Source organism: Genypterus blacodes, unplaced genomic scaffold (assembly GCF_046128005.1).
Source record: "Genypterus blacodes isolate CSIRO-AG114 ecotype Tasmania unplaced genomic scaffold, CSIRO-AGI_Gbla_v1 ptg000011l_1, whole genome shotgun sequence".
Taxonomy (NCBI): Eukaryota; Metazoa; Chordata; class Actinopteri; order Ophidiiformes; family Ophidiidae; genus Genypterus; species Genypterus blacodes.
Window position 1 is genome coordinate 1,407,873 of NW_027466825.1, and position 144,179 is coordinate 1,552,051.

Genomic DNA, 144,179 nt, shown 5'->3' on the forward strand with positions numbered 1-144,179 from the left:
CCACACCATGTACCTTAACATGCACACATACAAAAATACAGCAATTAAGGCATTAAATAGTTTTTATTCAAACGTCATGTGAACCCCAAAAGCTTAAGTAAAGAAGAAAGATCCAAGAAGGTAAATGTCATAAACAGGCTCAGTGTGAATGCTGTTCCCTAGCCCGTCCTTACAGACCATGGGGGTGAAAGTCAAGCGGATCAAAAGTCATGGGTTTGTAAGCGATTTCAGGCCTCCTCTTGGCCAAGCAACTCAGAATTCCTTTTGCTACATTTTGTGTTCAATCAACTAAATGCCAAAAGCTGGCCAGGCTTTGAAAGCTTGTATTACTCTACTCAAAACTCTGGATCAGGACAACATTGATCACTTAACCACACAATATCAGCTGCTGATCAAGTTTGGCACAAAATTGGATCCAAGTTGCTGACTCTCAAATATGCTGTGTCAAATATTTTATAGCCTTAGAATCTCTGAAATTTGAAAAGGGCCTGAGTAATTGATTCCTGCTGTAATATGTTGATTAAATAGCTTTAATTGTTGGTATGCCACTTTAAAATCATATAATACTTTGTCAAATAGTGTTTAAGGTTCAATAATTTTAGTGAGAGAGTTAGTGTCAGTCCTTTATAGATAGAGTACAAACATTGTGTTAATTATGAGTGCAAAATCCGTCCAGTGGAGGATTAAAAGTGTGCTGAGAAAGGCCACGAACAGAGGCTGTGAATCGCTCCTTAAACGCACTGAATAAAAGAGCCACAGCTTTACAAATGTCGCGACTTTGCGATTTTGACCTACTTTCGGTTTCACCTGCTCACGGCCGCTTGAAACTCGGCCGTTCTTCCCCAGCAGCCAGTGCAAACACTGCATTGATCATCCGAGGCCTCTGCGGGTGTGAGCTTCCCAACCATTACGGCCCCTGCGTAGCCTTTTACCAGAACCCTCACAAACAGATTATCATCAATCCACAACGGCACAGCAATCATGTCTCCATAAGACAGATGGCTCTGTTAAGGTGCTCTATAATTTAATATCCTTCCCTTTCTCCATCACCCCTTTTCCCTTCCCTCTGTCAGCACGGCAAAGTCATGTCGAGTTTCTTACAATGTATTAAATTATGACGTGTCGTGAAACTAATTCTCACCCGGCAGTATGAATCACATGACAGATCCCTCCCTGCCTTTACCTTTGACACCCTGTATGCACATTGCCGGGTAATAGATTAAAATTAGCCTCCGGTTCCTTAAATTATTGACCGTGGCCCCGTTTTTTTGCGACTCCTGTCAGCAATCGGTTTACAGGGAGGTGTGTGTGTGTGTGTTAATGCTAAATGGAGGGGGGGCGGCAGGAAGGAAGGGATTTGGGGCACTTAAGTTCACCTGGCTGTCAAACTGCGCCGTTACTCTTCCCTAACACTCTTTTGTTGAACGGGTGAGAAATGAATGGATGAGGGGGAAGGTGGGACTTAAGTTTCAGTGTTGCCACACTACATCAATGAAATGGCTTGTTGGTGCACTCTTAATAATGTACCTTAAAAAATGCATGTGTGGAATTTGAATTAATACAATATTTAATACCCAGCATTTATTATTAAGCCCTTTTCAATGAATATTTCACATTCTAATCTTATTAAGAGGATGGAGTGTTAAGACTTTCCCTGCCACACAACAGATTTTCCTTAACTTGTGTTTATCCACGATAAGACCCATTCTTGTAGCCGCCTCATTTGGATAAAGCCGAGACATTGCTATGCATGGTGCTCACATTTTCAAAAAGCTCCAAATATACAAACTCTGCAAGAATTTTCAGTCGTTTGCAAGTAACGGTCAGCCATCGAAGAGATATTGTATACTTTGTGTTAGTAAGGGTAAGGTAGTGGAAAGTGAAAAGCGTAAACCTATATTAAACCCTTTAGTCATCGGTGATACATCATTCCACATCCAATGATGTTTCCTTGTATACCATATTTTGAATAGTTATGGAATGTAATAACGGGATGATTTTTAGTTAAGCGTACTGAATGAAGCTTGACCTCTGACCCCTGAGAAGATACACATGGTGGAGAATTTGGTTTTTGTCTGATACTTACTGCATGTTAAACGTATTTGATAATCTGCAACATAACTAACTTGTATGATCTGATAAGTATCTCTCCATCTCCAGGCCCTACGTGCTCCCACAGGCCGATTCCTTTTGACAGAACTCTGCGGGTTTCGTCTCATTTCCCCTTCGCAGCAAGACAATATCTTTGTTTGCACGTTGACGTCTTCCTAGAGGGGGTGCGTCACCTGCGTTTGTACACACAGGTCAGATCCACGGGGAGTTGTCAGCGGCTCTCAGTGTCTCTAATGAACTCCAGCCGGCTTGACTGACAGACGGGTTATAGGCCACTGCATGCCAGGGTAAACTGCGGCGCGCCTTGCCGAGCTGCTGTGTGTGACTGATTGGATACATGCTTAATGAAGCGACACACACACACACACACACACACACACACACACACACACACACACCTACGCACTTACGCACTAGGCTGTCACTGATCTGTTTGAGGTGGGAAAGATGGGTGGGTGTGTGTGGGTGTTGTGGCACTTGTAAGAGTGATGTTTTCTTTATGCTCTGAATAAGAGTTTGTTTGCACATAGGCAGAAGCAAATGGAAACGCCCCATTGGGAGTAAAGGTCCTGCACTCAGTGTTCACAAAATAGTTTTGTGAACAAATATTCGAAGTAGAATAAAGAACGTAGAATGTAAAGAGATGCTTTAGATAGTTATATAGAAAGAATTAAGGAAATGAGGAAGGAAGGTATAATGAATGAAGGAAAAGGGAGGCAGGGAGGTGAAATAAAGGGATAACAAAAGGAAACAGGTAACAATTTAAAGATAGTATAAGAATCACAATAACAAGAACAGGTAAATCTTCGTTATGACTCAAAAGATTTCCTCCAGGTTGCTGTTGCAGTATGAATATTCGTGGACAAACAGGATGTAGAGTTGATCCTGAAAGTATTTGTGTGAACTTGGAGCTACATACTTTTGCCTGCATGACCTTTGCCCTCTAAACGGCGCATTGGAGGCACCGAGCTGCCCCTTGAAAAGGCATCACTCATATTCTTCATCATGTGGCAGCAGACTCGAGGGAATCCAGAGCAATAGAACAGAAAGTATCAACATCTCATCCACACCCATCACTGTCCTCCTCCTCCTCCAATCCTTCTTTTTGTTTTTCATTTTTCTCCCTTAATGATGAACGCTCCCCACCCCGGGTGTGTTGTACCTCGATCTACGTGTCTTTGTTGTCTCCCCGTCAGTGTCACGACTTTGAAGTCATATTTTACATTCCGCCACGCTCATTTCCTATTGCTTTCTATTTATTTATTTATAAACGCACTTCACCCGTGGCAGTCCAGTATCATTATTTTCCCTCAAATGAAATGCCAGTGATAAAAGATGGGGGGGGGGAGAAGGAAGAAAAAAAATCCTGCCCGTTCCAACTTTTCCTCCGGTTTTCGACTTGTCTGAGAGCTCGGTTACTCTTTCAATTATTCCGAACTGGGAAAGATTCCTCCAAAGAGGCGTCGACACCGACACAGCTGCCGTGACATCAATCAGCACAGGGATAATTCCATGTCAGTCACGTTTTATTTTGTTGCATATCAGGATATCGGTGGCAGAATTGATTTGCTGTGACACATATTTGGGCCGAGGAAAGGAAATGAGAAAAGGTTGTGATTTACGATTCAGCGATTCCTCTACTCTGTCCTTCAACTTAATTGGAGTAGCCAGACACCCTGCGCATCCTGCCGGATCGTTAGCGACGCCAGACAGCGAAAACAGGGAGTCCCCGTGTGTTTCGAAATTTAGAAACCTAAAGCACTTCTCATGTTTCCCGCTCGCAATTCTCTCTCTTTACACCACATGCGTTCCACGAAATGGCATTGGCTTGCTTCCGTCTGACAAGAGAGAGTTGACGAAAGCAATTCGTAAGAGATAGAGAACACCAACCTCACCACGGATATGTCAGCGGCAAGCTTCCAATTTGATCTGATGAGGGCTTATCTGTGTGAGTGTGTGTGTGATCTGAAGGCTCTTTTGGCAGTACATCTGTGGTGTGTTATGCATTCAGGCCACCACGCCGGACTGTGCTCTGATAACGACGGTCTTAACACGCCGACCGGCACCAGGGGGCGCTAGCTGATGCCCTGGCACTCCAACACCACAAAGTCAAGTCTGTTCTCACGGCTCGTCTAGTTGTCAATATGTACCGTGTTAACATCAGATGAATGGCACCGCCCCATAGTCGAGCTTGTATTAGAGCGCCAATCAATGGGTAATGGGTGTAGTCATGGCAACCACATCCAACCGGCAAGGGGATTGGGAGGAAGAAGGAGCCAGGTTGCAGGCCGTTAAGCCTCCAAATGTACGCAAACACTGCATCTCTACGTCCCTCAGTCCTCATTTCATCTCGACACCTTCATCAGGAAGTGTCAAAGATTCCTTCTTGTCGAGGATGAGGTATGGATTGTCACATCGCACCCTGTTAACTTGATCTCTGTGCCACAAACTCAATGAGGAGATGAAGGGAAAGGTCTGCTGTTTTAGCTCACCAAATATCACTGAGAAATCCCCCGCATTATTTAATTGGACATTTGATTTTCACCAATTACATCCTCCCACACGCCAACGGGTCTTTACATTTTTCAAAGAAATGCATACAAAATTCACAAATGAACGTGTGTGTGTGTGTGTGTGTGTGTGATGAAATAATCAGTAACACCAGATTGTAGTTGGATGTTATATGTTGCACTTCAGGCGTGTTAGTGTACACACACACACTCACACGCACATTCACGTTTCTGCATACATGCATGTATTTGGTCACACACAGCATTTTTGAGATACTTAGCCTATCTGGCTCAAACTTATCATGAAGCCTCCCATCTCGTCTTTCCATACGTTGAATGCGTTTTGCAAAGTCCCTCCCTCCAGATACGTGTCCCTGGCAAGCCAATCGCACGAGTGTGTCTTTCCCTCTTTTCACCAGCGCTCTTATATTCTTTCGCTCGACTCCAACAGAAACCCGGAGCTGGCACTGCGCTGACAGCATGAAAGCCTCCGCCAGTTTTGCCTCAGAAAGCACAGATAGATGTGACTGGATCCCTGCGTCTCCAGTGACCCGATGTAACGTGACAGCGTGGTATCTGTGTTTTTAATTATTCATTCAGCAAATACAAACACAGAGTGTGCTTGTATTACACATCAGCGTCTGTCTTTGTCTCTGCTGATGTCTGCTTGAATTCAGATGAACTCTCTGAAGTCAATTTCAGTTTCACACTTTGTTCTGAAAGTTTGAATGAATTACTTAGTGCTCACAATGCCGAGCGGTACGAGGACAGCACCTGTTGCAGACTCAAATTCCAAGATGTTTGTAAGGTTATTTAAGTCGCTACAGCAAAGAACAAACACCAATTATTTCTGCAGTTTTGCTCGGATTTGAGATTGTGTTAATTCTCACACCACGCAGTCTTGGATTTATGTGAGATCATTGTTTGTCAGAATAATTGCAACAAAACTGCCAGACTTTGAGTTAATTTAGCGTGTGTGACTGTCACACCCTCAGTAAATCTAACAAAGCAGAACAATCCCCCCCCTACACACACACATACAAACAAACAGACCCTAATATAATTCACATTGCAGATTTAATTTGAGAAATTAGGTGGCAGACTGCCGAATTAAATGTTCAATTATGTTATTAAAACTCTATTTAGGTAATCGATCAGTGAGGGCATACTAAGGCGCCTGTGTACAACTCACAAACTTTGCTTCAGTTGTTGTACTCGTTGTGTTTATTTAACCGTAAACTAAATACAGAGTGTAGGAGATTCCATTCTTTACAAACGTTGAGCTTGAATTCCAAAAATTAACACCTTTTACTTTGTTCATGATGATCTACTGATCATCTGAGCTGAACCTCTTCCTTGTAGATTAAACATCAGTACACCTGACCGAGCATGTGACCTTCAGTTTGTATTTGATGCAAAGTATTCAGTCAGCTGTTTTAGTTTTATTGCGGTAAAAGCAGAAAATGCTAAATGGCAAAAAAGGTGAAATCATAGGGATTTATCAACTCCTTTGTATAGTTTTGAAAGGACTTCTTTATTCAAATGATCTGTAAAATGGCTTCATTTGAAACTCCACTTCCACCACGCTATTTCTTTGATAAAAATCCTCTTCCAACCCTCGGAATCCTTGACATTTACTCCTCCGGTTTTCTCCCGGCGAAGCCACGCCGTCTCTTTAAGCAAATAGGGGCCTGTTTGTGTCTTTGTAAAACAGAGTAGCTGAGCTTTGCGGCGCTGCCACCAACATCTGACGCGTCAAACTCCACTCCGCCACGGCACTGAATTTTTCATAATTTCTCCTCACCCGTAAGAGACAACAATCCGCTTCCATCTTCTGTTTCGCCTTCCCAACCCCTCCCACGCACGTTAACCATTGTTGTTGTCTGAAGTTGTGAGGAAGTATCACCTCAGGTCTCACCTTTTCTTTTTTTTTTATGTTGAGAAAAAGTGTTCTACCTCGACAGAAGCTCTAAACATTTTGCCCCCCTGTAAATATTAGGCTTTGTGTGTGGTGTGTGTGTGTGTGTGTGTGTGTGTGTGTGTGTGTGTGTGTGTGTGTGTGTGTGTGTGTGTGTGTGTGTGTGTGTGTGTGTGTGTGTGTGTGTGTGTGTGTGTGTGTGTGTGAGCGCAATCTTGCAGGCAGCCAGCGTAGAGCCGCAGGGCAAACATGCAAACCTTGATTAACTCATGTAGCGCCTCGGCTTTTCTGCGCTGCAGCACCAGCTCTGCTGCTTCACACATTTCTATGCATAGTTCAAGGGCTTGGGTTTGTTTTGTTTGTTTTCGCGGTGTATTAAGGTAGCGCTCATGCCGAAAGTTGTAAAAGAATGGCTCGCAGAAACTTGGCAAAAACAAGACAATAAGAAGGACACTAGGATGAGGATGGATGGTGGCCAGCAGCACCGTGGCTGGAGTCGTGTCTGGCTCCTTGTCACGCTGAAGTGCAGAGCGCGCCCACAACACTGCCGTATAGATAATGAAATGTGATTAGAAGAGGCACATTCAAGAGGCTCTCCAAACCTAACGCAGACGCCATGATGGAATTATTTTAATGAAAGTGTTGTATTTATGTCTCCTCTCCACGTGTGTTTAAACACAGTGGGAGTTTGTATGTGTGTGTGTGTGTTTGATTGGCAATGTTTTCGTCCGTGTTTTGTTCTCATTTAAACTACTACTAATTTTGAATATAATGATTCCGTGTAAACCTCGAGTCAAATCTTTAATCAATGGAACATATACACACACACATATACACACTATCAGCTTATAGTATAGTATAGTTGTGTTTCGGCCTATACATTGCCTATACATTGTCACAGTTGAATCGCAAATACCGTACGTTACCTGCTCAACACAAGGTAGCAAAGTAAACCAGCAGACTACAATACTGTACGTGACAGGCCATCAGAATTCTCTTATGTTATATGATTTATTGTCATCACGGACACGGATATAAATTTTAATACATACATTAAAACATCTACTGACTACATTAGGGCAAACAGCCTTTCATCGCCATGCAAACCTGAAACAAATCAGATGCAGGAGCAGGCTGTCTAATGGCTCCATCGTTGTGCCACTTCATCGCATCAGGATTGAATTTTAGCAATTTGCATTATCAGATCGCACCCAAATGTCATACGCAGGCAGTAATGGAACTTGGACGCCACAGACAATATGTGTTTTTTTTTGTCTTCTTCAACACATTCCAATTTGAGGGCTATTCTGCTATTTACTGATTGGAGCCAAAGGACAAGAATGGGAGCGAGCGCATTTAATTTGGAGGTGTGAATTAAAGAACGGGCTGAGATTTCAGCAGTGTCTGCATTTTGAAGAACACACACACACACACACACACACACACACACACTGGATGTCCAGAGGTGGACATCGCCGCCCTTTCAACCTGCAGGCACACTCGTGACAGATATGCGCCCTCTGTGCCTTGTCTACCGTGTAGGATGGGGGTCAGAGGTCATGCTTTTTCTTTTTCCACCACAGCCTCTTGAACGTTTCCGTGCACGCCGCCTTGTAAAAACACCCGTGCCATATTACCTCGCCAGGTGTATTCATTGCTTCACAACAAGTGTTAGGTTTCCGCCCAGCTCATCGACGGAACGACAGGAACAGAGAGTTCATAATTAAAGCCCCCTGTCAAATATCTGCCCAGCTATTCCTTTGAAAATATGTTTTCATAATGAGAAAGTGGCTCACAATGGAAGGCCGCTCTCGTTGTCCCGATGGGAGGGAATAATACCTTCCTTCATTAATTATGACTTAATGAAATACTAAATTGCCGAAGGTGCTGGTTGAGTGACAGCTACCCTCACAACACAGGAAAGTCCCCTTAAATGTATATAGGCCCTGCAGTGCAATGACTTACCCACTAATTGGCAATTTACCACACACTCAATAGTCGAGATCGCTCTCTCTCTGTGTCTGCTGAGGTATTAGCCGCAGTGTTTTTCAACATCCAGATTAATTTCTTAAAAGCCCACCTTTTGAAAGTGTCTTGGAACTACTGTGAGAGAGGTTGACTGAGGAAGACGGGGAGAGAGGCAGAGCGTCGGAGAGAGAGAGAGGGAGAGAGATGGAGAGAGGCCTGGAGCGTTAAAATGGAGTGAAATAAATTTGCTTAGCAGGTGCTTCTGCTGAAGTCGTCTCCACTAAAAGAGGAGATCAGTCTTGCTGGTTCTGCATTGCCTTTCCATCTAATCCAGCGCTGCTTTTTTTTTTTTTTTTCTCCCCCGCGAGCCTTCGGTCACCCGGAAATCTGTCATTCACACACATTCATATTTAACACACTTGGCATTAATATAGATGAGGCTGCGCACCACAACGTGGATGGTTTATACATGGATCCACCCTGCGCCGACCCTTCAGAGTAGACGGTCAAATAGCGAACAGCCCCGTTGAACCGTCTCATAGTTTAATTCACACAGATCACTTACAGAAAGCCGGAAAAATAAAAGTCACGACCTTTGGAGAACAGCGAAGAACTAAAGGTTTTGCACGTATTGAGAGATGCCGCTGACACAGGTCAGAGGTCTTGAAGCAACCCAGACGGTTTCCAGAATCACTAAGCAACTATTTCCAAGATTTGAATGTTGGTGGCTTCGATTATCACATTCACACTTCTACAGATTCCTCGGATTTAAAGATACGGACGCAACTGCTTTCAATTCCAGCAGTACAGTCACAACTAACAGATGTAAACCCAATTATTGCACAGCTCAATATATATAACAATATATCTCATTTTTACCTCAGTAACCCCCAAAACTGGACGAATATCAAGGTCCTTTCCTGTTGTCTAAATCAGTTCGGGTCACGTCTCTGTCCCTGGTCGTTTGTTAGCTGTGGCGAAACTTTAGAAAGTGTGCAGTAATTAAAAGAAGGGAGGGAAGGGGGGGCGCAGAGGTAGAAGCACACTGTAATATCCCCTCTAAATTCTCAGTAATGGCAAGGTGAGTGGGTTGCTTTAATTAGTTTGGTCTTTCTTCTTCCTCTCTTGTGGAGTCATTAACGTCGACATGAACATTTTTCTCTCGTCCGAATGGGTAAATAATAAAAGAGGAGTGACAGTGGAGTGGGAGGGGGGGGGGCTAGTTGCAATTTTCTAAATCAGCGGGAAGGCGGCAATTAACAGGATCTGACAACCCAGAGGGACTGTAACACGCACTGACCAGTTCAATACTCTCATTCAAAGTGGACGCTCTTGTTTTTTTGACACGTCCATCCAATCGCTAAATCCATAGTCTCACTTTTTGGCAAGGTGGGGAAACTTCACTCCCGGTCCTCCATCAGAGATAGACGGACCATCGTTCAATTAGCAAAATTAGAGCCGTAATTGTTTGGACGGGGCGCTCCTTCTGTAAATTTCAGCTGTGATAATTAATCGTGGCGAGTAAAAGCACTCATCAGGGAGATGAACCATTAGAGAGTTAGGTAAACAAACCCTTATCTGTTACGGGTGAGCCGCCGATAAGGATGGATGAGAAAAGTTTCATTTCCAGCTTAAAAAATAAAAATGGTTAATGGCAGGCAAACGGCAAGCGCCATCATGATCAAGGGAGGATTACATTAACAGGTCTTTGAGCTAACGGCAAAACAAAACTCCCCTTCTTCATCATGAATATTTTTTACTTCAGCTTTATTTGTATGTTCTCCTGCAAATCACTTTTCACGTAAAATATTGAATGAAGGACTTTTCACACCGAGCCGCTGCTTCTTTAAACCTTTGACATCTTTGCCTCCAAAACAAATTTCGTCATTCGTGATGAACACACAGATTAATGATTCACATCTACGTAACATTTCTTTTAACAGTTGCCCCCTTCAGTATCAGCGGTGTATCGTACTGGTTTGATGTCATTACAGCTGTCCAGGTTCTCCTGCATTCATTAAGGACCTGCAGCTGAGGACTGTGGGGGGACACTGTTGCTTAGCATCTGCAAATGTGAACCCGGTGTTGTGAAATTGAAGTATTTAGCTCTACAGTGCAGCCATGGTGAGCAAGGATGTGTCTAGTATATTTTTGTCCATTGTCCTTTACGTTTCCTTGTATGTGTCCAGTTAAAAGTAAAAAATGTGCAGTTATTTTGAAGATATTATGATTTAGGACTTTACTCAAAAGCATGAGTCATCTCTCAGTATTCCCCCCCCCCCACACACACACACACACACTCTTGCATTTAAGATCATTCCTGTTCATTAACGTGAACGTAATATATGATGGTGAGAATTGCATTTTCAAAGCATCTCAAACTCCCCCAAAAAGCAGATGCTCGTCAGCAAAGTGTGTCACCAAGAAAGAAAGAGGCCAAAAAGAAAAGTGAGCGCGTGAGGGAGGGAGGGAGGGGCGGCAGAGCCAGAGGGAGGAGTGGTGAGGGAGGAAAAATGGAGGTTGTAGATGGGAGCGGCTGATTGGAAAATGGATCGGTGACAAAACGCCACAGCTTGGAGCTAAGATTAGGATTCCATCTGTCTTGAATGAAATATTCAAATACGCACTGGCAAGAAGAGGCGTATTACTGAAAGGATGGATGTGGAGAATATGTGAGACAATGACAGGCTCTTTAGATCCAGACGGGTCAGCGCGCACCCGGACCGCTATTTAGCTTGGAGAGGCGGCACGCTGTAACATGGACAGGCTGTGGATGAAAAACGGTCCTGGGGGTTTAGATTTTTTTAGCCTGGGCCACCGTTGCCTCTTTTTTGGTTCCCATACACCACAGGTCGCCCATATTAGCCCTGTCACACACGTGAATACATACATTATGCATTTGTCGTAAAGATGAGACTTTACCTCTTATCACTGTTTTGCTTATTTTCCTCCTCCTTCTAATTCCTGCTCCTGTCCCTTTGCCTAGTTAGTGTGTTATAAGTGATCCTGCTTATGCAGTTAATATAGTGTACAGTGTGTGCTTGTAAAATGGTGACAGAGTGGATCATAGAATAACTCGAGCTGGTCTTTTTGTGCTTCTTTTCCCTTAAAGATGCCTTTCCTCTTGCCTCTGCACTCCTGCACTGCGCTCTGAAATATTTGGTTTCATCAGACTTTTATTTCACATCATTAGATTGATCTTCAGACCAAACACTCCAGTTCCACTTATACAAGTTTAGCCGCTTCTCCTGGCCCTTCCTACTCGGGGTGGCATTACCATAGACTGTGGACAGAGCGATTTGCATGCTTTAAAGTAATTTAGTCGTGACCTTCAAAGAGAAGGCAAAGACTGCAAAACAAATAAGGCAACTAAAATGTCAGGACCGATGTGGGAGACAGGGTGTCATTAAGAGACGCACCATAGCAGATCCACCTTAATTCCAGCGAATTGGAATCCATCAAACAAGCAGTGAGCTTCATTACAAAGCAATCAGATGAGAAACATCCCTGCCTCGCCAAAAAGATGACATTGTACTAGGAAATGCTTTATCAATATTTTAAATGTCATACTGTTATTATTTCATAGATAAGGTTTTGCATGGGCTTAGCGGTGTGGACTATACAGATTATCTTTCAAAGTGAAGTGTATTATGTCTCCAAATGCACCATTTTGATTGGTTGGAAGATGTCTGACTTGGATTCTGTCTTTAAAGATTAAGCAGCGTTATTTTTGCTTGAACAAAGAGACGCTCAATCGTTGGCTCAAACACATAGCTTTACTAGTTAATAGGTAATCAAATATAGGATGCCAAACACAGTGATTCTGTCAAAATAAATGGACTTTGCCACTAAATTTTGACATGTAAAAATGCTGTAAGCCTGTTTAACTTTCAAAAGATAAAGCAGCTCATTTTGCTTGGCTCATTTTAGGTAGCATTGTAAAATAGGAGAGCTATTTTGCTGCATTGTTGTTGATAAACATAAATGTAATTTTTGCCAGTTTGGATCAAGGATTTTCTCTGTCGTGTCTGTCTGGCCACAGCAACGCACTTCCATCACCCGCGAAACGCTACAAACAATCACCAACACAACAGCGACGTCGCACTGACTGACTGACTGACAGGGAGATCTGTCCTCCTTCTTAGATTACACGTGATGCATGAGCGGCCCATTGGTATACGCTGCTCTGCTAGCTGATACTTGGATAGATAGCTGGATGGATGGTGTACATGTATGTTGATGTAGCGCAGTGTTGCGTTCTTGTCTGTTTACTAGTAGCAACAGATACAGCTAGCGTTTAATCCCATCACCTTCTCTGTGTATCCATGTTGAAGGAGGACCAGAGAGGCTCTTCCTGCTCTACGCCAATTCTAAAAGATCTAAAAATGTCTCAACGATGGCAAGTATCTCATTATTAGCACTCATTATCAAAATTCCTCCAGATGTTCGTTGTCATTTGAGAGCAAATTTGAGCTGATAAAGCATCTGACTGCTGTGATGGAGGAAATCTGGAGCGTCAATTAATGGACTTGAGCCAGCCAAAGAGCTGAGGGATGGAACCCCTTCAGAGCCTAAAGATCTTTATTCTCAACTATTCTTTTATTTCAAAGCAGCCATTCAGCGTAGGCGCAGTCTTGCCCTTGAGTAAAGAATCCGTTCTTCCCATTTAACTCATAGCAGGTAGTCCCATCACCAACAATGAGCAGCTTTTCATTTTGGACGACATTAAAATAGAATCAATAGATTATTTTTCAAGTGTCATTGATCAATCTCTGTAACACAAAGCAGAAAGACGAGGCGAAACATCTTCAGTACATTTCTGTGTCTAACACACTCGATTGCATGAATTGGAAACACATCCAATACTTTTCTCTCCATCAATTCTCCATGCAGTGGCGATGTGACAGAATTAGGACTACAAAATGCAGGATCAAAGAGTTGCAAAGAGGAGGGATCCTGGCATGATTACAGGTCAGATGGAAGCGACGCTTCTCCTCCTCTCCTGTCACTAAGCTGCTACCGGAGGGTCATTAGTGGGGGGAACATATGCCATTCAGTATACAAGGTTTGCTGTCCAATTAATGGCCTGGATGCACTCGTTTGAAGCCCAAGCATAGAAAGTAGAAGAACACACACGCAGAGACAAGTTTTGAGTAATTTGCTTCACATCCATCACATTGTGTACCTGCATTGCAGTCTGTTATGCAAGTAAAAGTGCGCAGGCCACTTTTTCAGGCCACAGTGGACTCCAATTCACTCCAAGTATGTGCTGAGTTCAGTTGCAGTAGTAGAGCTCCATATTTACCTTGCAGATTAAGTGGAAATGTTTGCCATTGGATACATATGTTTGTGTATAAACTACAATATTTCTTTGTGAAATGTCAGTCAAGTAAAAGTAGAAAGTAACTTCCTTCTCACCCATCACATTGTGTGCCTGCATGCATCTCCCGCGATTGGTGCTAATTTTGTGTGGATGTGGAAAGTAGCACAAGATGTAAACCCTCCAGTACAGTTAAAGTACCCCAAAACTGAGATACTTTCATAAATGTTCCTCATAACTTTTTACCTCTGCCTACACGTTTGAGCATCCTCGCCTGTATGGGAAAACATTTCTTAAATACATGCCTGTGCTCGGTGCACAGAGGGCTTCGGGTTTGAGACTTGCGTCATAGCTCTTTGCCTGAGAACATACAGTGAGAGACGGGAAAAGAGATTTCTTCACCGCTTTCCCGAGACACGACGCACAATCACCTAAAGGAGCGAGCACACAAAGGAACACACAACCACTCGCCGCGTTCCATAAATCTTTTAAACTCCTGTCAAGTCCCACCAATATTCCCCTCACAAAGAATGCGTGTCGCCTCTGTGAGACACAGAAATTTTTTGGAGATATTTATTTACTCCTCTTCCCTCCGCCCACACAATCCTGGCAGTTTCATCTGCTTCATAGCCGCTGATATCCTGCATTCGGGGATGTCTGACTTTATATTTGCTGTCAGAGGAGAAGGCAAGGACGAGGCTTAGCGAGACACACAGCAATATCCAGCCAGTCATCTGGTTTGTTATATGGCTTTTACAAACAAACTTTTGTGCTCTACAGCAACAATAAATACATGAAATCCCAACCAATTTGTAGTTCAGTGTTCTCTCACAGGAAAGAACTGTACAACGGTGTTCGCCGAGAAGAGGCCTATTTGAGCCCGTTCGTGTAATATAGAGGAAAATAGAGAAAAATCGGCAACAAAGAAATTCTAAGATATCATATATGAGCTCTTTTTACTGTATAGTAGAGAGAGTTTACATTTGTAAATTCTTTTGATCAAATGTGGGGTCCTCTGGAGGTTAGAAATGACCAGCGTGTCCTCTGTAAGGGAAAAGCAGGACAAGTTCCCCTTTCAACCAAATCACATTAAGCCATTAATTATACGAGTAGGGGTTGTGCACTAAACAAACTGAAAATAAAAATAGCATTAACCGGCCATTTAATAGGAAGGGTGGGGGCAGGGATGTCTGTTTGGGAGCACTTCAGCTTAGTTTGGGCTGCGATGACCTCGGAGAAGCCAAGGACTAGCGGTCCAACACCCCGAGAAAGATGGATTCGGCTGCCCGGAATGGGCCTGGATTATCTCCCTGGCACAGGAGCCGCAAGAAAAGGAGCGACCGAACATCTCTGGGAGGTGAAAAATGAGGGAGCGTGATACTATTTCTCCTTTAATTCACAAGGGGTGGCCTGGCTGTGCCTGCGATAAGACACAAGTGATCAACATCCTTTGAGTTGGTGGTGACTTGGGCTACAAGCACGCGTTCCCTCGCGCTTCTCCCTTGCTGATATGTAGGACATATTTTACTTTTTCTACAGTTACAGTGTAGGTGAACAGAAAATGGAAACCGTGGAGGAGTGAGACAGAGTAATCGTATGGAAGCCTTGTGCTTGAAACACTGTAAGGCTGACCTGAAGCTATGATCAAAGGTGGGGTGGGGGGGTGCTTCAAGACGTCTGTGTACTATTTTCTTGTTTAGTTTTCGTATTATTAGTATTGTGAAGTGCTGCTTACCGGTTTCATTGTCGCAGCTCCAAACATAGGCATCTCAGGTCAATCACACAGCTGGTTGTTGTAGGATGTGAGACGTCTTCTCACTTGGCTGGCTGCCCATTGAAGTGAACTTGGAGCAGCTCGTCAGCAGTTTGAACATGTCAACAAACTCTGTGAAAAGACTTTGATTTGCTTCATTTGAGACATTAACCAAGCACTTCAGTTCACCAGTCTGGATTTCTTCAGAAAGAACAGCGTGCATTGATGTTAGCAATCAAGAGACACGTGGAGGAACAATACCACTCATTAAAAGCATTGTACTCAAATTAATTTCACATTATGTGGAGACAAAGAACTTGGTGTTTCTCAGTGAAATGGCTGAAAAGTGACAAACGTTCTCTTTCTCTCACAAGCGAATAGCTGAAAAAGATTTGATTTGAAAATCTACCCTGATTATACTCGTATATCAGCTTGTAGGAAGTTGGATCAAATTAATTCTCAATCTGTTTGTTTTATGACAGTGATATTTGCCCCTTTTCACATTAAAGAATTGCGTTCAGAAGAATGTCAGCCTTATGAACAAAGGGATCTCATCACTGATGAAATGAGCTCAAAAGATCTGCTTCGAAGAAACATTAATGAGGAGAACTGACACTGTTTACTTTTGTTAAAGGCATTAAAGGTGAAAAAAAAACCTAGGTGTGTGGTGCAGTAGAAAGCACCCTGTGAAGAAAAAACGACATCAGCAAAAGCTCCTTTCAAATGCCAACATGAAAGTTGGTAGGAAAACCAAAACAATTAAGAGAGAAAATGTAGCTCTCTTATCTGAATCCTCTATCGCACAGACGATACAAGTTGTAATGGAAGTCCCCGTCTCTGTCGTACACTCTTCCATCCCTGCTCCGGCCCGGCTTTATCTCACCTTGCTCAGGACAAAGGTGAGTGATTGCTGTCTGGGCTATTTCAGGAGGGGGCAGGTTGGCACCGAGGCACCAGTACTGGCCCCTCCCCTACCGCTGCGCCCCACAGTTGCGTTGTCACAACCAATGAAAGCGATGGTCTCTCAAACCCCCTGTGCCGTGATTAAATCTGCTCCTCTGAAATGCCAGAGTTTGAGCTGGCATCTACTCAATATTGGCTGTTAATTACATTCCTCTAATTTATTCATCTCTAAATGATAATTGTTCACCTCGACATTATTCAACTATGTGTGATGCATTACTGCAGTTTGGTCTAATTGCTTTTACCAAGCACAAACAACAAAATAAGACAAGATGAACAAACTTTTAACACAACTTGAACAAATTTCTCTAAAATAATGAATGTACTGATCAGCTTCTGCGTACGCCTACTTTAATGGAAAATGTCATATTGTTAAAGTCCCTCTTGAATTTATAGCTGCTGCTTGATTCAAATGCTCTCCGCTTAAGGCCAAGATTAGGAATTATAGACAAAATCCAGGGGTGTGCTGTCCCAAAACAATGGGATTTGAATCTTTAACCTTTCTGCCACACTGAAATCATTCACATAGAAACCTTGTGACTTAGGAAGACAACTAATAACAATTCATTGTAGCAATTTGTAGCACTCATACTGACTAGACCTGAAAATAGCTCAGTCGGCTTGTCAGCAAGAAAATCAAGTTTAAAGCTAAACGACAAACCAGATACTGTAATTTGGCAAGGTTGACTTGGACCAAAATGAAGCTAAAATTCACAACTCCCACACCATAGTAGTAGTTGTAGTAAGGCCAACTTCTTTGTGTCAAATGTCTTTCTGTCTTAAAAACAAAAGCCAAATGAATCTGTTCACCTTCACTATAATCCACGCTTTGTCTTGAGTTAATAAATCTGCCTCTCCTCACAGAATACACTACCAGGGCTGCGTGCTCAAATTCATAAGCTGATGCACTCCACCAGATAGGCAAATACACTTGAAATACATTTGATGGTCAGAGGACATGGCTGTCATGTCGCGTGTACTGTGATTGACAGTCAGATACAGCGCGTCTGTCATTGTACCGTGTAATCAAGTCTTCACCCGCCATCAGGAAGTGTTGGTTACTGGTAGCATGCCATTACCAGATCTACTACATCCCTTAAAGCACTGTCTTCCTGTACCTTTTCATGCGCTTACATCATCCCACCCCATTTGTTGTTTACTTTTGTCTATTTAATTTATTTATGTGTATGACTTTTTCATTTCAGTGCTGCCTGGCATAGCTGGAATCTGAAAGCAAAAAAATGCAGCCTGCACATTCATCATCTTTCAATTTAGAGCCTTGAGATTCACCCTCAAAGATGTACTAATGCGCCAATTGGGAGACAGATATTTGCATTTTGATTAGTAAGGGCAGCACTCGTCTCTCTCGTCTCCTGTCCCGCCCTGCGACGCTGCCGACAATCTAACCGCAACAGCACAGATTGAAACTATACAATTAAATAATGAGTTTGGATGGAATGGGCGCCACTGGGGGCCATGTTCTTTCAGTGCCATATCCGATGATTACTGCGGAGTGGTGCATTCCTGTAGTTTGGATGTCAAGAGACGGTCTTGCGACAAAGTTTCTCATGCTCTAACTTTGACTCTAATTTTTCATTGTTTTGGGTAAAGGAGCGCATTGGTCTGAGCTCTTCTGTGTTGGTCATAAAGAGTACGTTAGGGGAAATTCAGACATAACCATGTGGGGGTGGTTTATCGCTTGTATTAGTAAGTAAGAGCTCGCCTCTGATGTTCTGTCTCCAACAAGAGCTGCGATGGGGGAAGGGAGAAAAACAGCAAATGAAATATAACAAAAAATATCCCTTTCCCTGGTGCCTAGTGATAATTCAGTGTGCCAGGCAGATCTGTGGTGATCCGACTCCAAATGTTTTGTTTGCGATGCATTAATTTCTCTGGGTATCTTAGAGGAAAGACAAAAAATCTTCCTCTTCCCAATCAAATATGCTTGACAAGTGTGTTGGTTTGTGTATTCTCCTGTGTCCATACACTGCGTGCTTTTGCATCCGCATATTCCACATATACAAGCAAGATATAAATCTGTCCCGTTGTGTGTCTGAATCCATCGCTGACCATCCTCTGCAATGTCACAAGGGACCGTACACCAAATCAGCCTGACAGATGTCAATCAAAACTTGCACGCAGACGTCCCATAACTGTAATCGAGTGGTAGGGTTATGTATCAACAGGCTGAGATTGAAGCAATACATTACCATATGTTTGCATAACCTTGAGGCTGAGTAACCTTGAAGAAGACAGCTGTTTCTCAGCTTGGATGCTCAGCCATCTCGTGATAAGAATTCAATTTAAGTAAGGAGGAGATGTATCTGTAGCAAGTGCAGAACGTCATAGATTTTCCTTCAGTATCTTTAAGCATCACCTCCACTGAGTTTGGTCTGTCTAATAACACTTGTTTAATTGGAATATGGCACTGAATCTCTGCCTCTCTCTTTCTTCAAGGTCTTTCCGGTTGCCGCTGCTGTTTGTGTTGGGGCATTGTTTTATTACCTTCAAAACTCTGCTGGGGAAAAAATCTTAAGACGGTGGTTGCCTAGTAACAAGAACCTGACGGTTCCGCCACAGGAGGAGTGGAGTGAAGAGCGGCCCGAAGCGTAGCAAGGGACGACGGGGAAGAGGTAACACTCAGACTGGAACAGCAGCAATATGGTCACAGCTGGAACCTGCAGGTTAGGACGGAGTGGAGAAGCACGCTCACCTGTCCCTTTAGAATTGCCAGCAGAGGGGCCGCGAGGTGATGAGATGAATGTGAATCAATTTATCTGGGGGTCAATGTCTCTTTATCAAAGGGCAATAGATTCAAAAATCCCTGCGTTCCAGCTATGAACACAATAACATGATGGCAACACAGGAAAAAGGAAACATCACATGCATTTGTCTGTACCACACTGTGCAAAACTGACAACATGACCAAGTCGACAATGGAGTCTGAAAATATTCCTCCTAAAAACACTGAAGTTACAGCTACCCAAGAGAATGGCAACAACTTTGTTTTGGATGATTTGTTTGCTTAGTAATTCTAGAAAACCAAAAACTAGGAAGAAACTAAAAATCACGCTCAAAAATACTTAGAAAATATATGATAATACAGTGAAATAAAAAACATTTTCAAAAATCAAGATCTCAAACTATCTCAAATCTAAAGAAATATTCCTAAAATTCATTGAAAATGACTTTATGACATGGAGACTCCAGAGGGTTAAAGTAAGCTCTTAAAACATTGTAACTACAGTAATTACAACCACCAGACGAATTCTCCAGGCTAGATCTTTGCCTGTGTTGTATAAAAGTGTCTACTACATGTAAATGTGGTGGCATAAGAGTACTTAACCCTTTGAAATGTTTTGGAGTAGTAGAAAATCTCCCAAAGTGGACATTCTCAAGTCAAGTTGATTCGTGTCGCCTATTATCACATACATTTTAAGAGCTTTTAAAGGCCCACACCACTAAAACATCTAGACAAGGACACCCTCAATATATAAGGGATAAAAAAGGAAACCTTGTGTGAGACAGTTCAACAGCGAAAGTACCTTGGTTTGCTTTGCTTTCCAGCTTTGTTTATCTGTCAGAAACAACCAGATGAGTCTTTTTTTGGAACTTGGAAGGGAATCTATGCCACACGAAGTTGCCCTTCCCCAGTTTATGCCCTCAGACGTTTGGTTTCAGCAAAGTTTGATAAGCACCGACCCACTGGCAAACAAAACCAGAGCCGTGTTTTCAAATTGAGGTCAAGGCGGCGCCCAGACTGTGTACTGTACTGTGTGTTTGTGTAGCTGATTGTGTTTGAGGGTGTGCAAATTTCTTTGTTTATCTGTGTTTACACCCCTGGAAACATGATGAACTTATATGCGTTCACTTCGGGGAACGCTGCGACTCCTCCTGACATTTGCTCTATTGGAAATGAGGATGTGAGAGCTGCGAAGGAGAGTGCTTTCCTGGTACCACAACAGATATTTAATCATAATTAGGTAAACAATTACGGTGCTAATTGTTATTGGTGAGATTTCGGAGCGCAGAGAGGAGAAATGTCAGGTTTATTGGCAGGGGATCTTCATCCTCTCACTTTTCTTTCTCCCTCACTTCACTTTTGAGTTTCACCCATGTCTCTCACCTCCTGCAATCATTATGGCGTCCCAAACACGCTCACACACGCTCACACTCACACGCACACACACACACACAAATATGATATTCCTATGTCATCGCCATTTGATTGCGCTCATTTGTTGCTGTTCTCTGAAGATAAGAAGAAAAGGAGGTAAAGGCCACATAAAGGCCAGTGTGAATGGCGAGGCCTTTGAGTGTCACACAGTGTTACAAAGGAAGTGGACAAAAAAGGAGGTCAGCCTGAGAACCACAAGGCTGATAAGTGTCGATGTTTGAGGGTCACACCGAGCTTGGTAAGGTGAAGCCTTTGCTGTGGCTATTGATAGCTCCACCAATACACCTCACACAGGGTGGGAATTGATGGTATCTTGCTGGTGTGGACCATGTTTGTGTTGTGTAGTGTGAGATATTTGAGTTTTAGATTCAGGATTGTAGTCTAGCTCCTTTCGTTTGGCAATGAGTTTTTTGGTAAAAACATGCACCTTTTCGTTCACTCCACACTGTGAGGCATGGTGTGTTTTCTGGCCAACACAACACTTGAAACAGAAACCATCTACCGCTCTGGCACATTTACATTGTTTTCCCTTCATAAATTCTGCTGAGCCCTCACAGTTTACAGTCACTTTGATCTGCCTCCATCTGTCGTTCCCATGAAACCCCCGGATCCCTCATTTATTCATTTTGTCAACAATCTCTTTTTTGTACAAAGACGTCTATTTTCTGTTTCAGAAATATTCACATGCAAGATGTCAAGGGCATGAAATGACAGTTTATTGTTCTGGTCATAGTTTACCCTTTCCCTTTCACACATTATCTTGAAGCCTAATTGGTTCCCTAGTTCAACATCATATTCTGTGATTATTTATTTAGGCTTCTGCGGTAGAAGTAAAGCTACAATTTTCACTTATGAGGAGAGGAAACTAAAAGAGACCAAATGCCACAGTCCGAAGACTGTGATTTAATCTTGATTATGAGTTAATGCACCATATGCTTCTTGCAATTAGCTGTCCGTGGATGACCCTCTTCTAATTTGTTAAGAGTTCAATGTAGCATAAAATCTAGAGCAGTTCGTTCCCAAGAGTTTAATCTGTTTTCTGGTAAAGGGGGGGGGGTGGGGGGGGAATAGTGGCGGTAGCTACACAGGGTAATTAGCTGGGCAGATCATGGACAAGACCTTCAACTCTCCTACCCCGGTCTCCCACCCGGACCCTTTCTGCGGGCCGAGAGTGGGCAGTCGTGGTGTTGAGCAAGGCAGAGAAAAGGAGGCGGAGGAGTGAGGACACGAGGAGTTGGGGGTAGATGATGAGACACTCTGAGATGTTCCCCCCCCCATTTTGTCCTTCTGAATGCATGTCAGAAGGTTCATTTAAGCCGACATTTCATCCTGATCTTCGGAAAATTACCCAAACCAAGAGAACACACTTAAACTCGCCAAACTCACCAAAGCTTAAGGCTAGAATCACTCAAAATATGTCGAAATCAGCCTCTTCAGTCTTAACAGCCTGTATGACACAGCCGCTAAGACTCCCTCTTACACACACACACACACACACTCACACTCACACTCACACTCTCTTAATCAAGGTTTGGTGAATTCAGAATTTCAAGCACCTCTCAACACCGCCAGTGCCTCGACTTTGTCTGATTAAAATGATAGAGGGGCTAGAGATTGTTTGATCTCCAAATCAATTTACATTTAAGATTCAATTTTGCACCTGTGAGACTTTGATTTCGGAACTTTACGCCTTACCCAGACTTGCAAGGATGGAGATTAATCTGTGCCAGCTGTTGAAGGGAACTGTGTGTCAGACACTCGCAAATGTATGCGGGAAAACTTCTCAAAGATGTTTGTGCCGTATTGCATTTGACGATTAAAACTGTTTCTTTCCAGATATGTTGGAATGTGTGGAATAATAACACTGCGTCTAGTTTCACAATTGCTGTTTACCCCCACGTTTGCACACAGGCGCGCACATTCTTTGTAAGAACATGCAAACGCGCGTGCACACACGCCTGCACACAAACCGCACAAAGAGGCAGAAATCCATGACCTTTGAAGCGCGGAGGGAATAAGTTATTTGGAGAAAAAATCCAAAGCGGTGGGATGGAAATCAATGTTGAAAGGTGAGAGAGGAAGTCTGGGTACACAGACAACGGGACCCCGGCACTAAATCACAGCGTACAGCTCTAATGTACACCTCCAGGGGGAAATATCTGTTTTAGAGAACTCTCAATGACTTATTGATCCCGGAATTAAATTACGTAAGCCCTTTCCCCTTTGTACAGGCCCATGATATTAAGACATGTTTGATGTTTGTATGCTTTTTAATGAAACCGGTTCTCCAGGGAGGCATCGGGAATTCTTGTTCTGCAACAGCGTCTATTTAGAATCGAAGTGAAACGGTTAATAGATGCAGAATAAAAGCAGACAAAGGTGACGTACAGTTAGCTCCATTACCTAAGCCTAATGTAAATTACTTAGTGTTCTTTTGTGCCTCTTTGGTCCCTGAAAAATGAACCCTCGACTTGTCTACGTGAGAAGTAATGGCGATGCTCTCTATATTTCATTAAGCCATTATTCGCTTCTGCACCATGAGTAATTAAAAGTATTGAATTGTTTGTGATTTCCTGAAGCCCACCATATGTTCTCTTTTTATATGATTATATCTACCTTAGCTCAGCAGCTAATAACAGTGTTCCTTGAAAGCCCATTTGCCCCGATTTTCCCTGGGGTAGGACTTCATCACAAAGGTCAATATTCAGTCTGAAATTAGCGATTCTGAGCATTCTTGTTCACATGTTTGAGATGGAAATAGGTGACATGGACATGATTTCAAGACACCAAAAGTGTGGCAGACAAGGGTGTGCTAGTTCTGTTACCTAAGTCTGATTATTATTACATTACATTTACATTACATTACTTACATTTGAGTCTCTTTGCTTCCTGAAAAAAATAACACTTGTGGAAGACTTACCTGTCGTTGTCTGAACAGCTCTTTGATGAGGAAAGTGGCACATAAGAGACCTGGGCCATAATTTTCGGTAGCGTTTTGATTTGTTTGTGAATTTCAAAGAGCAGGGCTGCGCTGCTCTCCTTAGTTGCTCTTCAAAAAGTTGGGCCACTGTCAAAAATCCTTGCAGCTAATGACCAACAAGAAAGCACTCAATAGAACCCAGACCTCCACCAAGGCCTAATAATCTCCCCAGTTAGCCATTACTTTCACACACATTTGAGGTGACAGAGTTGTTATAATGGCCGCCAAAGTTTGGGTCTGATGGTGGCACTGGGGGAAAGGTTGTGGAGTCATTAAAATCAATAGCCTTCTTACTGTTGGGAGCATGAGTGTGCACAGCAAATATTTATGGTTGGTTCAAGAGGGGATGAACTTGTGAGAATTGAGAGGTTGTGCTTGATAGTTGTGCAGGAATAAAGAACGAGGTTGTCTTACAGTTTGCAGCCTGGGTGCACACGGCAAATGTCACACTGGTCATTAGTTTTCAAGGTGGTGTGGTCAAAGAGAGTTGGATTGAACGCTTGGAGGAAGACCGGAGGAAAGATCAGGAGTTATTCTCTCACTGATGAAGCAAATCCTGACATTAGTTTTCAAATATGTTGAAGTCACAATAACTAAATGGCGGCGCTTGCATACTCGCACAGTCCTGCTGTCTGGCTGATGTTGGATAACGGGAAGCTTTTGTTTGCCGTGATCAAAACATCCGGCCTCCCGTGCGATGCCCCCATGGCTATTTTTGCGAGCTGTGAAATGACTCGCACGATGTCTGTTATGGCCGTTTCAAAGTGGCACCCAATTTATGAGACTTCTAAGCACCTTTTTCTGCACACCCCCATCAAGTAAACAATCGTTCAACCTCTTGAGAAGGTGAGAGATTGTTCAGGAATCCTCTCCAGCTTGAGCTGTTTCTCTGTATCTAAGTCCTCTGATGAAAGGACACTATTTCAAGAAATTCCACCAATGTTTTCTATTCGTCACGCCGAGATAAGAAATAAGAGCATCACATTTTAAAATGCGGAACTTGTCAAAATACAGAGCGTGTTTTGAGCGACGGCAAGTCACGTCATTTGACCTGGGACGAACATTGCAGGAACGCTTACATGCTTTGTCCAATTTGAGGGAATAATTAGGATAATTCACGCAGTACTTCTTTTTCCCCTGTGAATGACACGAACTTCACAGTCTACGACACGCTAATTGCCAGGTTTAGAACAGTAATGCCCTAATTAAAGGATGATGGAACACAATTTGCCAATTCCTTTCAGGTGTTAAACTGTGCAACCGTTCTTGCCTGATACCTTGTGCCTCCTCGTGATGGAATCTGATTGGGGAAAAACCTTGGAGCACGTCTCATGTTCTAAGGCGATAAGAGTTGTGGTTCACATTTTCGCTGCAATTCCACCCACTAGACAATCTCAGACTGTTTCATGAAGCGACCCGTCAACTTAATATCTCGCTGTCGCGTCCTAATAACCACCAGACCATAATATACATTTTTAAATTAACTGTACAAGTCGAAGCGTGTAGTTAATAACACTGTGATCTTCTTCATCCACTTTGAACTCGACTTTGACCAACACCAAGCCAATGTCACCAGAAGAAAGCGACGGAAAAACTTCTTAATCCTAAAGTTTTGAATCTTAAATCAAAAGCCCACGATTACCTGCGGTCCAAATTTGCAGAGGAGAGATTGAGATTGGTCGGTGAAGTTTATTTGCCAAAAGTCGATGTATTCCTCAGTCGCAAGTCATTGGAAAGACAAATTACCCCGGTCTGTTTGAGCAGGCACTTCTGAAATGATTTGAAGTGAAAGCCAAGCAGGGCGAGCAGCGGCAATCAACTGCTCAGCCTGAAGGGTGCTATTGTAACAATTATTTTAAGTCATATTTGTCCTTTTAGGTGCAAAGTGGAGAACGACAAGGAAGAAAAGGCAAACGTGTGTGTGTGTGTGTGTGCGCGCGCGAGAGTGAGTCAAACTGAGTGAGTTAAACTTGGTGTCACAAAAACATAGCAAGCCTCTTGATTTGTGACACTACCAACAGGCACCTTTCATGAAGCCTGTCATTTAGTTGTCACTTCTTGTAGATATTTAAAGGGTGCTCAAAGAGTTCATAGGTTCATGTCCATTAAAGTTGGGAGGAAAAATGTTATGCAATTATTCTTTACTCTCAACTTGAAATTGAGGATTGGCAAAAATCCTGTCCCACCCGATTGAGCTCTGTTTATTATCCCGATGCTTCTGTCAACACTTGAAGGCATCGTGACCTGATGGTGGCGCTGCAACAACTTTTGTCAGTAACACACTACATTTGTATCTGGCCATTTTCAGAAACCATTTAGTGCTGGTGCCCCAACATTTATTTCATACCTTTTTAAGAGTACTATTATAAGCACTCAAGCCCAACCATTAAATTATTATACCACAATAAACTCTCAAAACCTGTGGCACGGTGAAGCGTCTCTCAGAGGGCATTCCTACTTAAGAATGTGTAACCACTGTAACTCCTTTATAGGGAACTAATGAAGATGGTTAAACTTCATACTTTTATTCAGTCTTTGGGTCATTAACGCAGTGCTGACATGTTTGCCTTCTCCCTTGATAGGAGACAGAGAGTGCACTGAGGGAGAGCCCTGTGTTTGTGTGTGTGTGTGTGTGTGTGTGTGTGTGTGTGTGTGTGTGTGTGTGTGTGTGTGTGTGTCAGACTTCCCAGATCAATGAGCGAATCAAAACCACTGCTGAGGTTTCACTCCTCACTGTCCCTCTTTCATGTGTTCACCTTCTTGTTTCTCTTTCAAACCTTTCTTCATCTGATGCTGCCAGAAAGCCGCCGAAAATGTGCTGACAAATGCTTGTCTAGGTCGGTTCCAGCAACTTTATGTGCACTGTATCCCCCCAAGTCCCCCAAAAAACTACCTGCTCACACACTTCACCTCTCTGCTCTGCTGCAGGGCTGATAAGACGTTCAGCATTTCTGGCCCCGAGCAGAGTTACACACCAACCTTGGACCTGTGCTTAACTTCTCTTACTTCATTTACTTTAAGTAATCATCTTAAAACTTTTCTTTTCCAATTAGCCTTTCCTGTGTCCACTTATAGTGCAGGCTTAATGCTTTGATTATTGCTTTGCTGCTGTATCGTGGATTTTAGCAGTTTAATTTTGCGCATGACTATGTAGATTGGCCTCGGGCACCTTGGCAGGAACTTAAAGTGCATTCTTTTCAGTGTTATTACAGTTTAAACCGTCGCTGCTTTTTGTCGTGTTCAAAACATCTGAGGAAAATGATGGACACTGAATGTGCAACAAACTAGAGCAGCTCAAATATCGCCTTGTGCTTTTTTGAGGCTTCCACGTCACTATGAGGAATTAATACACAGATTTAAAGGTTTGCGTGGGCGACATTAACAATGCGCAATCTGATTTTCTTCAGGGAAACGACAATCATGCGCTACATGCCAGCACCTCCCCCGCTGGACCATTCAGACTAATGTTGATGTTTGACAAATGTGTAATAACAGCGACTCTGTTTTCCCAAATTGAAATTGAATTTGTGTAAAGATGAGCAGAACAGGGGTGTCGGCCCAGCACAAATAACTTAACTCCCCCGGTTGCTCTTGGCGAGGCTGAATTCATTTGAATTTATTAGGGAAGATGGAAGACGAGCATCGAGGGAGCGGCACTCAAATTCTCAATGGCTTTGAATGTCTACCTTTGCGAGCGAAATAGACTTTGGCTGAACAGGTGACAGCGGTATGTCATAATCACGGCTCTCTTTTTTCAAGATAAAACCTGCAAATCTATGAGGAGATTAGAATTACAAAATGACATCAGGAAATATCTAGATACCTTACATCATAATGCATTATAGATCTTTACTACACAATGACAAGGACCTTATACACCAGGCTATAAATTGTGAAGCTGCATATTTATTTTGCCCATAACGTGTTATAGGCAATCCTAAACACATGACAACCCCATCAGAAATGTGTACGCCACACCATAAAGTGCCATGAATCTGGTATGACCACAGGCACAGATTGTCAGTCAAAAACCTTGCATCTCAGTTAAATTACAGCATATTTCTAAAAACGAGTCTACGGAAATGTCTTTATCGCCATTTCTGTTTTATTTTTCAACCTGTAGCAGAGTTGGAAGGTTTTCACACAACAATAGGGCCGCCCCTCCCTCCCCTGCAGCCTGTCTCTCCTGATACGGACACACAGCGTGAAACCGCCTTTGCCGTAATCGCTGAGACAAAATTGGCATTTCCCATATCAGCCCGTATATTATTATTATTAAAAATTCAACATCTGCATGAATTATTCTTTGTCTCATCACCTTAAAATCCCGAGGTAAAACAGATGTGGCATAATGCTGCCCCACACTGCTCCCTGTGCGCTCTCCATTATCCGGCTGGAAATGCAACTTATCATGCAGTCGAGCGTGTTCCCGCGCCAGTATCAACAAAATGAACAAAAAAAGTAGCATGTTATACATTATTCAAACATTTTCTGACATCGCACGCTGATAGGAGAAGCTAATGTCACATAAAAGTTTCACAATGTGTTGTCAAATGGGCAATGCTAAAATATAGGATAAGTTTACCTTTTTACTCGAACATCAATATGAATTTGGACGACCGGGCTCTGCCGTATTTGGCATAGACGCTTTCTCTCATCTTAATACTTCACTTCATTAGGTAGATGGTGTCTACCTGTTGTTCATCCTTTAACAAAGATATAATAATGGTTGTTTGGTTCAAAATAAACAACTACATTCAAATCTCCCATGAGCCTTTGCCTGTCACACCCTGATGAGAGCTTGTGTACACTCAGGCAGCAGGGGTAAGGAGAGCGAGGGCAGCAGATGTTTTATTTAATTAATTTATTCATTTATTTATTTATTTTGGTCCGCCCGCCTCAGTCAAGAGTTGTCTCTAACCGAGTGTGGCCATGGGAACCGCAAATTCCACCGTGGCGGAGACGGTGAAGGAGCTATTTTTAATTGTTTCTGAGTGCCGTGGAGTACATGACACCTCTTCATCAATCTTAATGAGCGCAGAGTAATAACTACTTCAACACTGCATTATCTAGTCGAGTGTAAACAACCGTGTTTGTAATATTAGATAGCCCAGTTTAGTCAGATACCAGCAGAATGTGTTGTTTACACTTTCAGGTCGGTTCACTTTCAATGATTAACACTTTCAGTAAATCTAGAATAACAACATTGCTGCTTTGAGGAGGTAGCTTCAACCACAGATAAAGTATAGATATGTAAATACTACAACTCGTTAAATATTCAAACAAACTGAAAGGTATTTTGTTTTCACGTTTTGTTGTCTTTTCAAGTTAAACACAGTAAATACTTTTGAAGCAGTCACTACAGTTGATACAGGCTCAATGTTTAGAGGACTCGTCTAAAAACTATGAAGTGATCATGATGAATATTTTGAATTATGGGGACTTCAGCGGAAAAGCAGAGTATTGTTTGTGGGAACATTTAATTGATGTTTGTTTATGTTAGTAGAGGATATTAGATTCAAAAGTATATCTGTTCAATACCAAATTCAATGCCATAACGCATTACAGCACTTCATATTGTCGTTTTAATAATAATAGTCGTTTATATCGGTCCACATACCAAGACCTCAAGGTCACATTATAATTAGAATGCACTCACAACAGACATACTAAATGAGATGAAAACAACAGCATTAGAATGGAGATACACATACAGTGCATACAGTACTGATACAAGTATTTTCTCCCCCAACTATGAAATACAGTATATTCCCCATGTAATTAATGTGTTTCTGTACTTCAAATTGTTTCTCGGCACCACACACCAGCACCGTTAGTATCTCACCGCTTTTCTTATTTCCTTTTCATGTCCTTTGAATTTGCATTTCAGAGACCCTATAGGATTCCATCTCCTCGATTAGCATTTCTGCACCTTTTCCCTTTAACTAGAAAATGAAAGGCTTGGGTTAAATTCAGAGTTGACGTGCCTGTGATTTGTGATGTACCGTTGTTCTTTTCTAACCAGATGTGGGGATAACAGCTATTAGTACATTAAGTCCTAACATGCAGCCAAAGAGGAGGTTAAAAGTGCAACGAATTGGAATGATAAATGAATGCAAAATATAAAAATAGTGAAATCAGGGAATCGATTCACAATTAGTGGTAGGTGAGCTGTCAATTTAGCAAAAAGGCACCGCCACACAGATGGTTTATTAAATAGCTGTACCATCATAATCCAAGGAACGGATTATAGTGATTAAGTTCCAATCATGGAGCTAAAAACAGCCTGCATGGTTTCCTCTTGACAAAAGTGTGCGCTCCTGTGAGGAACGGCACAATGCATGCCCCAGTTTTAGATTCTTCTCAAATTTAACATCAAGCTGGCCTCCCTTTGCCTTTGCTTCTCTGGAGTCCCGCGTCCTCTGACCTCATCACCAGTTCACACTTGACCTACACGGACCTGAACCTCTGTCAACATCAACTCCATCTGTCCCAATCACTGAGTTTCTCATTGACACCAGAAAGACAAACGGGTCTCCTAGAGCCGAGCTAGATCTGCCAGAATCCGACTGCAGCTCATAGATGCCGTTGTTGGTCCGGGATGAAGTGGTGCAATCTTGCTCCTGTCATAGAAAATGACAGTTTTCTTTGTTTGGGGGCAACTGGAACAGCCAAACTCTAAGCTGTGCCTACAACTTTGCCTCTATCTTTGGGACAAAGGGGGTCCGTGTCGACATTGAGCTGTCGGTTTGATGGTACCCTGAGCGCTCTGCGGGACCCGGGATCCGTGCACTGTGCACACAGTTGTCACTCTGTCAGAAAATTGTGCCACAGTCTGCATGAATCTTCTGCCATATTATGGCATGTTGTCATCAGATGTGGTTGATCGCCCAGATTGTGGAATATGTTCAGTGGAATGTGTGGGCTGTGGGAAAGGCCAAAGATCGTGATGAAAGTCTGTGTAGCTTGTCTTCATCTGAGAACGGCATCTTATTGATGTTTTAAGCAACTTAGAATTTCCTCATCACTGCTTACTCAATGTGACAGATGTGTTTGAGGATGTTGGTTAGAATGCAAGGTAAACTAAAGCACCAAAGTCAACAATGAATGGATGGATAGATTGGTAGAGAGGGAGGTGGGGGGCATAGAAAAATCTTCCCACCTCTTGGTGCCGCAGTGTGCACCATCAGATTCTTCACCCGGGGACTGTGGAGCACTTAACTTCGTGCTGTCGTGATTTCTCCAATTACGGGTGACAGCTTCCAATTCGCGTGGGAGGTGGATCACCTCTGGAAGTGCCAGGCAGAATACGAAGCGCACCACAACATTAATAATTCACCGCTGGTACATTCATATTCAGTCTAAGCGCTGCAGTTTGGGGCCCATTAGTGATAAAGGAGAGCAGAAGCTCCCTTATACCTTTCAGCTTGATGTTCTATCGCAAGTATAAAGCCCACATGTTTGATTTTTATGAGCTGAAATGCTTTTATTTCATTGCCTCGTAGCGGGGCAACCACAAGAACAAACTTCATGAATGTTCGCAAGATTCAGGACCTGTGAGGTACTTTGAGGTATTCTCCCAGGAAGACTGTTACAGCTTTGGATTCTATATTGGCCTGCTTAGGGACAGCTTCAACAATATTGTATTCACACCTATTAATATACATCATAAACTTCAAACTACTCCAGTTTGCTTAGCTTGTGCTCTTTCTTACACTTTACTTGTCCTTAGCAGCAAAGTAAACAAAGCAATACAGAGTAAAACAAGGAATTCATAAAGTTTGAAACTGTGAAAGTGGGAGCGCTCAATGAAGCAAATAAGCCGTAGGTGCTGATAAGTGCTAGCATTCATGCCAGACGGCAGCAGAACTCTGCGAGCACATGCTGTACCCAACCAACTGCCTGGGCTCAGCAGGGTACGGGACACAGCGCTTCCCCCTGAAAAACACACCTCTTCTCCAGGGGAGGAAATAAGACGGGGCTGAAACAAGGCAGAGCCAGCGTGAAAAATGGACTGGATGTGAGCACAAAAAGGAGGAACTGGAACAGAGGTCACGCTAACGATAAGAACGTCAGCCCCGGGGAAGTTTTGAAATGGCTCGTGTGTTCAATTGCGGTAACAGTTGGAGACTTTTCTTTTTCTTTTCTTTTTTTTACATCAAATCCACGTTTCAGTCACAGGCAAACTAAAGGTGGTTTTATGTGGTCTCACTGCTTGCTTCCACGTCTGAAATGATCGTTATGTACGTGTGAGCCATGTCGGCCCCCTACCATCCTCTCAGAGTAACCACAGTATTATCTGCTACCTCTTTGTCGGTGCAGCTTTTAGTCACTGAGCCAAGAGGCGGTGGATCGATCTCCCCGACCATCTAAGGGCAGCTGATGATGTTAAGCTTCAGACCTACGCAACCATTTGACCCGGCTTTTATCTGACCAAACTTTGATCTATTTACACATCTTCAATCAATACCCTTCTTGTGTGGTTATCTTGGAATTTTTACCACACTTTTAGAGTTAGCATTTTTAATTTGTGTTAGTTGTTTCCTTTTTATTTCTCTCTGTTTTATTGGTCTATCTTTTTGTGCACCTGTCTTTTGCCTCTGCGTTCTTATTATTCTGTCAATCAACTATGGAAACCCAGAAATCCATTAACGTTCTTCCATTTGTAGCGTGCCTTGTTGCTCGTAGAGAGCATTTAACACTGCAGGGCGCATTTGAACCACTAATACTGATACTTCAAATGGCTGTTTGACTAACATGTAAATCCCAAGGCCAAACGATTTTATAAAAGACCCTTCAAGCCCGACATTCGTGACAAGAGGTTCACAGGTTCTTTTAAGCAAGGCACAACTTGTTTGATGCCCTCATTCATCAGACGTGGCATTGCCAACACTTAAGCACCCTCAATCCCAGATAAGTGAATTTGAAACCTTGCCTTTCAATAAACAAACAAAATAAGTCATCCAGCCTCCTCCGGTTTCATCTCAGTGCAATTTGTTGTATTCTTTATACAATACGACAAATACGACGCCACAGTGGAGATCAGAATCCAGTTTTATTGTAAACGTGGAAGCTTTGCTCCCTTCTATACTTTAATCAGGTAAGATATGATAGCAACCAGGTAAACCACACCACAAACATATGCGTGTTTTGTATATTAATTTGATTTAATCATTTTTAAGTTTTAGTGGCATATGAAATTGCAGTTTAATTGGTTCCTAATGCGCTGATTTGACCTGATTAAATAAGCTTGTGACTTTGTTAATTAGTAAAAGCAGCAAGACAAAACAGAATGATTAGCGCACTCTTGAGTTTGGATCAGTGTCGTAATGTAAAGCCAAAGCCTCTGCGTCCTCAGTGTTTGATCACAAATGCAAACGTCCGCATGACGCAAAGCATTTCTCTACGAACAACCGATGGTCAGTGTGGAATGATGTGGCACAGGTCAAAGTGTTGCATATTTAGTTTGGATAGATGCTGTGAAGAGTGAATGAGCACAGCCTTGTACAAATAATTGCTGCTAAGTTTGAATGAAAGAGATGACATTTGCCTGTCAGCAGGTGAGTGCGAGCTCCATCAACACCTTGTGACCTTTCTGCACAAAGCCGCCCTCTTCACTAAGGAGGCAGTGAAAGGGGGTGAAGAAAATGCAAGAGGAAGAAATACATTTCGTTTAAGATTATGAACCCCGTATCCGTGGTCGCCACATAGCGACACCTGATTCTTAATAACATGATTTCTTCAAAGGTATTCAGCAAATCGCTGCACATTTACATTTCAAAAGGAGAAAAATTGCTTTCATTTCAGTCGCTCAGTATTTCCCTCCTTAAAGGTGACTTTTATTTCTCAAAGTGTTTTTTAAGAGTTTCTCTTTAAGTAGGTTTGTCGCCCGCGATGTCACATCAGCATATGTTTTGGTTGTCTTTGGACTGTCACTGGAAATGTCCTTGAGACATAAATGACATAAATCACTTTTACGTTAAAGTACAGGTAGAGAGCGTTCCTTAGTATAGATTAAATGGGAGGCCAGATTGGCATTGGAAAATGTTTTCTTAAGCCAGTTTTCAAAGGCTCATCCTCTTTCTATATTTTCGATGCGTATGAAATTGTTTAATAATTTTGTGATCCTGCAACTCATTATACATTAGCAACACCTTCAAATTGACTTTATGCTGCCATTTCCACACTTCCTCATCTCACCTCAAACCGTCGGCACCGATCACACGCGGTTCCCCCGTGCTTGTGCCAACCGCCACAGTTCACTTCACAACATTCTCAAAACGAGCAGCATCACAGGCTTTGAGCACACCTCCCCTGATTGCTTTAGGTCGAAGGGGTGTAAAAAAAAAAGCAGAAAAAGGAATACATTTCAAAGAGTAATTAATCATCTTAATCACATGGATGCAATTCTCAACTTTGGTATTTGCTTCAAACGCCGTGGGCTGTTCATCAAAGCCAGCCATGTAGGTAATAACTTCCTCAGTGCTTTCACACCCTTCCTAAATTTGCATTTAGATCGTGAGATGATCCCAAGCAAGCTCTTCATAATGTCCATTCATCCCTTGCTAAAGCTGCAGCCATGCGGTATGCACAGACTGATGCAACAGTAACTCTATAAAAGGCGATTGATTCGTACAGAATGAGCGGCCCTGTTGTCCCGGTATGATGCGCGCCTTATCTGGTGACACATCTCCCTATAAATGTCACCCAAGACAAATTCCTGTGCATTTATTGTGCCATCAAGCACAAAGTCGGACTGATTTAGATTCTGATGCAGCTCAAGAGAAGGAGAGAGCAAATCGGCGCGGACCAGGCAAGGAACATTTTCATTGTGGAGAGGAAAAATATTCTTAACTCGAGTGAAATTTTCTGGTATCGAATAAAAGAATCTACCGGAGCGCCAAGCTCAGCTGATTTGATAAGACTTTTGGAAACTGGCATAAACACAGCAAAGCTTTATGTGACCTGATGGGCGAGGAAATCAATTCCAGCCCTGACACTTTTGAAAAGCAGTAAAAGTTTCAAAGTTCAAGGGATACTGGATAATTTCTTCTTTGATTCCCTTCGTTTTAGGACTTATTGTGTCCCAATAAGAGGTCTGAGTTGGGATGCATTTTTGAGGGTCAAGTTTAATTTTCTTCAATAAATGCTACTAAATGAATACCAGAAAATCCTCTAAACATGTTGAAATAAATCCACTGTACTTTTTAAAACTGATAATAAGTCTCTCAGCACTCAATAACAGACAAAATGAATGTGCAAAACCATCTTGTTTTTCCTATTATATTAATGTTCCATCCACGTCAGTTCTAAAAGAATGAATCCCTTAATAAGATGAATCATGACCGTTACCTTGAAAAGATTCTAATGATCACGTACAAATGAAGCTCGATTACATTATTTTCCTTGGATGAGCAAAATCAGATTGAATCATCCTAGAAGACCTTGAGAGGGTTGAATTTGTGTTTTTCGCAGCGTGACGAGCGAACGCAGGAAGCGGCGTCAAAGAGTGAAAGTCTGAGACGTGGCTCATGCGTTGCGCTCGGAGGGCGCGAGAGCGTGATAAAAATGCTTTCATGAAATAATGACATGATCACCATAAAGGGAAGCAAGCAGCCGCTCTGAGGGAAGAGTCGACGGGGAAATCACAGCGTTTAATTTCATCTCTGGCAGTTAAACACATGCGCCTGTTTGTATGCAGCAACCTGCGCGTACCGCCGCGCGCTCGGGACGTTCGGCTGTGGAAGGTTCTCACAGAAGGTCACGGTCGAAGATTTCTGCTGAAAGATGATCTGTTGTGTACTTGTTAAGCCTGGTGCTGCGGTTTTTCAGTGTTCAATGAAAGGAGAGATTCAATCATTTGCGGCCAACAGGAACTTTGCTTATCATCTACATTTACCGTTGTGTGTTACTTAAAACGTGCAAAACAAACATACTAGCATAGAAAGTAACCTACTGACAGGACATCAAAAATGTCTTATCTCTGCTCCGTAAATACTATGAATATTTTACTGGCGTTCGGCATTTGCATTTGATAGTATTGCGATAAGATGTGAAAATCCAATCTTCCCCCTGCAGTGACTGAGTCACTGCGGTCCTGGATGTGATTTAGCCACTTCATTTGCATAGGTTAATTTCAAACAGCACCTCAAATTAGGCTTGAAAGGATAATTACTTAATCTCCCCGCTTTTCTCCTCTTCGCCCCCTCCTCTACCTCACCGCCGTATCGCTCTTATTTTTTTCCCAACCCAGGCTATGTAAATGTACCTTTCGACATCTACTTTAGACGGCATCTGTTTGCGTGCATAGGCCAATTTGCTCGCTCTCTCTCTCTCTCTCTCTCTCTCTGCCTTGCCTAATGATAATGGTCGTGCGTTTCTTTAATTCGATCCCACTCGCGATCTGCCTTTGCGATGAAGAACAGCAAATTACCTGAGCGCGGTGGCTAATTTCCACCACGTACCACTGATTGTCAACCTTACTTTGACAGCCTAAAATTTCCAGTCAGACGCAAAAGTTTTTTAGCTGCCGCACGTGCGAGGCCAGCTGGCTCGGTCAGCCGCAGTAATTGTATTTACTTTGAGCGTTGATTTTGTAACATTCAGGTCCGTTTATGTTGGAAAACACTTTACAGGATGTACACGGATTTGAAATGCAACACAGTCCGATGTGGAAGAGATGAAACAATCCAGCAGTGTCGGTGTGGAGACTGTCTGATGTCTTCACTACGCTTTTTCATCTGGTTTTGACGCTAATGCGCCCGCATGTACCACAGAGACACCGCTGACCAAATGTCTTACTGTTGACATAAGTTCTCTGTCTTGGCAAGAAAGAGATTTGAACTTTGATTTTGCACAGCTCTCGGCTGGGTTTGAACGGCTTCCACGTACCTGACACGACGCCGGGACTTCAGATGTGCAACGCCGTTGGTGGTGGAAGAAACAAAATGGCAAATGAGCCAAAAGAATATGACCTAATAAGTAATGGGAGTTGTCATATGGACTGCTTTACCTCCCACTCCTACTCCCACTTCTTTTCCTTTGAAACCAAAGAAATGCACGAGGTGGGCTGCAGCGTTCTTAGACGATGACCTGCTTGTTCTTTGTTTTATTTAAATCATTGATTTGCAGCAGCAAGGTGCTTATTTTGAGTCTTCTTTTGTCCGTCATCAGAATGTGTTAAGGCGTTCGATTCCTCTCGCGCGCTGCCCACGCGGCTCGTCCCGCGCTTGGCCTCGCCACGGATCGTGTGTATTGTGTGCTGAGATTCATCAAGAATGTTCTTTTATCGTGCGGGTCACACACCTCCATCCTATTTAACAGCAGAAAAACAGCTGCGTTTGGATCTTCAGCTCGGCTTCCTTAGCGTGCACTCATCCTCAGAGCTCTGACCTCTGAGAGCAAAAGAAGAGAATCCGTGATTCCTTCACCTTCATAAAATTGGGACGTTTTCTCTCCAATTTAAAGCTTACAGTTAATTGGCATATTCATGCTTTTGCATTAATTGGTATTTCATAACAGCTTGAATTGACTCCCAGCATAGTTTACAGCGGAGAAACAACTAAACTAAACTAAACTAAACCATCTTCACCTGTAACCTTTTTGCAGTCGGTTATTTTCAGGCTTGATATTCAAGGAGATAGATATTCAATGGAATGGTCTGCTTAAATGGAAAATGGTTATTTTATGGCTTATTGCTCTCTTATGTCTGTGTCACTTGTGTATGATGATGAAGCTCGACACTCATTACATTTACATTCATGTAACCACTTAGATTGCGATTAAGTCAATGGATTGTGTTGTGTTTGGAGCAGAAGTGCCTTAGGCAGCAGGAATGCAGAATCCTAATTTATCCGTCCACACGTAGGACATAGTCCCATTTTGCCAAACAAATGATCAGAGACTTGATTTTGTCTAGGTCAAGGTAATGAGCAAATCTTCTGCATGTCAGCAAGTAACAAGTTGCTGGTTCTTTGATCTTTGGAGTGAGGTCTTCAATAGCAACAATACAAACTCCCACTCACCAGTAGGTCACTATTGTCGCCTTTAACCCTGGGATGTAAGTCAGTAATTTAGCAGGCAAACCCCATCATGAGCCACCTGCAGCTAACCCAGCTAATACCATCATCACTGCATTGATACACACTGTGTCACTCGCCACCCCTGCAGACGCCATCTGCTCCGACACACAGATACACGTGCACAATCATCCAAAGCCGATGCGTCCCCGTGCTGCTTTGGTCAGGAATTAAAGCTTTCATCAGCGCTTCAAAGGCGACCGCTGAAAAAGAGAGAGTGGAAGTGACTTCATCCCCATCACAAACGTTTCATCTCTTTCCTGTTTATTCCCTCTTTGCTGTGGTCTCCATCATTCGTTTGTGTCCTTCAGCGCCGTGGGTGGACAGCCAACCTCTAGGAGCGTTGCCCGTTAAACTGCCACTTAAGCCCAACAGGGGTGCTACCTCCCTGCTGCATATGCGCGCCATCCGCTGTGCAATCAGAGTCCCGCTTGTCCAGAGCCTGAGCGCAGGTGCGGCACACAAAGCTCCTCATCAGGAGACAAGATGGAACCCAACTCCAGAAAATGGACATGCCAGTGGACAGGATGGGGTTTGTGAGCCCCGGAGAACGGCGACGCTCATTTCAATTTGGCCTCAATAATGCCGTTGTCAGTGGTGGCGAGGAGGAAGGATATGGCCTTTTGTGATTTTTTTTTTTTGTCCAAGGTGGAACAAAACTAAGTACATTTGTTTGTAGTGTGTGTGTGTGTATTTTAAGGTTTCCATTTTGTGAGACCTTGTGTTGTTGCTTCACTCGATTTTATAAGGAAATGCTGTGCCTTATTTCCCCGCTATATTTTAACCTTACAGAGTGAGAGTTTACATTTAAAGATGTGAGGAAAACAAAATTTCAGACTTTTTCCTGCTTATTTCCTCCCCCTCACTTCTCCCTTATGTCCGTCCTTTCCTTTTTCAACAGACTTGAACGCTGAATCAGAACCCCATTATAGTCTCTGTTGACTGTAAAACCAATGTAGTTAGTTTTGATCAACCTTAAGTTTAGCTGTTTTAAATCATATAGAGGAGAATTCTTCAACATCTGGCATTCTCTCTCTCTCTCTCTCTCTCTCTCTCTGCCTCTCCTCTCTCTTCCCCTACGATGGCCATTGATAACCCCCGGGTGATTTATGCAATTATGAATTTTTTGATCCACTTTGCAGAATATAGATTTCATGTCAAACAATGGTTTGTGCATTACTCGCCTCTCCTCTGACCTGTGGTCGGAGCGAAAGCCATTTGGTAGAGATCAGCCAAGCCTGCCGTACGCTCTGGCTGCTGGCCTTAATGCTAAAAGGCAGAAAAGACAAAGTGTGACAAAAATGTCAGGGAGAAAAAATGACTCGGCGAGGAATAAAATAAAGAAAGAGGAGATCAATACGAGGCGATTTGGTGTGCTAATTCAAATGCAAATATCAGCGTCAGATGTCACTGCTGGGCGAGTGCGCCCGGGAACCGAGGAGAAAAATAACCTGTCTGAGGGAGGAGATGCAGAAATGTGTTGTCTGACCACCGGGGTAATTAGTCAAACGGACCTTTCTCCACATCAAAGAGGGCCAGCGGCCACGACTGGGCTGCCACATTATCAGCCTCGCCTTTGTCCTCAGAGGTAAACAAGCAAACTGAGGCCAGACAACATCAAAACTAAGCTCTTGAAGTCGCTGCCTCTAATGAATAGAAGGCCAGTGGGAGGGCCGCCCGCCCACCCACCCCTCCTCCCCTCCATCAGTTATGCGAATGGGTAAATTCGAGGAAAAAGGAGGCCACTAACGACATCAAATTCGTCGATGCAAAATGGCTGCTATGGTGACCGTTTTCTCCCGTTTGAAGTCAGTATGTCTAAATAGAAACCGTGTCCTGTTCTGGAGCTTTAACATTTTCCACACGCTGATCTAAAGAGGGGAGATATTTTAAATCGCGTTCGATCCCCAGTCAAAGGTGTTGGAATATAACAAATAATGTCAATACACATATAACTAATCCAGTAACTGAAGTCAAGTAAACCAAATGGCTATCCCCGGGAAAGTCTGGAGATAATACACACAAGCATATACAGCCTCTCTCTCTCTCTTCAGGAGGGCTAGATAACACATATCTGCCAATAGGTGAAGGAGTCACTCTAATACACTTTATCAAAGCCTCAAACATCTGTGGCCAGGAAGAAGGAAGAGAGGGGGTTTGCATAGACGGGCAGTCAGGGGGAGCTTCTTCAGATCAAAGAGCTAATTACACTATACTATTGTTCTTTAATTTACACAAAGAGAATTCTACTTTCCCCCACAGACATCTGTTCATCCCTCAGATTTGAATCTTAGCGCTGCCCCTCTTGAAGCCGGCTGACCAATAGATAACAGTTAAACTACATTGTCATCAGTGAATTAGAATATTATGTAGATGCCCTGTATATGCGGGATAAATAGGGCAGCACGGAGATATTTGATTGTCCTTCTTTGGTGCATGCCAGAGGTGGAACCAGCGCTGTCCAAGGTCTTATTCCAGTAAAGCTCTCCTGAAGATTCCAGTTCATCTTTGCCTCATCTTTTCCTCTTGATTCACCACAAACGAACACGCAGAAGAATATCAGAACGATTCTTCAATATTTGGTGACACCCGACGTTTTGGTGACAAATTTGGACGAGGCCCAGAGAAAAGGCGCCTCTGACAACAGAGGCAAACGCTTCACTTCCATACGGCGCCGTATATCAAAGGGTGAGCAGAACCTGTTAAATCGAATCTGTAATAGGTTATTGGACACTCTAAAGTTTATCTATGGAAGTGGGCAATTGTCTTTTGTATGTCACGTAAATTTAGAGTAATTCAAAGAGGAGACGGACTGGAGTCTCGGTATAGCTGACTGTGATAACATTTTGGAATTCTCATATTCGGTCCAGACTGTAGGAGGTACGGGCCTCCTCGACCCGACGTGGTCACAGGCTAAAGTCTTGTTTTTAAATTAAACTCAAAGTTGCTAAAGTCTACTTGGTTTGGGATTAAGATCCCTTAATAAATTTCTAAAAGGAGCCAATTCAGCTAAAGTCAGGTTTGGTGGGTTAATGTCCCTTATTGAAACGGAACTAAAATAAGCTAAAGTCAATTTTTTAGTTATGGTTACATCCATTATTCGGTTATGGTTAAAGTCAGTCAATTTGTGTTAAAAAATAACCCGCTAAGTATTAATTAAGAGTGTACAAGCACTGTTTGGCTAAAGTCCATTGGCTAAAGTCCAGTTATAGTTAACTTGTTAAGATTAAATAAATAAAACCTTGGAGGTGCACTGTTGCAGAAGTGTGGCAGATTACTGACACAACATAAAGAATAAACAGACTTTTGAGTAATTAACAATCGTTCCAAGTGATTCTGTGTCAAGTCCTGTCTAGGATATAGTCGTTTAGTCAAGGGGATGAGTATTCATATACGGAGAAATACTCTTGTCTGAGGTATCGTTTATTGAGGTCCGGACGAAGCCGGGGGCTTCTGGGTTTTGGGTTTGGAATTGCCGTGTGTGGATGAAAACTCGATTAAGGAGTAGTATTCTTGTCTGAGACGTTTTTTTCTGAAGATATACGGCATAAAAATATTTAAAACTGTCTGTATTGTATTGGTGGATTAAGGGTAATCTGCTTCCAACTTCTGGTAAATTTACGTAGTGGCCATACGTTCATTTATCGAAACTGTATGCGTGTGTATGTGTGAGAGGGAGGAATAGAGAGAAACGGACGTTTTGGGTGTATGATCCGTTTTCGACGGAGAGAGATCTTCGTGTCTATGTGTGTGTGGGGATTTGCAGTCACGTATCTTGGACAAACAGCTGGTTGAGACAGCACTTGTGTTTGTTTTGCCTTGCCACGTAAGACTGAGAGGTGGCTACATCTGACTGAGATTCTGCGTGTGTATGTCTGAGTGTGATTGAGCTGTGTGAGAGAGTTGTCCGTGTGTTCTGGTCCAGCTGTGTACGTGTGTGAGATTGAGTGAGCCGGCATGTAAATGTGTTGTTCTGTGTGATTAACTGTTGTTTTGTGTCTGTATGTCTGAAGCTGTGTTATTAACCTGGTTATTACGTGTCTGAATATGTGAGTTGTGTGTGTTACTGTCTTATAACACGTGTCCCTGAATATCTGAGCTGTGTTATTAACCTTGTTATTACGTCTCTGTGTATCTGATCGTGTGTGTGTGTAAGAATGCAAACAGGAAGAAAGAACTGTTCGTCTGAGAGGGAACTGTCTGTGGGTGTCTGAATATATTCAGGATATATTTTATATAGAAGTTCAGAGACTTTCCGGGTGTCTTTTTAGCCCCGGCACATCATGCAGTAATATACTCCGATACACTGTCAAAGTCCCGGGGGATTAATTGTTGGTGACTTCCGAAAAATAACTATTACATTGGATTTCTGTTTTGGTTTTTTGGTTTTTTGGTTTTTTTGTTTTCATTTAGGAAATGATTGAATAGTGCCATAGTATCCCCAACAATATATAAACAGCGCCCCAGACCCCAGAAGTGACGCAACGACACCTCAGGCCTACAGCAGTACTGCAGCTACGAGAGTTCGCTGAATTTCAGAAAGCGACTTAACAGCGCTACCCTCAGTTCTTTTAGTAGTACTGCAGCTACATCTTCTCCTGGTATTTATAATCGCACCCGCTGTCGTTAAAGAAAGAAAAGAAAGTCCCTCTTAAATAATTAATTAGTTACATAGAGTAAATAAACAATTCAAATTGATTAATTAATTGATTAATAGAAACAATTCTTTTAATTTTGTATTTAGTTCTGTTGTTTGTTTGTTTTGGTTTTTTGGTTTTTAATTTTTTTTTAATTTTTGATGAAATTAAATTTTTTTTAAATTTTTAGATTACTTATTTTATATTTTCTCTTTCTTGAAAGATTACAACGTAACAAAATCATAGAGCTTGCTAAGACTTGAACAGCCATGGCCAAAGTCCTTACCTGCAACAACTATACTGAGGCAATTTTGAGTCGTATCATGTCAGGTACGGATTCTGACAAAAGAGACAAAACCCGACAACATCTGGAACGCCTCTTGTCTGACTGGGAAGACAGGGGCCTCTGGCCCAAACCTGATGCGCCTCCTCCTTCCATTGAGTGCGTCCAAGCAACTTTTGACCGAATGAACGAAGCAGCTACAGAAGCTACCAAGAAATGGGAAGCAGGTGGAAAGAAATCATGGGGGACAGCCAAACAAGACAAAGACCATGCGCAGAAGATTCGAGCCCGCGCCATGACTCTGCTATCGGCCGCCAATCAAGTGGAGCAGCACAACCGGGACAAGCTTGAAGGGGTCGAGTCTCTCAACTCAGACGATTTTGTGGCTATAGAAGACCTTCTGGCCATCATTAGACGGCTGTTAGGGCGAGAAACAGCCAATGACATCGACCAAAGGCTCCGCTTCATGCTGGTGGGAGACTCTGAGCTCTTGAACAGCGGAAGTACTGCTTATTGTACTGAACTGAGACGACGCTTCCTTTCGGTTCTGACAGTCTCCAACCTGCAGCGATTTGATTGGACCAAGGGAAAATCCTTCCATGTGTTCCTCAACAGTTGTGCTGAGAAGTGGGCCGATGCCACTGGAACAATGCCCCACACTGAATTGCCAAACAGTGCCACGGTCCAAATGTTCCGAACAGCGGTGATACGCTCCCTTCCCCAGCAGGTCCAGGCTACATTGGAAGATGTTGTAGGACTAGACCAAGAAACCCACGACAAATGGCGAGCCGTGTTGGCACATTACACTGAAAGGCACTTTCAGTCAGAACATTCAGACGTCTTAGAGATCAACACATTCCTGAAAACGTTGTGGAAAATGCTGATTGCCCTGATCAATACTGACAAGGAAATCAAGTCAGTCCCCCCTGTTCAAATATGCCCAGTGGTCCCCGAACACCCTTCCCCAGCCGTCCCCACTCAGCTAGCCCACCCTCCACCTGTAGCACCCCCAGCTTGGACTCCTCCTCAGTCAGCCTCATATGAAATGCATCCGTATCCATATGCTCCACAACCCCAGATGTATTTCACCCGGTACCAGAATGGTCCAGGCAACCAAAGAGGACGTGGACGTGGACGTTTGGGAAGAGCCAGGGAAGGAAGAGGAGCAGCGCTTGCTCAGCAGACCCGCACCCAAGGCTGTTTTCATTGTAAGGATCCTGGTCACTGGGTCCGTGAGTGCCCCCACATGGAACGTGCATGGCAGCAGTCCCAACTCCAAGCAGCAGGGGGACCTCGAGATGTACGGGGCAGGAAACAGTTAGGCGCCCACTGCAGCATCCCCCATACGCCCCACAGATGCCCATGTATGCCCGGCCCACAGGTGAACCTTACAACCCAGGTCACTGTTGACAAGGCCTGAAGACAGCGCATCCAACCCTCTCCCCAATCACCGCGACCCACGCCCTCAAGCTGAATATTCACCCATCCTTTATCAGGTCAACTGGATCTTCAAATGCTCATCACCATCGGGCACGCCATGGCCCATGCGGCTGCATTGCCAGTACTGGACTACATCAACACCTTCCATTGGAGTTTCTGAAAGACACGGCATTGTGGACGCCGTGTGGTATCAGAAACAAAAGGGGGAAATGACAAGAAGGTGTTAATGTGTTTGTGTGTGCAGGACAGAGTTGAATTGTATATGATATGACAAATGAAGTGCCTTAATCTCAATCACAGGGGCAAAGGATCAGGATTGGTTCTCATCTGACACCGGATGGCTGTGTAGAGACCTCATAACTTCCTGTGCTCTCATTCAGCTGCTGATAATGCTTCTTCCCATGTTCCCTGTACCTGATTACAGATCTTTTCAAGAGAAGCTCACCCTTTTTCACCTCACCAAGGGGTCATTAGGCCCACAGGTGTATATTGATGAGATTGGGGTGCTTTGGAGTGTTCCAGACAAGAACAGAGCAAGGAACTAAGTGGAAGCGGTGTTTGAATCATTGTTTTTCTGGTGGGCCACAATTGATAAAAAATGGTGATTGGATGAACTACTTCTATTATGACCAACAGAGATTTGTCAATTACACACGGGATGCTGTAAAAGGGATGACTGAACAAATGGCCCGCACCACATTGATCACCTATCAGAATAGGATCGTTTTCGACATGATCTTAGCTGAAAAGGGGGTGTGTGACGACGACCCTGATGTTCTTCCCCTGACCACAGTGGTTGTGAAATAAGGACTTCCTTTCTTTTTCTTCTCAGACTACCTCAGGATTACAAATGTTTATATTTGAAAGCACACATAAGCTTGCGCTTTTGTGCCAGCTAATAGAATAGATTTAGTACGAGGTGTTTAAATTACTGTGGGACGGGATTTATTGAATTGTATTTTCATGAGTTGTTTTCCAGGGTCTTAGAAGGTTTCAAGTTCCAGACCCTAACCGCGGGCCTGTACAATGCGTGGACGTCTACGTAGCGTCCCAAGAATGACCCTGGAACCAGAAGGCTAATGTTTACAAAATTATAGATGTGATGAAATGCTCCGAACCGCTGGGGGTCCGATGGGTTGACCAGCCCCCTACCGGGCTGCGGAAGTGGATTTTTGTATTAATGAATGAATGATTGCCATGTATTTTTCCATGAAGGAAGTAACTACTGTTAATTTAGGTGTCAAATGCATTGTATCTTTTATATAGGACCTATGTAGTGTTTGTGTACATAGCACATGCACTGAATCTGTTTGAATAAGTCATGTACATTGCATTTTCATACCCTTTGAATTCTACTGGATGATAATGTGAATTCTGTTCATGTGATGAGATGTTGGTTTAAACTGAGTGGATTGGTGAGTGCGGCAGGAGGCTTAGATTGTTTATCTCAAGTTTGATTCATTCTATAAATAGAATGAAAAGGGGGAATGTTGGAATATAACAAATAATGTCAATACACATATAACTAATCCAGTAACTGAAGTCAAGTAAACCAAATGGCTATCCCCGGGAAAGTCTGGAGATAATACACACAAGCATATACAGCCTCTCTCTCTCTCTTCAGGAGGGCTAGATAACACATATCTGCCAATAGGTGAAGGAGTCACTCTAATACACTTTATCAAAGCCTCAAACATCTGTGGCCAGGAAGAAGGAAGAGAGGGGGTTTGCATAGACGGGCAGTCAGGGGGAGCTTCTTCAGATCAAAGAGCTAATTACACTATACTATTGTTCTTTAATTTACACAAAGAGAATTCTACTTTCCCCCACAGACATCTGTTCATCCCTCAGATTTGAATCTTAGCGCTGCCCCTCTTGAAGCCGGCTGACCAATAGATAACAGTTAAACTACATTGTCATCAGTGAATTAGAATATTATGTAGATGCCCTGTATATGCGGGATAAATAGGGCAGCACGGAGATATTTGATTGTCCTTCTTTGGTGCATGCCAGAGGTGGAACCAGCGCTGTCCAAGGTCTTATTCCAGTAAAGCTCTCCTGAAGATTCCAGTTCATCTTTGCCTCATCTTTTCCTCTTGATTCACCACAAACGAACACGCAGAAGAATATCAGAACGATTCTTCAATAAAGGACAGGTTCAATATCAATGGCCCCGAAATAATCAAGGCCCAGAAGGAATGTTTATGATAAGACTCAATGTGTCCTGGCCTTTAAAGGTCTACTTGATCCTGACCCTCTTTTCCCCCAGTTTGGCCTCGGCGAATGCCCACCCCCCTTCCCCACCAATACTTCAAACACAAACACACAGAGCAAAGACTTCAGAGACGAGGCCTCTGCACACTTTTAAAGGTCAACGAGGTTGTGGCACAAAGTACATTCCTGAGGTGTGTGTCCTTGTTCACACACTTAACAGTGGAGGTGTCGCATTGCTTTGAAAATGTTGCCTTTGATTGAGCATCCAAACAGCGCGACGTGAGTATAGCACTATTTACAAATCCTGTCCTCCTTCGGCTATGTAAGCATAGTATATTACTTATAAGAGATTAAGTAACGTCAACCAAGAAACACAGAAGATCTGTTAAAGCTTGTCTTTGTTCAGTGCTTATTATTTGCCATTAGCACATCTGGGTCGCAAAGCATGCTGGTCATTTTTAACACAAATTTGCTGCATTCTCACCATCACACTTCAGACCTTCAGTCAGAGTTTGGCTCTGTTTATTTGTCGTTCCCGCCGGTGTCTCTGGGCTCTTCTGTCTGCCTTTGCTTACAGGAATAGCTCCAATCAGACACAAGTTGACGTTGACATTGCAGATGTGAGACTGTCTGAAATTTCCTGTAACACTTCACACTCCTCAAGCACCTTAAAAATGAAAGCTCTATGCTTAATTTTCTCCGTGTCTCCATTTTGTGCTCAGTGAATCACAAACCCGGGATTTGAGGTGTTCTAATCTCCTTATGAACCTCCAGGCCAATTTGCTGTGTTTGGATGAGAATGTTGGTATCATTTTTTGTGCGTGTGCCTGTGTGCAGGTGCGTGTGCAGGTGTGTGTGTCTGTGCCACCGAGAGTTTGACAACCACACGCGCAAAATGTCAACTTCCTCTCGCAGTGAGTCAACTCAATCAGTGTATAAAATTACAACCCTAATATGTCCAATCTGCTCCATCACCGGTTTAGCCACCCTGGATTTGTTGACATCCCATCACAACAGATATCAGTGCGCCGCACACTCTCTGGCCAATTTTGCTATATTTTGACAAGAAATTCCCATATTAGAAGTTGGTTTCCATCACAACGCTGACCTCACAAAGTGGTGCATCATTCCATATATCCTGTTATCCTGAAGCCCAAGCAGGCCAAAGACAAGTTTACCAACGTGTCAAGGCTCTGGGCCCACCAGGGCTGGACCCCATCTACATAAATTACCCGGATGATGGGGCACGTAAGCATGCTTGTTAAAATTGTAAATGAATTAAATGGGGAAATGAGGGATGGGAGTTGTGTGTGTGTGTGTGTGTGTGTGTGTGTGTGTGTGTGTGTGTGTGTGTGTGTGTGTGTGTGTGTGTGTGTGTGTGTGTGTGTGTGTGTGTGTGTGTGTGTGTGTGTGTGTGTGTGTGGAGCGATGAAGGTGAGGAACAAAAAGAGACGGAGTCTTGCAGCAGAACGAGGATGCCGGCGGTGGTTGGTTGCACCGATACGCCCACGAGGATCTGTCCAGGGGATTGGGATCAGATACTTAATTTGAGCGAGGCTGCGCTACATCAAAGATATTCAAATCAAATGCTCCTCTACTGCAAATTAAGCTCTCAGGACTGTGTGTCCGTGTGTGTTTGTGCTCACCAGGGGTCGAGGAAATAACCAAAAAAAAAAACAAGAGATGAAGAGGTGTTTGTAGGTCTTAACTCTTTATCCAAAATCTCAAAAGAGGTGTTGACAGAGAGCGCACACGCCTTCCACGTCCACAGCAATCACAGTAAAGCATATTGATTTTGATCAGCAGTAAGCGATGCCTGTCTGTGTGATGATAAATGGCACTTTTGTGTTAATTCTCTCTGACAAAAAGAGCAATTTCACAGTTAGATTAAGGCTAGACAGAGGTTTTATGTCAAAGCTGGTTGGCCTCCAACAATAAAAAAAGGACATTTCCACTTTACAGTCATAAAAAAGGAGGCAGGTAGGGTAGCCAGCACGTGTAAATCTGGAATTTGCCCTCCTTTTGTTTTGTATTGTCTCCTATTACGGCTGTGTTTGAGAAAAAGTTCCAATTTATTTTCTTAAATTGCGCTGACTTCCCAAGTTTTCCCTCAGACAGTGAGTCATCCAGAAATCCCAGCTCTCTCTCTCGTACCTTTTTTTGTTATCTGAGTCTTACTGCATTTCATTTTCCTGAGCAAAACTTTTTTTAATGTGAATACTTGCAGTTTTTCCCATTCGATATGTCCGAATTTGCATAAAAGTACTCGGATAGAATCATAGCTGGTGAGGTGCAGCCAAATGTAAATGACCTCTGACCCCAATTGTGTGCATGGATCTAGAATATCAAGGGTTCTTACTGAAATCTGCCAGTTTGGTGGTTGTTGGTTTATTTCCTCCCTGTGAATTTATTCGCCCAGATGTGCTTTGTTTGGTCACATGACAGGAAGCTATGTGATTGGTGCATTGGTGTGGAGGGTCTCAGCCCTAAGGAAGGTCTCAGGTGTGGGCCTTGAACCTTTATACCTCTAATCTAAAGTGTGGGTCTCATGTAAATTTAAGTTCATTGCGCTTTTTCTTTTGCACGGCCAACAAATAGGGTGGAGACAAAGACACATAGGTGAGTTTTCCCGTTACGACCCCTGCTGTCGCCCATCCATCACCCTCACACTGCGTCAGGCCTCCTCCCCAACTTAATTAGATCTCGTATTAATTCCGCATGTGTGTTTAAGATCGCAGAGGCGGGCCTTGGGAGAAGCTTTCAACCGCCAAGTCGTTCCCACAATCCCTTTCCGCTATCTCTCCCACTGCCTCCATAACGGATCAATGCGCTTTTAATTGATCAGCTCTGACGCTCGTAAGGCTCGTGAGCTACTCAGGAGGCTTTGAGGGCTGTGAGGAAGGCTTGTATACTGGAAGTGTGGGCAGCATGAAGCTTTGTCGTGAAATTTAATGTGCAGTGCGAATCCGACTTTTTATTGGGTTATTATAGGGAAAACAGACAATATTTCATGATTAAGCATACTGCTCAGTGGCCTCTCAGGTTGTTTTCACACCCAAGAGAAGCCGTAAACATCCTCCTCGCTGTGTGTGTGTGTGTGTGTGTGTGTGTGTGTGTGTGTGTGTGTTAAAGAATATGCCTCTGCTTTTTCATCAAAGTAAAATGTCCGTCAAATAGGTTTCAGTAATCAGTGTTTTTAGGGTGTGTTTGACAGAGAGAAGCTTAATATGTTTTTGCTCTTAATGTTTATTCCCTCCCAAGGATTAAAATGTGCTCTAATCCCTCAACAAAATAGCACAGTGAACAATCTTCTCGTTGGACTCAGTGGGGCCAAAACGTCCTGCATGTCGACGTATCTCAGGAGACGCCGTCCTGCCGCTCTTACGCCTTCAAAGCGCCACCGCTGTACAGCGTCACCTGAAAGAGAGGTGTGATATTTACATTCCATACACCCACACACACACGCTCACACACACACACACAAACTTGTGCGGCAAATCCTTTTTTTTCTGAGGAAGAGGGAGGAATTTTAACATGCTGGAGGAGCACACCTCTGCGGTTTGGACCTGTAGATAAACCAGAGAAGGAACTAATCTTTTAGTAATTTACACAAAACCTTTCTACCGCCGGCAAGCATCTCGCGCCACGATTAGCAAAAGGATTTATTTTTATATTCACCAGGCTGGGAATTAATATTTAAGTCCCCCTGGTACCAGCATTGTGTCATTTGGAAGCTGATAAGTGTGCGGATGTGTCTGTGAGATTTCGTTCCACTTGCTGGTGGCACGCAGGAAGTAATCTTCCTCTGTCTCCAGTTTAGAGATGTGAATTTATTGTGCCATTTATGAGTTTTCTAATGAAAAGTCTGCTTTTTTTCTCTTAAAGAACCATCAGGATAAGGAAGTGGCTTCACATTTTACTGACCCGTGTGGAGCATTTTACTGCCTCACTCACACCTCCTAGCAGTGTGTGAGTCCGTCCTTGCGTGCGTCCGTGCGTGTGTGTGTGTTTGTGTCTCGTACATCCATAATCTGCTCGAGTAAGCCGCCTCCTTTTATCAGCAGCTTTTTAGTCATGCATTAAAAGTAAACACGGGCCACATTCAAAACACTGATGAGATTGAAGGTCACAACCGGGTTAGACTTCCTGTATTTACAAAGGCGGCATCTTAAGCACACCGCCGCTTTCCATTGTTGTCTTTCATTCCGTGCGGTGGATACGCTTCTCATCGATTGGTACATCGGCGAGACTGATGGCTCTTAACTCCTCTGCTGTGGGGAGAGCAGAGGGATGCGAAGGTACGAAGCAGCTCCAGGCCCGGTGCAAACATGTTCCGCACATGTTGCCCATGATGAGCACATTTCGGCACTCATGTAATGATATGCATGTGCGTCCTGGCTGCATGTGTGTAGTGGCTGTACTCTAAAAGTGTCCTGATTTGCATTTACACTGTAGGCACTGAGCTGCTGCTCTCATCCACAGTTATTTACAGTGAGCTCATTCCGCCAGAGTTCTCTGCGTACACACACTGGGAGCCAACTTGCTGTTACTTCTGCCATCGCCGGTTCGTTCCAGATGATTCTGTAAGTGCGGCTGTGCCATCCCCTCAAAGGTGGGGCCGCTTGATTCCATACGTTGTCGACCTTTGCGGCGTGGAGAGGTAATTGAATTCAGGAGGTGTTCCCACAACAACACAGACGGCACCCAGGACTGTGTAGCAGTGTTGTCAGCTAATGTTTTGACTTTATTCGTGTGGCTAATGCAAGAAAGGTTAAACAGGGCAAAGCTGTCAGTTTGAGCACCTAAAGCGATACAAAAGTAAGTAATTTGAAAATGGCACAAACAGAGGGAGCACAGTCACTACCAGGTCCCGTTCCCCCTGAATTAAGCCCAATCCCAGACTGTACCGCGCCAGGGGCAACTCATAAAGTGCTTTAAAATAATAAAGACGTTTAAAGTGGCTATTAAAGTCAATGTCGCGTCAGATTAACCTGCATGCGTTTGCGTGCGTGCGTCTTCCCGTTTGGAGCAGACGCCACGCTTCATTTGATTAACACGGTTACACTGTAAGCTGGTCTGGTGAGGAAATCCTTCATGTTTTGTGCAGACGTACACCGTCATTTACAGCTAAAAAACATGTGTGTTTGTTTGTTTTTTGCACGCCCCCTGCTGGTTGAAAGAAAACCTTACTGGAGCAGGGCAGGTCACATTTTACCTGCAGTATTCTGGGAAGCTAAACTCAGTAGTTGGATCTATGATGAACATGATCTGATTTAGCTATTAGAGTTTGAGATATAAAAATAAAAAACATGAAAAAAAAAAAGCTTTTTTGTATTTTCTCACTCCAGCTAAATTACGAAGAGGTTGTGAATTGGATTTAATAAAGGTATTGCACGTTACGGAGCCCCTGCTTTGTCAGTTTAGAATTTTAAATTGAGCTTTGAATTTTTGAATTATAAATATGTGAAAAATTTGACTAATTATCTTTTGGTGTAAATCATCATCATCATCATCATCATCATCCTTCCTCCCTGCTCGCTCGCTTGTTTTACATCTGGCTGGCCTGATAAACTGAATTTGAATATAGCTTAAGTAAGCCGAGGCGATGTGGATGCAGTGAGTGCGGCGGGGGCGGAGTGGAGGCGGCACTTTGACACTGGGCAGGTGTTGCTATGCCGGACACGTTGGCTGATGGCCGGCCAAACAGAGGGGTGGTTAAGTCGGACACAATGCTGCAATAAGTCTGCCAAGATTATTAGCAGTCCTCCTTACCTCTGCAGAGCTGTCTGTCCTCTTTTTTGTCTTCCTCTTCTTTCCCTTCAGCTCTCCTCCCTTATCTCTCTCCACCGTTGCATCTCCTCTTTTTTTTCACGCCGCATCAGCATGAGGAACACCTAAACGCCTCTGTTTGTTGTTTTCTCCGTCTTCTCTGTCACACACCTTTCGTCGCGCTCCCTCCATCTCCTCCTCATGTCCTCATATTCCTCATTTGAGGCGCTTTTGATCTATGGATGCTTTGTGTTTGGTTGAATCTGACAAACAAAACAGGGAAGCGCTGCCGTCCTCCACAAATCATCGCATTCATGTCGCAGAATGACAGGGAGGGTGAAGATAAACATGGCTGCACAAACAAATTTACAAACACAGCCACGCTACCAGCCACATGGGCTGTCCGTAGGTGTATGTGAAAAAATATGTAACTGTATGTGTGTGTGTGTGTGTGTGTTCCTGTTTTGGTAGCAATCATGTAACGGAGCCCGGGAAGGCTGTCATGGTGAATATGCATTTATCTCCTCCACAGATGTGAGGACAGAAACAGTAGAATGCCACATCTGGCTCAGGCAGTTACTCACTCCCACGGGTGCAAAGTAACAAGACAGAGCGAGCAAAGCGGGGGTGTGTGTGTGTGTGTGTGTGTGTGTGTGTGTGTGTGTGTGTGTGTGTGTGTGTGTGTGTGTGTGTGTGTGTGTGTGTGTGTGTGTGTGTGTGTGTGTGTGTGTGTGTGTGTGTGTGTGTGTGTGTGCGCGCGTGCGTGCAACAAAAAAAGAAAGATACAAAAGAGGCGAGAGCAAATGAATGCATGATGGGTGAGTGTTTATTACTTTTCCATAGGTCAGTTTTTTATCTGATGTCTTCTAACATGCAGCAAGTGGGTCTCAGGGTGTCGGGGCTCAAGAGGGAAATGAGAGGAGACATGCAGCGAGAAACATTTTAAAATAGCTAAGTGTTCATGCCGTGTGAGACAATGAATCCTGTAAATTCACTGTGTGCATGAGTGTCAGCGGCTCGTAGTTGGCGCCGCTCTTTGTATATTTAGACTCAGTAAATGTGGCCCTCGCCCAGTTTGAATCCCTCTGAAATCCAAGCGTGTCATAATCAGAATCATTTTAGATTTTTGCTGCAGTCCAACAACAGCGAGCGACCATAGCAACCACCTACTGACACCATAGCTCCCTGCCAAAATAGCCCGGAAAGCCACCACCTAATCCACCTAATCCATCCGTGCACAGTGGCAATGGCTGGTTGATGGATTTGACCCTTGCAGCAGAGGCGGCGTGGTCACCGCGGCTCTCAGCCTCACAGTAAATGGGCCCTCGCTGTGCCTCTCCTCGTCGTGTGCCCAATTTGATGAGAAAGAAAAAAAAAGCCCCGCCACACCCCCGCCCTCTCCTCCAAAGGTCACAGGCACTTTAACACCGAACCCCGCCCGCACCACCACTCACCCAGCGCCGGGTAGAGGAGCCAGAAGTGAATTCCGGCACAAAGCACTCCTCCTCTCCCTCCGCTGCCTTTCCGAAAGCTTCTCGAGAGGATTTAACGATCGTGTCGGAGGCTGGCACATGAGTCACACGACCACCAGCCGAACCCGTCACACCCGTGATCCGCGCTCGATTTTTCAGCATACACGTGTTTTGCTTTTTGCGACGGCTCCAAAAGAGCGGGAACGACAAGGATGTGAGGTGAAGGTATTGGAGATTTGAGGGTTGTACGTGATTAGGTGTGGCAAAGATGAACGAGTCCCCCTCCTTTGCTTGCTCCTGTGTGTGTGCGCGTGTGTGTGTGTTTGTGTGTGTGTGTGTGTGTGTGTGTGTGTGTGTGGGTGGGTGTCCTGGGTGAGTGGCTATGCGTTTGGATTTTAACTGTGGCTGAAAGGGAGAGGAGAAGTACCTGTTTTTTATTGTACAATTGATTTTCTCAAATCCAATAGTAGATGCTATGAAGATGAAAATGAAACGCAGCAGTGCTTCTCTTACTTACAATCACCTACGTGTGGCTTCAGAGGTCACCAGACTCTGCAGTGTTTTTGATGAGGATGATCAATAAGCCTCCCCAGGTTCTTCGCTACGGAGCGGCGTTGGGCATCGCACAGATCCCACGCATGCATCATCTCGTCTTGCACTTTGCAGCCACACAAACCTGCCGTTTGCAAGACTTTCTGGATCTGCTGATTGATCGGCTTTCTTCCTGTTTGGCTTCCTCCCACCAAACAAGATGGGGAAGAATTCAGCAATCTTAATTACTGCAGATTCCACTGTATGTACTTTTGCACTTATTCATACTTTTTGAAGTTGCGTCTCTCGTATTTGTGATGCGATTTTTCCCTTTTTATTTTTCATACTTTTTCGCGAAAATAAACTGAAAGTTTGCGGAAAATTCACAGAGGAAGATTCACATCTAACGGGAAACAATAATTAGAGTAATGACTGGATGACATCATTGTACACAAGCACATTGGAGGTATTCTCAGAGGTCGACTTTGGGGATTAGGAAGCGTTTCATCCTGTTAAACCTGCAAATGTATAATTCAATGTGTGTCGATACATAAACTCTCTCATCCATTACGTTTACAAGCTTCGACCAGTGAATTCCCATTGTGTGTTTGCCCAGTGTGTGTGTGTGTGTGTGTGTTTGCCAAATCCACCCACTACATCAGTGGCCCATTTGCTGCCTCTGTGTCTCCCAGTAACCCCTCCCCACCCTCCCTGTCAGCAGATTGGACCGCACACGCATGGCCACGCCGCTCGCCGGTGTCACTCGCTTCCTTCCTCCTCTCCCTCGTCTCCCTCTCCTTTCTTGTTGTGTTGTGTTTGTGTCCCTCTCCTCTTCCTCCTCTTCCCTCCGATAAGAACAAGAGGTTATGGAATGCATTTTCCTGCGGCATTACTCACAGGCGCCGGGCCCGCCACATGCCATTAGGCTCAGCCGAGGGGAGCGCCGCTAGTGCATAGCAAGTCTGCCATCTAGTGGTATACGTGTAGAACATCATGAGAGAGAGAGAGAGAGGGTGTGTGTGTGTGGGTGTGTGTGTGTGTGTGTGTGTGTGTGTGTGGGGGGGGGGGGGGGGGGGGGGGGGTGAGACACAGAGGGAGATTGGTGTTCAGGAGCTGGTTTCTAGATGACAAATCTCCATCCAATTTAGTGAAAGCTGAATAGAATACTTGTTTGTGAAGTTGTTGTTTTTTTTCCAGCTGAACAGATATGATTGCGTCTGGCCCTGGTACGTGCCGTCGTCATGTCAGAGTTCATTGAGAAATATGGCAACGCAATGTTTTTCTGGCTTATTATTGTTTTTCTTCCCCCCCCAAGCAGAATACAGATCCAATGAAGAAATCAACTCTATTTTGTTTACATTATAACACTGAACATAGGAGAGCATCAGACCTGTAAATCACATCATTCAGAACCTCAGATGTTTCATTACGTGCAGTTTTGTGTATGGACCAAATTAGATGTTAAGAGAGATCCACCCGTACTCGCTTTAGTCCCACTTACCTATTTGTTAGCTATAATGCTTCTTCTTGTAACCCGGTAAGGAATCAGGACCAGAACCAGGATTTACAATGTAAACACTCTATGTGCCTTGTTTACTGGAGGTTCAGGGTCGCTGCTGCTGAATCTGTGTGGTTCGGTTCTATTAATAGATCAAAAGTGATAGCTTGTGACGGGAAGGAAAACTTGAATCGCGTTGTTTTGGCGTTAAGTTAATGCTATTACATTGTTGATCTCTACCTGGAGTGTGTACCGTACACCTGATGTCCAGTAAATCGTGGTCTAGCTTTCTGCGTCACTGCTCTCTGATGGATGAAAGGTTGAAGCCTGTTGCTTGTCAGAGTGATGTTTTTGATGGAAATCATGTGCCGAGACATCACTGAGTCCAATTTTCAGATCCGGGTACACACACACACACACCATTTACAGTCCAGTTGTTGGAAATGCAGTTGGAATGCTCTGTGTGTGTGTGTGTGTGTGTGTGTGTGTGTGTGTGTGTGTGTGTGTGTGTGTGTGTTTGGCGCCCCACCCCCTTCTGCTGCACTCAAAATCAGAATAATTAGTGTTCACGTGCGTGTGTGAAATCAAAGACGGAGAGACGAAATGAGTTTAATGTCAGTGAAGAGAGGAATATAAAGGGTAAGCAGCAGCCCAGCCCAGCAGCGGGGGGTGGGGTGCTGGGTGCTGCACCCACCAAACCCTTTTTTCTCCTTTTATCTGATGAGAACGATCCAAGCAAGCCTGTGCAGACAGTGGGCGAGCTTTGGTCCATCTCCCATATCTCCTCCCCCTCACTCTCTCTCCCCCTCTCCTCTCTCTCTCTCCCTCTCCTTCGCTCTCTCTCTCCTTCTCTGTTTCTCTGTCATCTCATCCTGTCTTTTTTCCTCCTCTCTCTCTCTCTCTCTCTTTCTCTCTCTTTCTCTCTCTCTCCGTCTTCTGCCGTCTCCTCTGATAAATCTGCCCCCCTGCTTTTTCGCCTCCTCTGTCTCTCCCCATTTCTCTTCCCTCGCGGCGTATCTTTTGTTTTCTCCCTTTCTCTCTCTCTCTCCCTCTCTCCCTCTTACATTCCCTCCTTTCCATCCGTCCGACATTCTCTCCCCTTGGCTTGCTTCTTCCTCTCCTCTTCCTCGCTGCCTCTCTGCTCTCTCTCTCTCTCTCTGCCTCCAGGACTCTTCAGTAGATTAAGTTCAGCGGTGGCGGCAGTGTTGCTGATTCAGCCATATTCCTTCAAATGACCCAAATCCTCACTCTGGAGAAACCTCATACACACACACACACTGATTGCATTTCTCTCTCTCTCTCTCTCTCTCTCTCTCTCTCTCTCTCTCTCCCTCTCCCTCTCCCCTGTGAGTGTCTGTATCTTCCCTTTTCACAGACATACACAAACACACACTTCTTATTGATCTATGAGAGTTAGCCTCTTGCTTTCTTTTTGCACGGCCTTATTCTCTGTTTGTGCACCGTACCTGTGTGTGTGCGTGTGTGTGTGTGTGTGTTTCCTCCCGCTACATACAGAACATATCAATATCGGTAGCTGCAGCAAACCTTCAGGCTTATTTCCCGTCTATTTCTCCTCGCTGGCTGTGATCTTCTTCGTTTCTCCCGATCACAGTCTAGCACGGCCGACACGTTTGCTGAGATAAGTCTGTGTTTTCCCTCTGTGCCGCTCGTCGCCTGCAACGTCAAAGCGTCTCGATAAAGAACGCCATTACAGTCAGGTCGACAAATGAGTTTTGAAGATAACACGTTGGAATGTCACTCGCAAATTGACGCTCTGGCTACATCCATCGCCGCTCTCTTTGATACGCCCGGTGTTTCTCTTTTGTTGTGTCAGGGAGATGGCACTCTTATTGACAGGACTTGAAAGGAAATGACACAATAAATGTAAATTTTCATATTTTCTTCCCACAAAGTCTGGCGCATGGGCCGGGAGCAAGTTTTCCATGAATTTTGGTGAAGCAAAGAGACAAGATATCATCAACAAATCATCACTCTGCTCCGCTGAAAAGGAATGAAATGAAAGAGAGGCTGGCTGAGCGGTGTTACGATTCATTCTAATAACGAGTGGTATAATGTGACAGAGGTCGGGCGCTGACTCAGTTGAAGTGAGGTTCCGTCAATTTCTCCTCATTTTTGGCTGCCTTTCCTCTTAAACAGAGTTTGCCCTGCTCAGAATAGAGATTATAAAACATTTCAAGGTTTAGGAGGAGAAGGTTTCTGATTCATATTTGTTGTCGGGCTCTCAACCAAACAAAGCACTTTTCTTACCAAACACTAATTGCGGCGCAGTGAGACGGAGCACTTAACCGTAGCTGCTGGAGCGTTCTCCCCCTGTGAGTGGCCGTCCCCTGTGATTCTAGTGGGTACAGTAGCTCTTAAGGACGTTTTCACGACCAATCCAATTACCTCCGTTTGAAATCAAGGCCACAGCCACGCTAATGCAAAATGATAATAATTTTTACTTCCACAGTAAACCGGCATTTCTCATTCTCTGATTCATTCTCAGGTTTATTTATTGTCAAAGATTTCTCAAAAGTAGTACTTATTCCTGCATTTATGTGGTCTTACGGACTGATTGGCTAATTGATTGATTTGTTTTTATCACTCAGGCCGATGCAGGGTCTGAAAACAAACAAAGCATCTCCAGACGGCGCCCATTTTCCATGTCCTGAGCTCCACAGGTGAGGCTGTCACTCACTCTTTAGATATTACAAAACTTGGCTAAAAGTGTTGGTAAAATGTTTAAAAAAATAACAACAAGCCCAGTGTCACAAAGCTCTGCCTCAGTCACAGATCATGACTCCTCTGACAGCATGATGACCCTGAGAGTGGAGCAAACTACAAGATAGTAGAAGCAGAAGTCTCATTCAGAGCTGCAGACAGAGCTTGATTGCAATGATTGCTGTAATAAGAGGAAGTATTGTTGCCGGGGCATCACAAAAGAACTTCACCTCAAGTGTGTGTTAGAAAATATTAGGGTTGAGGATCCCGCACACACACAATGATACCAAACAGCACAGCGAGAACTTTTGTCCATTGGAATAGGCTGAATGACTGATTATGAGATGATAAGACACCACTGATACTGAGAATCATCTGCTTGCAACATCACTACATTTATTTTCAATTTGTATGATTTGCCCATAATGCCAATAATTTTGTCCAGGCCATTTTCGAAAAGCAAAGTATCAGTTCTATTAGATACGGAATAAAAGAGTCAGTTTCATCTTATTTCAGGGAAAATTTCTTTGTTTTTATAATAAGCGTACCCAGGCTTGTAGCCACTTCTGCATAACGCTAAATAACAATAAAAGCTTTTGCACATAAAATCACAGGTGATAAAGGTTTAGCCCTCATTTTCAAAAGTCGTTCCCTTAAGTTTTATCTCGCTACTTCCAAACTATTAATCAAAAGCAAACCTCAGCTTTTAAATAGCAATTTCACCATTTGCACCCATGTTAGACCAGATAAACCAAGCTGTCGATGAAGAAAAGCTCCTTAACTGCTAGACCAAGATTAGATTCAACCTGCTCCGAGTCTCAATGTGAATAAGAGCTAAACATCCTAAGCTTGTAATGTATACAGATCTGTGTGTGTTCGACTCCCCGCATCGAGTTCATTCTGCCACTCACTCAGCCCAGCCTGCTGCTGGTTGTCGGGGGCTCGTTCGCTGTGAGCTGCCGTTTGATAGCAGAGAACTTCTACATGGCTGCACACAGCGGGGTTAGCTCGCAGACAAACACCAGACTAACCAAGTCTGACCCCCCCACACACACACACACGCCAGCAAATTGTCAACGACATCCCGTAAACAAGAAGCGCTGTATGCTCAAATGCGCATACCAATATCCAGCCGCATGGGTGTCTGCGTGTTCCAGCTCTTTCCTGCTTGAGGGTCTTTCACTGACATTTTGATGGACCGGAGGGGCGCCCAGTGTCTAAACTCCATGCTCCGTAGCCGAGAACAAGCTGCGCGTGATGTGGCCCAGAAAAAAAAACTTTCAAACTTTCCTTACCGTGCATTCAGCTTCAGAGTTTTTATGTTTGCGGAGGAACTCAGAATGAATCAGATGGAGGCCTTTTCCCCCTCAGCACATAAATGTCGGCTTTCCTCCCCTGTGATATACTATCTAGGATATTACGACGCGTGTAGGTGTTAAAAACGGAGAGGGGTATAAAAGAGAGAGTGACAATGAAAAGTCTGTGAAAGTGGCAGAGGAGTGCAGAAAGCGGGGTGAGTAATATGAAGGCTCCGGCTGTCCTGGATTCAATCAAGTCAGCGTCGAGGAACATTCTGAGCCTTTTTGATCAATTAATCTAGCAGATGGCACGAGCGCAATCAGGAGAGATAATGCTGAGTGAGTGAGCGATAAGAGGAGAGAAGCAGGTGGAAGGTGTGAAAGTTCCCCCACTTTCAAGTGAAAGCTGAGATTCTCTTTGCTTTGAAATGCAGCGCCGATAAGAGAGGGAGAAGACGACTGTCACAGCTAAGCACGGCGTGTGTATTAGCCCATTGTGTATATGCATATTCCTTTGTGCGGTACACACCTGTGCACACGTGCGCTACACACACCTCTCATTCTTGTCGTGTGGGTGTCTGTCATGGAGCAGATTGCGAGGGGGGGGGGGGAGAAGCAGCGGAGGAGCTTTGCTGGCAGCCACAGAGCGAGCGCTAACATCCAGCGATAATCAAAGGAAGCCAAAGCTGAATTCTGTCTCTCTAGCTGAAGCTACCTGCTGGGCACAGACCGCCCCTCCCCACCACCCGTCTCTCCATCTCTCCTCAGAGCCGACTGTCTGCCGCGCACCTTTTAGATCTGGAAGTGGTTTGAATGCAGCTGCTTTGAGTTTTTTTCCACGCGCGGACTTGAGAGACCCTCGGAGATGGCGGCGGAGACGAACGCGGCAATGCATACAGTGAGCTAAACACACCTGAGAGACGCCGAGACCAAGCGGAAACTTTTTTTTTTCCCCGCTTCAACCCACCTGCTGCTGCAAGAGAACAAGAAAGTTGCTGACAGTCACGCAGAAAGCAAATAAGTAGTTGTAGTTAAGTTTGAGGTACGTGAGCGTCGTCTTTCTGCTACAGATAATAAAGTGCTACTTTCAATCTCACTCCACTTATCTAATCAGATTTTACAGGCGACATAAGCTCATTAAATACAGCCGTTTGCAGATAAAACAATTCTTTTCTCCCAAATGTTACATTTTCAGGGACTTTGGAAAGAGAAGCCGCGTTCACATATGGACAAAGTTTTATATGTAGAATTTATGTAATCGTTCAACTGATCTGAAAGCTAGAAAAATGTCTCATACTTGCTTTGATCCGACCTTTAATTTAAATAGCCAGTCAGTGCCAAATATGGACTCAGATATTTGTATTTTTTCTCTCACTAAATGCTGAGGTCCATTTTGTGAAACTGTAGTACACTATCGTGCTCTTATGTGTTGTGCACTGTATCAGGTCTGTGTTTGAGTTTGGTCATGAAGTTCTTGTCCCACAATGCAACGCAGAACAGAAAGAGACTTTTGGGCAGCAGGCTCACTCGGTTCTTCATATTTATTCTTCTCGAATTATTTCCACTCACAACATCAAGTACAACCAAACTTTAGACGTGTGTGCACTGTTCTGTGTCTGTATTTGTGCAGTGTAACTTTTCTTTGCTGTATTGCCTCTTTAAGCTGAAGTCCCAGGTCTTCATATTTTTTGACATTGTAAATTTGAGCCACATATTTCTGCATGATTGGGTATTTAATTCTTAGAGGCATCTGGATTTCTTAATATTCTTAAGTAGACTATGTGGTCAGGTAGGATGCTGAGGCTACAGTTGTTGTTATTCAGCATTTGGAGCTCAGATTGCACCTTTAGCTGAAACACTTTCTATTGAGGGTAAACAAAGCAGCACCACACAATGGTCTGCCGTCGCTCTGGTCTGTTTGTCTTGCACAAGAACGAGCTGAGAGAGTCAAAGTAATCGGGGTCACACCTCCCCCCCCCCACCCCCTAGTGCACATAGATGACGACGAATCAAAGCCAAATGAAGAGCAGAGGCGCTGCCAGGTTCTGCATTAACCACAGGCTGTTTTATCTCCGAAATAAATTGCCGCCTAGACAAAAGAAGTAAATTGCGAGGTTAGAAAAAGAAGGGGACGTGGATGAGGAGGCTCCTCGCCGCGCATCACCTCTCTCTCCCATCCAAGCCTCGCCTGTAATCGATGAATATTGAGTGTCTCCCACCACCAGCGTTTTAAAGGAGCGCCGTCGCTCATATCTCATATTGATATTTGTCTGCCCTGTTTTCTCTCTGCTCCTCTTTCCTTCATTCTCCCAAAGCGTCACAGCCTCAGAAGTTTCTGTGTTGCTGTAAGTAGTGTAACTTTCTTTGTGGCCACGGTGGCTGTAGGTGCTTTTCTCGCTTGAGTTCATATTTTTTTACTTTCTTGTAATGAAAATGCGACTTTGTTGTTTATTTTCCCTGCTGTTTTTTCTTTTACCGCGTTTGGCATTCACAGCTCAGCGGCGCGGCGAGCCCCCGGCGGTGCAGCGAGCCCTCGGCGTAACGCTGCCTGTCAGGGTTGTATGAAGTCACACACACACATGCCAGTGCTACAGAGCTGAACCAGATAGAGCATGTACCACCAGTTAATAGCCCAATTCATTCTGGGAATATTACTTATTAATTTGCATAATGATTCCGACGATTCCGACATTTGTTAGAGGCGGAGAGCTGTGATTGATAGAAATTTAATTATGACACCTCTTAGTTATTAAACGCTAATCAGGCTAAGCCACTTATCTTTAATACTTACCTTTAGCACATGAGGAAGGAAGAAATTAAAGGCAGTTACCAGTCTCAAACTGAGAATGACTCCTTCTTCGTGCCTTATCACCACCTGTGGAAACGCTGAATTCCAGTCAGTCTGTGAACGAGGCGACGCTCCGAAATGATGCTGAATAAACACAATTTTGCACATTGAATTTGTGCGTTTTTGCCAAGAATGGCAAGCAGTTGTCTCAGCCTAGGAGGAGCGCTGCATTATTGAAGCTACTGTAATATGAAGAGGGGGACAGAAGGTTTATAAAATGGAAGCCAACTGTAGAGCTACTGAGGCATTTATTTGCGTTATTGAGATCGCTGCTAGGCTTTAAAATGAGGAAATGGCCCGAGCTGAAAGATGAAACGGCAGCTTTGAGAATGGAACTTAATTGTGCATAATGCAGTGGATATGTCACCTGCTGCGAGTGTGTGTTTGTATTGTTTTTCGGGGAGTTGTTGTGAGAGGTGTCAATCAAAAATTGACTGAGAAGCTGCAGTCCCGCTGCAGAATAGGGAGAGCGGGAAGACGCCGCCTGGCTGAGAGCTCTCTGTTCCACCGACAAGCTCTTACTTTTTTTGCTTTTACTCGATTGAACTCAATTTCTCCACTCTTTCCCCAATTTTCACCTTTCCCCTCTTCGCCTCCATTTTCGCAGCATATCTGTGGCAGCCACCGAGGAGGATTTTGCTCCATGAAATAGCGTAAAGATCCCCCAAATTCTCCCACTCAATCATTACTTATGGCCCATTAGAAGAGTGTGTGTCGGCGCCGGTGTCTGCAGAGACTGCTGCCTCCCGCTGTAACCTATTTCTCATTTTCTAAACGTTCGAGACATTTCTGGGCATCCGTCTATTGGCAGGGAGCGTACGAGACTGTAACGCCTGCAGAGGAAAGAGTGTCCACGCCGCGCTGAAACACACCAGGACAAACGCCAAGCAGAGACGGCTCCTTCCAAAACCCAGAGCCAATGTGTGTGATGAGCAGCGACTAGGAACAGAGATGAAGAATGACACGGAGCTGACCTGTTTTCTTTTAGACAGGTACACGCCCGTAGGTGTTCAGCTACCTGATAGAGGATCCTGCACGTATCGTCTATCACACACTCCTCATTTGGATGTACAGATCCTGAACCTGGCTTATAATGCCCACAAGCGTCCTACTGTTTGATTTCCTTCCACAGCTGGATACGCAGACAGTCCCGCAGAGAAACATGGAGACATTATCCCAAATAGTGCCCCCTATAGCTACTGAGGTCTTTCTTAATCCGGCGAAAATACACACCAACTGTGAGCAAGAGCACTTGCCTTTGCAAGTCACCATGCCAAAATATGTGTTAATTACAATGTTCATCCAATTAAAGCTGTGGGTTTTAGCAACAGGGTGAATATTTCTGCATAAATGGAACACAACACAATCAAATATTTGATCTATATATTCATTTTTGAGTTTAACTGGTCCACTCTGGTTCTATTTGTTGGCTAGTTTGTGTAATTCCTTTACAATCACAGCTATACGTAACCTGGTCAACCTCAAGAAATGTCTTTTTGCTTGTCGTGGTGTTAAAACGTGTAGAATGGACACAAACATGGACGGTGAGGAGATGTAAGCAAACAGGCTGTGAAGTAAAGAGAGCAGAGATGGGAGTTTGCAGATGTAGCAAAGGGAGCAGCTACTGTACATCCACTGCCACACTGAAACATTGTACAAGGCAGATAGTCGGGGCTGAGGAAAGATAAGCTCTCTCACACACACACACACACACAGATAGATTCAGCCACACACACACACACACAGGCAGAGGCAGCAGGCAGAGACTGAGGAGATGCAGGAAGCAAGTTTCTATATTAATGCTGTCTCAGCTGAGGAGGAACCGTATCTCTCCCCGGCTAGAAATGAAAATAGATAAATTGTGAGTTTAAGGCTTCCACTGAATTTGCTTTCCTAATCGAGGCAGAGTCGATTCCAGAGATGTGGGGGGGGGGGGGTTGCGTGCGTGCGTGGGCGCGTGTGTGTGGCAGGGAACGCTGTTGCCTGCTGGTTTTTCTTCCTCCCGTTTGTCAGTAAAGTCGCCAGCAGCCTGCAGTCTGAGGGCACAAGAGGGGAGGAAAGGAAGTGATGAGGAAGGAACGTGAGCTTGTGTGATGATTTATGTTGCATCATGTCGGATATTCTGTCTGTATGACAACAGAAGCCACCTTAGCGTTGCAACACTTTCATCTCTGGCTGTGGGCCTTTTCAACTCTCCAGCCGATAAAGCGTCCTCTCCTACATTCTTCATCTGCATCCCCACAAGCTTACACACTTCCCTCTCTCCTTTCCCTTGCCAGACTCCTTTCTGTCTCCTCAGAATCCCAAAGGGGGGGGGGGGGGGGTTAGGCTAATTTTCCATGGTGCTTATTTACACCACGGCTTGTTTCCCTGCTGTCTGACAGCAGCCATTTCAGAGTAAACGTCGCCGTGTCAAACTGCTCGCCACAATTACATGTATCGCTTTCTGGCACAGAGGAGTTTACTAATGCAGCACTGCACAAAGTGTCGACGGAGTGGTGACTCCTGCGCAAGTTAACGAGCAGGACCGCGCCAGTGTAGATGTGGATCCGAGCGTGGTATGTGGTTGTGTGTGTGTGTGTGTGTGTGTGTGTGTTAAAGCAAGAGACGGGGAAGACAAATGGCAGTCTGTAGGCTTTTTATAAACAAAAAGCATATCGTGTTTCGTGTTCAGACACTTTTTGTTTGTGTTTGTATCTGGCTCGCTCTTGCCGCTGTGCAGCTCTAACCCGATTAGCCTTCGGTTCACACGTTTGGGAAACCCATAGTCCAATCACAGCCCGTCGCTCCTTTGCTGTGTGTGACCTCTGATGTCCACGGATTACAGTGGAAAACACAAGTTGTCGACATTCTGCTGTTTTGTGTGATTCAATAGTGTCGCTGTGTGTGACTGTGTGAGTCTCAGGTACGGTAATCATTTCTGTGCACATATGCTGAGAATAGAAGTGTGTGTCTTCTTCTCTAATGCTACTTAACCTTTATTTAAGGTAATCTAACCTACATTCCATGTCTCCTTTGTGTCCTATGTGAGTAATGTTTAGGTTTAGATGTTATTGATAGTGCTTGCATCATTTCTATGCTATGTTGCTCTGTTTGATATTATTTCCCTGTAACAATCTACTCGAGTGTAAGACCTTAACATTGAAACTTAACAAAGCAAATTCACCTATGGATTATACAGCTCAGGGAATCTAAAGCCTCTGGAAGAGGCAGCAGGGAATCGCATCGAACCGCTTCCACTGAAGGGAGGGAAAACTCACTCTTGACTTCCCTGCAAGGAAGAAAGAAAGACAGAAAACGTGCAAAAGCATCAATATGGTCTTTGTTATGCTCTGTAAGTCATGAGCGACGTGAGCAGACAGAGGAGTGACCTTCAGTTTGACAGACCTGAGTGTAATTCCACACTAGTTTATCTCATGGTTACTCGCACGTAGCTCACCTGAATGTATCACACATCACCATCACCTGCCAGCGCTGAGGAACACTCTCTCTCACTCACACACACACACACACACATACACAGAGTAAAAGTTATGCCTTATAGCACAGACCTGCAGTACCTGCTGTCATCAAGATCAGCCTGCACCTAGAGTCACACACATGCAGTACATGCACGTACACACACACACTGAGCTCATTTCATGGCAGAGCAGGAGCCCATCTGTAGCTGTAGGATGGATAGCAGTGTGAGGAACTGTAACGGTGGCATTGTGCTCCATTGAAGGGGGAATTGATTATGCTCACTCGGATAGCTGCACGCTCCTAGCTGGAGCGGCGTAAGATGTCTGATGGAGCCGTGCGATAGGGATGAGCAGGCACTGAAGAGCTCAGCGTGCGGGGGGGCTCGCTGATGGACAGGTAGGGTAGATGATGAGGTGTGCATCTATTTAATTCATAGGTGCTCAAAGTTCATCCACCATTAGTCTACCAACGCCCCTTTACATCGCCCCGTGGCCATTTTCTTCCACTTTGTAACTTGTAACAGATAGTTTTCATGTGTTGTTTGTATGATGTTATGGTGCTGATGCTAGAGTCTGCACACTGGAGCTGAGCTCTACAAATTTCTCATTTTTGTTTAACAATCACAATTTCAACAATCGCACCCAAAACAGTTCATATTCAGGTGTCTTGTCACGTCTGAGATGTTGAATCATGAATTCAATGTTGCATCGGTTGATTGATTCTCTTCACTATGCTCTTCCTCTTCATTGTGCTACTTTTTGCTCCTGCTGCGACCCAATTTTCCCAACAGTGATCATTAAAGTTTCATCTTAATCTTAATAAGCTGTTTGGAGCCCTAATAGAAAGATGAGGATTAATTGATGGAAAAATAGAGCAACTACTGACTGACAAGCCGTCTGCAGAGAATCCTTGAACTGATGTCAAGCACCTTCGCCGTCTATGGGCTGTGCATAGTGAGTGGAGAATGGATTTCCATCTCAGACTTTATCCTTTTTACTGTCTGCCTTTTGTGTGCCATTTGAATGACAGTGGCAGAGTTTCAGGGGCTGAAAATAAAGAGGTAGAGGCAGCTGTGACACACACACACACACACACACACACACACAGACACAGACACACACAGACACAGATACCTCTGCTCTCAGTGTATTCATGAAGTGAAATAAGAGTTTTAATAAACATAGCGGTAGCACTGAAAACCACGCAGCCCCCATTTCTCTTGTTCTATTTCTTCTTTTTCATCTCTTCTACCATTTTATTCACTTTGGGAGAGATTCAGACAGCTGACCAGTGATCGACGCCTTCTATCAGCAGCTCTGAAAGCAATTTCCTTCTTTCAGTCTGTCAAATAAATTTCTTCCTTTTGGAGTCTTTGTGCAAAGCTCTAAGTCCGATGTACAATCTGCGCACAAACACAGAGAAAGAAATGAGTTACTTCTCTAAATTTGCTTGTAATTTTCGTTTCATCTGTCAGTGTGAGGCGGCACACCTGGGCTCACCTGTTGATCAAGAAGACAATAGTCGGAGGAAGATAGCGCGTGTGTGTTGAGGCCTGTCTGAGGGGGAGAGAAAGCCTTTTAGTGTGCCCATGGGAGCGGTGCGGTGTGTGCGACTTAGGGGAAGATCATAGCTTTCACCGTGAAGACAAAGAGTGGGCAGTGTGCGTGACAAAAAGCAATGGAGCACAGCCTGTCTGCTATCAGCGCAGAAGATGGCATATAGCCACCTGTGGGATCATCCCCTTGTGGTCTTTATGTGTGTGTGGGTGTGTGTGAGTCAGAAACTCGTCAGTCTTATCAATACCAATCCTATTGTTCATTTCCAAACACCTCTAAATTGCTCCTGTTGCTGCACAGAATGCTAGTCAGGTCATTGCAAATTGCCCTCAGCTGAGCATTTATCATACACAAGCTCCCATTGTCCTAAAAAAGCTGTAATTGCCTGGAAATTGGACGAAGAGTTTGAAAGTCGGTTACAAAATCACATAATTCATCATCGGGAAATTGAGGGGAGCAACCGATTTAAAACGAGAAAGAGATTTTGACATTATAAAGTCGTTTTCAACAGTAAAATAGAACACATGTTAATGTCAGGTTTGCCCCCTCCCTCTCACCCAGTGCATGCTGGGATAGGATTTGGCTCCCCATGGCCCTGCATCTGGCAAATGGCATTCAAAGTGGGAGGGACAAACCCTGCATTGATCTGAGGTGATAACTTGATTTGCTGCGTGATGATTGGCTCGTTAAAATGTTCTATACAATCAAAACAGACTTTAGACCAGTCTGGTTTGCCCCAACACGTCTAAGGGGACACATCTGGTTAGAAGATATTTGAACACATTGATTGCAGGGCGTGAATCTTCAGCGGTTATTCAGTCGTAACACAAACCCCCGCCTACCACCCACACTTTAGTCATCCAAACGTCTTCTTCCCTGCGTGTCCATCTGTCGCTTTCTTCATCCGCACAATTACACCCAGACCTCCTTCAGCCGAGCCGAAGAGAGAAGCTGAGCCCCATAAGTAAATTCTCAGTGTCAGGCGCTGGCTGGGGACGATAAATCCAGCCGGGCCTGCTTGGGTGGGAAGAGGGGGGGGAGTGGGAGAGCCGGGAGGTAATTTGTGGCCCAAAAATGGGGCATTTTTCCTAGCCGCTCATAAACTAAGACGCCCGGCCTGGCACACTAATCCACGGGCCGCCAAAGTCTCCCCCTCACTAGCCGAAGGGTTGACACCACTTTCTATCATGTGTAAACTATTGCAAGGGGCAGGGTTGTCATTTATTTCCCATGATCCTGTGGGAGGCTTGGGGGTGTGTGTGTGTGGGGTGGGGGGGCGGAATGTGCAGGAAGGATCACACGGAATAATATCACCTTCCTCTCTCACCTTTCCCTCTTCATCTTTATTCTGTTTTTGAAAGATGGAAAGTGGCGAACGCGCACAAGAGTGAGTGAGTGTGTGTGTGCGTGTACGTACCTGATCTTAGTAATCTATGCCAATTTATTTGTGTGTGTGTGTGTGTGTGCGACAGAGGAGCTTTGATTATGGGCAGTGTGTGTGATAGTAGCAGAGAGAGATTGTGGGGGCGGAATGTAGTAGCAGAGGAAGCAGTTTTTCTCATGAATCTTTAACACATAGACACACACACACACACAGTGAAATTGTTAATTCTAGTGCAGCACAAATGAGAGGCTCCACCATCAAAACAAGAGACACCCTTATCCCCTGTGTCTGTGTGTGTGTGTGTGTGTGTGTGTGTGTGTGTGTGTGTGTGTGTGTGTGTGTGTGTGCGTGTGTGTGCGTGTGTGGTCAGAAACGAGCGGGTGTGTGTGTGTGTGTGTTAGAATACAGTGTTACATATTTATGCTTGCAGGTTGCACTGGTGTTTGTACCCACGTTTAAAGCTCCATCTACCTTAAGACTTAAACACACACCCCAGCTGTGCAGAGGCTCTTTTGTAAGTACACATCTGCACCTCTCCGGTCAGTCTTATTACCGCCTAATAGCTCGCTGGCTCTGGATTTATAGTCATGTGCCACTGTGTCTGCATAGCCTGTCCCTTCATGGATCAATGCCTCAACACCCACTGCTTTGAATACCAAACAAGGCTTCGGCTCGCACCTCGAGCGCCGCCGTGCCGAACAGATTGCAGGTGGTCACTATCCTCGCCGCACTCCAATCGCCCCCAGCAGAAATGCCTTCCCCCCCCTTGTGGGCAGAGAACAACTGCGGTGCTATTTAATAGCCGCCTCGGCCGCTTCTCCCGCCGTTCCCTGCCGAGGCTCCCTCAGTAAGCAGTCGCTCCCCGCGCGCCCGCATGCAAAATTTATGACTGCGGCGGAAACACAGAAGAGCGGGATCCAGTTCTGTCTCGCAGAGCAGATATAGGCTTTCAAATCCCACACTCCCATACCCTTAGACGCTGTTCAGCTGTGTGACAGTGGCAGAAGGAGTGAGAGAGAGAGAGAGAGCCAGAGAGATAGATAGGAGAGAGAGAGGGATGAAAAGATTAAAAGTGTTCCTGTCTAGCACGTCTCTATTTTCATCCTGCTCTACAGAGTATAAGAGTTTGTGTCTTATTACAGTTAGAAGAAGGAGCAGACTCCCGAGCACAACTGGGCTGCTCCTCCACTTCCCTTTTACCCCAGAGAAGGCTCTCACATCGTGCCGACGCGGGGACGTTTTTGGTGTTTTCCCCGAGCTGCCGATCAGCTGCGTGAAAGCAACGCTCGCCACACCAACCGTCAGTCAGAGGGAATAATGATCCAGGCAAGGGTTGGGAGACGAACGTCACAATCTGAGCAGCGCCGGCCTCCAACTCGCACTAACAAAGGAGCGTACAGAAACTCTTTCAAAATAAGAGGTTTAGATTTCCATGAGGAACTCGCCAAGCTTTAATTGAAGTTGGAATCAGTGACCTGTCTGGTACAGAGGCCAAGATGCTTTGTATAAGCACTGCCACACTCTTAATTATTTATACTTATTGTGTAATTAATGCAGTGCAAAGTGCAAATGAGTCATTATTGGCAAACGTCTTTGTGGCATAAAGCCACACAAAGGAGCCGTTTGTCTGTGTTGCGAACAAATAGAACCCAGATTTGTTTGTGTGTTTCCATCTGAGGCCCTATGGATATTGGGCCGATTGTCACTTGTTATTTATTGTTGTGTGGCTGATAACTGAACGGATTGATGGAATGGAAGGAAATTAGTTCTTACTCTGGTTGTTTTTCGGCTGTGGTGCTTGCTCACTGAAAATAAAGTTTCGGTTCGGCCTCGATCTATTTGCCCGCTCACTTTGTTCAGGATGAGTCGGAAATAGGCTACAGAATCATAACCATTAATAATGTTAAAGAGTATTCTCATCTCTTCTCTTCAATCTGGAGCCTAACAGAACTAAACGTATTCCTTATGTGACAGAAATAAGTTGTTTCAGGCCAATCAGCAATCATTTCTGCAATTGCAAACTGTTGGAGGAACAAGGACATTTTGGGGACCAGGGATGAAATCTTAGTTCTTCCCAAGCACCTCAAAGGTTTCATGGGTTCCTGCATGTAGAAGTGGGAGAAGTTTGGCAGCCATTAGAGCCACAAGCTCATTAAACTTCAACTAACAAGGAGACGCCAATCTGTGAAATTAGTGAAATGTGCAGACTCTTGGTGGCACAAGATCACTGTTGGTGAGCCTATAGTGCTGTCGAGGCTATTCTATATTCTGTATGCGCCACATAACGGCCATAAAGTTAAAGTTATAAAACCACAGAATTCCACATAACGGCTCACATTAAATTGTGAAGCAGTGTGTGAGAATGAACACAACACAGATGGTTAATAATAAACTAAAATACGACTCTTCAATAAACAGGCATGTTGAGTGCCCTCACACACACGGGCACACACACGGGCACACACACTTCCTTCCTTGTTGGATAGCACGGAATTTAAGCTGGGTTATTACATGCTTGACCTCTGTCCCATATTGTCTCCTCTTGTGGCATTTTTGCGCTCATTAATCTGTATTCTAAAATGTCAGTCAGCCACATTAGCATTTGCGGGACCAAGTGATGAGATGGACAACACGGGCGGGTGAGCAGGTAATGGCTTCGCCGGGTGTGAGGTCTCTTTTGGTCGGCGCTGTGCTGCAAAATTGATTGGTCTTAATATTTTCACAGACACATCCTCCTGCCCAGGTTTGTTGGAGAAATCAGTCGAGGGCTTTAAGGATTCACTCGCATCCCTCAGGAACAGACGGGGCGGAAGTCTGAGTCCAGCCATTAAAGGGCGAATCAACAGGGAGGAAAACTGCTGTGACTCTGTCCTCTATAGGCGGAATCACTCCAGCTCCACACACAGTATTAGTCCTTCAACGGCTCGACAGATCAGCATGCAGGCCAACAGTGGTTACTGGTCCCAGTCCCAGGTCCAGCTGCTTAACTGGGACCAGCTACCAGTCTGACTATCTCATCTTCCCCTTTCTCTTCCCTGCTTCTATTCTTCATTCTCAACACTTGTAGCTCCTCCTATGGTGGGAACTCAACTATGCAATACAGACAGTTTTGATGCTAGCACTATTTTAGTCTGGGTTGTCACCAGTAATTGATTATCCATTCAATTGGTTAAAATCACACATGATCAATCATTCTACAAATGCAAAGGCAGCGCTAAGCGATCTTAATGGGATTGAGTCTTTGTAGTTTTCGTATCTCCTTCTCCTCTCTCTTACTCGAGCATATATACATAATATACAAATATTGAAACCTTGATTAATAGTGGCAACCATCAGTAGATTCATAGATTTTCAAAATAATTGAATTTAATTCTATCAATATAACAGTACCTTTGGGAATTGAAGTGGGGGTTGATGTTGAATGTGTTGATACATTGTATATTTTGATATTCATTAAGGTTTGCTCAGGGTTATTGACATAGAGCTCCATCAAGTTGGCCTCAAAGGTGGAGGATGATATCAAAGTGTCACATATCTTAATATGAATACATAAGACTATTTCTATCACCAGCTCGCCATTATTACAGGCTCCATCGCACAGCCTTCAGTATGAAAATGTGTTGCTCTTTGCCAATGTTTTTAGCCCAAAAATCTATTATTGATCACCTGTGACGGTCCGTTTTGTATCGTAAATGTATCCCCAAAAAATATCCTCGGTTTCTGGCTGGCTCCCTAAAATGCCCATTAATCTTAATATTTGAGTTATCCAAGTCTCGCTTTCCCTTCAGAGTGATAGTTAGTATTTCCGATGGCAGGGAAAATGGCTTTTTAAGATTGCCATGATGTGGCAACAAATCACATTCTGACATCACTGAAAAAGGGTCAAAATCAATCAGCCACCCAATGGCCTTTGACATTCAATAAACGTCACCGGGTGTTTATACGCGTCTCTAAATGCTGGCAAAAATAACAGGCCACAGATGACAAAATATGATAACAATTAGACAGGCCACAGCATGGGGGGCCTCGCATCTGCATGGATCACTGGCTGAATCATGGACGCGTTGGGAAACGAGAATGTGGGGGGAGAGAGAGAGAGAGAGGAATCATCACGTTGATGCGGTCATTTTCCAGGAAGCATCGTTCAGCCCACACAAACTCAAATGCCACCATCTAAATCCAGCCTTAATTAGGCCCGTGTTGAATGGAGAGGACAGGAGGCTGAGGGGACTAACAATATCAGTTGTTTACAATAACATCAACCGCCTTGTTATGGCGAATGTGTGACAGGGTGATAAGGTCACACATGGGACTCCATTATAGCAAAGTAGATGCGGCTCTATCTGGCAGAATTGATCCCACCACCCCTCAGTCTGTTGGTATTAGTCATTTCCCACGGAGGAAAGTTTAAATCGGATAAACTTTATTTTTACATCCAAATCCGAGCTGTAGCGTCGTGTAGTTTGTTGGGGAAGAGGCTACCTGCATCTATACACTGCCGAGTAAATGTGACAAGCGAGAAAAGGATAAAAATAAAAAATAACAGCCCCCAACAAGCTATCGCGCATAATTCATGATGTGTCTTCAGCACGTCATGTCACACTGAGTGGCGACATTTATGTCAAGATTAAAGGAGCTTCCCGCACAACTGCCGCTCGGTGTGTACTGTATTCCGGTGCCGGCAGCAGATAATGGCCACTCTCCAGTATGTCTCCCCGCATTCATATTCAGACACTGCCTTGCTTACAAGCCTGAGCTATGCCCTCACATTTTCCCAGGTGTAGAAATAACAACTTCACCGCTGTCTTTAATGGCTAGTTTCAGCACACACTGCCTCCTTCCTCTGCCTTTGATTGATTGTTTTAATTTAAAAATAACCAGAGTTATCTATTTGTTTTGGGTGTATTTATCTCACTGAAAGGGCTCCTATCGGTCGCTGCCAGGTCGCGCAATTTCAATTTCCACAGCCGCTTCCCACCAAAAAATGCAGAATGAGTGTAATAATGGCCCTCCTCCTCCTCCTCTTCTGACATTCTCTCCTCACCTTTGGCTCCCACAGTCAGTCAGTCGCCCTATAGACTGACATTTGGCATTTGGTGTGAAGAAATGTGGTGAGTCCAGAGATTAAGTTGGCCGCTCAGCCTTCTACAGTTCTGTTTAAAAAAAAAGTACATTTATCACATTCAGACCAGATAATGCAGTTTTCCTTTGCAAGTTTTAGCTCATTTGTTACAAATCCTACATACATTACAGCTAACCATTTTGGAAACCCCACTGTGGTGTTTTAGATATTACTTTCCTGTCATCCGCTGATTTACATCTGTCAGTAACCAGCCCTGCGTGGGTTTGCGCCCACCTCCAAAGAAATGAATGGAAGTGTGATTGAGTCGTCTGTCTCTCTGTGTGTTAGCACTGTTGTAGACCAGCATGCACCCTGTCTCTCGCCCAATGACCTCTGACGAGGCTCCAGTCCCCTGCGACAGGATAAGCAGGGTTATAGGGAATGGAAGGAGGCTCTTAAAAAAAATGGTAATTTTATCATCTGACAACTTTGAGTCAGTTGTTACATTTGTTTGCATGTCGAATGTCTGCGTCAACATTTTTATCTCAGTCTTTTTATATGCCATAACATTTTACTATGTTTGGCTGCCAAAGTTGACTGGCTCATTCTTCAAACAGTGCTGTATCTCATGAATTAATGATTGACTGTAATCAAACTGGGTGAACGTGTGGACTCGCTACTTGTGCAAAAAATATAACATCAACCGTCCTGATGGTGGCGCTATGACAATAGTTAGATTTTGTATCAGCTGTCATTATGGGTCCTAACCATGATTGTGGCCTCTCCATCACCTGACCTGGTGAGTACATGGTTGTCGCAGTAACAAGGGAATTGGTTACATGGTTTGCATGAATCGATGAGGTTTCATGAGTCGAGCTGATTTTTGAAGTGAGAAACATTACAATCAAAACTGAGTCCACATAAATAATAAATACCCATTGTATTCTTGTTACTGAGCTGGTAAAAGCTTCCACAGACAACATCCTGTAACTGCTTCAATCTGTTTGGTAGAGCATTTTGCCATTCAGCAGCTATATATATATACAATGGGTAGATGATTTCTGCTGCCCTGCAATTATTACCACCAGGCAAACTAAATAATCTTGGGGACCTTACAGAATGTAATTTCAAGGAGAAGCCCCAAGAGTCCCACTAGGTTATGGGGATCGGTAAACACACAGACCGGGTGAAGTCCCTGAGGCCCAGCAGTGCCTAAGAGAAAGGGTAAGTGAGTGTGGATAACACTACTATCAAACAATGAGACAGCACAGTTGGCCAGAAAGGGACTTAAATTCATTATAGCGTAGGAAGGCCGGGCCCACGTGTTGGGTTATAGTTGTCTACTTATCGCTGCGGAAATGGCCTCTCTGGAAAGGAGACTTTGGAAATGTCACTCGGTGAAATGAACCTGGCTCTCCATGTGTGCAGAGTTAACTGTGGTCCTGCGGTGTGTTTAGGTGCACCGCATTCATCTGTGCGGCGCTTGTATTGGATTGCGATGTTGTGTAGTGCAGCTGGAGAGAGAAAATGAAAAACAAGGTTTACAGTTTCAACATCATCAGGAAGTCGCAGCACTCGTGAAAGCTTTGGTCTCCATTCATTCATTCATTCATTCATTCACAGAACAAAAGTAGATGAAGGGGAAGAGGGGAATAGGAGTCAATATTGCCAAGTTGTTCCTATGATGTGTACATGTTTTGGTTTGTAGTTTTGCAGAGAAAATTGAGAGTTGGCACTTAATGAGCTTTTACAAAATGCATGTAAAGGTGTACACAGAAGCTGCTGAAACAGATGACCTGGCTCTTTTTAACCCATGTCCAACTGTTATTAACATATCCTTAGTTAAGACGGCTAACAATCCGGGGCTTTGTGAGTTGGGGGGGTGAAAATGAAAGTTAAAAATGAAAGTTGAATCAAGTTCTAACCAGGAGGAAGTGCCGGCCCTTCCTAAATGAGATCCCTGTAGCCGCGTGTTTGGAACGAGCCAGGAAACGAATCCTGCAAACAGCAGAAAATAAGCCGCACTCAGCGTTTTCCCGCTCGCATTGCGCCTCAACATTTAATAAGCGCCCGATCTGACCACAGAGACCGTCCAACAACTAAAAGGTCGAGCGAGCGACCCCGCTGTCTCCCCAGGAACACGGGCGTAATTACGCCGCCAAGAAAGTGCTGATTGAATAGCTCTGAAATTAAAAAACAAACAACAAAACCACAGCATCTCAAACAATAAGTCCCCATAACCTTAAACAACTATAACTTCCCTCTATGGGCTTTATTGTAATTATTCTAAAGGGATTTCAGAAAGCAGATCTTATTAATATGGACAGTCAGAATTGATCGGTCATGAACTCGTAACTTCAACACCCAATAATCAGGGGTGGAATTACACAAGAACTGTATTTGTGCAATTGATTGGTATTGTAGTAGAGACATAGGATTAAGACTTTCACATTGTTATTGGACAGAAACATTTAATCTTAGCGTTGTTAAGACAATTTGATGAGATTTGATGAGGACAAGAGGTCAGACTGGACTTGGCCCCTTAGTCACTAATCAATTAATGTGTGATTGTTTATCATTATATATTATTTATTTTCAGATGTAGCTAGACTCTGGCCTCCTTTGGACTTTATTTATTTTAAAGTGTTTAGAATTCAGGTCATTTCTTTTCTCCAGGGTCTCTTCTTCTCATGTCTTGTTCCTTGTTTGGGTCCTTAATTGTCTTGTTTGGTCCAATGCAGCATTCTAGATCTTTGAAATCTTTCAGCCCCTCTTCACTAGAAGGATGTACTTCAGGCTAAAGAGTTCTCCATACATCTCTCTGTCTTTCCCTCTCTCTTTGTCTTCCTCTCTCTCTTCATCAGTGGACAGAATGATATACAGTATGAATTTCTTATACTGCACACGTTCTCGCTTTCCTCTCTTTAATGGACAAACTTTCCTCTTACTTTTCCTCTCCTTTCTGTCTCTGCTGCTGCTCCCCCTCCCCTCTCCTTCGCTCTGTCCACCTTTCTCCTCATTCTTCACCCCTCTCTCCCTCCTCATTTCTCTCCACCTGCCGCGGTCAGACTCCATCTATTTCCCATGCTGCTCGTCGGTGTTCATCCTTCCTCCATTTGTTTCTCCCCGCGTTTCCCCCGCTCTTGTTTTGGTCTTGTTCAGCCTCGTATCGATGTCGTCTCTGACACCGGCTATGTTTCCAGCTATTAGATGTTAGTTTAGTCAGTTGTTTGTTTCTGAGTTGAACTATAAATCACATTAGTATTGACTTTTGCTGTAAATTATGCAGGGGGTGATATCTTGTCTCAGCTTGTTTTGCAGTGGTATACAATGGAAAGTCTTTTAGCATTTTGTTGCACTATATAGATATTATATATATATATATATATATATATATATATATATATATATATATATATATATATATACATAACATTCATGTGCATTGCAAACCAAGGAATAAAATAAATGATTTTAGTTGGATCACTTTGAAGTTGTATAGAGGTTTAAAGATCAAATAAAAAAAAGTCAAAAGGAAGAAGAAAACCTTTTTAAAAATTCAAACAAAGAATGCACTTTTTTTCCAATCCAAACAAATAAAAAAATTGTTAAAGATCAAAGATGTTTTTAAAGCTTCAAGGTGCTTTTACAATTTATAGTTCTAAGGGAAAAATAAAAATAAGAATTTAAAACCAAAGAAAGAGGAAAAATTGTAGTTAAGCATAAATAAACATTTATTCTAACATGAATTTGCTCAAACAGTAGACACATGAATAGTTAACCCTGGAAGCAGCCTGATTCTATCACGTTTGTAGGTGCCCTGGTTTGGCCTCTCATCATCAGTCACATTGGCACTGTGAGTCGGTGACAGTGAGCACCGATCATCTGGAACCTGTCACAGTTTCACCCTGCAACGCAAAGCTGGCTAAGGAATCTTCTTCTTTTGGTGGATGACAGAACTTTTTTCGAGGCCATATCTTGTAAAACGGGCTTGTCGAAAAAGCACAAGGTAGCGTTGGATCATTTCCAGTCCTGTTCCGTCTTATCTGGCATTCTTGGCGTGCTGACTGGCTTCAGGGGGTTTTTGGGCAGGTAGCACTAAAATCCTTCACCAGTCCACCATGTGAAGGTTTTCCTCCTTGTTTGAAAGTGCTCAGCCGGGTCGAGAACCTTCACAGCCTCGGCCTTTCAAGCCCTTTGACATTTGGTTCTACAAATAAACTCGACCCGACTTGACCTGGCTTTCCCGGCAGAGGTCGAGTCATTTTGTGTCGTGTCTAATCACAGGTCACGACAGCGCGGCAAAGGAAAGGGCAGGTTACTCTGAGGTCAGGACGCAACTGTTGCTCCAGACAGGAACGAGACGACACAGTGTGTGTGTGTGTGTGTGTGAGAGTTCAAGCCCCAGTCTTAAACTTTAACATAACCATCCAACAGCTGCCACATTCATAAAAACTGTGTAATCAGATGTTAAATTAACGATCACCCAACAGCAGTAACATGTGAGTCCAGAATCAGCTCAGTAGATCAATGAATATGTGAGCAGTATGTGCAGAGGGTTCTTAGTGTTTGTTCTTCTGCTGACTGACAGCGTCCCAGTGACTTTCAGGTGATCACAGCTGTCCTATGGCCACACACACTCATTTGTCATGTAAATGGAGGAAAAACACACACCGATGTCCATCTTGTCCGACGCAGAGCCAACCGATTCCACGCAGGAGGCCTCCAAACTTAATACCCGGCTTTCATTAGCCTTAAATGTATTTGCCTGAATGTTTGGAGTGTCTCCTGCTGGAGGAGCGAGGCGAGGGAGGAAGCAGGATGTGGAAATCCTCCTCGGGTCGATGCGCCAGCCTGTAAATTACCCCAACGGTGCTCGCTATTGAAACCGAATAGGCTTCCTGAATGATTTAAGGGCTGTTTTATGGGAATGCTGCGAAGAGCGGTAACACAGCGGGTAGAGCCGGATAACAAGCGCAAAATAGTGAACACACACACACACAAACAAATACTCACGGTAGCAGAACTTTATAAAGTATTGTATAAACGAGTAAACTGCAATGTGTTGTGAATTGGAGGTTCATGAAAACAAACAAATCCTATTTCTTGCCAAACTCATTCCCAGGTTTCCGATCTTGGGAGCTGCGGCAGATTTGAACGTTTTTTGTGGCAACTTTCATGGTTCGTTTGTTCTCAGGAAAGAAAATGCAAAAGTTCAGTCTATAACAGACACAGACCTCAAATGAAGTCCTGAATATTCACTCAAGTACTTTACCACGATACAGAAAGAGGGGGAATAAGAGAGAGACAGAGAAAGGAAAGAGATGCTGATTGGGAACAGATTAGTTTCTTGCAGAGACTTTCCCCCTCTCTTCCTCTTCTTCTTCCTTTGTTAGTTTTTCCAAACTTTCTCCCTTTATGTTTTTCTCTATTTCCTCATTAATATCCTTTTCCTTATTTCCTTTTCTTTTCCTTAATTTCTTCCTTACGTCTGTCCTTTTCCTATCCTTTTCCTTCCCGTTGCTCCGTATTTGCTTTCACTCTTCAACTTTGACTCTGGAATCTTTTGATATGGGATTTTGTTACTATTAAAGATACTACTTCTATTGTGTGTGTGTGTGTGTGTGTGTGTGTGTGTGTGTGAGAGAGACCTTGTGACCTTTTCTTCCCTGCCATTCACTTTCTCTGATTCCTACCTGTTTAAAATAGGAAACAGTCTCATAACTCATTCTCATTACATCCGCCCTTTTAACTTCCCCTCTTCCTCCCATGTTCATTTCTTCTCCTCTTCCTAATCTCGGCGCGTTTTCTCTTTCGCCACATTACCTTTACTTTCTGAGCGTGGCTGCTCGCCCACACCTCCACTTTCATTTCCCTCCCCCTGCACCTTTCCTCCCTCTGTCTCCTCTGAAGGACTAATGATACTGATATTTGATGTTTCACCCTGAACCCACTTCCTTCTTCAGTTGGGTCCAGGCGTCGTCGTGGAGCTGCCAGAGGCTCACGTCTAATACAGCTGTTTCGGAGCAGATTAGAATTCAGCACATACTGTACACCGTACGGCGGTTCTATCACGGTTGGCCACAGAGGGGAATCAAACCTCTAACCCTGCTAGTGTTGCTGTCACGCTCCACCCGCTGAGCTGCACGGAGGGCTTTCTGCTCACACTGGATTATTCAAAAATATGCTGCCACACTGAGCCGGGCGCTAACATGAATTCCTCCGCCGCCCGGCTCCCTCACGAGCCCATGAGCAGCGCAGCCCTCAATTCACAGCCAATCACAGCGGCGTCAAAGGAAATGCTAAACCAGATGATTGGTCAGGAGTGGCATGTTTTCATCAGGATCGTTTTTTCGCTTCACAGCCTGCGGCTAGAACTTCTTATTCGTGCAAGTGGTGGTGTTTTTGCAGTCGTTCACCCTGAAAAATATGGGTGTGTACCAGCACACACACACACACAGACAAACAAAAACTTTGACTTAAAAACGCAGCCCTGGCAAAGGCTTCATGAACAAATCTTTTTCGTTTAATTTAATGAAACGCTAAGTATTGATTATGCTTCACTCTGTACTGCTGAGTGTTTGCTCCACAGCAACAGCTTTTACCTGAAGGAAAGCTTTGATATGCTTTCAGAGATGAACTGACAGAGATGCTTGCTCCGGTCGGCACTACACCAGGTTGTACATGATGTACTGCAGCAGACGTCACCTTTACCCTCTGATAAATGCAAATATTATCGTACAAATTTGTGAGACTGTGCATATTAGGTTCCCACAGATTGCAGATGATTGCAGATGAAAGATAATCTGGAACAAATCCTGATGAAATGCTGCCATCGAAGGCATCTGTGGTTATACCCCTGGATGTTTATGAGTCCACTGATAGGGAGGAGTTTGTGATGACCTTTCATTTTCCATGGCCATTTTGCAGATTTTCTTCTATGAGACGCACGTTCCTTCATCTGCTCCATCTTTGTTGTTGTTTTCCTGCGTGACACCTGCCTTCTTTTCCATGCCGTGTTCGGACTCGTGCCCATCCGCCTCCCTTGTTCCCATAGCACCCTTCACTGTTGGTCCACGTAGATATTTACATCTTAAGTGTCAGAAATTTAGGACCAAAAATGCTGCTGCTATGACCGACTTCTGTCACCAACCAGATGGACATGAAGTCAATATTATCAGACATCCATCGCACAATTTGACATGCGTTAAACTGGATACCCACACTGCACGCTGAACAAACAAGGTTGCTGTCATACCACAGTTTGCAGGATGTGTCACTCTGGTGTTGCAAAGCAATCCAGCAGTTACAATAAATAACTACTCTACAAGTACTACAAAGAGGATAGTTTACAGGTTTTATATATTTACGATGTTGTAGAGGCCAGTTTTGATACCGTGGAGGTTCCCAGTCAACATGCCACTTGTGACTCTTTGACATTTATCCTTTGAGATAACGTAAATGAATTTTCAATGGGGGAAAAATGGGGACGAGGGTGATTTCCAAGCTCAATGCATGATTCATGAAGCCAACCCCGCTTTCTGCTTTGGCTGACCTCAAAAAATAAATACACGAGGAGAAATGTTCGCCTCCCTTTCTCCATCCCTCTTTTCTCATTCCTATTGATACACAGGCACGCACACGCGCACACACACACACACACGCACATGTCTACAAAAGCAGTGTGGATAAGGTAGTCAGACATGCCAACTGTGTTAATAATGAAAGTGAAGCAGCGTTGCACAGCACAAGTCTGCCATCTACTGAGGGACGCAAGTGGTGTGAGCACACACACACACACGCACAATTCATCTAACATGTTGTGTTTCATCTGTTCTCTCACTTCTTGTGTTACTGTGAAAGATGTTATTCATTGAAGTCGAGATGAGATAAAAATATATGTGTGGAGTTTGGGAGATTTCTTTGTGCTGTGTTGGTTAAAATAGAAAAGGCAGAGATGAGTTTCACACACAGATGTTCTCCGTTTACTCTCTCCTACTGCTCGCTTTTTCCTTTAGATTTGATTGTCTTAGCGGCCGTTTCAGGTCAGGTCAGGGGTTGGCAACCTGCAGCTCCGAAGCCGCATGTGGCCCTCTTGCCTAAATTAAAGATATGCCTCTCCCTGCAAAGACAGCAAACATCAACAGTCAGCAAATCCAGGACATGAATTCAGCTCCAGTGTACTCAGCTGCCTGTGTTGAGCATGTGAACTAAACTTCTTCACTTCACTTGTTCAGTTTTGTTGGTAATAACACCCCCAACAACAACAACAATTATTTCTAAAGTTTGTTTTATATTTTCTTGAATGCAGAAGAACATGGTGTTATTGTAATGGAAATGCAGTTAAAGTAGCAAATCACTATCAAATGTAGCGGACTGCAGAGACGTCACATGGGGTAAAACGTTTTATTGATTGCTCATTTACAATGATTAGTAGTGCTGATAGGCTAATTTAGACCTAATTTAGACTATTAGGCTGTGTTACCTTCATTATAAGAATCAAATGTGTTTTGTAGCTCCAGACGATTTCTTTACGGCCAAAATGTCTCTTTTGATGGTAAAGGTCGCTGACCCCTGGGCCAGATGCACTCACATGCTTTACCTAAGGAGTAAATGTAGTAATACTCCTTCCCAAGTACAAAGCCGTCTTCGAAAATTCCATTTAAGTTAAAAGCAAATACATCAAGCAGTAAAATGATGTTTAGGGAATATTTCAATGCATTAGAATTCTTTCATTTGGAACTCCATTCCACCTGATTACTTTGATGTACTTTATTCAACACAAACAGTTTCAAACTTCACTGATTTTACAAATAGGACTTTGGGAAACCTAATTACACACTTTAGTGGAGTACAAAGAATATCAATCTGACAATGTTTCAAAGAGGAATAAACTAGGAGGACACGTTTTAATATTTATTTAACATTTGAGAATGAGGTGAATTGCCAGTGGATGTATGTATGTGTAGATATATCACCATACATCTATGCACTCCTATTCAAATCTTTGTTCCAGCTTTAAAACAGCATTTGTAATGTAGCAGAAGTTTTTCACCTCGTTTGGAAAGTCTGGAAACTTTCATTCTTTACGAACAGAGATGGTCAAATCAAACCGAGTAATTGTTTGATCTGTTTTAGTTTTTAAAAGTTGTGAGATGATGTAACTATAATTTGTGCCATAAAGTCAAGCGTTAGTTTGAGTTCATCACGTCGCAGTTAAAGTCTAGTTCAAATTGACACTACAGCCTAATATGATGTATACTTTACTTTAAATACAGTGAAATGTTCTTAGTAATACTTTGCAATCGTTTTTTCACCCACTGCATCTTAAATATGACAGAATGTGACACACACACACACACAGTCACATCAGAGTAAAACCCTGGATTAAAGACAGACGTATGGTGTAGAACCGCTGTAATAAAGCATCTTAATCCGCATCTATCCAGGTTTTACACGCGGCTCCAAGGATTACTGCAAACTGTACGCGACAGAAGATCAAATCAAAGAAGATCAACCTTTCTCTTTCTCCTCTTTCTTCTTCAAATAAAGTGTATTTCATCGTCCGTCACGCTCACCTCTGTATCCCCGCGTTCGTCTTCTCCACACAGCCAAAGCTCGCTGCTTTATAAACTTCATCTTTTCTGTTTCATCCCGCGCTCCATGTCACCACGGAGCTCAAAGGAGCAGAGGAGGGGTGGGGGGGAGGGGGGGGAGGTGGATCTGTGACTCGATAAGTCCGGGTAACATGAAGGAAAAATGATGTTTTATTCATCCACACAAAGCTCCTGAATTCACTCCAAATCACATTGCACGCTTTCGATGGCGAGCTCAAACTGGAGGTTTCGGCACATATAGAAACAATCAGGTTTGTTTGAGTGAGGGGAAAAAGTTTGGAATGCTGCTTGGCTCTGAATCGCTTCGCCCGTGTGATGATTAAGACTGCGAGGTGCTTTGGCAGAACGCTAATTTATTCTCCAGACCTGATGTTGGTGCTATTGGGAGACTAATGAGTGCGGATGTGTTTAAATAATGCATTCGTTTGCTGATGAACTTGTTTGTTTGCCGTTCCGCAACTTTCCCAGACTTTCGGGAATGAATTCCATTAGCGAAAGCCCGCGTGGTTCCTCTTCATCTCTTCCCCCCTCTCACTTTCAGTTCCCCACTCTTTGGCACGATGGGCCTCTTGATAAGTCAGCAGCTCTCACATTGGACTGACCTTGGCACCCTGCTGATTCGCTTGTTTTGTTGTTATTCTTTCATCCTGTGTGTTCTCCCGCCTTTCACATTCCATATTTCCCTCTCTCGCTCTCGCTCTCTCTCCTCTCGTCTACCAACTTTGAACTCCCGCTGTCAAAGAAATTCAGATGCTTTCCGGGCGGCTCAGGTCAGATTTGATTTGCAAAATTTATGGTTTTTAGTTTTAGGCCGTACGGTTGCTGTCATTGCCAGAAAAGTCTCTTTGCATGATAAGTGCTCAATAAAACCAACTGGGGCCCTGAAGGAATTCACAAACGATTTACAGCGCATATTTATAAGGCACGTTTTTATCTCATCTGCTGGAATTCTCCTCTTTTTTCCTTTGCAATTTCTTTTGTTCTCTTTTATCTTTGGTCTTGTTTCACTGTGTTTCATCAACTAAAGTAAATTAAACTAAAACCCCAGGAGTCACCACACATATCACAGGGCCAATTCAAGTGTCAGACTGTAAAGCTCGGCTCATAGCACCATCCTCTGCCTCCGCCGCAAAGTGGCACACGCTCGGTATGGCGAGGGAGAAGAGTTCTGAAACTACACTCGCACGCCAAGTGTTGGAACAGTTTGAATTTAAAAGTAGCATTGCTGACATCGCTAACACAGAATCTTTATTTAGAGTTAATACCAATTTCCCTTTGTAGTGAGCGCTTAGAGGCTGTGTTTGTACCATATTTTCCTCTGTTTTTCAGTCTGTTTATCAGCAGTATTACTGCAAAAGTTAGGTTAAGATTCAGTGAAGAACCCATTCCATTTTGGTCCCAGTCGGTCCGATGGTGATGCTGTAATTACCAGCACTACAATTTTTGAGCCTTGGCTGTGTTTTCTATCTCGTCTCCTTCAACAATTTGGAGTCCATTGTCTCAGACACATGTTTTCCTACTGCACTCAATTAGCTGCCAAAATTAAGTGGGCGTGGCTCGTTCTTCAAAAAGTGCTGCATCTCATGAATGAATTAGTCGGCTGGAACAAAACTTGGCCGACTTGATTTATGTTTCCCTTAAATGAAGTATCAGTCTACCTGATGGTGGCAATGTAAGGAGAACAGTTACATCTTGGGCTTGGACTATCAAACACATGACCTTGATGGTGGTATGCCCTCCAATCGGCCCTCCAGTTTATATGATGTAATCTGGCAGGGAGCCTCCTGTATAGTAGTATGCTATAGTCAGTCAGGCTATAGTCTCCTTTATTCTACACTGGTAGAATGCAGAATTGCCTCCACTATAGTAGCAAAATCTGTGAGTATGATAGAATATTACTGTTCTTTGGATTCTGCAACTACACAATACAGCAGAGTATAGTTTAGTGTGTGGTACTCTACTTTAGTGAGCAGTATTCCACCATACTCTCTTAGACTATTGTGTCATTATGTTTTACAGAATACTGAGATCAACCAAGAGGAAATATAAAACCTGAGCATAGAGCAGACGGGTTCGCCTTTACTTTTTTAGGTGAATAAGGACGATGTGCCAAAGGTCGTCAGCTCAAGACATGACAGCACTGCAGACATGGATTGTTATGTTTCTATGGAATAGAACATTTGTCACAACAGGTGGCAGCGATAACATCGAAGATCTCTAACCCCGACACGCAGAAATGGAACTCAACCGCTGTTAATGTTTGGATGAGTGTGTGTTTCCAGTGTGTGAGGGCGGCTTGAGGCGGTGTTTTACCTGGCCTACAGAATTCTGTTTGTCTGGTAGAGACAAGCTCTTTGAGTGACACCAAGGCTCTTTGTGACCCCTGAGGCCGGCAGCAAGGGAGTCTGGGTGTTTTAACAGGTGTCAGGCTGAGTTCACGGGCAATTACCTCGGGACTATCGTCAACACCGTGTCAGAAGACGCAGTGAAGTCCAAACAGAGTCCAAACCGAGGTCTGAAAGCTGTCTGACTGATTAACAAGCTTAGCCTGGACTTCACTTCTCCCGGCAACGGCTTAAAAAATGGCATCCGATATTTTCTGGAGTGGAGTCGCATAACTCCTATTCCTCGCTGTGTTTACATTTACATTACATCCCAGACGTTGAGCTCGGAGCTTTCAAGATTAAAATCTATTTTTGAGGACAAGAGTTGAAAAAGTTGTCAATTTGGCTCAAAGGTGAAATTTCCTCCTTATTCTTGAAATATAAGGTTAATTCTAAATTTGAAAAAAAGGTAACTTTTGTCTTTTTGAGTGCTTTAAGAATTGGAGTCACATTACTTTGGAACACAATATGTATTCCCACAGTTCACCATGTGATGCTGCCTGGATGAAAGAAGTACGATGATCACAAGTTTATCTTTGTTGCTGGACTGTGAGTAGACCTTTGTAGGCTCCAGTGTTAATGCAGCTTTTGATGTATCCAGTATCGCTTTAAATCTTTCATTTGTCGTGTTCAGATCATAAAGTTTATAGCTTGTTGCTTCTTATAGTGGTTTACGTTATATAATAATGTGTTTACGGCCCTGAACATATCCCAGCATTCATCACCTCTCCTCGCTGTAAAACTCTAGCTACTATTTACCTATAATGGATCTGCTGTGTGTAAACTACAGCAATGCGTTTGTCATCATTTGTCGTCTCTGGTAGTTATTCTGGCTGGAGGAAGGTTTGGTGTTCTTTACACCAATGATACAATTGTTCGTGTTGTACAAACGAATCACTGCAATGATGTTTGGCTCAACCACATCACTAAAGGTCCATGTTGAAACGGCTTCATCATACCAAACACTGGCTGGCAGAGTTTTGGAGCAGAAACACTCATTTGCACCAAGCCCTGTGTGTATGGTGTGTGTGTGTGTGTGTCTGCCAGAGCTGATCTTGCCTGTCCCAGCACTGGGTAAACATGGCAGCCTATCATCTGTACAAGCCCGGGCTGCTTTGTAAGCCAAAAACTTTAGGGTTGATTGATAAATACTGAGCCCAGAGCACAAGGAAGCGAGTACTGGCTTTAGAATTCTGAGGGTGTGTTCACTCGCTGCTCTCTGTTATTGTGGATCTGACCTAGTCCACCAAACATGAAAAAGGGCTTTGAATGGACCCTATTTGATGATGTCAGATTGGATGTGAGGGATGTTTGCAATGAATATCAAACTGGTGAAGCTTTGTTGCCAAAAAATGTGTGTCTAGGATCATGACATATCAATCAACCGGTGATGGTTTTGCCCTGGTATCTCCAGCACTCCAAACTCTTCCTCTAAATGTTACCAAGGTGATGGTTGGCCATTAATCTTTAGCTTCTGGGCCCTGGTCTCTTCATTCCTTACATTTTATGATGATGGTTTTATTGTTTGTAATATTTTGGCCCAGTCTGTCTCTTTCTTTCTCTCTCTCGCTCTCTCCCTCCCTCTCTCTCTCCCTTCTGTCTCTCTTTATTGCTTCTCTTTCATAATTCCTCTCTGTGCTGCTGCCCTTTCAAAAACATCCCACCTTTTTTTTTTCTTCTGCGCAAAATAAAAGGTAGACGGCAGGCCCCAGTAGGTCACAGTGCATTAACCACACTAATAAACCCATTACACTGCAATGGAATGGGATCCAAAAGGAGAGGGGGGGGGGGGTGTTGAGTGATGGTGATGAAGAAAGAGCGAGAGATTTTGTCAGGGAGGAGTGTTAGACGGAAAGAGGCAGAGGAGGACGGGATGAAACACAGCCTAAAAGCCTCATGATACGCGAACGCCTGCATTTAAGCCTCCTCGTCTATTCATTACTGCTCCTTACCAGCACTCATTAAAGCCAAGATCTGCCATCTTCTGCCAGAGCATTGCATCACTTCATACGCCTCTCCACCGCCCGCGCCACTCTTCTTTTCCACACATTAGCGTCGTTGTGGGGCCAATTACAGTGCTGCGCTGCCATTTGGGGGCCCATAAATATCCAGCAATGGGTCCCCGATCGGTTACGCTCAAGAGGAAGGAGAGGAGGCGGCTGTGGGGAAAGCGGTGAGGCGACGGGGGGACGGGGAAACAGCCCAGTGCAGGTTTAGATTTTACATTACGATCATTTGGCAGACGCTTTTATCCAAAGCGACTTACATTACATTACCACCCTTCGCAGAGGGGGGAGCAATTAAGGGTTCAGTGCCTTGCTCAGGGGCACCTAGGCAGGGGCTCGAACCAGCAACCCTCCGGTTCCCAAGCGGAAGCTCTACCCTAGATGCCTTGCACCAGAGTCAGTGATAGGATCTGTTCTTTAATACCGTGTCAAATAATGTACAGTTGTCACCTAGTTCTGATATCTGAGTGTCCTCAAGATGCGTACAGATTTAAATGTCTTATTTGACTTTTACTTCTTGTACTGTTTTAAGTTCAGTCTACATAACCCTTAAAACAAGTGTTGAGATGGTACAGACGAGTTCCCTACAAGATAAAATGATGGCTGAATATTCATAAGCTAAGCCTTCACCATAGCCCGGCTGGCGAATTTGAACAAACATCATTTGCACGCCTTTCTAAACGTTAAGAGGTTGTCGCCATCCGGTGGCTATGTAGTGTATAACTGACCACATTTGTGGAATGCAAAATCCAGAGACTTCCAAGCTTTGGGGAGCATTTTGGACGGCGCCCCATCAGTGATTATGGAAGTTTATTAAGCATAATAGTAAGCACGTCTATTGTGCACAACAATAAACGAGGACAATGAATAAAACACAATAAACTATGCACAGTTAGACGTTTTATGACAGAGGGTGCAGTAAGAGGGCCTGGTTACCATGGTTATCAGTTTGACAGTTGATGGTAACATCGTCCGTGATTATAAACGACCAGCATTGCGCGGTGTGATTCATTGTGTCTGTAAAACTGTGCTGGAAATAAATGTCACGTTGTGTTATTATGTAATTGCAACTCATATTTCTTCATCCATGCAGTATTATTTTACACATTTTTATACACCTTGCCATTTGAATCGCTTGATTAGCAAAGAAGGACTGTCAGAATGTATTGATCTGATACCTGATACTTTAATGCTGTTTTCATTGAACAGAATAGATGAATCCGTGTGGACATTTGTGATTTAGAGAAAGGAAATTCTTCATATGTAATGCAGATATATTGTTGTATATAATATGTGGTAAAACAAGACGTGCTGAAATGAAAAGTGATACGTTCTGTCATACACACTGCTGATACTGTTGTGTGTTTCTTTGTCAGGGAACGGCTGTTGAAGCTCGACTCCCATGATGCACTGCTGACACCATGTGGCCACTGCTGTGATTGCACCCGCAGGCCAGGAGCCAATAAGGTGAGCCGCTGTGAGAGGCTGGGATTTGTTAGTGTGTACAGTAGTGCCCAAACAACACATTCATCACCAGCAGACGTCCCCGCTCCTCTCCTAGTGTGCAGAATTGATGAACCATCAGCGCGAGTTTCATCACGCTCACTTTATATTGATAAAGCAATGATGCATGTTTTTCTTCCGTGTGTCACGCTTTCCCTGTGCTCAAGACAAATGGGGTGTCAGCCTGATGCTTTCCCACACTGTTCTCTCTGTGCTCAGCTCCGAGGAGTGTGTGAAAGTCGGAAAGCTTCAGGATTTTTCTTAAAACACTGAGCTCAGGTGTTTGTTAATAGCTCTGGGATTCTGGAAATAGAAGATCATAAACACTGTTACCAAGAGGTTGATAGTGATTGATAGTGCAAAGATGTTGCCTATGAATTTTGCGAATACACACTGCTATGAGTTTAGAGACAATTAACACTTTTAACTAATTTGTAAAGGAAACGATGAGCCATGGTTCCAAAATGCTTCAAAGCCCATACCTCTTCCAAGGCCAAGACCTCGCACCATTCTGTCGTACAGATCGCCTATGTGGCATCACCCCAGCGTTTAAGCGTCACAACGCAGTGACAGCCAGTCTGGGATGAAGCGAAGGGGGCAGAGAACACAGTGTAAAGCAAGAGCGTATGATATCAGAGCGCTGGGTGCGGGCCCAGAGCTGGGGACGGCTTTACATCACGCCGTGACAGGGCTGTATTGCATGATTTGGCTTTGAGCTCAGATCTGTGTGTAGCTATCAGGCGTGGATCAAATAATAATGTGTGATGTACACACACAGTAGACTTTGTGAGGCCAGCTGTTGACTACTTTTTGTTAAAAAATTATAATCCTGGCATGCCATTCACAAATGAATTATTCGCAAAGGGACAATTTGGCCCAAATCGGCAACACACAGAAGGTTTAGAACTGGAAATGGAGAACAAATAAATGGTATGTGTGTTTCTGAATGACTAGAGCAGTGGTGCCCAATACGTCGACCGGTCGATCGCAATAATGCATAAGGTAATGTGGGTAGATCGCATGGCATTGAAAAAAAAAGTTAGCCTATCGTTAAAAGTTAGCCGGTTAAGTTGCGCGGCGCAGCACACACGGCGGCATGGTATACTATGTCTTACTGTGCTATGGCTCATTAGAGTAAATTATGATGTACTGTACTAAACTATGCCTTACTATACTATTATTAAGTCACATTATAAACTGGTTGTCACTTAGTCAATGGTACAGTAAACTATGACCTACTGTACTATATGATGGCTTCCATTTCTATAACATACTATGACACTATGACTTACCTTCCTAAACTATGACCTACTGCACCATACTGACTATACTGACTTACTATATAATGCTGGATCTTACTATGACTAACTGTTTTATAATGTGACTTAAATTACAATGGCAAACTAAACTATGACATGATGTGCTATAGTATGACTTAGTCTCCAATGACTTACTGTACGATTAGTGATAAGTCACACATAGACTGGTTGTCACTTAGTCAATAGTACAGTAAACTATGACGAATTGTTCTATATGATAGCTTCCAATACTAGAACATACTATAATATACTATATTTTACTATATTATGACCTTACTATACTATGACTTACCAAAGTATAACTTACCGTACTATACTATGACATACTATATTATAAATTACTATGACATACTGGACTAAACTGTGACTTATGGTGCTATATGAGTAATTCTACTTTATGACTTATTCTGCTATGCTATGACTTAATATACATTGGCATACTAAACTATGACTTACTGCACTATACCATGACATACTATAGTATGACTTACTATAACATACTGGACATTACTATGACTTAAATTACTATTGAATACTAAACTTTGACATGATGTGTTATAGTATGACAGTATACTATGTCTTACTGTGTTATGGCTCATTATAGTAAATTATGATGTACTTACAATGACTTACTATACTATAAGTGATAAGTCACATTAAAGACTGGTTGTCACTTAGTCAATAGTACAGTAAACTATGACCCACTGTACTATATGATGGCTTCCAATACTATAACATACTATATTTTACTAAACTATGACTTACCTTACTATACTATGACTTACTAAACTATACCATTTATACCATACTGACTGACTAACTATGACTTACTGTTTTATACTGTGACTTAAATCACAATGGCAAACTAAACTATGACATGCTGTGCTATAGTATGACTTAGTATACTATGTCTTAATGTGCTGTGGCTCATTGTAGTAAATTGTGATGTACTGTCCTATACCATGACATACTATACTATTATTCATAAGTCACATTGTAGTAAACTATGACTTACTGCACTATACCATGACATACTATAGTAAGACTTACTATCACATACTGGACATTACTATGACTTAAATTACAATTGCATGCAAAAACTATGACAAACAATACTATGACTTACTGTACTATATGACTTAATGTACTATGCTATGACTTACTATACAATGGCATACTAAACCATGACATGCTGCACTAGTATACTATGTATTACTGCGCTATGGCTCATTGTAGTATATTATGATGTACTTTGACTTAAATTACTATGGCATATTATACTTTAACTTATTGTACCATCTTACTATACTGTGACTTACCTTACTATACAATGACTGACCTTACTATACTATGTCGTCCCTTACTATACTACGACTTACCTTACTATATGATGACTAACCTTACTATACTGTGACGTACCTAACTATACTATGACGTACCTTACTATACTGTGACTTACCTTACTATACTGTGACTTACCTTACTATATGATGACGTACCTTACTACTCTGTGACGTACCTTACTACACTGTGACTTCCCTTACTATTCTGTGACGTACCTTACTATACTGTGACTTATTCTACTATACTGTGACTTACCTTACTATACTGTGACTTACCTTACTATATGATGATGTACCTTACTATACTGTGACTTACCTTACTTTACTAGGACTTACCTTACTATACTATGACTTACCTTACTATACTGTGACTCCCCTTACTATACTGTGACTTCCCTTACTACTCTGTGACGTACCTTACTACACTGTGACTTCCCTTACTATTCTGTGACGTACCTTACTACACTGTGACTTCCCTTACTACTCTGTGACGTACCTTACTACACTGTGACTTACCTTACTATTCTGTGACGTACCTTACTACACTGTGACTTCCCTTACTACTCTGTGACGTACCTTACTACACTGTGACTTACCTTACTATTCTGTGACGTACCTTACTATACTGTGACTTACCTTACTGTACTGTGACTTACCTTACTATATGATGATGTACCTTACTATATGATGACTTATCTTACTTTACTAGGACTTACCTTACTATACTATGACTTCCCTTACTATACTGTGACTTCCCTTACTACTCTTTGACGTACCTTACTACACTGTGACTTACCTTACTATACTGTGATGTACCTTACTATACTATGATGTACCTTACTATACTATGGCGTACCTTACTATACTATGACTTACCTTACTACACTATGACTTTCCTTACTATACTGTGACTTACTTTACTATACTAGGACTTACCTTACTATACTAGGACTTACCTTACTATACTAGGACTTACCTTACTGTACTGTGACTTACCTTACTATACTGTGACGTACCTTACTATACTGTGACGTACCTAACTATACTACGACGTCCCTTACTATAGTAGAACTTACCCTGCTATACTGTGACGTACCTTGCTATACTATGATTTAATATACAATGGCATAGTAAACTATGACATGCTGTGCTATAGTATGACATAGTATACTATGTCTTACTGCGCTATGGCTCATTGCAGTATATTAACTATACTATGACTTACTTTACTATGACTTACTAAAGTATAACTTATTGTACTATACTATGACATACTATATTTTGACATACTATTCTATACTGACTTACTGTACTATATGACTTATTGAACTATGCTAATACTTAATATACAATGGCATACTAATTTATGAGTTACTGCACTGTACGATGACATACTATAACATACTGGACATTACTATGACTTAAATTTCAATGTCATACTAAACTATGACATGCTGTGCTATTGCAGGACTTAGTATACTACGTCTTACTGTGCCATGGCTCATTGTTCATTCACGTCTTACTATCCTATTATTCAGTGACATTATAAACTGGTTGTCACTTAGTCAATAGAAGAGTAAACCTACTATAGACCTACTGTACTATATGATGGCTTCCATTACTATACCACAATATACTATGACCTACCTTACTATACTATGACATACCTTACCATACGACTTTTACATTACATTACGATCATTTGGCAGACGCTTTTATCCAAAGCGACTTACATTACATTACATTGCCACCCTTCGCAGAGGGGGGAGCAATTGAGGGTTCGGTGCCTTGCTCAGGGGCACCTCGACAGGGGCTCGAACCGGCGACCCTCTGGTTCCCAAGCGGAAGCTCTACCCATTGAGCTACTTATTCTACTATATGACTTACCGGTAAATCACAATGACATACTAAACTGTGATATGCTGAGCTATAGTATGGGAGGCAGTGGCTCAGTGGGTAGAGCTTCCGCTTGGGAACCGGAGGGTTGCTGGTTCGAGCCCCTGCCGAGGTGCCCCTGAGCAAGGCACCGATCCCTCAATTGCTCCCCCCTCTGCGAAGGGTGGTAACTGTAAGGTAAGTCGCTTTGGATAAAAGCGTCTGCCAAATGATCGTAATGTAATGTAATGTAATGTAATGTATGACTTAGTATACTATGTCTTACTGTGCTATGGCTCGTTAGAGTAAATTTTGATGTAGTGTGCTATACTATGACTTACTATACTATTAGGGATAGTCAAATTGTAGACTAGTTGTCCCTTAGTCAACAGTACAGTCAATTATGACGTACTGTACTATATGATGGCTTTCAAAACTACAACATACTATGCTGTATTTTACTAAACTATGACTTACTAAACTATAACTTTCTGTACTATATTGTGACATAGTATATTATCACTTACTATGACATACTGGACTATACTGTGTATACTAAACTATGACTTACTGCACTGTTCGATAACATACTACAGTATGATTTACTATAACATACTGGACATTACTATGACTTAGATTGTATTGCATACCAAACTTTGACATGCTGTGCTATAGTATGACTCAGTATACTATTACTGATAAGACACATTATAAACTGGTTGTCACAATGGTACAGTAAACTATGACGCACTGTACTATATGATGGCTTCCAATACTAGAACATCCTATACTGTATTTTACTATACTATGGCATATTATGCTATAACTTAGTGTACTGTGTCTCACTCAAGAAATGGTATTGTTCAGTAAGAGCTATGAGCGATTTGTGCTTTTAGCAAATTTGTGGAATAATTACCTAATGCTCAAAGCCCATACCTCTGCCAAGGCCAAATAGCGATTGATTCCTTAACTTCAGAAGTGTGAAAAATATGATTGTAACCTTATTTATCAATTAATACACAACAAAATAAATGTGACCTCTCCAAACCTGGATAACTATCTGGCTTAAACTGTACCTGTTGATGGTTGTTTGAATTCTTGTAAGCAGAGTTGGATCTGGAATTTCATTATCTATCCATCTATTGGAGGGGTATAAACTAAACCAAAGCTGTAATACATTTCTAACACTTGGTTGATGAATCGCAGAGATAGTTTGTGGCAAACATGACTCAGAAACAACTCCAATACCTCCTTTTTTTATTAAGTCTTCTACAGTATACAAATATTCACACTCCAAATGTTCTCAAAAAAACCCTAAAGTCCTGAAACATTCAGTCTCTTCTCGTCTTCTTGCGGTTCGGTCTGTTTTTCCTTCATCGTATGCTGTAATGTGACCGTTGAATAGAAAAAAACAGAGACCACTGAAATCTTGCATCGTCGCGCTTTTCCTTCGCCTGGATATCGCCTACATGGCGTCGCCCCAGCTTTTACGAGTGGCGCGGTAGTGACAGCCAGCCTGGGATGAAGGCAGAGATCACAGTGTGAAGCGAGAGTCTATGACATCAGAGCACTGGGTACGAGCCCAGAGGGAGGGATGAGTTTACGTCACGGCGTGACAGGGCTGTATTGCATGAGTCGGCTTTGAGCTCAGATCAAATCATTGTTGTGTTGGACACACACAGTAGACAGTGTGAGGTCAGCCGTCGTACAGTTTGTTAAAAAATAATCCTGACACGCCATCCACAAAATGTATTATTTGCAGAGACAATTTGGCCAAAATCTGGAACACACAAGCTTTAGAACTGGAAATCAACAAATAAATGGAAAGTGTGTTTTTGAATGGCTACAGGATGCAGTTAATCAAGTATCAATGGACAGCTAGCTGTGTGTGAAGCCCGACAGGATTCACTATAGATTACGGGGGAGACGTGTGGGTTAAATCTGCATATTCAACAAACGCTCTTCAGTAAAAATCAGTCCATAGGAACCCCCACCAATAAAAATCTATTTTAAAACATCTATAAGAACATAGTGTGAAAACAAAGTATTTATATATATATTAGAGGCGCCTTCCTCTCATCTCTGACTTTATTTAATATGCGGCCCTTTCCCACAAACCAGGAAAGCAGTAGTGCAACAAACTTAGCAGAATTCTTCAAAGGAAATTAATTACGTACAGTACATGAGCTTGGGAGCTTTTTGTAAACTGGAGCTCACCTTGTAGTGAACAAAGGTTTGTGACTCAAACACTTGACAAGATGCAAACCCTTGATTTTTTTTTAGGGGGGAGGGTGTTGGAGAAAGAAAGGTGAACTTTTTTCTGACATTGCTCATTGTTTGCTTAAAATAATGGACTGCACCTTTGCGCCCCTACGTGCTGTGGCCTTTAGGTTCAAAGTGAAGGCTGTGAGCAGGTCGTGTGTTTTGGCTGTCTGTTTGACCTTTCAGTGACTTTTCCTTGACCTTTGTGGCTTAGGGTGAGCTAAATAAGAAGATGTTATTGAAAAATAAGGCTACCACTCTGGGCCGTTCCAGAGGCCCAGACTGAGCTACATTCTGTGTTTGATGACAAAAAAGATAAACTTAAGGAGAAAGTGACAATGTTTTAGCTTACGGTGAAGTCCGTTCTTAGTATTCTGGCTAAAACTACCCTTTATTTTTCCCTCTGCGGGTTTTACTTTTTCTTTTTAAATAAGTTCTTAATTTTAGAGGAGGAGCGCTTGAGTTTCTCCCCGTTGTCGCTGGAGTCCTGGGAGGAAGTGCTCTGGAGCTTGTTATCCCGTCCCACACTCCGGCCCTCAGAGTCCAAGGAAGTCAGAGATGGGAAACGCCCCACGCTGGGCAACATGCTGGCGGGCAGCTGGCCAAAGCTGTAGGACTTCTCCAGGATACCGTTGTACACACCTTTGCCCGTCGGAGTGCTGACGTGACCCTGGGAGTAGGGTTTGCTGTGGGACTCTGGCATGATGCGGGTGAGGTCGGGCGACCCTCTGTGTGCGAACGGGTGGTGCTCCAAGGCCGGAGACGGCGAGGTGGAGGGCGGGCCAGAGGGTGTGGTGGCCGGAGTGGGGGGCAGAGGAGGAGGCGTGGAGTCCCTGAGACTGCTGCTGCTGCTGCTGCTGGTGGAGGTGGCGGGTGTGGACGCAGGAAGCTCCTGACACTGGCCGTAGAGCAGGAGCTCCTCGCGAGAGATCTTGCGGAAGGGGGTCTCCGGGCCGGGGTTGTGGAGCTGCTTGCGGGCCATGGTGGAGCCGAGGGAGTCTGTGTCGCCCTCCTGAGCCGAATCCCTGACAGAGGTGAACACACAACGTGGTTCAACAACACTAGTATCGGAACTAAATGAGATGTTAAACCTGGATGTTTTTCCCAAAAGAACACCCCATTATAACTGTACCAATGTTTACTCTTGCAATGTATAGAGTATACTATAGTACATTTAGAAGTGTAATACATTCTGCTTGAGCATAGCAAACAACAAAGTGCTTTACAGGCAGTCCCCAACTTACTAACACCTACTGCACTTACACACCATTATTATTATTAAATTAACTGTTGCATGGTTTGTACTAACAAACAGGTGGCCTACGTTGAGGTTCATCTGACTGAAGGAAACGTAAACACAGGTATACACAGTTGTGTTGTGTTAACCGTACGGAACTATTCAGACTTCCATACAAATTCAGCTTAAAGGTAGACGTAAAAACAGAACTTGTTCGTAACCTTGGGACTGCCTGTACTATAATCTGCCAGACAATTGTATAAATTGTACTATGCCAAAGTCCTCTACGTATACTAGGGTTGCGGAATACAGTTTACTCAACTATAGAATACAGTAGAGTGCAGCTCAACTATATATGAAATAGTACACCATACTACATTCTAGCAGATTATAGCTCCACCATAGTCTATTCTTCTATGGTATTGTATTGCATAGTTTTCTGAATACAGCTGGCATGTTAATGAATGTCTAAATAAAACACCTGTAAGTCCAAACTGTATAACCATTCCGCGGCGTTCCGGCCACCGCTACATACCCCCTCCTATCGGTGCTGAACAGGATATGTTCGTCATCTATCTCAGGGCGATAGGAGAGGGACGAGCTGGCCATGGACAGTAGGTCAGGGTCTGGAGACATCAGTGAGGACTGCGGGGAGCTCAGCAGGCTCCGGCGGGAACGACACAGGCTGCTGTTGCGCGTCAGAGGAGGGCGAATCAGTGTAGCTGCTGGGGAGGAGACAAAGTAGAAGACACCATTCAATGCCCAGCCCCTAGTTACATGCCTCCTATGGGCAGAGTAGGGTCAGATGGAACATCAGTCCTGGGGGCCAATCAAAATGCTCAATTTGCATCCTACTTACTTGCGAACTGTGGAATGATGGGAGGCGTATCCTCGTCCAGGTCATCCACTCCTCCTGCAATGGGGTAGGGAGGCACCGAGACCCTCGGCATGACCACCCAGCTGTGGTCTGAGTAGAGGCTGGCCGTCAGGCTGGGCAGCCCCGAATTATTTACAACAGGGAAGCCGCAGAGCTTCTCGATCTGCTGCCATCTGTGCAGACGCTCCCTGAGGCACGCTGTGACCTCCGACAGGGCTTTCCTGGAAAAACACAATAAGTCAAAGGGGGAATAAAGATGCTTCAACTTGCAATCACACTTCTTGTCAGTTTGCTTTGTTTAGTCACAGTTCTGTTCCTCACACCTGCTGCTTTGATTTTGACTTTTGGACATAAAGGAGTTATTTATGTCAGTGGGACTACCTGGGGATCTGAATATATTGGAAATATATATATATATATTAAACAAAGTTTAACTGTCAATACTGACTGTTTTTTGATGAACAACATAACAATTGTCCTTTAATGCAACAACTTACAACAGTGCAGCCAATACAAGACTATAAAATTCTCCAGAGTGAACACAGACTATGGGCTCTGTCATATTAAAGTGTGTGTGTGTGTGTGAGAGGTTTTTTCTTACTTTGCTTCTAGTATCTTGTGGTCCACCTCATCCAGCGATGAGCTGTGGGCTACATGGAGTGTTCCAAACACAGAACTTCTCTTCTTTTTGATTTTCTCTGCCTAAGACGGACAAAATGTTTACTATTTTGAACAGAACAAAATGTACAGAAAGACGACACCATGGATCCATTATCTGGTCTCATCGGTTCATTAGCTCTACACTGCAGGCTTGATGTGATCTCATTGGTTTCCCTAAACTCAAACATAATGAAGCCGGCGTCTACTCATTACCTAATTAAGCAATCTATGCTGTTAGTCACGCGCTTTTCTTTAGGGTTTGCTGTTAATTTGCACTTTAAAGAGACGATGTGTGAATTAGGGCTGCACCTAACGATCATTTTTTAAACGATCAATCTACAGATTATTTTTTCGAGTAGTCAATCTCAAGAGTATATTTATTACGCAATATAAAAAATATTGCCCCCAAAATAAATATCAAATTTATCTCAATAATACTTCAATAGTTTCTTAAATCATCTTCGCTTGAAAACAAACAAATCTAACAAAAGATTTGCAGTGCATTATTCCACAACTAGCCACCTTTTGATTGATAATCTCCCTTTTACAATTTAGTGTAATCTTGGGTTGCGATGATGTGAAGATGAAGGAAGGAAGGATCTCCGCTGACACTGTCTTTGCTTGTATAATAGGGTTTTATTATACAAAGTACAGCATCATAACAAGCACCATGGAACGCTTGTGAGAGACTCTGCAGCCGGAATGAGTCGCTCTCGAACTCTAACTTTCTGACATATTTATACAGTTGATTCTCACTCAGAAAAGACCTGTTCAGTGGGTATTGACAAAACACCTGCGAGCACTGTAAACACTACGTGGCCATCCTGAGGGAGTAACAGTTCATTTTGTAATGGCCTTGATTTGGCATGTAAACTTTTATCTTTACTCTTAACATAAATATATTCGACTGTTAACTATATTTGAGCAGTTTAAGCCCAAGGTTTAAACCGTTGACCTTCTACAGTATGTTATTTACATCACTTGTCCGGTTTAGACTGGCCTAAGGTACACTTCTTCTTTGTCCATTGTCAGCTGTACGGCCTTCCCTAGTAGAATGAATATACGTTCTTATTGAGATGCTAGACCACAGCAAAATACACCACAACAATCCAACATGTTGCTTATTCAACTGAAGTAAAAGTGATCGAGCGCAATCTGCGTCAATCAGCTCGAGCCCACGTCAGCTAGCAAAAATTTCGCTTGCGGCTCGTGAGACGCAGGTCAGTTTGCGCTTCCGCACGTCAACCGGCAAAGACCCGCTTGCGGCTCTCGAGGCAAGGCACCTACCCCCAACTGCTCCCCCCTCTGTAATGGATGGTAATGTAAGTCGCTTTGGATAAAAGCGTCTGCTAAATGATCATAATGTAATGTATGATGTTTAAACGCTGCTAATGTAAATCAAATTAAAGGAAGTCACCTCGTCCTTGGCGACGTACAGCTGAAACTCAGCGCTCTGCTTCTTGATGTTGTAGTATTGCACCTCCACCTCGTGGGTGAGCTGGAGCCACTTCTGGAGAGCCTCAGGCACTGAGCGCTCTGACTGCATCTCCTTCTCTGCTCGCTTCAGAGCTTTTCGCACCTTCAGGAAGACGCAGAAAACATCAAGGGGTTAAGTCACCATCCATTTATTCCATTTAGGAGGCAGACTTTTCTTTAATTTCCATATGTCAGGAAGACTGATGCTGAAAAAATCAATGAATTACACATGTAAACCGTCTGCTGATCAAACTCCTACCTGCACCAGCTCTTCCTCTGCGTATTTGAGCCGGCTGAGCTCACACTCCGCCCCTTCCCGTAGATCCCGAAGTCTGTGAGCTTCCTTTTTGGCACCGTTGATCTCATCCCTCATCTTCTGCTCCAGGTTCTGCTTCTCCACCGCCACCGTGCGGTTCTCCTCCTGCGCTTTATCCAGCCTGGCGGGCGGGGGAAAGATGCTGGATTTAGTCCGGACCAGGTAAAGGCATTATAATATGGAGTAAAATGACGTGCTGCATGTTCTCACCGGCCCTGCAGCTCCAACAGGCTTTGCTCGGCGTTCTGCAGGCTTTCCAGGTCCTTCATCATCTGCGAGATGTGCACCTTGCTGGATTTGTTCTGCACGTAGGCGAACCAGCAGCCCCCGACCCCGATCACTATGGAAACCATGAGGATGAAGTCTTTCATCCAGTTATGCTGCAGACCTGCAAAGAAACCAATCGGTGAACAATGGGTTAGATGTTGTATTACAGAAATTCGAATCAATACATACATTACTTTAATGTGTTCTAAGAAACCAAGCGATGAGCAGAGTGTGTTACGTACGGAGAGGAGGACCAAACAGCACCGCATCCAGTGCCTTTAGGTTGAGCTTCTGTTTATGCCGCTGGTCTAATATCTTCAACTGCATGGACATGAACGACGGCTCATTGGCTGCTATTCTGAAATACAGAATACAAACCATCATAACACACCACAGCCCGAGAGTCGTCACGGCAATATGTAATGCTGTTGTTTAATGTTGATTATTTTTAAGGGTTTTAAAGGATCAAACCATACATAGAAGAACTGTATGTTTACAAAGGCTTGTTCTGTCATTTCATACAGTAATGGACAGGCAATGGTTTCTATGGACACCAGAGTGATGTAAATAAATGCTTGTGGTTAATGTTGTTAATCTAAATAATATCATTATTAACACACACACATCTGTATTTGTTTTTGGGCTTGTTGTGCATGTTGATGTACAGTACAGCATGTTGTCATGGATACATGGGGTACGTACATACATGCATGCATTCAGGCTTCTTGGAGACGGGCTCGCTCTCTGTAGGTATGCGTGTTATGACTAATGTGACCTTTGTGACATCACCACCTCCATGTTTTTTTTGGAGGGGCGTCTGCATACCACCACCATCTTAGGCAGATCAGACAACATGGCAGCCAGTGGAAACTCGAACCCTGCTCTCGCCGTGACCTCACCTCATGAGTCAGCGCCCGTCAGCGGACCGGCGTAACGCGACACCCCTCTGCACGCCTTGCCCGCAATCATCTCGTATCTACTTATGCCATCCTTGAACCGTTTCTTCTGTCACTCGTTACTTTAACTACTTTCATTTACACACTGGCAGATATCTCGTGTGATACTAAAACCATCTCACACAACCACACACTGTGGCTCCACTTGCTCGCGTGGAAATTCTTACCCTACTTTCCTTGTACCGCCTTTTCCGCCCAGTAGTGGGCAGCATTAAACAGAGTAATGAGAACAAAAGGGCCTTGAAACAAGACCCATAACACAGGCATCATTCAGGAACACTTCATGACTCTCCAGTGGCAAAACAAAACAAGAAAACCTCCGTCTCTTCTGTCATCTGTCACTCGTGATCGATATTAGCGAAAGAGCACAGGGACGTGTGGGGCGAGAGTTCACTGACCGTGGTAAGGAGTTCCCCGTGATCCGGAAATCCCGAAAGTTTCTCTCGTACTGGGGAAGCTCCACCGACTCCGTCAGCCACTGCACCGTGTTGTCCGTGGTCCAGTTGTGCACTGAGGGAGAGTGACAGGACGTTATGATCTGATGCTAGAAGCCTTGAAAATCACAGCAAACACATTTGACCTCTACGATTAAGTTAACGATTATAAATGGTTACTCAGTTTGAAGAAATTGTCAATCAAAATCAATTATTCCTCAATATAACAAATGATTATACAGTATTGTGAATATACACACATTGTATTGCCAGCTCAACACGTTTAACCCAATGATCAATTATAGCTCATCCATACCAAATTGAATCAAATAAAAATTACTTGTTTTTCTTATTTATTAAAATTATTATACATTGCAATAATGGATCATGACATCAAACTGGGCTGGACGGTCACGGGCATTTGAGTGACCAAGACCCGAGTTTTTTCGCTAACTTTGAGACCCGTGATGAAGATGAGGACATTATGAGTGAGGTGCTACCTTCAGAGGTCTTCCAGCCTCTCCACAGCTCCTCCACTGTGATGTGTTGGTCTTCACGGTGCAGGTTGCTGTGTTTGTTTGTCTGCTGCTGCTTCATGTCTTCTATTATAAACTAGAAGAGAGAGAGAGAGAGAGATAGAGAGAGAGAGACATTACACATTACAGCTACATGATATTACTTTCTCTTTAGTTCTCTGGAGCAGAAGGTTGTGTGTTTTTATCCAAGTTGGCTTTGCATAAACCTCTTGCTTTGGATCACTCGCACTCACACACACACACACTCCTTCCCTCTCCTTTCTTCCTTTTATGGACTTTGAGAAGAGAAAGAGACCGATGGCAGAGGCACCACTTCCACCTTTGTGTGTGTGTGTGTGTGCCCTCAAGTGTGTTTTTGGTTTCCGGCTGTTTCCGGCTCCCTTTGGTAAGTTGGAGCAAAGCACCCCTGCAGAGAAGCCATATAAATCAAACCCGTGACTGAAGAGCCAGAAATCAGCAGCATTAACAAGTAAAAGGATCAGGGCCGACTACCAAACATCTCAAACCACTAATTTAGGAGCCCTGTGTGTGTGTTTGTGTCTTGGCACACACTCTTGTCTACTTTACACTTCCTACACGTCTTTGACAATACTTAACGTGGATTTTACTGCAGTATAGTGCCACAGGCCACTTTATACGTAGGCTTACACACAAATGCAACATAAAATAGGCTTTTTATTGTTTTGTTACAACCTGTCAGACAGGCTGTGAGCCAAACACACAAAGGCAAACACACACACTGTGGACCAATCACTCGTTAGGCTCCTGTTAACTATAAAGGATCTGAGCTTGTTTGATGCAGATGTGGTGAACGACTGCTTGAAGGGACCATGTGTCCTCCTTTCCTGAGAAATCTTTTAAGTCTAAAACAAAGACAAATTCACAAAACTTTCCAGGTTTTGATTGTGTGTCAAACGCACTAATGTACCCTGAAATAAATTTTCCTTAGTGACTGTTTTATTCCGTGACTTCCTTGTCCAACCTGAGTGTGACAACCTAACAAACATTAATTATGCACATAAATTAACCCGACAGGAAGCCGGCAGGTCCAGCTGCCAGATGCTGTCCGCTGTTGCTAGGAGACAAAGACGTTTCACTCACAGCAGCAGCTCGCGCTGAGACGGCCAAGTGAAACTCGCAGATGAAATAAAAGTTCCAGAGTTACAAAGAAGTGTGTGTGTGTGTGTGTGTGTGTGTGTGTGTGTGTGTGTGTGTGTGTGTGTGTGTGTGTGTGCGCGTGCACACAAAAGCATGTGACACACACACCTTTACATTTCTTACACCTCCTTGTGGAGCAGAAAGGAGCGATTCACCGTCAGAGTGAATGTGCGCCCGCCCGGTAACAGGAAGTTTTTTTTTTACATCATTAAGCAAATCCAAACACATTGATGAACAAATTAATGTGTCATCCTTTACCACATTAGAAACACATCAAGCAGAGATGATTCACAAAGTACACAAGTGTAACACACACTGAACACTCAAAACAAAGTCTGAGTAAACGAAAAGCTGCTTAATGAGCGGGCGGAGGAGCTTTGCATCGGGTCAAAGCAGCTTTATGGAGCCACATAAGTCAAATAAGTGGCCAGTGTGTATAATGACCAGTCTGTACGCGTGTGTTTGTGTGTGTGTGTGTGACATGTGGTTAAAAGTTTAGAAAAGATGATGGCTGTCACACTGTGTGGCCTGTTTAACCGGTCTGACGCTGCAATTCCCGCGTTATGATATAAAGCTAAGAAATAATAGGTGTGCACGCAAAAGCATACCCACACACAGGTTATGACACACACACACACACACAGATACTCAGAGGAGTAAACAAAGGCTTATTTGTTCATCTCAGATTCCAGATGGGGGCACAGAGGTCAAGACTCTTCCCATGAGTCTACTGTGAATTCATCCCTCCCTCTCTTTCTCTATACGTCTATACATTTTCCATCTCTTCTTCTTCACGTCCACACAGCAGACGTTCGTCTCTGGTGGAAGTGGGTCGTGTCTTCGTCTGTTAGTTTGATGGAGGCGTTAGGGGGGGAAAGACTTTATGTGCACTCGAATGACTTACAAGCTTGTGAGCGAGTCAACGCGGGGCAGATTTATCACACTCAGCGGTCATGCCGTCACAACTCTTCCTCGCCGAAGCGTTAAAAATAGGCCCGGCGCGTCTCAGATCAAAGAGTGTGTAGGGCGTTTCATCGGAGCGGAATAACGGCTTCGCTTAGTGGAAATGTAAAAACACATTTGCAGATTTGTGACGCGAACTCTGGGTTTCATCAAAGTCCTCAAAGCAGCGGAAGTCTGCAGAGCTCAACTTAAATACACAAATACTCCCTTCATCCTCAGCTCTGCTTTTTATCCAACACACACACACCTTCCAGAAAGTTCCCAGAATTCCTCCATTCTATAGATAAGACCAACTTTCTTCTGATCACAGCAGCATAAACAGAGTTGACACATAAAGTACATACACACATATTAGTTCATTAGTAATTGTCTGCCTACACACACACACACACCGTCACCGGCTGATGAACGGATGGGCTTCTTGCAATTTCAAAGAGATGTTACACGATCCGGCACGCAGCCCAGCCACCACCCCCCCACACACACACACACACACAGGACAACATGCACCTGCCGTCCCCGGCGAGACATCCCAATGCTGCTGAAAGCCGCCGCCCCCCCAGCGACGCCTACAATTGGGCCGTAAGCGAGACAGAGGATTAAGATGAATTGGATTACAGCCATTTGACTTCAAGAGGGGAAACATTTGGCGTTTTGGTTGAATAAACGTTTGGTTAAATACACAACGTCAACTGGTTGTTATTGGTATGAAGTCAGGCGATGCAGGCAGGAAGGAGGAAGCAAACATGGCTGTACGTTACATAACCGCCATGATGATTGATTTGGGCATAAATCTAATTGATGACCTCATTTTGTTCCAGCACACCGACTCAGATCAGTGAAGAATATCTCCACAGATACCCAGTAGAAGGCTGGTTTAGTTTTTTGGCCTCTGCACTTTAACTGTTGACTCTCACTTTAAGTGCATAAGGGGCTGTTGTGTATCAGATGGCCCATTAGTGCTGCACATCGACTGTGAGTATATTAAATACGGTGACGAAACAAATCAGACTAATGTAATTGTCAGAATAGTCAGGATGTCACCATTGATCAATGACAGCAAATTAATGTTCATCCTGATCGATAATTATGATTTATTACAACTATCCTTAGCTGTGATTTCCTCATTTAATCCTAGTTTGTTATTTATTTAGATCAGCAAATATATATGATATTGGGTATTGAGTGTAATAATCGGTCAATAGATGAATCGATGGGCAATCAATAGGTGAAAGCTTTAGGATACACACATTCACACAAGTGTGTACTGTATGAATATTTGGAGACACAGAGTGCGAGTCAGAGTGCTGAGGTGACAGCAGTGACTCAGCAGTGACTCAGCAGCCAATGAGGCATGAGGTTTAATCCAATCACTCTGCGTCATGTATCAAAATGATTCATCGAGAGTTAAATGTGATCATTAAGACTTAAGACCAGTCAGTGTTAAGTAAGTAAGGTTTGCTCACTTAAGATAACCAGAGGCAACGAGTCTGAAATAACAGAGCAGACGAGCCACGACAGGACGCAGGGATGGAGCAGTCTCACTTCTTCCTCAGTGATCAGTTCTAAGGCCGTTACTGTAAGTTACATTATTTAACACAGGTACATAAGGTGTGATGTTGTGGTTCCTCTGGGAGGGAGGAGCCGTGGTCTTGGCAGCAGTTGCCGTGTTTCAAAGAGCGCAGGCAGGACCTCCAGGTTCATGGTCCGTGACCTCCTGACCCCCGGGGCAGACCTTCTATGTGCCGAGGGTCTCACACCACCGTCACTACGGTAATGGCAAGATTGTAAATAAGACAAATTACAAATCTGACAAGATAACATCGCTCAGCTGTTATTTTTAGGCAGTGAGGCTTTGAACTTCACTCCAGATTATTGTGGATAAATCTGCTTGTTTAAGTGTTTGTCAATCAAAAATCATAACAATCAGGTTTTGATTGCCAGTCTGAGTGACGGCTGAGTGACATCACACACAAACAACCTCTCACACACACAAACAACCTCTCACACACACGAACGCCGAACGCCAAGCTCTTCACTTGATATTTTATCCCAGACTTGAACTTTACGTGTATTTGCGGCACTCCCGCGCTCCGGGGTCACACGACGGTGTTACGAGACAGAGACTGATCAGCATCGGCATGGCAACCAGCCTGGAAATCCTCTATAAAGACCAAAAACAACTCCAGACACATTTCACTGCCCTTATAAAGACAAAAAGGGCTGAACACACACTGTCACACACTCTTGCACAGTGGACGCAGAATCGCGCACACACATACTTTGCTTTAATGTTGGCCACCCACACACACACACAGAATGCGCCCACAATCCTAAGTGTTTCCTTTTGAATGTAAGAGGTCGTCAATTACAGAGAGACACCGGGGCCACAGCAGGTCAGAGGGCTCTCAGATATCAGTTAGACCCCCTCTCCACCACACACACACAAACTGGCAATACTGCAACTGCTTTAATAGAGCCGTGTAAAGCTGTTTGATCAGAATGAGAAGGTTTTTACGACTACTTTACAGGCGTGTAAAAGCTTTTAGTTAAACTTACATGAAGGCCTTTATCTTATGCTAATAAAACATGTGTGAGTGTGTATGTGAGTGAGCTCGTTTGTACATGCACATGGTGTATAAATATTAAAATCCACAATAATAAAATGAATGTTGACACATGCCTTCTTTCGTTTTTGCTGACGTGCCATAATGTTTGGAACTCTGACACACACACACAGACAGCAGAACAAGAAAACGTCTAATTATGACGGTTAACGAGTCTGGATATTTAACATTCTCTCGCCTCTATAATGAATATCCGTGTTTATTGGATGCTCTACTTTCAATGGTGACAGTCAAGTATTCATGCCATGCGCTGCCATTGTTGTCAGGAAGTATGATGTCGTATAACACCTTCATGTCTCGTAAACACACTGAACCCCTTGAACGAATGCATTTGTCTCCGCTCACCTCCAAGCTCTCGTTGACCTCTATGCCGCCGTCGTTGTCGTCATCCAGCTGCTTGTGGATGTGCCGCAGGGCCTCCAGGCTGAAGCGGTCGGCGTCGCCCATGCATGGCGGCACCATCAGGTGACACGGATCTGCAGGGGGCGAGACAGGTCAAGTTAGGGACAAACCAGAAGCTCACAGGCGATCACATGTTCAGGAAAAAGGTTTTGATATTTGGGATGTTTTCATTTCGATCAACAAGCCGGGCGGGTGTCTCCACGTTGTTAACAGGCACAGGAAGGACGTCGGTGATGACACTGGCAAATGCTTCCAAGTGACACGTGCGGCATCTACGGAGCCTGATGAGCCGGTCAAACAGGAATCATAACGCATTCATGAGGTCAGGTGGAATCCTCACTCAGTGGGAATCTAAACTATTAACTGATGGTTTCAAACTTCAGAGGCAACCAAACACATACAAACTCCACATTCTGTTTGTCGTGCTTAATGTGCTGTTTATGTAGTGACGCCGTTGCCGGTTATGAATGAAGCATAAGAAATGTCAACACACTGATGATGTCGCCTTCTTTAACAGTGGCCAGTAGTCGCATGTGAAATATATATTCACGCTAAAAGCACTGAGAGCTCCATGTCCCCCGGACTGTTTACTCCAGGTAAACAGCCTCCAGAAAAGACTCAATCCGTTTATCAACTGGGTGTTCCGCGAGTGTGTGTGTGTGTTGTGTGATGCTGTCATTCCTGTAATGTCCCTTGGGCTTGGCCTTCTTCAGCCTATGTTCAGTTCCAAAGCCCCCCTCCTCTGCCTTTTCCCCAACCAGCAGGGAAACGAGGCCATTACTTCTTGCATTCCTAGCAAATGGACAGTTGGAGTTGGCCGTGGGGACAAATTGTCCACGCCACATTTCAAAGCGAATTCGCATTTCGGTTAATGAACTTTGTGAAGGTCGAACTGCAACAAATGCTGCTAAACGACGCAGACGCCAGCAAACAACAGCCAGACAACAACACACCCAAACATGTCGCTAGCGGTGCCAAATGGGACACCTGCAGCCAAGGGATCCACACACACACCAAAATGCTTGATGAGGACGTTCATGATGATGAAGACCGTGAGCACACAGCCGAGACATTTCAGCAGAGGAAAGTCTGGGCTAGGATTGGGTTTAATATCTGTGCAGAGACCCGAGAACAGCAGGACAATCGGAGGAGAAGAGCCCCAAAATGCGAGTGTGTGTGTTGTCAGGGCAGCGTGATGTGTTTACACTGTTGTGGAAAGAAAATCAATCAAAATGAGGTAAAAAAGTGAAGGGTTGAATACTTATCCAACCCGCTGCAGGTTTCAAGTTCCCACTTGGCATTAAGAAGGAGACATCTGATTGGAGCAGAGCCCAAGCTATGTTTGGATGACAGGACACAGGGGACGAAGCGAGTGTCTAACGGGACAAAGGAGCCGCGGCTGTGATTGGACCAAGACGTACAGCTGCTGGAGGATGAAAGTGAGGGATGAGGCAACTCTGGCAGCAATGTGAGCGTTTGTTTGTGTGTAAACACAAAACAGGACACGTTCCATCTGGTAAGACGCTGATGAGCAGAGTGCTGAGAGGAGAAATCATCAAAGTAGATTAAACGATGACCAACTACTTCCTGGTTCGTGAACGGTTTCAGCTTCCTCAGTGAGTCTGCTGAGTGCAAATATCCCAACAACAAATAAGATGGCGGACAGAAGAGACAGAGGGAAAGTACCTGGACGAGGTACTTCCTCATTCTGTGGGACGTAACATTTTTCCCACCCACATTCCAATTCCAATCATACCACACAACCACGTCGCCTTCTTCCGTTTTGATTTTGCACCAACATGTGCCTCATAGTTGTAATTTCAAGCTGTGCAAACTTAAAAATCTATTAGTATTTGTAGGATTTTGTCATTTCTGGGTTGTAGGTGACGGGATTGGCTACAGACTTGGCTATCGGAATATGGGCGGGAAATGAATGAATCGATGATCATTCAAGTTACATTCGGGTGTCAGCTTCACGTCTCTGAGATGAATACAATGAAAGGACGAGGAAGAATACCTGACATACCAACAAGCATAACAGCAGCAGGGCACCTGAGAAGCATCTGATGCTGGAGAATGAGTTACATAATGTATTTGCTTAGCTGGCCGGGGCAGTTTACATAGTGGGTTGTTTGCATAGCATGTCGATTTGACTGTTTGGTTATTTAACCAGGCACAAAACTCAAACACTTTTCTTCTGTTTTACATACACACAGAAACTCCCCATTGTAAGTCGCACTTTCCCTCACTTTTCTATGGTCTAGTTTGCATAGATGTCAGGAATGATCATCAGCACGCCGTCATAAACAACATCTTCCCTTCATCTTCAGTCCTTTTTACTGTCACTTGATTGAACATGAGCGGCCTGATTCTGTTTGCGTGCCCTTTTTGCGAGGCTAATTTTACGATTCTAAAAAGGTGCGACAGGGAGACGAAAGACAGCGCCAGTGCGTTTAAACGACAGCTGTGATCTCGACTGCGAGGCGCCATGTGACAGGAAGTGGCCCGGCGGTGACCCCGGCCTTCCAGGGGGACACGAAGAAAAGACTTAAAAAAAAATCAAAACAGACAGCAGACGTGGTCCCAAAAGAGGACGGAATTGGAAAAGCACAGTTATTTTTAAAGCAGCAGACTCCCTGTTGTCAGGATGATGTAAAAGCTCAATAATGGCAGAGGTCTCCCATGCTCGCACACACACGCGCACACACAGATGTTAAGTACACACGCAGCATGAATACACAGGCAGGAAAGCAGCTGTGCAGTAATTCTGTCAGGGGGCAACAGATTTGCTTCAAAAGCATCGGATGACAGACGCATGGAGCCGTCAGACGCAACTTTAAAGAGATGCCTGCACTTCCGTTTGTCACGATGAAGTTTATGTCTTCGTCACTTCGGAACTTCTGGTGTGTTATGTGCTTTTGGTGACTTTTTGGGGGCTTCTGGGTAAGAATCAGCCAGATCAGCGCTTAAAAGGAGGAAGATAACGAAACTCACAGAATTCAATTTATCTAAACTAAGAATGACACAAAACATCATATACAAATATATCACATTACTAGTAGGACTCCATTGGGCTGACTGTTACTAACAATAAAAATAAATTCTACAAAAAGATTTGTGATCTTGATCTCGCAGGGTGAGAAAAGCAAGCATGACATCATTGAATGGAAGCTGCCAATTACCATTTAAAAGGATTCTTTATGAATTTGTGCGACACTGGAATGGAAACAAATTGTGAATCAAATGTCTCGCACACTATCCACACACTTCTAGCCGCTGTCTGTCTCGACTCTCATGCAAATACAATGGTTCTCATCAATCCCTGATACAAAACCACAGGCTACCATCAAACCAGCAACATGTCTGAAACGGAGACAATTTTCCTTTTCTGCTCCTCTGGCCAGAAAATTACTTTGTGGCAAAGATTTGCAGTTTAAACCAACGACTCAAAGGCACAGTGGAAAAGCTGGAAAATGGGGGAAAAGTGAGACACTGGAATTCACTGTCTAGCCTTCTGGAGTCATCTTGACATAATTGCGGGAACTCTGTTAGCTTGATGACATCGTTGTTGCAGTTTTGCCAGGTTTGACGATGCCCCTGTTATCTATAATTAAGTTTAAACAAGGCAGCAGAAGAAGAAACTGCAGTAACATCAGGAAGGAGGTTAAGTCTGGGACGCCAGAATTCCCTGTCATCTCATCCAGCGTATATAAAATCACGAAAGTCCAGATGCTCTTCATCTCGACCACGTCACTCCATTTCCCCCTCATGGGCTCAAGGCTCCAGCACACACACTCCCAACAGCCCACACTGAGAACTCCCCACCTGGGAGGAGGTGGAGGCTCGGCCCCTCCTCCTTCCCCCATCTGACTCCAAACCCCCATCTTAGACCAGGAGCCAGATTGGGTGTAAGAGTATCTGGGCCGTCGCCGGCGTGAACAGGCGCGGCGTGGCATCAAGATGGCAGGATGTGATGGGTCTGACATGCGACTCCAGGGGGCCAAAGGGGGCTCAGGTGGCCTCCAGTGACCCTCAAAAGGTCTCACCGTCCTCGGCTATAGCACACTGATAGACACACACTTTGCGTCTTCCTATCACTTGGACACAATCACTGTACATACAGCAGGCACATCACAGGCACAAACACACACCTGTGCAAATCCTGGATAAACTTTGGCACACCTGCAGCACACACTCATACACACAGAATGGCAGTGCGATAGGGAGGCACCACAATAACAACAACAACATGAATACCAAAATGTACACATGCACCCTGAGATCGCTACTGTTATGGTGGCAAAGGTCAGACTTGTTACAACTCAGAACTATGAAAAGTCAAAAGGTGACGGACCAGTGACTTCATCTTAAAGACAAACAGGTCCTGCCCACAGCACATTCATTCCTTAATCTCAATCTGATGCTACAGAATAAAACTGCAAATGGTAACAAAAAAATAGAGAAAAGGTTTTGATGCGTTTCACAGATTCACAGCAGAAGTCTTTCAGGAACAGATAATTAAATGGCAACTCTGCATGGATCACCCGCAGAGAAGTCAGGGGTCAAACTCCTAGAGCTAACTACTTGCTCCTGCTTCATTCCATACAACCGTGCACCCCACGGTTCCCATGGTTACTCTTATCTGTTTTCACTCATTGGCAATGTATGGCCTTAACATATGGCTGGTAAATGAGACGTTAAAGTGTATTTTTTATAGATTACAAATATTATTCAAGCCAGAAGGAGACGCAGACGTCTGAGCCGGTAATCAGATTCCTCTCTAAAGTCTAAAGTTTGTATATGTAACGTTAATGCAATTTAAACAAGAGAAGGATTCAAATAATGCTAAATTCCATGCACTCGTCGCATGCTCCGAATTGTGTGAAGTGGGGGAGGGGAGGGACTTGTAGCCGTGGCCCATATGGCAGTGTCATAAGTCAAGCTGACAGGTCAGTATTAAAGGCAAGTAAATAAAGCTTCTGGAGGGGAGCTACCATTTCAGCTCATCAGCAGCCATTAAGAAGACACAAATATCATTAGCTGCCTGCGATGGCACTGGACTGTGCAGGGAGACGGACAGAGACATCGTTTGTCGAGACAGAATGCCAATCTTAGTTTGCACAAGCACCTCTCATGTTTGCATGTACAGTTATATATGGGAGGAATTTGCACGAAACTCAATCTTGCAGAAGTCTTGCCCATCTCACTTCCGTATCAAAAACCACGTCTGAATTTAAGACTGGTTCTTTTTGGCTTATGATTTGGCTTATGATTTGGCTTATGATTTGGCTTATGATTTGGGAAACGGCCATCTTTCTTCGTCTACTCGTTTATTGTCCCAAGGTGTCCTGGGTGAGAAGAGCAAAACCATCACTGACGAAATACAAAAGGAAGTGGGATCATTGGGAGGACACCCGTTTCCCAGACAGGCATCAAATCCTCTTTGGGAAAACAACTGCGCACATAAACATAATATAATCCAAATTTGCGAAATGCCAGTTACAGGGAGTCAGAGGATCAGATTTGCAGCACCACCTTAGCGTTGCACAACCATGCATACTCTGTGAAATGCAATAGTGTTGGCTTAGCTTTGGTCTTGATTGTGACATGTATGACATAATTATCATCTGGGCTCAGCAGGATTCCAAGATTTGACTTACGAGTTAGGATTATGTCAGGTTTTGCAGACTGTAAAAGTGGAAGTACAAAACAGAAATTGATGTACGATGTGAAGTTCTTTGTCTGTGACCTGCTGAACCCAGGAAGGTGCCTTCCCCATCTTAAACCACCAGAGCAGACCTAATCCTCAGTTTAGGCCACATCTTTAAACCAGGGCAAAAAAGGAGGGGAGACGACTCGAGCGGAAGGCCCACAGAGTCTGATTTTAAAAACTTCCAGAAAAGGAGACTCTCTGTATGCGCCTGGAATGTCTCAATAAAAGCCAGAAACACAAGATGTGCGACGTGCGCAGCCAGCTCCGCTGGACAAAAGAGGAGAGGCAGAGGAGTCGTTTAATGAGCTCTCCGGCCCTCGGACACGCTCTTTTGGATGTGCGGTTAATGGATTTCATGTCTACAGAGTGAGAGGGCGAGGGTGACGGAGAAAGACTAAACATAATGTTAAAGGTTGCTGGTGACTAATGAAGAGCACGAGGAGATCTCACTATACATTGACCTTATTATAATGACCGTGTGGAGCCTGGTGGTGATGGGATTCTACAGTCTTGGTGGCTTTAAATACATCTTTCTTACATTATTTAACCTTAAATGGAACAATTTACATTTTAATATAACCACACACGTCAAAAAGCACAACCCCTTCAACCCTGTAACATCTTTCATTTAAAACAGGAAAGATCGGATTACTTTCAATGAAAATGAAAAGAAAGCAATACTGCAATGGCCTAATTAAGTCAAACAAACACAATCCTGGAAGGAATATTTAGCACCCATGTTGCAGTATTGCTGGGGGATGTTGACACTGTGCTTGATCCATGTGCATGTATTAAACATCACCACTGAGACTGTTGAAATCCATAACTGAGACCTCTGAGTGAACCCGAGCAAGGAAATATCCCCAAATGAAATTTATGTGGAGGAAGGAGCGAAGAGAAGAGCTAGTGCAAAACCTTTCAACCTTTGTCATAACAAAGCCAAAACAATATTAGACCAGTGAATGTTTCCTGTCTGGTAAGAGGTACAAAGCCCCTGATCTTCTATATGTCCCAATACTTTAGCATATGAAAACAGAAGGCAACGGGTTTGTCCGTCGGCATTAGTCAGGATGAGCTTCCTGTATATGGCTTACTTCCTGTTAGACAGGATTCTGTTTGTTTTGTCTATTGACAATTCCTAATTATGGAAGCAAGCCAGAATGCTAAGAATAACGTATCACACTCACACTTATCGAGTAAATATATGGAGATAAATGCACAGAAAGAGGTGATAACATTGATGCTTAACACACACTTCAACCACATAACTATGGAGGTGCAAACGAAGGCCTGGACATGAATAGGAGAGTTGAACAATTTTCTGAAAGTCATCGTGAAGACACCAGGACCTTCAGTGTGTAATACAAACTGAGCCCGTTTTGGACCAGATCAAGGGGCAGCTCAGTGGCCCCTAAGAACCCACCTGTTGGTCAAGAAACGCCACGGCTAGCATCACTCACACAGATTAGCGCTCGACTCATCACATCCCATTTTACTCAGGACGGCTGGCCGCGGAAAAAGAACATACAGAAGAAACAATTATCTGTTTCTATATGTCGATTATTTGATGTCTGTTAGTGAATTAAAGCGTTATGAGCGTTGCTTGGAACATGAACTTCAAGGGGGACCGAGTAGCAAGCATACCAAAGAAATCTACACCGCTCTGCCCCTCTTGTCAAGACCAACGCATCATGTGCCCCCTGCCAAGGGAAAGTCCCTGAAATCAGAGGGGACAGCAACTCGCGTCCAATATCCAACTTTAAATCCAGTTCAGACGCACACAGACCTATGTGAATGTAATTCACAGTTAGCGATTGAGCAAATGCCAGGAAGTTTAGCACAAAGCAAGAACGCCTGATTGACATTTTAAGGCTTCTGTGAAGGGCACAGCACTGGCTTCTTCCTGTGTTCAAGTGAGGTGTGTTATCACAATCCATGCCTTCCAACACGACAACACAGTGACCTTGTCTGCTTTCGGTTGCGCATAACCCAAGAGGAGATGCAAACAACTTAGGCCGTCTTTCATGTTCACATCCGGAGGCAAAAAAAAGAGAAACGGAAGACAGAAATGTTAGCATATTCAGATCACTTTCTTTTTTCTTCCCATGGTTTAATAGTGTTTGCCAGCTTGTGGGTATCCATCAAAGCTCATATCCGTCATGAAGTCTGATCCAGCCAAGAGTGCTTGCGTTGCCAGCAAGGGCATCAACACCTAAAACTATGGCTGAGCGATGCAACAATAGCCGCAACCGGCCCGGGCGTGAGCAGATGGTTCACCTACTGCACAGCTGGCTACAGTGACCTACAGCTGCACCAGTGAATCGCTTTCAGGACGCCGGTGTCGTCTGGCTACGAATGAAATATCCAGCACACATTTGGTGATTCACAACTGTAATCCAGCGAAACGGGCAAAGGTTGCATCTTAGCCTGGCGAAAGAAACAAACAGCGCTTGGAGAACAATGGCTCCACTGCTGCGATTAGTGACTAACCAAAGCCTACATACCAGTGAATTAGGTCATTGATTGTTTCAGTGCTTGTTAGTGACACTTAAATCCGCTGGTGACAGCGGCAGAGAGCGGTTAACCGTTAAATAAAGCCCCATTATCTCCGCAGCCAGCTCGTCTGTCAGGGAACGCTGTACACCGATGGCACTGTCACCACCTGAGTCAGGCCAGACCACAACTCAGGGACCACGATGAAAGCCACGTGCAGAAAACTTCACGAGTGGCTTTATAAATACACCAAAGGGGAGGGGGGGAGGGGGTCTATGGTGTGTATTTTGCTTGGTGGTCGGCTTAAAACCCTAAAGCCCCCGATTGAGATGGACGGCAGCTGTCCACTATTGGGGGGAAGCAGACTGGGCAACTGAGTGGCGTCAGTGGGGCGACATGACACCGGCAGATCATCCGATGTTTGTAGGCAAGACAGAAAACTAAAGGTTACTGTAATACAAATGTGCAGAATGTGAGTGCAAAATGTACATAAAGGAGCGTCGAAAAAGTCAAGTTGTTACCAAGTTACACAACAGGGCAACATTCCCCTCACACTTCATTGACATTGACAGACAGCACTTTATAATGCCAAGGTCACGATTTGAGAGACTTATTTTGCATGGGAGAAATTACTACGTTCTGACAAAGCTGGATTATAGGAGGTCGCCATCGAGCAACAGAACAAAACAAAACAAAAGAATGGAAGGAAAACAATCTCCGACAAGAACCAGGACATCAAGAGCCCCAAATGCAAATCCCAGTGTTTTGGGCAGTATTAAGCGCTTAATCAACAAGTGCTGGCAGAACACACAAACCCTGAACCTCCATTTCAAACACATCTCTTTCTTAATGCAGTTCTGTGATAGCCGCTGTACATCCCCTCTGATTCAGCCATTGTGAACTCAAACAGCAGACACAGTGACTTTCCTCCAGAATTTAGACATTAAGTGAAATATTACATACTGTGTTGACGTACAGTACAATGATTATATAACCAGGGTTTTCACTACCACTCTACTACTTAGGCACACACACACAAACAAACACTAATTGGCGTTGCCTATAGTGGGGCAAAAGTTAAAACTCACAAGAAGAGGACTATTCTGAGTAGAAAGGTAACATTTTATTTTTATTTATCTGGGACAGGTACAACGTCATCACTGTCATCGTTTCTGTTTGCAGTTTGGATTGGATAGTTTGCTTGCTGCCGGGGCAAAAACAGGGTTACAGTAGGTTAGTAAAGTAGGTCAGACATGTATGTATTGCCTTGGTAAGGTTTATATAATTTCTGTGGGTCTATTAGTTGTAATCAGCTTGGTTACATAGGTAAGTTATACACCTTAATTTATTTAAATAAAATTTGTTGTTAAAGTTGTGTAATTTTGTTTGTTTTAATGCATAACATTTTTATAACAAAGTCTATTGGATTCACTGTACACCTGTTTCTACCAATGCTGCTGAATGATGTGACACACCCTCAAGCAGCAGCACCCAAAACCTAAACAAAGCCAGGGAAAACCCTCTTAAACTAACTCCAAATGCTAATATGGAAATATGAAGTTAGGCTTAGGAAGACACATCTGTGTAGCAACCTGCGGCGTGGTTGCATAAGCCACGTAGAGATTATGCTAAACGGGGGCCCTGACCTGTCTTGCTGCCGGCATATTTAGCCAAGAACGGGATGTTCCTCCCAGCCAGAGGGTTTTGTTTGTTAACAAAGACAAATGATGGCCAAAACCGGAGGAAGCTCACACTCATGACGCTCCTTCTCCAATGACTCACTGTGAACTGTGAACTCCCAAAAATTTGCCCCAGTAAGCACCTGATTGGTAACATCACTGCCTTGTTCGTCTTCCTCTGCCCTGCCCTGATAATTTCCCCCTAAAGATGAAATTCACCCAGGATGGCCAATCATTTGGAAAGTACCATTTTTCACTCTAACATTAAATGACAACAGCTATTAACCGGGGCGCCAAACTGCCAACAGGTAGCTATGGGATGAGCATTTGTCAAAACAACACATGTGGCAAAGTAAATGTAAAATGTCGAGTCATTTAAGCAACACAATCACAACACAATCACCCTCAAACTTCATTCTCCAGATCCTGCTTGTCTAACCTTGTGCTTTCCCCATTCACTACTCGTCATTAGAATCCTTAGAGTATGGGAGTGTCAAAACCGCAATATTATACTTGTGTGTATTTATGCTGATAGAAGGTAGGAGTCATTGTCAAACTGGAGCATCAGCCAATATGTCAATAGAATAGTCAATGTATTCATCAAAGTGTTAAACAAGTCACTGCTACCATGAAGACATCTTAGCCATCTAAAATAGGCATGAACAAGACTTATAAATCACTACTTTAAAAATAAACGCCTACAGAGTTGGGCATCAGTGAGCCTCACTGAGGCCTTGTTAAGTCGGTGCTATCTCTGCGACTGCTACTTTTCATTGTCCACAGAGAGACAAACAAAACACACACACAACAGACACACACTCTGGGTCCACTTTACACTGTCAAGCTGTTATTGTAGAAAGGGGGCATGCATGCTTTTGCTTTATGAATCGACAGTAAACAGTCGGCCATGACTAACTGCTTTACATGCTTAAACTGTTCACTGTTTAAGCATGTATTACTCACCTGAACAGGCAGGAGCACATTGGCTTGGACATGCAGCACATCAATAGAGATTAACGCATAAGCAAGCAGTTTAAAGCTTTGTGCAAACAGTACACACATCTCGTCAGGGTTTGGTGGGGAACATCATTGACTCTATCAAGATCATTTGCCTATAAGGACACCTCCAGTTTGTGACAACTAAAGCATATTTGCTCTGGGTAAATGTGTACTTCTTGACTCAATTTAGTTTAGTTTAACAAGCAGCCTTGAACCACGTTGTCTGGGCAACGAAAGAGGAAAAGCCGGAAGTGACTGTGTGTAGCTGTCAGAGCAGACGAGGCTCAATGTCATGTTGAAAATGATTTTTGCCTTCCGTATCGTTTCACTGTAGTCTGTTGTAACATCAAAGACACATAATACAATAAACAGTATTGTATGCTCATGACATTGACTGATGCCCTCTGTGCAGATGATGAGCCCACATGACAGCCTAACATCACATGCACTGCAACTCATTATCAACAGACATCTTATATACCATCAAATTCAGTCACGTTGGTTAGACAAGCCTATAAACAAATCGTAGTGAATTCTCTGCTGTGTTATATCTCTTCAGGCAATGCCAAAGGCCTCATTTAAGCCAAGGTCATACTGCAAATTTAACAAACAAACAAAGTTAAACAACCAAAATTGGCTGAGCTATAAATGAAGACAACCTGTGCTCCCTCTCTACCCCAAATCCAATATATTGTTGTCTAAGGGGAGACATGCAAGAGAAGATGGGCACCTGCTGTCACTACCATATCTGTGTAATAGGTCATTTGTATAGGGATTAAAAGTAGACAACAAAAAGGGCTGTTTTAGACCCAAAAGCCACGGAATTTGGGTTTGTGGACATTGTTTAAGTGATCTAAATGCACACACATTGCACCTTTAACATGGTCCTGGTGTGAAATGAAAAGAATTAGAATAATATGACATAAGATGTGAAAAGCATTAAGGGCAAAACTACGGATCAGGTTGTGATTTAGGGGGTTATTGTGTTGCAGCAGGGGTTACACAATCCCCCTATATGAACGTGAACGTGGTCCAGCTGTGTGTGTGAGGTGCTGCCGACCACCCACAGCATCAACAATGCCACATGATGAGCACGGTTACAGCACACACTCGTGCGCTCACTGAGGATGGATGCATCGTGCATTCCTGTCATGCCGGCATTCCTCAGCAATGCACGGAGGGGGAAGAGAAAAAAGGGGGGACCGCCGTTTGGAATGCATCACTTTCCATTAAGCATTTGAGCAAATCCACGGGGGAAATCGGGGAGATACACGCGTGAATGTGATTATCAGAAATGAGAAGTAAGCTTGAGTGATCTTCTTACCTGTGGAGGCTACGTTTGCAGCATCGGACGAGTGGCCGGGTAGATCGTTCGTGTAGGCGCTCTCCAAGCCCAGTACCGCATAGATGACGAGTCCACGTAGCAACACGATCACTATCTTATGGATGTAACTCATGGTTAGGAAATGAGTGGGAAAACTGATATCCGTAGGGAGGGGAATGGAGGGTTTTACTGCACAGGGGCAATCCCGAAAAAAAAAAAAAAATATGTCAGGTTGAGGTTGTGCGCACCAAAAAAAAAAATCAGTCTTTTGTGCACAAGTGACCAGAAACGTGAGGTGTCACAGTGAAAACAGACACCTGGGGGGGGAAAATGCAGAAAATGAACTAAATCGCGTAGTGAATTAATCCGAGGAGAAATACACGCAAAGCTACCGGCTAACACAGCAAACAGGAGCACGCGTTGTTGTTGTATTTGTACCTGACAGGGGCGTGAAAAATCGCCTCAAAATAATAGTTCATCATGAGTCACCAGGAGCCAAACTAGTTTATAAGAAGATCTTTAAAACTCTAATAGCCTCGTGATGGGTACCTACTACGTCAGGCGAGCCCACATGCCTCTGAGATCTAATTTCGTAATATTTAAAATTCAGATTAACCTGCGAAAAAAAAAACAGACACACATTCACACACACACACACACACACACACAAAACAGCTGATGACGATGAATGCTAATTGAGTGGGGAAAGTGCACATGCAGCCCTGCCTCCCTGTCTGAAGGAATTCCCTGCCCCGAAAACCAAAACACAAAAAAGGCACACAAAAAAAGAAGCGTGGATCTTTTCACCGTGGGGGTCGATGATCACCCGCAGATGACACGCGTTGTGTTAAAATCCTCACGTAGGCCTGTGAGTTTGAAGAAAATAGTCACTGTACTTCCACGTACAGTATACAAACACTGTGGATGGCTTCAGCATATTGAACTCACGGCGTCTCCTGGGTCCGCCTCTTCACACGAAAGTAGCAAATCCCATCGCATCAAAAAAATTAATGACAATACACCAATATCTGCGTCTTCCTCCCGTGTATTTAAATCCCGCTGAACACACACACTTACACACACAGTCACACACACATTCACAAACTCGCACACACGACATCCGCCCACTCTCCGGGAGAAGTTTTTAAGTCGTGGGGCTCAGCGTTGATACCGGATCCTCCCGTCACATCAGCTGCTCGCTCGCACCGGCCGATTGCACACAGGGAAGGGGGAAAGCCGACCGGGGGCGGAAGTCTATGCAAAAAAAACTGCTCGGCGCCGGTAGGAGGGACGGAGCTTAAGTGTGCCACCTCTGGCGTTTGCTAGCAACCGTTTGTATCTGCCCACGCCTCACTGTTGTGGTGCGTTTGTCTGCGTGTTGGCCATTATTTGACTACTTATTACTTAATTGGAGCAGCGCGCGCGTCGTCGCTCCTGACATCCTGACCTAAACGCAGCACGGTGTTGGGTCACGCCGCTAGCTAGACAGCCTCAGGGTAGTTTGTTTTTATCCGGACGGGGCTTGAGGGATACACGAAGCGGGGCCAAACAGGAATCCTCCTCACAAACTTCCTTTTTTCGTGTCATGGTGACGCGGGTGCTTCACGCATCATTGTTTTCCACTTCCGGAACCAGACAACTTCCCTCTTTGCTGAGCGCTCTCATTGGCTGGATCTTCCCAACATGGCAGGCGGTGATTGGTTGACTCAGCTAGCGCCGCTCTGTTTTTTAAAGATGCGCAGCGCGGGAAATGTTACATTAATAAAGGACACTACCGCTGTTTTTATTATAACTCTGATATTCATAGATTTTTATAAAAACCATGATTTGTTTATGACAGGAGATAACTTTAATTTGGGGATTTCAAAGCCTTATTCGGATTTATGTGTGTATCAGTGTGATGTGGATGTGTAAATATGGCTCTGTAATAGTATAATTATATGTATGAATTTACCAAAGCAATTGTAACTATGTATTGTTGTATGTAATCTTATTGATTTCTGAAAGATGGATGCTTTCTTTTCACCAGGCTTTCAGTGGACTATAGAGGAAAATCTGGTGCATACACATTCATGTTAAATGTTGTCAGTAGGTACTGTCCCTATTCAATAATGTATAATATGTATTTTTAAAATGTTCAACTTTTATGGTTCAGTGTTTATATTTATGTGCAGTTTATACTGTGCTTGTCAAATTTGTCTAGTATGCCCTGGTCAAGTGACAATGAAACATTTAATTTAGAATGTGACTTTTTTCTGTAGTGACAGTCTGTATTACCACAAATATATCAATTGCACATTGTAATCTATTTAAATGCTTCTTAACAGGGGTTTTACACTGGGCTAAAGCTATTTCTACTGTTCAGTTTGACATGGTTGAAAATCTGACCTCATGTTGTGTAATGGGAGCACTGAGCCCAAACATCAAACAAGGTGCCGCTGCCCAAATACATATGAACCTCACTGTAATAGAGGCACTGCATCAGATAGCACCTTCATGCTGCAAATCTTTCATCCATGGCCAGCAAGAGTGTAGATAGAACAGACACATCTCCCTGCAATGCAGCACGCCAGCCACCAGGAGGGACCACAGCATGGATGGACTACACAGCAGGTAATAGTTGTCTGAGGAGGAACAGACTTCTGGGGGCCAGAGGAGGGGCATGGCTGATAAAAGAGTCTGCCGTGGGAGTCTTGGTAAACAGGTGGCAGATGCAGCAGGAATCATCATGAGAGAGAGCAGAACGAAAGAGAAGAACAGCAAAATTTGATATGAGCTCACGGTGGGGGCAGCAGGGTGGATGGCAGCCAACAGCAGGGGCGGAATACAGCAGATGCTAGGAGGATTGTGGGGGCAGAGCATCAAGTCCATTAACGCCAGTACTTGTCAGATACCTATTCCGCTTCTCTCGTTTGATGAATATGTAACACTCGGGTGTACAGTGCGCCTTGCCCCAATATTTACCCTGACAACAAAATTGAGTTATATTGAAATTAATTATCAGGCACATAGAGATGCAACAATACGGTGCAGATATGAGGCCCACATGTACAAGCTGTAAAAAGAAATAATCATTACATATTGAATAAATGCTGATTCAACCATTTTATTGTACTTCAAAAATGTGTTGGGTTATTTGAGGTGCAACAGATATGGACATTTGCTGAATGAAAGACATATTGGCAAAGGAACACTGTATATATTAAATAAACACAGAAAGTGCATCAATGTAGTATTTCAAAAATTTGTACACAAATAATTTAAATTAAATGTTGAAAATACTGGCAATGAAGGTTAAATGTCTAAAGAAGTGATGTGCAACGTCTTGATATATGCAATACATTACGTGTAGAGATAGCATAAGTATAAGTACAATAGTTACAGTAGCTACAGATTCATTCACTTAGTAACTTTTGAAGGTTTCCGTTAACACACTGGCACAGGGGGGCTCTACCAATCTTCTCCTTCATCAGTGTTAGTGTTATCTAATAGTGTCATAACAGGCAGGAGCTACAGTGCAGAATAAATTGCAAGATCTAATTAACACTTCATTAGCCAAGCTCAGAGACATTACTGTTGTTCTCTCAATACGCTGCTGTTGCAATACAATTACTGCTTCATGCAACTCATCCACTAATGAGCTTCTCAGCTGATCCAGCACTGGTATGCATATCATCTTACATTCAGAGCATATGGCTTAAGGAGGTTAAGCTTATCCTTGCTCGTCTTTGCGCTATACTTACCCACTGTATAATATCTATTAACATGGTACAAGCTGTTCACTATTTATGGAGGATATATGCTGAAGGGGATTTGTCTTTTTTTCCTTGAGCTAGCGCAAGGCTAATTAATAAGATATGTAATGTTAATCCTTTATTATTCTCTGATATCCTACGCCCGAGGCCGGTGAGTGGCGTGGATGGCTGATCAGTGGTGCTGGTGTGGGTACAGCTTGGCAATGTGGTTTTCTTTCGTGGTGTCTCTATATCCCCCCCAACACATGCCCACATAGTCCCCAGGATCCTCAGATTGCAGTGGCGAATAGAAAGATCTGGATGAGTGGCATGACCTTCAGTGTTGAAAGGTCGGCAAGGACAGCCTGCAGTTGGTTGTCAAACAAAACACAAATCAGAATTCCATTTTGTTAACGACATACCACACATCCTGGCCAATGCAATCCTACCTTTGCACAAGCCCAACAACACACAATTAAGACTATAAACCCTGTCCTTTTGAGATAGACAGAGATTAAATTTAGGGACCCTATCATGTTTAGAAAGAGGGTCTAATATTTCAATGCTGGGACCGAGTTTCTAAATATAAGATAAGCAGCACCGTGTTATGATATCTTCTCTCTGCTGGGGCAGGTGGTAAATGAGCAAGCAAATACTGCCAGCAAGCATCCTAGGCCATCAGACCAGCCTGACGCCCCATGCGTCACATTATGGTATAACGCCTCACCCTCAGGGGAAAGGAGAAGAGGAAGAGAAAGGGGTGTGGGTGTCGCGAGTCATCGTATGGCTTCCTCTTGCTCTGTCATATGATAGTGAAACCATAGTATGGGAGCTGGTGAGGTATACAGTACATGATTAGAGGCTCACACGCTCGAGGCATGCACAAGATTTATATTACCGGTTACTGTAATGATGCCACATGAGTGACAGTGCAGAACCAAGTACTCATCCGGCGGTGCCTCAGTAAAAGCTAGCAGTTTGTGTGATTTGCACTAAAAGCACCACTAAAAGCCTGCAAAGACACCACTTGGGGCAGCTTTACCTTAAAGGTAAAGGTGGCTCATATGGTGACAAGTCTGTCACAAGTAAAGTGGAGACTGGGTGTGGTATGTTGCAGGTCGGTGGGGTTGTACACGGGGCCGGGTAAGAGATGGGTCTTAAGTGTCTGCTGAAGACTGGGTTACTGGTACTGGCAAGTCATCATGGGCTATTTACAGCTTTCCTGGACTATGTGGGGGACAGGGGAGAGTTTTAACTCATGTGCATGTACAAAAGCTCAGTGTAAGATGAACACACCTCAGCTGAGGCCAATGACGTCACCTCCATCAGGTTCTCAGCACGGAAGGCAAACACAGCAGCTGCTAATACTGTCGGGGAAGAGGATGGAATATGGAAGGACAGGAGAGATGAGAAGGGATTTCAATTGAAAGAGTGAGCGGGAAAAGACAAAAAATAAGATAATAGTATCATCAGACATGTTAATACTAAAATTGCAGGGCGTGGTGAGTGAGATATCGGCTCACCTGCAACTATCTCCAGAGAGTCGTAACCTAGGATTCGATCCCAGAGGAGGAGGAGCTGGTCAGTGGAGAGATAACCAGAGAAGGCCCGCACCATCCACTTGAAAGCTATACGCAACCTGAGGCACAATCACACAAATCACCACTAAGAATCTAATTCCTTTAGTTTTTCAGCAAAGCCTGTGCATTTATAATAGCAGCCTCAACCAACATTTGCTATATATCAACATAAGTGCCCAACCTTATATCTTCATAAATAAACTCAAAGATGGTAATGATTTTTGAGCACTTATTTGAGGGCTTTTGAAATAGTTTAGCGTGACGTAACTGTCGTGTCAGTAATCTACCACAAGATGGCATTACCTCATAACTACAAAGTATTGCTCTCGCTCTCTCCCCCTATGAGAGCGAGAGAGAGCTAGAGAGTGAGAGAGAGAGCGAGAGCCTGCTTCTGTCAGTACAAATGTTCAAAGGAACTCTTGTATGTCTAAGAGCCCGATATACTGTGGTATGTTTTATGGATTTTTGAGACAGTAAGGTATCAGTTCTCAGTCCCTCTTACCATTTTCAGTGGGATTTTCAGGTGAACCATACCCAATCAGTCTTACTACACAAGACCCCAAAGACGTGGTGAGATGAAAGAAGTCTACTCACGGCTGTGCCCCGATCTGTCGAAGGTGGTAGAAGAGCTGTGGCAGGTGGGTCTGGAGCAGCCGCTCAAACTGTAGGCATAAGGCCACTATACCCTGCAAGTACACATACATATATGAAAAACAAGCACAACAACAGAAAACCTTTGACTTTGAAATTTGGCATGGACAGGCACACACAAGTCAGGGCGCTTACCGAGGGAGAGGAGGAGATGGAGTGCAGCCTGAAGAAGTAGCGGATGTACATCTCCTTGAATACACTGTACAGTTTTGAAGGCTCGTTGTACAGGAAACACAAAGGCGCCACTAGAGGGATGAGAGCAACCAAACACACACACACACACACACACATAAACCTGTTACATTCACCTCACGACATGTTGCTTGTGTACAGGGAATAATGGAAGTGGGGAAACATACTCACCATACATTGAAAACCCATGAAAAGGGATTACACCTGTTCAGATAGGATTAACAAGTCAGTCCATTTACTACATGTAAACACTTGTAAGTATGCATTATCAACACGCTGTCCAGAGCCAGAAGGTTAAGATTTGAGTGCGGCTTAAAGCTTAGATCCTGCTTGTCCTTTCATTCGCAGGCTAACATTTTCCTCTCATTATCAGTACACAATGTGTGGTATGATGAATGTCAGGCTGCAGGCTCACCGTTGGGAGGATACACGACAACACACTCTTCATCTCCCACTTTCCCTGCGAGGGACACACACAGATATCCAAAAGCAAGATTTAAAACTCTGTGCCAGGGTTTCCAAATTGCACTGCCTACACAGACATAGGTTTTTCTGCATGTACACGCACACACACCTAAGCACCTGTGCCACCAGCTCAGGCGAGCCCCATGTGACAGTGTGTGTTCAAGTGTGTGTCCTTAATAGAAGGAACATTCTCTCACCTTGGATGTAGGATTTTGGCGGAGTGGCACTGTTGTATTTGAAGTGCTCTAGGACGGCAGTGTCGCGAGAGAAGCACAGCAACACCTGGGGAGCACAGGTTTGATGTATAACACGTCGGCGACTCTTACACACTGTTCACACACATTTATTTACATTGACTAAAGTTAATCTTAATAGTCCATACAGGGTTCAAACGTAACAGGTGTTTACACAGCACTGGATATTTGCTCTTCCCTCTTATGAATGCATGCCCTCCTGTGAAACTGAAATACACACACACTCATTTGCACAGAAACTGGACCACACGAACAAATGTAATATCATCCCTGCCTGACAACAGGGATTCCTGTTAAGCGTTTTATTTGGTCAGTAGACAGTAAAGGCCTTTGTTGGGTAAGGATTCTATTAAAGCAACACACCTGGATCCAGCATCTCAGGATGCACAAGAGCAAACAGTAACAGGGTCTCAAGTGGATCCTTGTGTCACAAAACGACCCTATAAGTGGGGCCTCTTTCCATTAAAGTCCAATTTCTATGTCTTTTTGAGAGCGGATTTCATTTTCACCGGCCACTTCAGCAGAATTACATTGGCGGAAAATAATCGGTCCAGGCAAATCGAGACCTGTAGCAATTTAGATGACCTTCTTAACAGGAGATTACTGTATACAACAGCAGATGCGGACTACAGTGCACGTCACAGCTGTCCCCTATCTGATCATGAAGACCAGTTGGTTACAGAGAGTGGGTGGTCCACCATGTTGCTTGGAGTGTTTCTGTCTGGTTGTATTAGATTGTATACTGCCAGGCATTTTCCTAACACAGAGCTGAATGCATTCTTGTTCATTTCTGGAAACCATAAGAACATTTTATTACTCTCCATTGTTGTGAGAGTTCTTCAGCACTTCCTCTAACTTTGTCTAGTACCTTCAGGGAATCGAGCCTCCTCTTTCAATGAATGAATTCTTTCACAGGCTAGAGAGTTTACCATCAGTCAATATTGACAGCGATGCCTGGGTGTTAGATCAGCCACCTGGAGGATGATACGGCTACTGTTGCTAGCCTGCAGCAAGTTGTTTATCAGTTGAACACCAAAGGCAAACAGAGCAGTGACAAATAGAGCAGCTCCATAATAACTACGAAAACTAGCAACTAGAGGACGTCCTCGTTTGCGCTGTCGTCAAGGGTTGATAATGTGATGCAGATACAGGGCGGCTATCGTACATTAATTGTGCGTCTGCACACACACGAAACAAACAGAAGTCTTACTGTTTGTGAGAGTCAAACAATTCCTGTGTGAAGCCGATGTTCACGATAATGGAATATATAGCGTGCGTTCTAATGTGGTTTAATCTATACTGGCTGTAAGTGTGTCAGACTTCTTATTAAAAAGTATATTTCCAAATGTATTAAATCTGTGAAAATTGGTGCGTTTAATCTTATACTTATACAAGAAAGAAGAGAGAGAGAGTGAGAGAGAGAGAGACGGATGAACCCCACCTGATAGAGGAAATCTTCAAACACAAAGTAGTAGTCATCGTTACTGGCTGTGAGCTTCACATCCTGGTGGGGAGAAGGTTTGAAAAACCAATAACATTTATTACATGATGAGGAAAAATGCATATTAAAATCTAATGGCTTTTAAATCTCATTTCCCTGGCATTAGGAAAGGACGCATGTGATTTGTTTTCAATGATCAAATGCTTTTAGAGACGTTCATACACCGCCCTCGCTAAGCAGTGCATAAACACAAACAAAGCAGCAAACTGTACCTTATAGATTAGATTGTCCACCAGCAGGTCGTGTTGTATGACCCCAGCCTTCAGTTGTTCATAATGCATCACATCCTGAAACAACGGGGACAGCACACACTCAATAATAACAAATACAACATCTTAGAGGGCTTTTAGCTGTTGTCACACAAATTACTACAAAGCAAATACTTCATATTACATTTATATCCAATAACTGTGATATTAGTCTACTCTAGTGTTAAATTGTGGACAGAAGAATTAGTTTTAGTGAAATGTATTACTTCTAACTCCATCAGCGGAGCTTGGGTGTCTTGGCTGAGAGTGACGACAGCAGGATTAAACCAAAGTTAACGGATGAGCGTTGTGTGTCCTATAACATGGTTAAACTCAAAACTTGTCTCCGGTTTGTGACAGGTTATCGTAAATGAACCAAAGTGCAGGAATCGGGGTGGACGCCGCGATGAACAAAAAAAAAGCCCCTTTGTCTGACAGATGTGAAGAATGCTGGCAATAACCTGCGGATGTGAGAGGAACAGAAACAGAGATGGTCATTTTGAAAGCTGAGACATTATAGAGCGTCGAGGTCTCCTTCTTACACGAGGGAGGCTGTGGTATTCTGGACAGCATCAGTGGGAGGATGTACAAAAAAAAAAAAAAAAGTTGATATATGTGATTATTATTATACATTTCCTGGTACAGAGTGGAAATAAGGGTCACGGCAGTTTTCTATACCTGAGCAGAGTGTAATTGACCTAAATTGAAGCATGGCAGTGGTGGATTTATGAACCCTAGCTGAACACGTGTTGGGTTTATAGGCTAGCGTAGCAGACATCATATTCCTTTATTCAATATTTCATTATTAACCATAGGATGAACGGGGTGTGCACATAGCGAGCCAGCTCTGTTGAACGTCCTAACACTCTCCAGACCTCTATCAGGTCCCTGAAACCCTCCCTCTGAAACCAATCTCCCCATTACGAGCCTTATTTTATCGGCTTGGCTGCGACAGGAAAGACTCTGGACTCCAGCGTTTACACGGCACGCTGCCACACAGGGAGCCAGCCCTCTGTTTGGGCTAGCTGTGCTAAATCGCCACCATTTGATTACATTCACATCTGTGCACCCTGGACAAGCCGCAGTGAAAGATAAACACCGGAGGGTTGATACACAAATTATCTAGAATGTGAGGTCAATCGGTGTTCGTCTAAAATAGAAATGTTTTATGTTGGAAAGATATAAACACCAAAATATAAAAGAATGGGTCAAATACTTCATATTCTGTTCGAAATTACCCAACCAACAATGAAAACCTCTGCTTGTAGTAAACATGGGAGTTTGGGAATCACTGCAGCTGTGTGTACGGCTGCTTTAAACCAAACACAGACCGCCATCGCTCAGATGAAACTCAGCAGTGTGTGTGTGTGTGTGTGTGTGTGTGGGTGTCCATGACATATATAATAATACCTGTGGCTGGTTAGTGGAGTTGAGGCTGAGGGCCCAGAGGTCTGCCCGGAGCCCAGTGGGGCAACCCTGCCTGCTGTACTGCTGCGCTGCTGCACTGTCCTGCTCCAGCACCACTACATAGAGACAGAAAGACAGATAGAAAGACGGGCATGGAAAAAAGAGAGAAGACAGTGAACCAGACAGAAATTGATGGATCGAGAGAGACAGGATTTGTTTGTTCTTTACTTTTGACCTCCCTAACCAGGTTTGCAAAAGCTGCTGCTCACCAAATCCAAAACACAAGACTGCAAAAGCAAAGGACAACTTAATATTTTTAATTACCAATCAAGGATGCACCCAAGGACGACTTAACAAAGATGAATGAATACGCAGCCCACTTGTTATTATCCTCTAACATGGTAGAGAGCTGGCAGAATGAGTATGAAAGAACCATTTTTAGTAGAAAAGAAATGTGTTCAGGTTCAAGGCACAACTACATAAGTTGTACAACAATCTCATCTCATCCTGTAAATGCATAACACAGCTTCATTCCGATAATGATCATTATTGCATAAAAACACCCTAAATCTCCCCCCGATCTATTGTGACAGTAGCCAAAAACACACAGCCCCTTGACTTAATGTGTCGGCCAGTCATAACATAAACGAACACACTCCTCACCTCTTAATTTTGCTTTTTGAGTGCACTTAACACTTGGCCTGGAGGAGCCCTAACAGCTCGGGAGCCAACAGAAAGGAACCATGGCTGAAATAGTGGACAGGAGCGGTGACACTGTGTTTATAATACGGAGGCTGGGTTTTCAAGACTTTTCTCGATTGATGTCCGATTGGTGTCCATAATAGAGTTAGTGTTTAGACTGGGTTCATAGCAGAGCAATGAGTTATGAGGTTAAGTCTCCGTCTTGCTGATTATGCCAAACACTGAGGGGACAAAAGCACCTGAGAGGGTGAAGGGGTAGAATCATTAATGGCAGGAGATGACTTTATGAAGTTTCTCAACTGGGGGTAGATCACAGAGACAGCTCATATGCGGTGATAATGCTTAAGTTCAATGCTTAAGAAGATACAGGACTTAATTAGAGAGTGAAGAAGTAGATGAGGTAATCAAAATATAATTTGTTTATGGTACATTTATATCAATGAGACGGAATTTTGTAACAAGTCAATTCTGAACACTTTGTCTTACCTTTTTTCCCAATTTGAACATACTCGCTTTCAAACAACTCTGCACAGTGATAAGAGGGAAAGAATGAGAAGTCAGTCATTGTTGGCTCGGTTCTAAAAACTCCTCTGATATTATCGCGGCAACGTACAAACACACAGCTGGTGGATAGGATTCTATTTACAGTCTAAACCCCAGACCTTAACACTGTCAATACCCCAATGTACATAGATATTGCTTGAGGGATCCCAGACTGCCATGTGGCACAGGAGAGGAACACAGGCTGATGTGAAAGGCTGTGTGGTTTATAAAATGAAAGCCAGTGCAGTTTACACCCGTTTAATCCCAGTGTCCAATAACCAAACAAATAATTTCAGCGCCTTTCTAATGAATCAATGATCACTGGAAAGAATTTCTTTTACTGCTGGGAAGGATCCAAGCTTTTATTTTGAATGTGAAACATCCAGTCAAAGCAATAGATCATATTCAATAAAACTCTGAGTTGATTTCGAAAGACAGTGTAAGCATGCTGAAATGTAATTACCTGTGTGGATGTGTGTGTTATCGTCAATGCCCAGCTGACCGGTGGTGAGGCTGAGCTCTGGGTAGGCTCGTCTCTGGCGGAAGAAGAAACACCATTAGCTGCTTTCACCTCCTATTTAATAAACATTTCAATGTCCTTCAACAGCTAAAAAGAACATACTGTGGATGGAGGATTTAATATAGGCTATGATCTCCTATCCAACCCATCCTACATGAGGGTCCCTACCAGCTGTGGGATGTCCCTGACATTGAGGGGGATCTGAATTAGACCCCAGTGGCTCCTGGCACTGACGTCCTCGCTGCTATCATTGTTTGGGTTCCGCAGGCTGATTAATACCTAAAAGGAGACATTGCATTGAAAGCACTCAAATTACACTTCTTAGAAACAGACGAATACCATTTATTATCATTGGCAAGCTTGGCTTACCTCCAGAAAGTCTTTGGGAGCATAGACAGGCCGGAAACGACTTAAATCTAAAGGATACAAATGCAACGATTTGTGTCAGCAATGCATATGTCTTATCTTAAAAAAGACAGCTCGACTGACAAGGTGTACAATTTTTACCTTTGCAGGGTGAGAACAGGTTTAACAACTAACAAAAAGGAAGATTCCATAAAGTTCCCTTGAACAGCTTGAGCCTGGTTATACTTCAAAGAGACTTTGTGACACCCTAATTCAGTTTGTGCAGACTGAGCTGGCAGCCTCTACCAAAGTAAAAGAACAGCACAGGACAGCCAGCATTAAGTGGGACTTCCATCTATTGTCTCCATAGCACAGCATGAAAGTGAAGTGCCTGTCATCCCCAGAATGAGGGCGCATTGAGATCTGGACGGAAGGAGGGGTGCTCCTCGTTATCACAGCTCAGCCCACAGTGTCTGGACAGCTTCTACATTCACAATCCAAAGTGTTTATACCTCAGGGACGGCACACAGACCTAAATGTTGACATACCCCAATGCAATGTGATAGCATTGTTAGGACATGAGGTTACATCATGTGCTTCGTGAATGTGTTGGCTGAAACCCCGTCCTATGTTAAATGGTAAGAGAACTGGCACTGCATCATGACAGTGTAATATACCCTCTCAAGTTTACTTCCGAAACACTGCACATTCAGCTTTAATTTCATCAAATCCTCCACTAAAGCATTTGGATGGCTATGCTACACAATGTCAATGTGCATCCAAACTCCTGGCCTAGGAAACTAGAAACTAGACTTTTATTCTCACTCAGTGGCCCTGATTTAGACCTGTGAGGCCAGGTAATGAAAGAAAACAGGGACATCTGAAACATGTTGACAACCTCATGACAACCTTCTCTGCACAAATAAAGGTTAGAGAGCAAACATGAAGTGGTAGATCTGGTTCGAAGACTACGTAAGCTGACGTAATATACACCAATGTACAGTATGACTGACGCACTGGCATAGAGACACATCAACACTAATCTTTCACTGAGGTACACTGTGTCATGTTTTGAGACCTGGTTCATCTGTGCCCATCTCATTCCATTTGTTGACGAGGTCCTTTTGCTCCACAGCAGGCCTCTGCAGGGTGCACAGATACACAACACAAAAACAAAACAGACCCAATATTAGAAGTGACAAGGCAAAACCTGTGTGTGTAACAACTAAATGGCTGAGGTGATACATGGAATCCAAAAAACTCTGAAGTCGGCACCGGCACTGGTGCACTTGTCGGTGCCGGTGCCAAAACGTCCCATTGCCGGCGCGCTTGCCGGTGAAAATCACGGACAGTAGGACCCCTGAGACGATATAAAACAATACAGGACTGCTGATCGGTCTGACGGGGGGCGCTCTGGCTGCTCATTCTCCTGCAGCGACAGTATCTCCTCATTCATTTTCCGCGAACGGTACTTATTCATATCGCTTTTTCCGGTCCCACGTCCCCCCTGGAGTAGCTCTGTGCCCCCCCTAGGGGTCGCGCCCCCCACTTTGAGAACCACTGGCTTAGTGTCAAGTAAAGCTGCAGAATCGCTGATGTCAAATCAAAACTCAGAGCTCAGTCAGCTGAGAGATACAAAAGAGTAGGCTGTTTAACCACAATGTACAAATGCCCCAGAAATATGGGAAAAACAGTGATGGGAAGGTTTATGACGCTTCAACAGATCAGACCACAGAACCTCAAATGAGAGCAACTGCAATTACGCTGAGCCTTGATTGAAAATATAGAAGATACCATGCGAGCAAGAGGCACTTCCAGCTCTGTGCTCATGCTGTTCAGGCTTTTGAGGACACGCTTCTCCCACTGGGCCTGGGAAGAGAGAGGGGAACACAAGGAACACTTTAGGATTCATATACTATGGTACAACTCATGAATGCTTAGGCACAAGTCTGAATTCAGTGGTCAAAAAAGCCGAGAGTCAGCGAGGAGGAAGGAGGGCGAGAGGGAGTGATGAAGATAAGAGGAGACAGACTGACCTGTGCCTTCCGCATGTAGGCCAGCGGCTCTTTGCGATGCTCTGGAGGAGCCGTCGGGTGGCTCGGGGGCAGCAGGCTGGAATGGGAAAACACAAGAGCGGGTGGGGTGAGGGGAAGGGGAGAAAATAGATGGCAGGTCAAAGTCGTATATACATTAAAATGTCACAGAGCTTTCAACAAAGACGCCTCGACTGAGATTTTAATTTGAACCACAAGTGTGTAAAAGTCAAACAAAAACAAGAATGCTGAAAATGATTCATTCTTTTCCGCCTTGCCCACGTGGAGCTCAGATGAGTCAGAGCTGGTGTAGAACCAGACGCAGCACTTGTCTCATGTCCTTTCCCTCTAGGCATGGTGGAGACATATTGAATGACTCAGAGTCCAAGTGCATTAAACAACATTCACGCTAAGCTAAACATATATAAGAGGACATAGGGCTGACTAATGGCCAAATGAAGGAGGCATTAGTCAACGTTATATGTTGTCGTCCTCCAGAAAGCTTTCAGGGTCGTTGTTTCAGTCAGAGCGAGCAACACACTGAAGTGCTGCAGGGGCAGAACAACAAGTAGGACCAGTGTTTCAACCACATTCAGTACATTCAGACACATTCTGAACGTGTGTGTCAAGTTCAATTTTGTTCAACGGGTTTCAGGAAACGTATGCAAATCAAAAAACTTTATACAAACATCATACACTGTTACACTGATTGTTTGACTGATTGATGTGGTTCAGTTCATTACATTTTTATTATGACCAATATGATATCGCCTGATAACAAACAGTCTCTTCCCTTTTGTGTAGTAATATCGTCAATACTTCGAGGTAATGTACCTGAGTACAGCAGGCTCTAAGTGATAGTTACTTTTGATTGACAATGTAGTAGAAATACTAGCAGTGGTAGTAGAAGTCCCAATATCATCATCATGAATGTTTGATGTGTTGTGGGTGTGAATGTTAGTAACATAGTATGGTATTTAATCTGTGCAAACCACAGTGACTCAATGCTGAAGTTAATCTAAGTAGGTACCGGTGTGTATGCAGGTATGTCTCTTAAAATATAAGGCACGAATGTTACTTACACATGCAGCTCTCTATACACTGCATTCTGTAGCTTCTTTTCCCAGCCTGTGAAACATAAGACGCGTTAGACTCGACAAAATAATATTCATAACACAGTGATATGATACAAAAAACAATATTATAAGCATGTCCAAACCTGATAGTTTGAGGAAAGTCCGTACGTCCTCTTTAAGCGATTCCAGCTTTATCTCGGGTTGATGCAAACACTCCTAAGTAAAATTTGGGGAGGAAAGAGAAAGTTTGAGCTATTATAAATGCTGTGATTTGTATGCTGGATGTCATGCTTGTGTAAAAAATAAACGAGCGGTCAAAGCCAAACAGTCATGACAGTGGGGTTCATAGAGAAGATGTACGCATGTAGCAGCATCTTTAGCTACATGCTAACTCACGCACTTTGGCTTGTCTCTCTATTTGAGAGTGTAAATGGCTTCCTTTCAACCGCTGCACGATTTGAGAGATGGTTAATGACAACGTGGTGGACCCGTCCATTTTTCTAACCTTGACTTGCTTAGTTATAGCCTAATATGACGCTTATTTCGTTGGTACTCAGGTAGCATCCGGCGGTGCGGCAACCGCCCCCTGCAGAGGTTACTTAGCAACAGTGCGCGAGGAGCAGAAACAAGAACTGGATACAAGGTTCCTACCTTAATACAATATGACCCGATGTTAGAGCAAAGATAAATTTAATACATAAATAAGTAAAAAAGTAAACTGGTCTTTAATAAACATATGTAACTGCGAAGTAGCCTACATGTGTTTATTTGCTTTGTGTTTCCGAATTATTTCATTCATTATTCTTTATATTTAATTTATACATAGGTTTGATATATACATATATATATATATATATATATATATATATATATATTAAACTTGTCTACTTATCTCACAGTTATAATGAGCCGTGATACGATTTTACTACGCTCATTTACATGCAATAAACTTCAACTTCTGCCTTTTCCCGTGAAATGACACAATAAACAAAACCGGGCTTTGAAATGTGACAAGTAATATTTGTCACATTTGGCGTTTTAATTTATTTAACCATGTCTGAAAAAGTATTTTCAGTAACCAAAATGAAACTCTTGGTTTTGATCACTTTTGTCTGGTCTCCTGTAAGTTATTTTTGGTAATCTCTGCTCTCTATTGAGTGTCCAGTCAGCAGCTCTAAGACCATGTTTGTTCGAGTCTCTATTGCAGCGGTCAAATAAATGAATAGATAAATAAATAAATGGAAGATGCTGACTAGAAGTGCTGAAACCCTAAAGGCGGGCCGTGCACTCATGCGCCCCACTCCACATGTTGACAGCCTGGAAACGCAGAGCAGAGGAGTGAGAGAGACAGAGAGAGAGAGAGAGAGAGAGAGAGAGAGAGAGAGAGAGAGAGAGAGAGAGAGAGCACAAGAAGCCGGAGAGGACACAGAGAGAGTTGAACACCTCTCACCTGCTGGGAAGAAGGAAGAAACTTTCCCCCGCCTGAAACCTTTGATCCCAGCCAGAGCTCAGTCAGGGAACGCGGTTCCCATGACGCATGAGTTTACCTGAGGGCTTTTTTTGGGGAGAGAAAACATCATGGAGACTTATACGGTGCAAGATATTCTCATCAATTCCACTGATCTCAACAAGATTTTATGCAACTTTGGGATCAGGAATATATCTGAGTGTGAGGATCAGGAGGACTCCAACCCCGAGCCAAAAGGTACGGCATTTATATCTGTGTTGGCGCTACAATAACATTTTATGATACATGCATTTAAATACCACTTAACATGGCCTATTCGTGTTTCTTTTCCAAATCGATTTATTGTCGTACATACAGACAAACGTAGTACTAAACATTAACCTTAGACGTGTTTAAATTTACGCAAAATGCATCAAATCTTACTATAATTTAACCCTCCAAAAAACGAGGATTTGTGCATTTGTTATCGACAGCGCGCCTTACGCATGACTCAAGTCCATAACATTCTGCCACGTTAATGGAGACACAGCTGACTTAAAATAAAGCAGTACCCCTATTATACATATAATTGCTTCATATATAATATAACAATAAAGAACCGAATGGCACAAACACACAAGAAGCCTGGATGATTCATTCATAGTAGATATTTCAGGAGTATTACTGAGCTATTTTGTGGTGCAGACAGACCTTAATTGTGCGTTCATGTGTGCAATCATGTGTCTGGTCTTCTCAGATATCAACGAGTCTGTGAGGATCTTCCTCTACAGCCTCATCTTCCTCCTCAGTGTCGTGGGCAACAGCCTCATCATCACCGTCCTGGTCAGGAACAAACGCATGAGGACAGTCACAAACCTGTTCCTGCTGTCCCTGTCTGTCAGCGACCTCATGGTCTCCCTGGTGTGCATCCCCTTCACACTTATCACCAACCTGATGAAGAACTTCATCTTCGGCACTGGCATGTGCAAGCTGGTCATGTACTTCATGGGTGAGTGAAAGCAGAAAGGGATATTTTCCTGATGAACTAGAGATAAAATATACAATTAATAAATTTGACTTTCCAAGGTGAATTAGTGGAAAGTGAGACAGAGAAGTCAATGAAATTCGATTGTGTGATGTGTCCAAAAAGTCTAAAATAGATCGAGTTTCCTTCCAGTAAAATGTGTGAAAAGTCCCAGCCCCCGTTTCAGTTACACAACTGCCACTCTGACTTCAAAAGGATTAAACTCTGCATATCTTTGTACGTAACAAAGGGTGTTTCTGTGTTGACATTTGTGTGAGCAAGCCGTTGTGTCCCTATTATTACTGTTTATGTTTGATTTTTGCCAACATATTGTGCAATCATCTGTTGCAAATTACACATAACTCCGAGTCAAACATTTGTTTATGAGCAGATGTATGACAGGAAGATGACGTACTGTATGGTGTGAAGGCTCTAAATCCAAAGCACAGAAATGTTTACTTTGGGGAAATGGTAATGGCTAGGAAAACCAGTTAGACTTGCAGAGTAAATTATAAACAAATACAAATGTTCACCAAAATAGTTAACTTCAACAGAACAAGGCAACTCGAAAGCACAACTCATCATCTTTGACCTACTTAAATATGACCAAACTGTACATAAATAATATACAAGGCCCATTTTTTTGCGATGGATCTAAATTATTAACACTCTTTTAATAGAAAAAAAAGAAAACTGATAATAAATGGGACCTCCAGGTTTCCTGAAATAAAGACCATGATCCAGACTGTCCAGTAAGTAGAGTTGTTACAATAGGCAAATGGAAGAGAGGTGAGTGGGGGGTAGCTACCAACCTTACTGAGAGAATGTGCCTCACCTGAATCAAATTAGAAAGTGGTAGTAATTTGTAAGGGCAAAAAAACTGCTTAGAAGACAATTTAGTTTTGAACATGGAGATGAATATTTGACATCCAAATTCAGGTTCATGGCCACATTTTCTTCTTCTGCTGGCTTTGAAATGAAGTGCAGCTGTCACAGACGTCCTAATTTCACCCATATTTCATATAGCTGTTTCATCTGATTGCAGGCCCGTCAGGAAATGTAATTTTCATTGCGTAAGTGGATATTTTTCCCCTTACTTCCTGTTGCTCCGCTTAGCTAATCACATCTCTGTCATCCGGGGTCGTTATCTCATTTGTCTGCGTGATTATTTGTTTAAGCGTCGCCCCGCTTGGATTGTGCATGATGATAATTTGAATGTATTTATAGCTCTTCTTGTTATAATCACAGTTTGTTAACACTGATATGACAATAGACAGTGATCAGTGTGTGCTCTGTCTCCACTCAGAGGTTAAAATTCATGGCGACAGAGCACTTATGTCCCATAACGTCACATGCGGTTCAGTCATAGTGATATGTTATTAGGATGCCAGCCATTGTTAGTGCTAGATAGCTTGTGGACAGGGGGGAAGAACACATGCTCACAGTCTGACAAACAGCTTGGTGACTGGAGGAACGCATCTCCAGCATCTACGGTGGATCATTCTGGAGCGTTCATTGTGGTTCAACGACAATGGTTGAAGGAATAAAGCATTAAAGTATAGCAGCTGTACAGATAAGAGGAGAGAAAGGAGTAAAAGTAAGAGAGATGAAGGAGTCCATCTGGATAAGTAAATGGGGGTGATATTGTTTGTTAGTTGGGAAAGACGTCAGGTATTCAGAATTGCCCTCATCTGTCCTGCAGGTGTGTCTGTGAGCGTGTCCACCTTCAACCTGGTGGCCATCTCATTCGAGCGCTACAGTGCCATTTGCAACCCGCTGACCTCCAGGACGTGGCAGACCAAGTCCCACGCTGTCCAGGTCATCACTGCCACCTGGGTGGTGTCCTTCATACTGATGCTGCCCTACCCCATCTCCAGCAAGCTCAAGCCCTTCACCCGCCGCGACAACTCCACCGGGCACATGTGCCGTCTGATGTGGCCCAATGACATCATCCAGCAGTCCTGGTGAGCTGGTTCTCAACAGAACAAGTGCATTAGGGAGTACACGCATGTACTCAGATTGTGCGCTTCATCAGACCCAACTTCAGATGGCCCAGTATTGATTTTGTTAGTCTGTTAGTGCTGATGACCTTGGGGGAAATCATTGGACGAGACACACAAAGGTTTACAGATCTGACCTGAAGCACGAGAGAAGAAAAGACTAAATTCTAATCTCATCTACTATTTACAGATTAGACACACCGAATGCTTATTTTCTTTCATTATTGCCTTGTTTTGGTGTGTTTCCTTGCAGGTATGTGTCTCTTCTGCTGCTGCTCTTCCTGATTCCTGGGATTGTCATGATGACAGCTTATGGACTCATCTCCAAGGAGCTCTACCGTGGCGTCAGGTTTGAGGTGTCCTCAACATCCAGAGGTACGAAAAATAAACTTCTCAATGAAATCCTGATCCTTGAGAAATGCAGTCCTGGTTCTATGGAAGGTCGCACGCACTAAAGTCTTTTCATGGTGTTGTCATATTTTGCCCCTTGACAGAAAGACAATCCAGCACCAGCAGCATCAAGCCTGGTGACAGCGACGGTTGTTACCTTCAGCCATCTAAAAAGAGCATGATGTTGAAAGCTGCAGCTGACACCGTCGACAAAAAGCCTAAGCCAGCTCGCATATGCAGCAGCAATTCTACAGCCAACCTGATAGCCAAGAAGCGTGTCATCCGCATGCTCCTGGTTATCGTCTTCCTCTTCTTCCTCTGTTGGACCCCTGTGTATGTGGTGAACGCGTGGCTGGCTTTTGACCGGCGCCTGGCCAGACACCTGACCGGTGCGCCCATCTCCTTCATCCACCTGCTCTCCTACATCTCGGCCTGCGTCAACCCCATCATTTACTGCTTCATGAACAAGCGTTTCCGCCAAGGCATGCTGGCCACCTTCACCTGCTGCAGCTGCATCGAGGAACAAAGTGGAAACGCAGGGCGCGGCAGTTTTGCAAGGTCACCCAGAGGTGCAATGGCTAAAAGGGAGGTCCCCGTAAGGCCGAAGAATGGCCATACCCCGGCAAGAGAACCCAGCACTGCCATTACATACACTGGCATACGTGCATCCGCCTGGAGTGAGCCGAGTTGAACTGGATTGATGTTTACGTAAGAACAATGGCCTGAGTCCAAACATGTCAAGGACAGTGTGTTCGACTCCAACCTGAGGGCCATCAAAGTCCTTATAGGGCTAGTAAATGTCCAAATATGTTGCTTTAGCTTTAAGTCTAACATGACATGGGTACATTCAGTACTTTCAACAGTTACAGGATCCAAGCTGTTCGTCTGTTGTAAAATCCCATCAGGCCCAATAGATCTACACACACACAGTGTCAGACAGTTTTCAAACCAGTTTGTGTCGATCACTTTGTGACCCCACCCCTCATTCACGAGGACAAGACACCATAGCAGAGACGTGTATTCATTTATGTAAATAGGCTTTCATTTGTCAGCAGCTGCTGCGTATCGCACCGCAATCCGTTAGTAGCTTCAAAACAATCCTCTAAGTGCACAAATAGTTCTGCTCATAACCTTGACCCAGAGTGTGTGTGTGTGTGTCTATGTGTGTGTGTCTTCAGGGTTTGTACTGTGCGTCCAATGGGAATTGGAGAGGCCTTATCATGTTGTGGGACTGTGACCACCTGCATCCCCTCTTCAAAGAGCAAATTCCCAGCATTACCCGTCCACCCACCCGATCGTCTCATAATGTTAAATATAGCAGCGAATGTAGCAAGTTATCTCCATTTTGTTTTTGCAATGTTAATTGTACGACTTTGCTGTTGTTCTGTGAATTCGTAGGTTTAACTTCAACTATGAATCTTTCCAGATATGTTTTGTTACTGTATGATAATGTAGCCATTTTGACAGCAGTCCTGTTAACCTGTAGACAATACGTGTTTGCGTCTTTGTTCGAAGACACTGAAGCAAAAGGCCAAATGTTCATTGCACATAGCATCAAGTGTCAGCTGCTAAATGTAGGAATTACTCTACTGGTCTTTGATATACATCTGGAAGCGTCCATTAAATGCTATTGTGTTCTCTCTGATATCATTTGCCAACCACAATCCACAAAGCCCATTGGTGGTTAATCCGCAGCTGGTTGACCATATAAGGACGTTGAATGTACAGTGTGCATCTGTTGCTACGAAGATTTTGGACGGAGCGGCTTGGCGCTTTCAACGGCTTTAATAAAGTAAAGGCCATCAGGTCTCTTACAAGTGGTGGAAAGAGCAGGGGATTCCACTGGGACCCGTTCCCAGGGATAAAAGCTCCATTTGGGGTTGGTAGATGCCCAACGCCCCACCTGATGTCACCCTGTGGGCACTGAAGCAACCTGGCACCTGAACAACATGAAAGCAATTCAGCTGAATGTCCAATATTACACATTAACTAGTTTGTCAAGTGTCAGTGCTGTGAACATTCATTCAGCTGAAACGTGAATTACAATGTATGGACTGCTTAAGCTTGTGAATAGTATTGATTAAAAACATAAACAAAGTGAGATTTATATCACTTTTTATTTCTCATTTTTATGCCAATATTGCAAGTTTTTTTCTCGTTTTTTATTCTTTTAATGACATACAGTTTTGAGCATGATCTGGAGCTGCAATATGTACAAAAAACAAACTAACGTATGTTATCAAAAAACCGTCCCCTTGTTTTGACGTTATTGCTAAATGTTACAAACGGCACAGGTTTCTACCATCAGCAACCCTTTGAGCACTGAGTATACTACCACAATGACACCTCTGCTTACCATTTTACTAGCATAATACACCGATAAAGTGAGAGTGAAAGGACGTGAAGAGGGGGAAACGACAACTGAAAAACGTGATCTGACTGCAGCGAAGCTAAGCGTAACACAGGCTGCTCGATAGAAAAAAAATGGAGGGAAAAGGCGAGAGATTTTTCCAAATGTACATACATAAACATGAGCGATGAAAAGTGAGGATGAAATGTGTGAGAGAGGGAAAAGAAAGGTTAGCGCTCTGTAGTGCAAACAGCCAAATAGTCTTAAGGAGAAGTAAGGCTGAGTGCGACAGAGAAGGGCTCCGCTCCACACTCCTTTTTGTTTAAAGCTGCCTCTCACTCTGCCCTGTTTTGTTTAGCAGTGCATGAAAACTACATTATAAAAAAGACATTTGGCATATTAGAGGATACATACATTGTTCAGAGCTCATTATTAAAAAAAAAAAAAAGAAACACAAGTACAGCTGCTTTTGGAAGAGTCAAACCAATGTGACCAGACACACCGAGAGAAAGGAAACCAGTTTAGTTCAGGTATTTTGTTAGAAAAAACGAGATGGCGCAATTTTCGGAAAAGCTTTGTCGCCACGGTAAATACAGCTCATGTATAAGAAGGCATGTAACATTGTTGACCCCATTTTTGACCCCTGTGTGAACTGTGTGAACTAGTTTCCTTGTATGTTTTGAAGAGAACTGTAAACCGGCTTGGATTGTCAAGGGGGGCCATATTGTAAAAGTATGCATCGGCCCGTTTATTCGTTTGGGCGCGAGCGACGAAGAGGAGGCCGGGGGTGGTTAGTCCGAAGAGGCAACATGTAAACAAAAGACAAAAGAAAACAGAAAACAAAACAAAAACAACCCCGCCGAAATATCCAAGCGCGAGGGTGGGGTGGTTGGGCGACACTGATGGAGAGGCTACGTTAAAACTCGCAGAATTTAGCGCTCACTCTAGTAGACGTAGAAAACACACTCAAGTTAAAAATCTACAGTAAGATTTCGTGACCTCCATCCTGCAGAGTAAAGGGTTTCGCCGTCGCCGCGGAGATCGACGGGAAGAATCGCGAATTGGTGTGATGCTACACGACCGCTGCAGCACCGGTTAGTGACGTCGTTTATCGTTCCAGGACAGACAGGAAGTGGCCTATTAAAAATACACTCCCAGGCCACCGTAGGCAGCACGGGCAATAATGCACTTTTTTTTTCTTCTGACAATGAATAAGACAAGGGTGGGGGGGCTTTGTATCAATAATTTAAAAAATATCAATATTACAATATAAAACATTTAACATTAATGACGGACAGGCAGGTGCGGATGACGAAAATGGGGGCATGACTTACGTT

General features: G+C 43.6%; 4 protein-coding genes and 1 long non-coding RNA gene across 8 annotated transcripts in view; 2 read left to right on the plus strand and 3 right to left on the minus strand.

Annotated features, from left to right (window-relative positions):
- Positions 1 to 19,016: 19,016 nt before the first annotated feature.
- Positions 19,017 to 89,422, plus strand: LOC143007887 (uncharacterized). Its single transcript, XR_012964531.1, has 3 exons — positions 19,017 to 19,177; positions 58,233 to 58,304; positions 89,338 to 89,422. It is a non-coding gene; the product is annotated as an uncharacterized LOC143007887 (long non-coding RNA).
- A 5,819-nt stretch (positions 89,423 to 95,241) lies between these two features.
- Positions 95,242 to 121,972, minus strand: stim2b (stromal interaction molecule 2b). 3 transcript variants are annotated; one of them, XM_076160002.1, is made up of 12 exons: positions 120,381 to 121,972; positions 108,116 to 108,246; positions 102,987 to 103,098; positions 102,451 to 102,562; positions 101,339 to 101,454; positions 101,040 to 101,217; positions 100,773 to 100,950; positions 100,455 to 100,616; positions 98,979 to 99,079; positions 98,360 to 98,598; positions 97,982 to 98,222; positions 95,242 to 97,288 (listed from the first exon to the last, which is right to left on the minus strand). In XM_076160002.1, exons 1-12 carry the CDS (start codon positions 120,511 to 120,513, stop codon positions 96,676 to 96,678), a joined length of 2,316 nt encoding a protein of 771 aa, XP_076016117.1. In that variant the 5' UTR covers positions 120,514 to 121,972; the 3' UTR covers positions 95,242 to 96,675. The 3 variants fall into 3 exon arrangements, with proteins under 3 accessions (XP_076016117.1, XP_076016126.1, XP_076016109.1); XM_076160011.1 differs by having other exon boundaries at positions 98,036 to 98,225; positions 120,381 to 121,971; XM_076159994.1 differs by having other exon boundaries at positions 97,982 to 98,225; positions 120,381 to 121,971.
- Positions 121,973 to 122,095: 123 nt separating this feature from the next.
- Positions 122,096 to 136,221, minus strand: tbc1d19 (TBC1 domain family, member 19). The gene is made up of 21 exons (XM_076160022.1): positions 136,032 to 136,221; positions 135,775 to 135,847; positions 135,638 to 135,683; positions 134,559 to 134,634; positions 134,317 to 134,391; positions 133,601 to 133,664; positions 132,547 to 132,593; positions 132,346 to 132,456; positions 132,121 to 132,193; positions 131,601 to 131,639; positions 130,416 to 130,528; positions 128,970 to 129,044; positions 128,698 to 128,760; positions 127,200 to 127,284; positions 126,953 to 126,997; positions 126,709 to 126,741; positions 126,481 to 126,590; positions 126,289 to 126,380; positions 125,638 to 125,753; positions 125,411 to 125,481; positions 122,096 to 124,479 (listed from the first exon to the last, which is right to left on the minus strand). Exons 1-21 carry the CDS (start codon positions 136,125 to 136,127, stop codon positions 124,405 to 124,407), a joined length of 1,578 nt encoding a protein of 525 aa, XP_076016137.1. The 5' UTR covers positions 136,128 to 136,221; the 3' UTR covers positions 122,096 to 124,404.
- Positions 136,222 to 137,134: 913 nt separating this feature from the next.
- cckar (cholecystokinin A receptor) lies at positions 137,135 to 141,293 on the plus strand. Its single transcript, XM_076161329.1, has 5 exons — positions 137,135 to 137,336; positions 137,836 to 138,087; positions 139,805 to 140,066; positions 140,356 to 140,477; positions 140,597 to 141,293. The coding sequence occupies exons 1-5, from the start codon at positions 137,210 to 137,212 to the stop codon at positions 141,181 to 141,183; spliced, it is 1,350 nt and encodes a 449-aa protein (XP_076017444.1). The 5' UTR covers positions 137,135 to 137,209; the 3' UTR covers positions 141,184 to 141,293.
- Positions 141,294 to 142,590: 1,297 nt separating this feature from the next.
- The window catches only part of rbpjb (recombination signal binding protein for immunoglobulin kappa J region b), a 34,050-nt gene continuing 32,461 nt past the window's right edge, over positions 142,591 to 144,179 (minus strand). For both annotated transcript variants that reach the window (XM_076160099.1, XM_076160108.1), the window contains exon 11: positions 142,591 to 144,179. This exon is cut by the window's right edge and continues 2,664 nt beyond it. The gene's annotated coding sequence lies outside the window, so the exon portion shown is untranslated.

Bases quoted from the DNA above. Each gene is read 5' to 3' on its own strand.
- tbc1d19 (XM_076160022.1), bottom strand. From the start codon at position 136,127: ATGGACGGGTCCACCACGTTGTCATTAACCATCTCTCAAATCGTGCAG. The intron at 135,684-135,774 runs GTTTGGACATGC...TATGTTTCACAG, and splicing joins GACTTTCCTCAAACTATCAG to GCTGGGAAAAGAAGCTACAG. The intron at 132,457-132,546 runs GTAAGCCAAGCT...GTCTCCTTTTAG, and splicing joins CTCCCAAAGACTTTCTGGAG to GTATTAATCAGCCTGCGGAA.
- stim2b (XM_076159994.1), bottom strand. From the start codon at position 120,513: ATGAGTTACATCCATAAGATAGTGATCGTGTTGCTACGTGGACTCGTC. The intron at 101,455-102,450 runs GTCAGTGAACTC...TCTGTATTTCAG, and splicing joins ACGGGGAACTCCTTACCACG to AATAGCAGCCAATGAGCCGT. The intron at 100,951-101,039 runs GTGAGAACATGC...CCCGCCCGCCAG, and splicing joins CTGTTGGAGCTGCAGGGCCG to GCTGGATAAAGCGCAGGAGG.
- cckar (XM_076161329.1), top strand. From the start codon at position 137,210: ATGGAGACTTATACGGTGCAAGATATTCTCATCAATTCCACTGATCTC. The intron at 138,088-139,804 runs GTGAGTGAAAGC...TCTGTCCTGCAG, and splicing joins GCTGGTCATGTACTTCATGG to GTGTGTCTGTGAGCGTGTCC. The intron at 140,478-140,596 runs GTACGAAAAATA...GCCCCTTGACAG, and splicing joins GGTGTCCTCAACATCCAGAG to AAAGACAATCCAGCACCAGC.